This window comes from Oncorhynchus masou, chromosome 1, assembly GCF_036934945.1.
Source record: "Oncorhynchus masou masou isolate Uvic2021 chromosome 1, UVic_Omas_1.1, whole genome shotgun sequence".
Classification (NCBI taxonomy): domain Eukaryota; kingdom Metazoa; phylum Chordata; class Actinopteri; order Salmoniformes; family Salmonidae; genus Oncorhynchus; species Oncorhynchus masou.
Genome location: NC_088212.1, coordinates 55,526,359 through 55,670,537, shown reverse-complemented (window position 1 = coordinate 55,670,537; position 144,179 = coordinate 55,526,359). Strand labels below are relative to the sequence as shown.

General features: G+C 42.3%; 1 protein-coding gene across 2 annotated transcripts; it reads right to left on the bottom strand.

Annotated features, from left to right (window-relative positions):
• Positions 1–31,134: 31,134 nt before the first annotated feature.
• LOC135546476 (xylosyl- and glucuronyltransferase LARGE2s-like) lies at positions 31,135–103,263 on the bottom strand. Of its 2 annotated transcripts, XM_064974922.1 has the most exons (15): positions 102,765–103,263; positions 78,967–79,081; positions 52,831–53,032; positions 46,953–47,245; positions 46,620–46,702; positions 46,216–46,339; positions 44,805–44,976; positions 44,375–44,592; positions 43,549–43,674; positions 43,173–43,328; positions 38,003–38,166; positions 37,461–37,739; positions 35,259–35,405; positions 34,521–34,716; positions 31,135–33,891 (listed from the first exon to the last, which is right to left on the bottom strand). In XM_064974922.1, the coding sequence occupies exons 3-15, from the start codon at positions 52,928–52,930 to the stop codon at positions 33,694–33,696; spliced, it is 2,256 nt and encodes a 751-aa protein (XP_064830994.1). In that variant the 5' UTR covers positions 52,931–53,032; positions 78,967–79,081; positions 102,765–103,263; the 3' UTR covers positions 31,135–33,693. The 2 variants fall into 2 exon arrangements, with proteins under 2 accessions (XP_064830994.1, XP_064831004.1); XM_064974932.1 differs by lacking the exons at positions 78,967–79,081; positions 102,765–103,263 and adding an exon at positions 70,065–70,212.
• Positions 103,264–144,179: the final 40,916 nt, after the last annotated feature.

The window sequence follows — 144,179 nt, the reverse complement described above, 5'->3', positions numbered from 1 at the left end:
CTGGGTTAACCCACTTGGTGGGAATTGTAAAATGGCTTATAGTGTACAGAGATGATTGATACACTGCTTCCTCTGAACGGTAAGGCACGTCCTCATGGTTCGACCTACCATGGCCCCTCACAAATCTGGCCTTACGTTCCGATGGCCTCATGTTGTCATCCCACTTCTGACACCCATTTGGTGGGAATTGTAATATGGCTCATATAGCAAGATTTACTTTAGTATCGGGGCAATATTTCATTTAATTTTCACTTTAAGCTTTCATGGTAACACATGTTACAAGAGGAAAATATCCACGCCTTCTACTCTTTACACTGAATAAACCAACTGAACCCATTGAATTCATCTGTTTGACTTTAACAATGATCTGATCTGTAATTGGAGCTCCTCAGAGAGGCTCAGTGAGAGGTTCCTGTCTGAAATGAATCTACAACCTCCCTCACTGACAGGGGGTAAATTAACTTAGGAGATGAGTATTGAGGTTGAACAACTACTCTCCCATCGAGAGGTGCCATTCAGCATTCAGAACCCACGCTCAAAATGATACACTTTAACTTTGTAAACGATGGCGCTCGAAAGATAGAAAGAAAAGGGGGGACGGGTGGGTGGGTGGATGGTGAGAGGGAGTGACAGAGGGATGTGGAGATGAAGGGACATAGATGTGAAGAAAGATTAATTATGCGAGTGCTGTCTGGCGTTGCCCCAATCGCCAGCGAGAGCTTTCCTGCTTACTGTCATGGCTACAATGAAATTCTCCATTGGAGCAAATGGAATCCTGGCTGCAACTTCTCAGAAAAACAACAATGATTGCTGCATCATTATCAGAATAGTGATATTTCAAAGGCTCATACTCAATAGAGAACAGTTGGGCACAAGCCTTTATCTTTTAAGGCAAACTCAAGGCATTCCTATGAAGGAGAAAAATCCTGCTTAAGAAATGGTTAGAAAACACCTATGATACTTTAGGCCGAATTTCTCTGTCGTAACTGTTGAGCTACATTGTTAAGCTGTATTGTTATATAAATGTCATTCCTGTAGGAACAGCCTGAATAGTATTGGCTCACACTGCTCCCTTGTTGCTATGAAATGAGACAGAACCTGGTGAAATTGTAGATTGGCTACAGAATCGCTCTCCAACAACAATTGTGATTCTGTTCCAAAAGTCTGCCCACTGACAACCAGTCCCCAGCTATCATATCCCTCTTTTCATCTCTCTGTATTCCTCTCTTCATCCCTCTCTTCATCCGCAGATGAACAGGATTCCCAATGATTACATACCTTAATGATTTTTCTAATCTCCCATGCTCGACACGGGGATGGAAAATTTGCCAATTTTGCTATTTGCCAAATCCTCCCAATACATTCACGGAATGCCCTTTTTAGCTTTTGTGTTTTAATATGATTTCTGATTGGGTTGACATGGTGATCCAGAGCATCATCTAAAAGGTCAACAATTGTAATGTAAGGGATGACATATCTCATGAAGTCTCGATCATGACGAGAGTTTAAATGTCACAGCTTGTGTGTGTGTGTGTGTGTGTGTGTGTGTGTGTGTGTGTGTGTGTGTGTGTGTGTGTGTGAGATCGACTGCTGCCCACACAATCCTTAGCAGACATCTGCATGGCCTCAGCTGAGTCATGCATGGCAGGACAATCGAGTTCAGACATAATCTAAAAACTGTAAAACAGAACCAAATCCTTTCACTCTGCCTCTGGGGCATTCTGTTCAAACTATTTCTGACAAACGCCATTTGTTTGGCCCAGCTAGCCAACCCCTTACATGAAAGCAAGAAAGACATGTAACAATTCACGATGTACAGTATGTTTAAGATGTGCATTAGCGCCCCAGTGACATCTTCAGCCTACTCATTATCCTACGTCTCCACCCAGGGCAGGACCATCTGTCTCCATGGTTACCCAGAGGGCCTGGACAGAAGCTGGATAGGACCCATTTAGAGCCCCTAGCTTTGGACCACATAGCCAAGAGTAGTACAGAGAGAGAGAGGGGGAGAGATAGAGAGAAACAGAGCGAGTGAAGGAGAGAGAGGAGGGGGGGGTTAGGATTGAATGAGGTCAACACATCATATACTGCATTACCATTGTGTTTGAAAGAGAATGGGAAGAGGAAAAGAGAACAAAAGGGAGAGAATGAGTGAGCATTGTACCAGATACAGTGGAGCATCATTTATTGCACTACTTTCAGAATTCATTGAACTGAAATTCACAACCTCACACCTCTATCAACAATGACAAGGCACCGGGGTCTGTGAAGTTGGATGGAAAATTACAGAGTATAAATGAGGACAATATAGCCACTCCTATTTGCCATATCTGCAATTTAAGCCTACTAGAAAGTGTGTGCCCTCAGGCCTGCAGGGAAGCAGAAATTATTCCCCTAAGGAGTGTAAAGCCCCCTTTACTGGCTCAAATAGCCGACCAATCAGCCTGTTGCTAACCCTTTGGAAACTTTTTGAAAAATTGTGTTTGACCAGATACAGTGCTATTTTACAGTAAACGAATTGACAGACTTTCACCACACTTATAGGGAAGGACATTGAACAAGCACAGCACTTACACAAATTACTATTGATTGGCTGAGAGAAATGTATGATAAAAAGATTGTGGGGGCTGTTTTGTTAGACTTCAGTGCAGCTTTTGACATTATCGATCATAGTCTGTTGCTGGAAAAACGTATGTGTTGTGCTTTACACCCCCTGCTATGTTGTGGATAAAGAGTTACCTGTCTAACAGAACACAGAGGGTGTTCTTTAATGGAAGCTCCTCCAACAATCCAGGTAGAATAAGGAATTCCCCAGGGCTGCTGTCTAGGCACCTTTACTTTTTTCAATCTTAAAACAAACGACATTGAGTAAAGCCAGTATGTATGCGGATGACTCAACATAATACACATCAGCTACCACAGCGACTGAAATGACTGCAACACTTAACAAAGAGCAGCAGTTACTTTCAGAATGGGGATGGCAAGGAATAAATTAGTCCAACATATTTCTTAAACTAAAAGCATTGTATTTGTGACAAATCATTCACTTAATCCTAAACCTTAATAACTAAATATTGTAATGAATGTGGTAATTGAGCAAGTTGAGGAGATGAAACTGCTTGAATTGCCCTGGTTTGTAAACTGTCATGGTCAAAACATATTGATACAACAGCAGCTAGGATGGGGAGAAGTCTGTCCATAATTAAGCACTACTTTGCATTCTTAACAGCACTATCAACAAGGCAGGTCCTACAGGCCCTAGTTTTGTCGCACCTGGACTACTGGTCAGGTGCCATAAAAGAGGGACTGAGGAAAATTGGCAAATCTGATCATGACATCATTTTGCTCCTCCCTTCCTATAGGCAGAAACTCAAACAGGAAGTATCCTTGCTAAGGACAATTCAATGCTGGTCTGACCAATCGGAATCCATACTTCAAGATTGTTTTGATCACGCGGACTGGGATATGTTCCGGATTCAATGAATACACTGATATGGTTACTGAGTTTATCAGGAAGTGTATAGGAGATATTGTACCCACTGTGACTATTAAACCTACCCTAACTAGAAACCGTGGATAGATGGCAGCATTTGTGCAAAACCAACACATTTAACCATGGCAAGGTAACTGGGAATAGGCTGAATACAAACAGTAGACCTCCATAAGGCAATCAAACAGGCAAACGTCAGTATAGAGATAAAGTGGAGTTGCAATTCAACGGCTCAGACACAAGACATATGTAGCATGGTCTACAGACAAACAGGGACTACAAAGGGAAAACCAGCCACGTCGCAGACACCAACGTTTTGCTTCCGGACAAGCTAAACACCTTCTTCGCCCGCTTTGAGGGTAACACAGTGGCACTGACGTGGCCCACTACCAAGGATTGTGGGCTCTTGTTCTCCATGGCCTACGTGAGTAAGACATTTCAGCGTGTTAACCCACACAAAGCTGCCGGCCCAGGCGGCATCCCTAGCCGCATCCTTAAAGCATGCGTAGACCAGCTGACATATTCGGACATATTCAATCTCTCCCTATCCCAGTCTGCTGTCCCCACATGCTTCAAGATGTCCACCATTGTTCCTGTACACAAGAAGGCAAAGGTAACTGAACTAAATGACTATAGCCCCGTAGCACTCAATTCTGTCAACATGAAGTACTTTGAGAGACTAGTCAAGGATCATATCACCTCTACATTACCTGACACCATAGGCCCACGTCATCTTGCTTACCGCCCATATATATCCACAGATGTTGTTTGCACTGCACACTGCCCTATCCCATCTGGACAAGAAGAATACCTATGTAAGAATGCTGTTCTTTGACTATAGCTCAGCATTGAACACCATAGTACTCTCCAAGCTCATCATTAAGCTTGAGGCCCTGGGTCTGTTCCACGCCCTGTGCAACTCGGTCCTGTATCTGATGGGCAGCCCCCAGGTAGTCAAGGTTGGAAAAAACACCTCCACTTAGCTGATACTCAACACTGGGGCCCGAAAAGGAAGTGTGCTCAGCCCCCTCCTTTACTCCCTGTTTACCCATGACTGTGTGGCCACACATGCCTCCAACTCAATCATCAAGTTTTCAGATGACACAACAGTAGTAGGTCTGACTACCAACAATGAAAAGCCTACAGGGCGGAGGTGAGGGCCCTGGGAGTGTGGTGCCAGGAAAAAACACCTCTCACCCAATGTCAACAAAACACAAAGGAGCTGATCGTGAACTTCAGGAAACAACAGAGGGAGCACCCCACTTTCCACATCGGCTGGACCGTAGTGGAGGAGGTGAAAATCTTCAAGTTCCTGGGTGTACACATCACTGACAACTGAAATGGTCCACCCACACAGACAGTGTTGTGAAGAAGGTGCTACAGGAGGCTGAAGAAATTTGGCTAGGCACTTAAAACACTCTCAAACTTTTACAGATGCACATTTGAGAGCATCCTGTCGGGCTGTATCACCGCCTGGTACGGCAACTGCACTGCCCGCAACCACAGGTCTCTCCAGAGGGTGGTGCGGTCTGCCCAATGCATCACCGGGGGCAAACTACCTGCCCTTAATTAAGAATTACTTTAGATTTGTGTGTATTGTTGTGAAATTGTTAGATATTACTGTTAGATATTACTGCGTTGTTAGAGCTAGAAACACAAGCATTTCACTACACCCGCAATAACATCTGCTAAACACGTGTATGTGACAAATACAATTTGATTTGATTTGATTTTTATGCATGTCGATCTCTCCTGGCTCAAAGTGAAGGAAAGATTGACTTCATCACTACTTGTATTTGTGAAAGATATGTACATGTTGAATACACCAAGCTGTCTCTTTAAACAGCTCAGACATCCATGCCTACCCCAAAAAGACATGCCACCAGAGGTCTCTTCACAGTCCCCATGTCCAGAACAGACTATCGGAGGCGCACAGTACTACATAGAGCCATGAGTACATGGAACTCTATTCCACATCAAGAAACTCATGCTAGCAGTAAAATTATATTTTAAAAAACTGATAATAAAACTAAAAATACAGCTTATGGAACAGCAGAGACTGTGAAGCAACACAAACATACACACTATAAACACACATACACATGGATTTTGTGTCGTAGATATGTGGTACTAGAGTAGGGGCCTGAGGGCACACACTTAATATTTTGTGAAATCTTTTGTGAGTGTATTTTAATGTTTAAAAAAAATGTATAACTGCCTTAATTTTGCTGGATCCTAGGATCCATAATAAATACTAATACAAATAGTATACTCCCATTACCTGATTGTATCACTTTATTTACTTAACCAGGATAGTCCACTCAGTAACACTTCCCAGGGGAGTATACCTCATCCTCCTATCCACATTATTGAAATCCATTATGTCAAAAATGTACTGTATGTTAGTGTATTTCGGAGAACATGTCCTCATACTGTCAACAACCAGAAATAATATTGCACATCATTACTGTCCCTCTGCCCACCTCATTGCCTCTCTTCCCAGCCTAGCCCAGCCGAGACTACCCCAGCCCAATTGCATGGGAGAGCTTGGAGCCCCTGGGGAAATTGCCCTCCACTCCGCTTCTTCACAGACATCTGCTGACAACACCACCAAGATTAACTCGTAGATTCCCTGTAAAAAATATGCTCTCAGCGCGTCGGTAATAGAAAAACAAGGAAGGGCACGAATTTCATGCAAAGAATTGTGTATTCACAAATAAATCACCTGGCATTCAGACATCAAACTAAATACCCTAAAAATAATGAAAATCAAATCAAAATGTTATTTTATTTATTAATTAACTCAAATGTGTAAGAAGTCTCTGTTTAGTAGTTGAGCAACAACAATGCCTTTGTCTTACAATAAAAGTAAATGTTAGATTGAGTTCAATACCAAAATCCCCCCTCCCACCCAAATAATCCTTATAATTAAGGTGCAATAAGTATTGAAATAAGTATTGATCTGATCAGTTCAGCTGTTCCTCTGTGTAAAAATTCCAAAGGAAAGTAGTCCACAAAGGAAAATGGGTGGCGCCGTTGAGGACGCCATTGTCAACTGGGTGGGACTTCCTATCAGTTAAGGAAGGATCACATAATTCCATCTAGGTTATCAAGAAGGCTCACCCACTGAAAAATACTTGTGAGCAAACATTCCATAACTGCTTGGCTTTATACCTGTTCAAACAACACACTCCAGGTGGCAATATGCACCCTTTCAGTTTGTTTACCAACTCATAGAAGTAGGAGAAGAAGAAAAATGGCTATTTTAAAATGGAGATGGCCTCAACAGCAATGCCCAATCTCACAGAAGCTTTAATAGGACGGATACAAAGATGAATTGTCTAAGTCCATGGAATGTTCTGGCCTGTATGGCATGAGGAATCATTGGGTCCATACTGGGTCCTACCTGAGGTTTAGACCTTTGGTTTAAAATGGCTAGCTGCTAACTTTTCTCATAGACAAACCTGGCACAATTAGCTGCCTGGCTACCATGTTTCAAACATGTTGGAGGATTATATGTTTACATTCGTAGCTACATCATTAAAAAAGACAATGACCATGGAGGTCTTGTTAAATAGCTGTATTTTATTATTTGTCCTCTCTCTGACTTGAAGTTTGTGGGATGTGACAGCTGTGAGTTCAAATCCCATTTTGGCCAATGCTTTTGTTTTTAAGGAAATACTGTAACTCTCCACTGCTGGGCAAAGATTCACAAAACACTTCTCACTCAAAACTTAAGAAGCTTTATAAGAAGAAAAATAGAAAGTCATAGGATCATTTGTAAATGCAATTCCTCAAACAATATCTTAAGATTTAACGGTTTTCTTATGAACTTCTCAAATATCTTCTTACAAATCTTCATAAGATGTTTGTTGCTAGGCAACCATTTTAGCTAGCTATTTAGCTAGCAATGTCAATCATGTTAGCATATATCAAATCAAATTTGATTAGTCACATGCAGCAAATGAACAGGTGTGGACCTTCCAGTGAAATGCTTACTTCTGAGCCCCTAACCAACAATGCAGTTTCAGTAAATACAGATAAGAATAAAATATAAAAGTAACAAGGAATTAAAGAGCAGCAGTCACATAACAATAGCGAGACTATATACAGGGGGGTACTGATACAGAGCCAATTTGCATTGGCACTGGTTATTTGCGGTAGTATGCACATGAAGGTAGAGTTATTAAAGTGACTATGCATGGATGACAACAGAGAGTAGCAGTGGGAATAGCAGTGGTGTAAAGAGGGGAGGGGGGCACTGCAAATAGTCTGGGTAGCCATTTGACTAGATGTTCAGGAGTCTTATGGCTTGGGGGTAGAAGCTGTTAAGAAGCCTCTTGGATCTAGACTTGGCGCTCCGGTACCACTTGACATGTGGTAGCAGAGAGAACAGTCTATGAATAGGGTGGTTGGAGTCTTTGACAATTTTTAGGGCCTTCCTCTGACACCGCCTGGTATAGAGGTCCTAGATGACATGAAGCTTGGCCCCAGTGATGTACTGGGCCGTTTGCACTACCCTCTGAAAATATTTGGCATGGCATCTGACCTACTTCCTATAGGCTGTCTCGTCATTGTCGGCGATCAGGCTGTTGTGTCTTCGGAAAATTGAATGATGGTGTTGGAGTCGTGCCTGGCTGTGCAGTCATGAGTGAACAGGGAGTACAGAAGGGGACTGAGCACGCACCCCTGAGGGTTCCCTGTGTTGAGGATCAGCGTGGCGGATGTGTTGTTACCTACCGTTAACACCTGTGGTGGCCCGTCAGGACGTCCAGGATCCAGTTGCAGGGAGGTGTTTAGTCCCAGGGTTCTTAGCAAAGTGATGAGCTTTGAGTGCACTATGGTGTTGAACACTGAGCTGGATTCAATGAATAGCATTCTCACATGGGTGTTTCTTTAGTCCAGGTGGGAAAGGGCAGTGTGGAGTGCAATGGATATTGCATCAACTGTGGATCTGTTGGGACTGTATGCAAATTAGAGTGGGTCTTGGGTTTCTGGGATGGTGGTGTTGATGTGAGCCATGACCAGCCTTTCAAGGCACTTCATGGATATAGACGTGAGTGCTATGGGTTGGTAGTCATTTAGGCAGGTTATCTTAGTGTTCTTTGGCACAGGGACTATGGTGGTCTGCTTAAAACATGTTGGCATTAGACTCAGACAGAGAGGTTGAAAATGTCAGTGAAGACACTTGCCAGTTGGTGAGCGCATGGTCGCAGTACACGTCCTGGTAATCCGTCTGGCCCTGCGACCTTGTGAATGTTGACCTTTTTAAAGTTCTTACTCACATCGGCTACGGAGAGAGTGATCACACAGTCATCCGGAACAGCTGGTGCTCTCATGCATGTTTCAGTGTTATTTGCCTCAAAGCGAGCATAGAAGTAGTTTAGCTCGTCTGGTAGGCTCGTGTCACTGAGCAGCTCTCGGCTGCGCTTCCTCTTGTAGGTCTGTAATGGATTGCAAGCCCTGCCACATCCGACGAGCATCAGAGCTGGTGTAGTACAATTCGATCTTAGTCCTGTATTGACTCTTTTTCCTGTTTGATGGTTCGTCGTAGGGCATAGGATTTCTTATAAGCTTCCAGGTAAGAGTCCCGCTCCTTGAAAGCGGCAGCTCTAGCATTTAGCTCAGTGTGGATGCTGCATGTAATTTATGGCTTCTGGTTGGGGTATGTACGTACGGTCAAAGTGGGGACAACTTTATCAATGCACTTATTGATGAAGCTAATGACTGATGTGGTGTACTCCTCAATGCCATCAATGACAGGATTCCAGGAACATATATTCCAGTCTGTGCTAGAAAAACAGTACTGTAGCTTAGCATCTTCTTAATCTGACCACTTTTTTAATCTAGTCTGACCATCTGACCACTTTATCTAGTCACTGGTGCTTCCTGCTGTAATTTGAGCTTGTAAGCAGGAATCAGGAGGATAGAATTATGGTCAGATTTTCCAAATGGAGGGCGAGGGAGAGCTTTGTATGCGTCTCTGTGTGTGGAGTATAGGTGGTCCAGAGCTCTTTTTCCTCTGGTTGCACATTTAACATGCTGATAGAAATTTGGTAAAACGGATATAAGTTTCCCTGCATTAAAGTCCTAGGCTACTAGGAGCGCTACCTCTGGGTGAGAGTTTTCTTGATTGATTATGGAGGAATACAATTCATTCAATGTTGTCTTAGTGACAGCCTCTGACTGTGGTGGTATGCAAATAGCTACAAAGAATACAGATGAAAACTCTCTCATTAGGTAGTGTGGTCTACAGCTTATCATGAGAAACTCTACCTCAGGCGAGCAATAGCTTGAGGCTTTCTTAGATATCGTGCACCAGCTGTTGTTTACAAAAATACATAGACCACCACCCCTTGTCTTTACCAGACTCTGCTGTTCTATCCTGACGATACATCATTTAACCAGCCAGCTGTATGTTGATGTTGTCGTTGTTCAGCCATGACTCCGTGAAGGATAAGATGTTACAGTTTTAAATGTCCCATTGGTAGTTTAATCTTCTGTGTAACTCGTTGATTTTATTGTCCAAAGATTGCACGTTTGCAAGCAGAATGGAGGGAAGTGGGGGTTTATTCGATCGCCTGCGAATTCTCAGAAGGCAGCCGGAGTTTCGACCCCTCTTTCTCCGCCTCCTCTTCATGCAGATCATGGGAATTGGGGCCTGTTCCCGAGGAAGGAGCGTATCCTTCGCGTCGGGCTCTACAGAGTTGTGAAAGGAAAAAGAGAATGCTGCTAGTCCATGGTGAGTAATTGCGGTACTGATGTATAGAAGTTATTTTCGGTCATAGGAAATGTTAGCGGCAATATTATGCACAAAATAAGTTTAAAAAACAAGTTACAAACAATGCAAATAAGCAAATGAAAAAACACAATTAGCTGGGGGCACGTAAATAACATCTACCATCTCCTCCAGCGCCATCTTACTGATATTACTGTTCTAAAACATGTTCTTGGGTTTAAAATAATCAATACTGAAACTTTCCAATGAAGCTTGTGAGTGAATTAAAAATGTTCAATTGCTTTCATGAGATTTTTCTCTCACTGTCCTGAGATTAAGGAAAGGTTTAAACTGTCTTGGAATTAAGAACATTTCTAATAACTTTATTTTCAAGAATTTAATTTCTTAACTTTTTGCTTAAGGAGAAACATAATAAATGGTGCAATAACATTTTCAAGGACCTTTTTGAGAAATAGCAACATTGCTTAACTTTCTTCTTTAGTCTATAGTTAAGGGAAAAAATGGTAGTTAAGAAAACATTTCTTCTTAAGAAGGTGTTATGAATCTGGGCACTGGTCCTAATGTCAAATAACACATATGTCACAAAGCAGATCGTTACAAAATACACATAAATCATTGTAGGCCTACATTTAGGTGTACATGTCCATGTAATATACTGTAATATGAATTTGAAGCCCTAAAATTGTGTTTGTCTACAAGGCTGAAGACTTACAGTACCAGTCAAAAGTTTGGACACACCTACTCATTCAGGGTTGTTCTACAATGTAGACATTAAAACTATGAAATAACACATATGGAATCATGTAGTAACCAAGAAAGTGTTAAACAAATCAAAATATAACTTATATTTGAGATTCATCAAAGTAGAAACCCTTTGCTTTGATGACAGCTTCAAACACTCTGGGCATTCTGTCAACCAGCTTCACCTGAAATGCTTCACCTGGAGTTCCCACATATGCTGAGCACTTGTTGGCTGCTTGTCCTTCACTCTGCAATCCCAACTCATCCCCAACCATCACAATTGGGTTGAGGTCGGGTGATTTTGGAGGCCAGGTCATCTGATGCAGCACTCCATCACTCTCCTTCTTGGTCAAATAGCACTTACACAGCCTGGAGGTGTGTTGGGTCATTGACCTGTTGAAAAACAAATAATAGTCCCACTAAGGGCAAACCAGATGGGATGGTGTATCGCTGCAGAACACTGTAGTAGACATGCTGGTTAAGTGTGCCTTGAATTCTAAATAAATCACTGACAGTATCACCAACAAAGCACCCCCACATCATCACACCTCCTTTTCCATGATTCACGGTGGGATCCACACATGCGGAATTCATCTGTTCACCTACTCTGTGTCTCACAAAGACATGGCGGTTGGAACCAAAAATCTCAAATTTTGACCCATCAGATCAAAGGACACTTTTCCACTGGCCTTAATGTCCATTGCTCATGTTTCTTGGCCCAAACAAGTATCTTCTTATAGGTCTCCTTTAGTAGTGGTTTATTTACAGAAATTTGATCATGAAGGCCTGATTCACGCAGCCTCTGAACATTTGATGTTGAGATGTGTCTGATACTTGAACTCTGTGAAGCATTTATTTGGGCTGCAATTTCTGAGGCTGGTAATTCTAATGCACTTATCCTCTGAAGCAGAGGTATCTCTGAGTATTCATTTCCTGTGGTGGCCCTCATGAGAGCCAGTTTCATCATAGTGCTTGATGGTTGTTGGGACTGCACTTGAAGAAACTTTAAAAGTTCTTGAAATTTTCCACATTGACTGACCTGTCTTAAGTAATCATGGACTGTCTTTTCTCTTTGCTTATTTGAGCTGTTCTTGCCATAATATGGACTTGGTATTTTACCAAATAGGGATATCTTCTGTATACCACCCCTACCTTTTCACAACACAATTGACTGGCTCAACCACATTTAAGAAGGAAAGAAATTCCACAAATGAACTTTTAACAAGGCACACCTGTTAATTGAAATGCATTCCAGGTGACTACCTCATGAAGCTGGTTGGTTGAGAGAATGCCAAGAGTATGCAAAGCTGTCTTCAAGGCAAAGGGTGGCTGCTTTGAAGAATCTCAAATATAAATTAGAATTTGATTTGTTTACTACACGATTCCATATGTGTTATTTCCTATTTTTGATGTTTTCACTATTATTCTAAAATGTAGGAAGTAGTCAAAATAAAGAAAAACCCTGGTGGTCCAAACTTTTGACTGGTACTGTAGCTCCTTATTAAATGAATTCTTAATCTTAATTTTTATTGTATTTATTATGGGGCCAAGGCAGCAGCTACTCTTCCTGGGGTCCAAACACATTAAGGCACTTACATCACACGTCAAGGTGTTGTCTGCACCCTTCTCAGCACACTGGCTGTGTCTGAAACCTGGCTTGGCTACTACTATTTGTGCTTTTATACTCTTTATAAAGTACTGTTTAGTAAAGACAAATGCAGTAAGCAACAAATGTCAGCATGCTAGGCTCATCCTACATCATCTAATGTACAATTTCGTTGATTCCCTCCATTCATTTTGGTACAGCACGTCCCCTCGCTGATTGCCAGCTGGGTCTCAAAATGTGATTCTCTTCCTCAATTGTGTGCAGTGAATTCTACTAGATGAAAGGCAAAGTTAGTGTGATATCTTACCATTTAAAGCATATTCAATCCTCTAAATGTTTTCACATATCCAGAATGCCTGCTGTTTAAAATGCAACCATGGCTACCTGGACACATCCACAAACACAATTAACATGCTTCTACATTTCAAAGGAAAAAAAATATAGTGTGGGATTCAAACCCTATTTGGCCAGCTAGGCACACATAATGTACATGATCTAGTTTATTTGATTCGGAGAACATGCTGTCGGACTACTGTTAAAGATGCTTTCATTAAAAAAAGTGTTGGATCACTTCAAACTACGTTGACAATTTTAATTGGCTGATACAGAATTTGTTACTGGACATAATCATGCTTGTGCCTATGAGAAAAGCTAGCAGCTAGCAATTTTAGACCAAAGGTCTAAACCTCAGTTTTATGCAAGAGTTCATGAATGTTCGGAAAGTTCGGAAAGTATTCAGACCCCTTGACTTTTTCCACATTTTGCTACGTTACAACCTTATTCTAAAATGTATTAAATTACTTATTTTTCTCATCAGTCTACACAGAATACCCCATAATGAAATACATTATTTACATAAGTATTCAGACCCTTTACCATGAGACTTAAAATTGACCTCAGGTGCGTCCTGTTTCCATTGATCATCCTTGAGATGGTTCTACAACTTTATTGGAATCCACCTGTGGTGAATTCAATTGATTGGACATTATTTGGAAAGGCACACACCTGTCTATATAAGGTCCCACAGCTGACAGTGCATGTCAGAGCAAAATCCAAGCCATGAGGTTGAAGAAATTGTCCGTAGAGCGCCGAGACAGGATTGTGTCAAGGCACAGATCTGGGGAAGGGTACCAAAACATTTCTGCAGCATTGAAGGTCCCCAAGAACACAGTGACCTCCATCATTCTTAAATGGAAGAGGTTTGGAACCACCAAGACATTTCTTAGAGCTGGTCTCCCGGCCAAGTTGATCAATCGGGAGAGAAGGGCCTTGGTCTGATGAAACCAAGATTGAATTCTTTGGGCTGAATGCCAATCATCACGTCTGGAGGAAACCTGGCACAATTCTTACGGTGAAGGATGGTGGTGGCAGTATGATGCTGTGGGGATGATTTTCAGTGGCAGGGACTGTTCAGGATCGAGGGAAAGATGAATGGAGCAAAGTACAGAGAGATCCTTGATGAAAACCTGCTCCAGAGCGCTCATGACCACAGACTGGGGCAAAGGTTCACCTTCCAACAGGACAATAACCCTACAGTAAGCACACAACCAAGGAGCGGCTTTCAGTTTTTTTATAGATCGATGAGAAAAAAAAACAATTTAAACCTTTTTAGAAAAACGTAAAAAAATATGGAAAGAGTTAAGGGGTCTGAATACTTTCCGAATACACACTATATCCATAACTTTTAAATTATGAAGGGTTTTCTAGTTACTAGCCAGCGACTGGGGCGGAGCCCACAGCCTATACTTGGAACCTTGTGGGTCACAAAGTATCTCAGTGTGTGAAACAGTACATTTTATATCTTTAGTCTGTTACATCCTATCACTGAATAGAATGTGGGTAAATATGTTGGAACACCACAACGTTTTAATGAAATATCTTCATCAAATGTGAGAAAAAAAAACCTGAAAAATGGCAAGTAAATGCCTACAAAAACTTGCAGCTGAAAGGAGCCGGGTACAACACAAATCACTACAAAGAGGATGTAGATAGAGCACCCACTGTATACTTTAATCAATGTGGAAGAACTATAACCACCCACAGAGGGGTTTGGCTGGGAGACAGTTTGCCATTAGCGATTGACAGATATATCAGTCTGGTGATGTATGGAGGGATCAGGATGAATTGATGGATGGATGTTTTAAAGAGAGAGAGAGGAAGAGAGAGTGAGAAAGAGAGAAAGATGATAAGAGTTTTGACAGGAAGCCTCAGCTACTGCTGTGTTAGGTAACACACACACACACGCACATATACACACATACACACACTCCAGCTGCCGTAGGTGTTAAGTTTGACACAGCAGAAGTGTTATTGATGTGTTGGAGGGCGGATGCGAGATGCTTCGCTAAACTGTTAGCCTGTTTGCTGATTTTCACAGCGTTTGGCTTGACAGTGTGCTATTCAATTAGTCTAATGAAGGTTGGCTAACACACACACGCGCTTTTTCAATGGCACACACACACACCCATTATGCATCATCACGCGGCGTCAAATTAAAAGCCATTTGATAAGAGCATCTGAGGGTTTAATTATTGTAATGATCTCATTGCACAAAATCAGCTTTCCATCGTCCGACGTTGCCGTCAGAGACAGATTGTTATTAAAAGCCCCAGCTCTCTGATGAAAGTCTGTTTGCTCTCTCTATCGCTTTGTTTTTCTCCTCTTTGCACACTCTGTTCTCTGCTTTATAGCTCGGATTAATAAAACATAGACAAAATCAAAGCATGACATTTTGAAATGTATTTATTCAGAATTCTTTGAGTTCTAAGAAAAGCATTTTTGACATCATAAACTGTAGTGAGATGAAAAAGAAAGTCTCTAGAATTCATATCATGTGACAGAAATGCTGACAGGCTTGTCAGAAAAAAAGTCAACCTCTGTTTAAACAATCTTACCTGGCTCAGCAAAAGCCTGGTCACAGACAAGTTAGTGATATAACCGTTCAGACTTTTCAGGGGGGACTGTAAAACTTTAAAGGGATGGTGTGAGATTGGAGTTTTTCGACTTACCCAAAGTCGGATGAATTCGTGGATATTATTTGTATGTCTCTGTGTCCAGTATGTCTAGGTATTAGCTCTGGCCTCAGACATGAGTCTTCAGGTCACAAACACAAATATTTTCCCTAGAGCTCTCAGATCTCCACGCCGATTGATAGATTGATGGAAATGGTATCACCGCTATAATTGTGGAATTATATACACATTATTTATTTTCAGAGTTAATTGGTGTTAAAATATCAAGGATTCCCCCCTCATTATTGTTTTTTAAATGAAGACATAATGTCTGCAATGGAATTGACTTTATGAAAGCAAATAAACACACACACACACGCACACAGAGGGCCAGGACTGGGTCGCCAATCATTTTACCTCATGGTACGATCAGTAGCGGTGCGTGGTTTAAATCACTGAGGAAGCTAAACCAGTAAAAATGCTACGGAGGCAACATGTTATACTCCTTTGGTCCAGACAGCATCCGATACATGTGTACATATAGATGTGGAGGTGGGTAAAACTCTGATCGCCGGTCGCAGTGGGAAAAAAAAGGTCATGCTCCCTATACTTTCAATGCATTTGTCTTCAAAAAAATTGTTTCTCAAACAAAAAAAGTAAGTAAACCACACTAATGATCTCACCTTGAACTGCTGTTAATTTGATTCACACTTCATTGCTTTTACATTGGTAAACACTTCAAGTGTTGTACACGGTGAAAAACTTTGAAATGAGAGCACATAATTCTGAAATTCTGAAGTGTATGTAGACCATCATCATTTATCGCTTACTGACAGCAACATGCTCCCCCTCAGGCAGAACACTGTGTGTGTGTGTGTGTGTGTGTGTGTGTGTGTGTGTGTGTGTGTGTGTGTGTGTGTGTGTGTGTGTGTGTGTGTGTGTGTGTGTGTGTGTGTGTGTGTGTTCAACACGCTCAAAGCTCTCCTCAGCAACTAACTGCCAATTTTCTAAATAATAACACCCAGAAAAGGTCAAACACACCTTTCAAAAAATATCAATAACAGCATTTCTACATTTCCAGTCCAGACTGATTGAAGCGGAATGGAAAAACGTGCCTGTTATTTTTGTCTGTTCCCGCCCTCTTGCGTTCTCGCTTTCTCCAAACAACTACTCATCTTTAGAACTTAAACTCATAAACCCAAGTTATTCATCTAATATGTATTTTTCCTCTGGCCTTCCAACACCTTTTTGAACATCTGAACAGCACTTTAAACAAAGTGCAGGCTCTATCATCCAAAATATATTCTGTACCTGAAACTGCTATAAAATCAAGTAGACCTGAGCATTCTATTGATCTCTTCTGTATTCTCATATCCACCTTGAAAAAGTTACAGAACTTCACAATGTCAATTGAGTCCATGAGCATCAGTGAACCGAACCTCAGTACAATAAACATGCCATTGTGTCCATAATCAGCTTTAGCTGCAAAAGTCCAATTGGAGAAAAACAATTACAAGGAGCTATAGTTCTAGACACTCTCCTGACCCTTGTTGATGACTGTAAATACCACCGCCACCCCTCACGACCTGCACCCTTTGACCCCAGCTCCATATTGATCCATGTAGCCTGGAGGAGAGAAATTGCCTGGGATTACAGGTATCAAGTAACAAACGAAACCCTCCAGAAATACGCTAAACAAATAGTCCTCCAATAATCCTCCAGTAAACAAATAGTCTGCTCCATAAGAGTATCGCTATAGGACGGGACAATAAAGACCTTAAATTATGAAAGATATATTTTCATTCCTACGACCGGCAGGCACAATCACAGCAGAGAGGGATGGATTGTTAAGGGACTCTATATTGACCGGACAGAGGAGAAAATAAAGAAAGGGAGTGGTTATTGCCATTGATTCAGTGGAGGCAGAGGTAGAAGAGTAGTGTGGAAGGGGGTGATCATGAGAGTTCATTTTTATTTGGTGCCTCGGAGGTAGGACATCGATCCCACTGCTGACACCAGTAATGAGACCGCTGCCACCCATTCTGTCCACTGATGGGTCTATCTCCAGCACTCCTTGGCATCCCACCCAGTTTACTGTCTGTCAAGGACTTTCTGCCAGCACTGTGGAAGAAAATGACATCAAGAGAGAGTAATCATGCTGTATCAGGGGTTGACAACAGGTGGCCCACTGGGACAAAACCGTTCCGCAAGTGAGATGTGCTCAATGGGATTGAGATCCGGGCTCTTCGCTGGCCATGGCAGAACACTGACATTCCTGTCTTGCAGGAAATCATGCACAGAACGAGTAGTATGGCTGGTGGCATTGTCATGCTGGAGGCTCATGTCAGGATGAGCCTGCAGGAAGGGTACCACATGAGGGAGGAGGATGTCTTCCCTGTAACGCACAGCATTGAGATTGCCTGCAATGACAGCAAGCTCAGTCTGATGATGCTGTGACACACCACCCCAGACCATGACGGACCCTTCAAATTGATCCCGCTCCAGAGTACAGGGCTCGGTGTAATGCTCATTCCTTCAATGAAAAACGTGCCCATAGGCAACGTTGTTGCCGGTGATGTCTGGTGAGGACCTTCTTTACAACAGGCCTACTAGCCCTCAGTCCAGCCTCTCTCAGCTTATTGCGGACAGTTTAAGCACTGATGGAGGGATTGTGCATTCCTGGTGTAACTCGGGCAGTTGTTGTTGCCATCCTGTACCTGTCCCGCAGGTGTGATGTTCGGATGTACCAATCCTGTGCAGATGTTGTTACACGTGGTCTGCCACTGTGAGGACGATCAGCTGTTCGTCCTGTCTTCCTGTAGCTCTGTTTTAGGCATCTCACAGTACGGACATTGCAATCTATTGCCCGGGCCACATCTACAGTCTTCTTGCCTCCTTGCAGCATGCCTAAAGTACGTTCTAGCAGATGAGCAGGGACCCTGGGCATCTTTCTATTGGTGTTTTTCAGAGTCAGTAGAAAGGCCTCGTTAGTGTCCTAAGTTTTCATAACTGTGACCTTAATTGCTTACCTTCTGTAAGCTGTTAGTGTCTTAACCTCACTAGGTTATGTGGGATGCTAGCGTCCCACCTGGCCAACATCCAGTGAAATTGCAGAGCGCCAAATTCACTCATTATAAAAATTGTGTGTTATAGTGTTATACATCGGTATAGGGGGCGGCATTTTCACTTTTGGATCAATAGTGTGACCAATTTCAACTTCCTGCTACTCATGCCAGGAATATAAGATATGCATATTATTAGTAGATGTGGATGGAAAACACTCTAAAGTTTCTAAAACAGTTTGAATCATGTCTGTGAGTTTAACAGAACTTATGTAGCAGGCAAATCCCCGAGGACTAACTGTTCAGAATTGTTTTTTTTTGCTTCTGACTGTTCCCTGTGTTGTCTTTGCCAAGGGATATTTCATAGGAACCTGGTTTCAGTTCCTACTGCTTCCACTGGATGTAACAAGTATTTGGAATTTGGTTGAGGTTATTCATTTGTGCAACGTAGAAGAAGCACATCCTGGAACAACGTTACACTATTGAGAGTTACGCAATACGTAAAAATGAGCATGGTTTGTTTACTTCCTGTATTGAACACAGATAGTCCCGTCTACAATTTGATCGATTATTAACATAAAAAAAAAGTTGTAATACAAAAGTAGTTTGAAATATTTTGGCAAAGTTTATAGGCAAATTTTGAAATGTTTTGTAGTTGTCACGCCCTGGTCTATATTTATTGTTTATCTTCATTTATTGGGTCAGGCCAGGGTGTGACATGGGTTTATTTGTGGTGTTTCGTCTTGGGGTTGTGTGGGGTGTATAGCATAGTCATTGGCTGCCTGAGGCGGTTCTCAATCAGAGTCAGGTGATTATCGTTGTCTCTGATTGGGAACCATATTTAGGTAGCATTATTCTTTGTGTGTTTCGTGGGTGATTGTCCTTAGTGTCCTTGTTCCTGTCTCTGTGTTAGTTTACACAAGTATAGGCTGTTTCGGTTTTCGTTACGTTCTTGTTTTTGTAGTATTTTGTTTTTGATTCGTGTTACGTTTTTGTTCATTAAACATGGATCGCAATCTACACGCTGCATTTTGGTCCGACTCTCCTTTGCCTACAGAAAACCGTTACAGTAGTGACGTTGCGTTTTTTGGCAGCTGTTTTTTTCTGGATCAAACTCGTCAAATAAATGGACATTTGGATATACAGTGCCTTGCGAAAATATTCGGCCCCCTTGAACTTTGCGACCTTTTGCCACATTTCAGGCTTCAAACATAAAGATATAAAACTGTATTTTTTTGTGAAGAATCAACAACAAGTGGGACGCAGTCATGAAGTGGAACGACATTTATTGGATATTTCAAACTTTTTTAACAAATCAAAAACTGAAAAATTGTGCTTGCAAAATTATTCAGCCCCTTTACTTTCAGTGCAGCAAACTCTCTCCAGAAGTTCAGTGAGGATCTCTGAATGATCCAATGTTGACCTAAATGACTAATGATGATACATACAATCCACCTGTGTGTAATCAAGTCTCCGTATAAATGCACCTGCACTGTGATAGTCTCAGAGGTCCGTTAAAAGCGCAGAGAGCATCATGAAGAACAAGGAACACACCAGGCAGGTCCGAGATACTGTTGTGAAGAAGTGTAAAGCCGGATTTGGATACAAAAAGATTTCCCAAGCTTTAAACATCCCAAGGAGCACTGTGCAAGCGATAATATTGAAATGGAAGGAGTATCAGACCACTGCAAATCTACCAAGACCTGGCCGTCCCTCTAACCTTTCAGCTCATACAAGGAGAAGACTGATCAGAGATGCAGCCAAGAGGCCCATGATCACTCTGGATGAACTGCAGAGATCTACAGCTGAGTTGGGAGACTCTGTCCATAGGACAACAATCAGTCGTATATTGCACAAATCTGGCCTTTATGGAAGAGTGGCAAGAAGAAAGCCATTTCTTAAAGATATCCATAAAAAGTGTCATTTAAAGTTTGCCTCAAGCCACCTGGGAGACACACCAAACATGTGGAAGAAGGTGCTCTGGTCAGATGAAACCAAAATTGAACTTTTTGGCAACAATGCAAAACGTTATGTTTGGCGTAAAAGCAACACAGCTCATCACCCTGACAACACCATACCCACTCTCAAACATGGTGGTGGCAGCATCATGGTTTGGGCCTGCTTTTCTTCAGCAGGGACAAGGAAGATGGTTAAAATTGATGGGAAGATGGATGGAGCCAAATACAGGACCATTCCGGAAGAAAACCTGATGGAGTCTGCAAAAGACCTGAGACTGGGACGGAGATTTGTCTTCCAACAAGACAATGATCCAAAACATAAAGCAAAATCTACAATGGAATGGTTCAAAAATAAACATATCCAGGTGTTAGAATGGCCAAGTCAAAGTCCAGACCTGAATCCAATCGAGAATCTGTGGAAAGAACTGAAAACTGCGGTTCACAAATGCTCTCCATCCAACCTCACTGAGCTCGAGCTGTTTTGCAAGGAGGAATGGGAAAAAATTTCAGTCTCTCGATGTGCAAAACTGATAGAGACATACCCCAAGTGACTTACAGCTGTAATCGCAGCAAAAGGTGGCAATACTTAAATAAATGTCGTTCCACTTCATGATTGTGTCCCAGTTGTTGTTGATTCTTCGCAAAATACAGTTTTATATCTTTATGTTTGAAGCCTGAAATGTGGCAAAAGGTCGCAAAGTTCAAGGGGGCCGAATACTTTCGCAAGGCACTGTATATGGACGCAATTAATCAAACAAAAGGACCAATTGTGATGTTTATGGGACATATTGGAGTGCCAACAAAAGAAGCTGGTCAAAGGTAATGCATGTTTTATATTTTATTTCAGCGTTTTGTGTAGCGCCTGCAGGGTTGAAATATGTCTACATACACTACTCTCTTTGTTGACATTGTGCTATCATCAGATAATACCTTCTTATGCTTTCGCCAAAAAGCTTTTTAAAATCCGACATGTTGGCTGGATTCACAACGAGTGTAGCTTTAAATGAGTACCTTACATGTGTGATTTAATGAAAGTTTGATTTTAATATCTTTTTTTGAATTTGCCGCGCTGCATTTTCCCAGTTTTTTTTTTCAAGTGGGACGCAATCATCCCCTATACCATAAGAATTTAACTTCTTGTTAATCCAACCTCAGTGTCAGATTTAGAAAAGGCTTTTTGGTGAAAGCATACCATGCGATTATCTGAGAACAGCGCTCAGCAGACAAATCATTACAAACAGTAACCAGCCAAGTAGAGGAGTTACACAAGTCAGAAAAAGAGAGAAAATTAATCACTTACCTTTGATCTTCATATGGTTGCACTCACAAGCCTCCCATTTACTCAATAAATGTTTGTTTTGTTCGATAAAGTCCCTGTTTATATCCAAAAACCTCAGTTTTGTTCGCGCATTTTGTTCAGTAATCCACAGGCTCATAAGCAGTCACAACAGGCAGACGAAAAATCCAAATAGTATCCGTAAAGTTTGTAGAAACATTTCAAACAATGTTTTATATTCAATCCTCAGGTTGTTTTTAGCCTCAATAATCGATAATATTTCAACCGGACAATAACGTTGTCAATATAAAAGGTAAACAAGAAAGATGCACTCTCAGTCTCACGCATGAAAAATCTCTGGGACACTGCAGTGTCCACTCATTTAGAGTGTTCTTACTCCCTCATGTTTTAGAATACAAGCCTAAAACAATTTCTAAAGACTGTGGACATCTAGTGGAAGCCATATGAAGTGCGATTTGAGTCCTAAATCAATGGATATTGTAATGGGATTCAATAGAAAACTACAAACATAGAAAAGAGTAGCAGGCAGTTTACTTTGGGCATGCTTTTCACCCAGAAGTGAAAATAGTGCCCCCTACTCCAGGGAGGTTTTAACGACCGTAACTTGTTCATTAATTGTTTATGGTTCTTGGGAAACAGTGTTTAAACCCTTTATAATGAAGATCTGTCAAGTTATTTGGATTTTTACTAATTATCTTTGAAAGACAGGGTCCTGAAAAGGGTACATTTATTTTTTTACTGAGTTCATATATACAGCACCAGTCAAAAGTTGACACTCCAACTCATTCCAGGGTTCTTCTTTACTTTACTATTTTCTACATTGTAGAATAATAGTGAAGACATCAAAACTATGAAACAACACATATGAAATCATGTAGTAACAAAAAATCTCTACGGGATGGGTGTTCCTAAACCGGGACGGTTGTTGCTAACGTGTGCAAATGTGACTAGAATGACTTAGTATACAACAGCCAACTTTCCGGGACATTGACCTGTCTTACATGGGCATAATCCTTAAATTCTTGTTAATCTAACTGCAGTGTGCAATTAACAGTAGCTTTAACAGTAAAAAAACTGTTAAAGCAGTTTGTTTGAGGAGAGTGCAAAAAAACAAAACACTTATCACGGCAACTGGTTGGATACATTCACCTCTGAAGGTAAATCATGTACTTATATTTAGTAATCTTGCTCCGATTTCTCATCCTGAGGGTCCCAGAGATTAAAAGTAGGATAATTTTGTTTGATAAGATCTATTTTTATGTTCAAATGTAGGAACTGGTGTCTACAGTTCTCCCCCGGCCATCTAGATGTGTGAAGGTTAGTGTATAAGCTAATGATCCATCACGTATGACATTCCTGGGAGTGTGTAAATATTTATTTTTTATTACCATAGCATTTTTATTTGTTCTCTGTAGTTATCTACTTGAAATGTATCAATTGACCAATTCGGCACATTTGGACAAACTCTTTACAGACTTGACACAAAATGTGCAGTAATTCTTTACTGGATCAGTCTAAAACTTTGAACTTCTTTTGCATTTCAAAGCTGAAAAAGTTTTTTTGTTTGTATTGTCTTCTATCAGATTTAATGTGTTATTCTCTTACATTAATTTCACATTTCCACAAACTTCAAAGTGTTTCCTTTTTAAGACATGAAGGTCAGTCAATCTGGAAAATATCAAGGACTTTGAATGTTTCTTCAAGTGCAGTCGCAAAAACCATCAAGCGCTATGATTAAACTGGCTCTCATGAGGACCGCCACAGGAACAGAAGGCCCAGAGCTACCTCTGCTGCAGAGGATAAGTTCATTAGAGTTACCAGCCTCACAAATCGGCAATTAACTGCACCTCAGATTGCAGCTCAAATAAATGCTTCACAGAGTTCAAGTTACAGACATATCTCAACATCAACTGTTCAGAGGAGACTCCTCAAATCAGGCCTTCATGGTCAAACTGCTGAAAAGAAACCACTACTAAAGGACACCAATAATAAGAAGAGAATTGCTTGGGCCAAGAAACATGAGCAATTAACATTAGACCATGGGAAATCTGTTCTTTGGTCTGATGAGTCACAATTTTTGACTTTTGGTTCCAACCGCCTTGTCTTCGTGAGACGCAGAGTAGGTGAATAGATGATTTCCGTATGTGTTCCCACTGTAAAGCATGGAGGAAGAGGTGTGAGGGTGTTGGGGTGCTTTGCCGGTGACACTGTCAGTGATTTATTTAGAATTCAAGGCACACTTAACCATCATGTCTACCACAGCATTCTGCAACGATACGCCATCCCATCTGGCTTTCGCTTAGTGGGCCTATCATTTGTTTTTCAAAAGGACAATTACCTAAAACACACCTCCAGGCTGTGTAAGGTCTATTTGACCAAGAAGGAGAGTGATGGAGTGCTGTGTCAGATGACCTGGCCTCCACAATCACCCAACCTCAACCCAATTCAAATGATTTGGGATGAGTTAAAAAAATGTAATTCACCTTTATTTAATCAGGTAGCCTAGTTGAGAACAAGTTCTCATTTGCAACTACGACCTGGCCTAGAAAAAGCAAAGCAGTTCGACACATACAACAATACAGAGTTACACATGGAAAAACAAACATACAATCAATAATACAGTACAAAAAGTCTATATACAGCATATGCAAATGAGGTAGAATAAGGGAGGTAAGGCAATAAATAGGCCATGATGGCAAAGTAATTACAATATAGAATGGTAGAATGTGCAGAAGATTAATGTGCAAGTAGAGATACTGGGGTGCAAAGGAGAAAGATAAATACATAAATACAGTATGGAGATGAGGTAGTTGGATGGGCTATTTACAGATGGGCTGTGTACAGTTGCAGTGAGCTTTGGGGGTGACCAGTGAGATATACCTGCTGGAGCGCGTGCTACGGGTGGGTGCTGCTATGGTGACCAGTGAGCTGAGATACGGCGGGGCATTACCTGGCAGAGACTTGTAGATGACCTGGAGCCTGTGGCGACGAGTATGAAGCGAGGGCCAGCCAACGAGAGCATACAGGTCGCATACAGGGGCTTTGGTGACAAAATGGATGGCACTGTGATAGACTGCATCCAATTTGTTGAGTAGAGTGTTGGAGGCTATTTTGTAAATGACATCGCCGAAGTCGAGGAACGGTAGGGTGGCCGCCTCGCTTCGCGTCCCTAGGAAACTGCAGTATTTTGTTTTTTGATGTGTTATTTCTTACCCCAGGAAATCTTAGGTTTTATTACATACAGTCGGGAGGAACTATTGGATATAAGAGCAACGTCAACTCACCAACATTACGACCAGGAATACAACGTTCCTGAAACTGATCCTCTGTTTGGCCCACCACCCAGGACAATGGATCGGATACCAGCCGGTGACCCAAAACAACGGCGCCGTAGAAGGGGCAGACGGAGCCGTCTTCTGGTCAGGCTCCGTAGATGGGCACGTCGTGCACCGCTCCCGAGCATACTACTCGCCAATGTCCAGTCTCTTGACAACAAGGTAGAGAGGTCAGAGACTGTAACGGTCTTTGTTTCACGGAAACATGGCTCACTTGAGACATGCTATCAGAGTCGGTACAGTCACCTGGTTTCTTAACGCATTGCGCCGACAGAAACAAGCATCTCTCTGGTAAGAAGAAGGGCGGGGGTGTATGCCTTATGATTAACGAGACGTGGAGTGATCATAACAACATACAGGAACTCAAGTCCTTTTGTTCACCTGACCAAGAATTCCTCACAATCAAATGCCGACCGCAATATCTACCAAGAGAATTCTCTTCGATCATAATCACAGTCGTATATATTCCCCCCCAAGCAGACACATCGAAGGCCCTGAGGCTGCATTTATTTTAGCTGGGGATTTTAACAAGGCTAATCTGAAAACAAGGCAACCTAAATTCTATCAGCATATTGATTGTGCAACCCGGCCTGGCAAAACCCTGGATAATTGTCACTCAAACTTCCGCGCTGCATATAAGGCCCTCCCCCGTCCTCCATTTGGAAAAGCTGAACAAGACTCAATTTTGTTGCTCCCAGCCTATAGACAGAAATAAAAAAGGAAGCACCCGTGCTCAGATCTGTTCAATTCTGGTCCGACCAATTGGATTCCACGCATCAAGATTGCTTCGATCACGTGGACTGGGATATGTTCCGCATAGCGTCGAAAAACAACATTGATGAATACGCTGATTCGGAGCGAGTTTATTAGCAAGTGCATCGGTGATGTTGTACCCACAGCGTCTATTAAAACATTCCCCAATCAGAAACCGTGGATTGATGCCAGCATCCGCGCAAAACTGAAAGCGCCAACCACTGCTTTTAATCAGGGCAAGGTGACAGGAAACATGTGTAGCTATTTTCTCCGCAAGGCAATCAAACAAGCTAAGCATCTGTATAGAGACAAAGTAGAGTCGCAATTCAATGGCTCAGACACGAGAGATATGTGGCAGGGTCTACAGTCAATCACGGACTAAAAAAGAAGAACCAGCCCCGTCGCGGACCACGATGTCTTGCTCCCAGACAGACTTAACAACTTCTTTGCTCACGTTGAGGACAATACAGTGCCACTGACACGGCCCGCTACCAAAACCTGTGGGCTATCCTTCACTGCAGCCAACATTTAAACGTGTTAAATCCTTGCAAGGTTTCAGGCCCAGACGGCAGCCCCAGCCGCATCCTTAGAGCATGTGCAGACCAGTTGCCTGGTTTGTTTACGGACATATTCAATCAATCCTTATTCCAGTCTGCTGTTCCCACATGTTTCAAGAGGGCCACCATTGTTCCTGTTCCCAAGAAAGCTAAGGTAATTGAGCTAAATGACTATCGCCCTGTAGCACTCACTTCCGTCATCATGAAGTGCTTTGAGAGACTAGTCAAGGACCATATCACCTTCACCCTACCTGACACCCTAGACCCACTCCAATTTGCTTACCGCGAGGAGAAACAGCGTCAGGCAAGGAAACAGGCACAGCAGGATACAGTATCTCAAATAATAATAAATAGCTAGAAGCATGACTGCTTGAACGGAGATTACGATCTAGCACAGTGGAAGTGGCAGGACTGCATACTTTTAGAGGTCTTGATTATGGAACGGGTTGCAGCTGGTGGGGAACTGCTCTGTGACTCAGCAGAGAGAGAGAGAGACCTGGGGGAATGTCTGCAGGTCATGGAGACACAGGATGTCTTATTGTGGGAACAATTTAACGGCAATGCTACCAAATACTAATCATTCTCTCCACCATTATTCTGACATTTCACCTTCTTAAAATAAAGCGGTGATCCTAACTGATCTAAAGGGAATTTTTACTAGCGTTAAATGTCAGGAATTTTGAAAAACTGAGTTTAAATGTACTTGGCTAAGGTGAATGTAAAGTTCCGACTTCAACTGTATATATATATATATATATATGGAGTTTTTAGTAAAAAGAAAAAGACTAAAATCAACAGGAATACAGAAAAAAAATGAATTTATAAAATCTGTTCCCAAGTATTTCCATTAATAAAAATAGAGACATATATATGATCATGTCTCAATGTAAACAAGGTATGATTTAATTTTTTTTAAATCTATGTTTGGCTTATTTGAGATTTATTTATTTGCAGTGTAAAAATTATTATAATTAAAAATAATTGCCCTCTGCTGAATTTTGTTGCCTACCCTGTGGATTTTCCAAGTTTACAGTTAACGCAATTGTTGGGCCATTTATTTTTGGAAACAATATATAAAACAGAACATCATTGATCACATCACCCAACTCATTTGCAAAACTTTGAATAATTTTCTTCTCTTTGTACATTGATAGGCGATCTTAGAAACTGTTGTTTAACTCAGATTGTGTCTGTTTGGAGCACAAAGGTTCAAGTCTTTCTAATTATATCTAGCCTAGCACACTGCACGGTTTAAGCTTCTGCAACCCAAATGGAACAAACACAAGAGCCTAAACAAACATCGGTAAAAATAACTCTACAGCTCACCTCTGTTCTTCCACGTCGAGCATTTCATAACTAGAAACAAACCAATTTTGCCAGCCATTCATAAATCACAACTTAGAAAAGGCTTGAACAACAAAATACAGTGTCCGCATTTTCATAAACAACTCTCTGAAATTCAAAGTAAAGCAAGAGTGCATTCCTCTGCTGGATTTTTGTAGCTTCATGTTGCTGCCTCTCCTATTGAGAAGCTTTCAGTAAGCCTCTATGTGGTTGGTCTCATGTGACTTCCTGTTATGTTAAGAGTGTCAGACCCGTCTAATGTGTCAGACCTGTCTAATGTGTGCAGTTGACAAGATGATTCATAATGTCATAAAGGACCACATCCAGCAATTACTCCATTATTAGCCAGCAGATAAGAGAGGGGAGGAAGGAAAGGAGGCACAGATGGATGAAGGGAAGGAGAAAATGAGGGTGGTATAAATTTGTCCTACAAAGTGTCATGAGGGTTGACATAAAGCGTTTAATTCATTTTGAAAGAAGCATCACATCTATTCGCGATGGACTAAATCACTTCCCTCCAACCGTCTCAGAAAAACTTCAGAACAACTTCACCATGTATATGTTGAGAGGTCAAACGAGTCTTTAGATGGTTATCACTAGCTTGTTTAGCCCCGGCATACTAACTGTTAGCGTGTTAGCATCGGCCTGCTAACTGTCTGAATTGCCGTGTCCCCAGTCAGCCCAACCACTCACTGGACCCATATGTTAACTTGGCTACGCATGCCTCTCTCTAATATTAATATGCCTCGTCCATTACTGTCCTGGTTAGTGATTACTGTCTTATTTCACTGTAGAGCCTCTAGCCCTGCTCAATATGCCTTAACCAACCATGTTGTTCCACCTACTACATATGCAATGACATCACCTGGTTTAAACATCTCTAGAGACTATATCTCTCTCATCATTACTCAATGCCTAGGTTTACCTCCAAAGTACTAACATCCTACCTTACCTTTGTCTGTACACTATGCCTTGAATCTATGCTATCGTGCCCAGAAACCTACTCCTTTAACTCTCTGTTCCGAACATGCTAGACGGCCAGTTCGTATAGCATTTAGCCGTACCCTTATCCTACTTCTGCTCTGTTCCTCTGGTGATGTAGAGGTTAATCCAGCTCCTGCAGTGCATAGCTCCACTCCTACTCCCCAGGTGCTCTCATTTGTTGACTTCTGTAACCGTAAAAGCCTTGGTTTCATGCATGTTAACATTAGAAGCCTACTCCCTAAGTTTGTTTTACTCACTGCTTTAGCACACTCTGCCAACCCGGATGTCTTAGCCGTGTCTGAATCCTGGCTTAGGAAATCCACCAAAACCCCTGAAATCTCCATTGCTAACTATAACATTTTCCACACCAAGATAGAACTGCCAAAGGGGGTGGTGTTGCAATCTACTGCAAAGATGTTCTTTATTACTATCCAAGTCTGTAACCCAAAAAATTTGAGTTTCTACTTCTAAAAATGCACCTTTCCAGAAACAAGTCTCTCACTGTTGCCGCTTGCTACAGACCCCTTCTGCCCCAGCTGTGACCTCAATACCATATGTGAATTGATTGCCCCCCATCTTTCTTCTGAGCTCGTGCTACTAGGTGACCTAAACTGGGACATGCTTAACACCCCGGCCATCCTACAATCCAAGCTTGATGCCCTCAATCTCACACAAATTATCAATGAACATACCAGGTGCAACTCCAAATCTGTAAACACGGGCACCCTCATAGGTGTCATCCTAACTAACTCTCCCTCCAAATACACCTCTGATGTTTTCATTTGCACTCACTGTATATAGACTTTTTGTTATCTTTTGTTCCACTGTGTTGTTGACTATGTTTTGTTTATTCCTTGTGTAACTCTGTGTTGTTTTATGTGTCAAATTGCTATGCTTTATCTTGGCCAGGTCACAGTTGCAAATGTGAATGTCACATTCTGACCTTTATTTCCTTTGTTCTGTCTTTATTTAGTATCGTCAGGGCGTGAGTTGGGGTGGGCAGTCTGTGTGTTTTTCTATGTTGGGGTTTTGAGTTCAGTCTAGTATGGTTCTCAATCAGAGGCAGGTGTCGTTAGTTGTCTCTGATTGAGAATCATACTTAGTTAGCCTGGGTTTCACTTTTGAGTTGTGGGTGTTTGTTTCCGTGTGAGTGTTTGTTGCCACACGGTACTGTTTCGTTTTTGTGCATGTTCACATTTATTGTTTTTCATTTCATAGTGTTCAGTTTATGTCTTAAAATAAACGATATGGACACTTACCTCGCTGCGCATTGGTCCTCCAATCCTTCTCGCTACTCATCCTCAGAAGAGGAGGAAGATTGCCATTACAGAGAACTTGTTCTCAACTAGCCTACCTGGTTAAATAAAGGTGAAATAAAAAATCACTACCAGGTTGTCATTGCCAGGGTCATTCAAAGGTCAAGAGATACAGTGCCTTGCGAAAGTATTCGGCCCCCTTGAACTTTGCGACCTTTTGCCACATTTCATGTGGCAAATTCAAATTTCAGTCTCTCGATGTGCAAAACTGATAGAGACATACCCCAAGTGACTTACAGCTGTAATCGCAGCAAAAGGTGGCGCTACAAAGTATTAAATTAAGGGGGGCTAAATAATTTTGCACGCCCAATTTTTCAGTTTTTGATTTGTTAAAAAAGTTTGAAATATCCAATAAATGTCGTTCCACTTCATGACTGTGTCCCACTTGTTGTTGATTCTTCACAAAAAATACAGTTTTATATCTTTATGTTTGAAGCCTGAAATGTGGCAAAAGGTCGCAAAGTTCAAGGGGGCCGAATACTTTCGCAAGGCACTGTATCAATGAAGATAATTCATTGTTTAATTCTGCTCATCTTTGAATACCTAATGTGTCAGTCTAATGGTTTGATAGGACTTAAAAATTATTATAATTAAAAAAATAATTACACTAGGCTGAATTTTGTTGCCAACCGCCTAGATTTGATCTATCTTGTAAGGAGCATACAGATACTTTCTTGCATTATGTCCAGTCTTTTTGATACGTTTATTAAATGTTTAGTATAAATACATCATTTTTAGTTTACTTTTTTCCCACTAATCTTTGAATGATCCTTATGCAACATTTTATGTCATACTTAGATGATGGTGATTTGTAGACCAGTTGTGCCTTCTGCGAGTGAATGCCAATGATTAGATCATCTCGGTTAACCGTTCCACCTTTTGTAGTATGAAAACATCTTACTTTTTATTGCTTATGCAGTAGAGTGACACATCACTATTTTCATAGATTATTATCATCATGCCTCTGTTGTTTCTGAAGATATTGGAGATGGCAAAATGGATATGAAGAAATGCTTGACTTAACAATTTTTATTATATTTTTTTGTGAAAGAAAAAAAGTGCCTGCCTGGCGGCCGATTATTTCCTTAAGACAAGCAATACATCTGTGAGAGACAATTCCATTTTCAGGCTGGTAACAAATGTCACAGAAGATAACACACAGTTAACAAAGAATTACAATTTGATTGATTTCCCTCCGTGGTGTGTGTGTGTGTGTGTGTGTGTGTGTGTGTGTGTGTGTGTGTGTGTGTGTGTGTGTGTGTGTGTGTGTGTGTTTATTTGCTTTCATAAAGTTAATTCCATTGCAGACATTATGTCTTCATTAAAAACATTGATGAGGGGAGAATCCTTGATATTTTAACACCAATTAACTCTGAAAATGAATCATGTGTATAAAATTCCACACTTAAAGAAGTGATACCATATCCTTCAATCTGTTCCACATATGTTCCAATGGAGACAAACCTCAGACAAACTGGTAGAAAAAGGGCAGATTTATTTAAAGCACTTTGTCCCCTACATAGAAAAATATGATTGATTTGAGTCGACAATAATAAATAGAGTGCCTGACTATCCTCAGGCCCCATTGGTAACGTACAGCAGTACAATCAATATCCAGTTACACAATACAGCAAAGGCACTAGCATTTACTGCAATCAGAACAGTCGACAGGGGTTGTGCGAGGCATGGAAGGTGGCAGGGGAGGTGGTGTCTGGATCCATCTCTTGGTAGCCAATTCAATGGCAGCTCTGTAAGTACCTAACCCATAGTAGTCATGTAGGGTATGTGCCCAGCCCATAGTGACATTATATGTAACCGTTCAGTCATTAAAGTCATCACAGTAGCAAATAGGCTTGAACACTTGTGCCGTTTCTTGTGACTGTGGGCGTATACCTATTATTTGGTATTTGAAGTGGTAGGTTCATTGGGGCTGAAAGGTTGATTTGTTACTGCCCGGTTGTCCCATGGATTATGTGTGGTGTTCAAAACAGTAGTAGTAGCATATAGAGATTTAGGAAGGGGTTGGGATTAGAGAAAGAAGGGATGGTTTGTGAGAACAGGAGTGGGTTTCAGCATGGTGTACGAAAAAACAAGGAATGGGTAAATATAAAAAGGAATGAAGTTTTAAAGGAAAGGGAAATGTTCGGTAAATGACAAGGTTTGTTACAGTAGATGGCACATAACAGTGTATCACTCATCTAGACATGGCACTGGTAATACTCCAATCGCTCATGGAATTTCAGAAGTGATTTTTAACAATTCAACAGGCGGTTTATTTGCAGCCATTTAATTTCTAGCGAGGTGCTTTTTTTGTTGCTATTTAAAAAATATTTGGGTCTGGTTGCGATGGTCCAAATCAGTTGTGACTTGTATTTTTTTGGCTGAATTTGGGCTCATATTTGGCTTAAAGGGGATAAATATATGCACAAAGAAAAATATATATTAAAATTTACACATATATAGTACCAGTCAAAGGTTTGTACACACCTACTCATTCAAGGGTTTTTCTTTATTTTTACTATTTTCTACATTGTAGAATAATAGTGAAGATATCAACTATGAAATAACACATATGGAATCATGTAGTAACCAACAAAGTGTTAAACAAATCATAATATATTTTATATTTGAGATTTTTCAAATATGACAGCTTTGTACAATTTTGTCATTCTCTCAACCAGCTTCATGAGGTAGTAACCTGGAATGCATTTTAATTAACAGGTGTGCCTTATGTTCATTTGTAGAATTTATTTCCTTCTTAATGTGTTTGAGCCAATCAAGTGCAGTCTTCAGTATTATTCTACAATGTAGAAAATTTTAAAAAATAAAGAAAAACCCTTGAATGAGTAAATGTTCTAAAACATTTGACTGATAGTGTATGTATGCCATATTTGTTTGTTATTAATTGATAATCATTTACATTGAGAAAAATACTGATATCATTAAATATCTTATTAAATATAATGGAAAATTATAAGGCTTAAATGTTTCTCCAACTCGATTGGTCACTCCGAACGTGATTCCGACTCGTTCCCTTGAAGAGACCAGGGAAGATGCAACTTTCTTTTCTTTCAGTTCTGTGTTTCCCCAAATTCCTGTCCTTGAGTTCCAGGTACAGATATCCCATGTGGACGGATTGGTTTTAAATGTATTTTCCTCAGAAAAGGCCCTGATTGTCAGAACAAATCATGATAATCGTCACTTACTCCCAGACTTAAATCAGTCAACCACTCATCCCTTTCAGAGAAACGTCTTCCCAGTGAGCCCAATATCGTGTGACCACTGTCATGTCTGATCTGTTTGGTTCTTTGTTTTTATTCCAGTTTGGGTCATAACCCATTATAGCATAGTTGGGTGGGTCATCCCAGCCCAAACACCCCAGAAAGTTTAGCTAACACATCTCCAGAATGTTCTACAAGACTTTAAAGCTATTCAAGCTTAGTAGTGATATTGGCTGATAGTTGCCAGTATTCCCAAATCCCTTTAGACTTGCGAGGCAGCAGCACAGGGGGCCATTGGGGGCCTAGGTATGAAGCCCAGTGGCCCTTGGGAGTCCTGGTTTAGATGTTCCTCTGAGCAGTAAGGTACTTGAGGGCGGCTGCGCCGTACTTCCGGGACAGGTCTTGGTGGAACTCTTCTTTTAGGGTCTGCAGGCAGTATCGGTAGCCTGGGCTGGAGCGGAACTTGGAGATGTCGAAGCTGGGTGCGTGTGGCATGTGGATCATGAACGCGTTGGGCAGAACCATCAGGTCATACTCCTGGGGGGTGGGAAAGGGGGGGGGAAATGTATTATTTTATTTGCTTATTGGACATGGACCGTGTACAACATTTTAGCAGTTTAGCTACGTAGCTAATACTCATCTGCCGTCCCAGCTGTGACTGAAATAATTTAAGACTCGAGAAACAAAGTCACAAACGTTGCTCTTAGGTGCTGAACACTGAAAGGTCACAGCTTGACATTGATTTATGGGCCGTTACAATAGCTATTATTCCTGACTTAGCGAAAGCATTAAACCTAATATCAGAGGTCTACCGCGAATCACATCTATTCTAATCATTAGCATAACCTTAACTGAATTCCAAAGATGAGTAGAGGTTTTGAATTAAACTTAAATTAAAATGAGTTATCATGTGCAGATTATTTGGAAGTAGAGTCTTTGAGGATAAAATGTGAACAACAGCTTTAACAACCATTTTTCTTCTCAACAAGCCATAAACAGATAAGTGTATCCAGACTTTAACTACATCTCTTTGTCTGCCCGTCTTGTCTGCTATGGTTGTTTGGTCTACCTAGTGTGTGCAAATGTACTGTGGTGTGATAATGTGACCTGTAGGAAAAATAAATATATTATATTCTAACACCCCACCACTATCCTCCATACTGTACCTGCGCATCTAGCTCCATGATATGGGAGACCTTGTTCCAGCCAAATCCCACAAAGCGCTGGTCGTACTCAGGACAGTCCCGCTTCACCACCACATAGGGCTCAAAGTCCGCCTCCCACTCCACCTTATAGGGCGTGGTGGCTGTCCGCCACTTGGCGTAGTTGGTAGGAGCATGGCCCTTGGTCCAGACGTGATACCTGGGACGGCAAGGAGAAAGAGACGTGTACAGGTGTGTTAATAATAGTTTTGAACTAGATTGCATACAGTGCATTCGGAAAATATTCAGAACCCTTGACTTTTAAAAAAACGTTTTTTTTTAACATAACATTTTGTTACGTTACAGCCTAATTGTAAAATAGATTACATTTTTCTCACCAATCTACACACAATACCCCATAACGACAAAGCAAAAACAGATTTTGAGAATTTTTGATATTCAGGCCAAATAGTTCAATCTTGGTTAGTCTGAGAGTCCTTTAAGTGCCTTGTGAAAAACTCGAAGTGGGCTGACATGTGCCTTTTACTGAGGAGTGGCTTCTGTAGGTGTGTCCAAACTTTTGACTGGTACTGCAAATGTTATCAAATCACTTCAACATATCAATGTAATCAATGTACTAAATATAGTGTCAAAATCAGGATGGATGCTCCATGTTATGTAATCTATTTCAGAAGGGCCAATCAAACCTCCTGATAAACAAGCCAGATTGACCAATGGGGTGAGCTGTTAGTGCTGGTGTACCTGAAGGTGTAGAGGGTCCCCATGTCCAGCATGGAGAGCAGCTCAGCTTTGGATTTGGGAAAGGAGAGGCGGTAGCGCAGCGTCTCAAAGGCCGGCACAACCAGAGCTTTCTTAGTGTGGGCCATATCTAACTGGACCACTGACTTTCTGCGGGGATAAGATAAAGAAACCATTCATTTACAACCAAAACTGTACATCAGCTTGAGCCACAGCTGCCACTAGTTGGTTGGAATGCATTGCTGGCAACACCTTAGCTGTGGTTTCGACTCCCACATGGGCCATATATGAACATCATAGATACAATTGAAGTGGGAAGTTTTTCACAATTCCTGACATTTAATCCTAGTAAAAATTCCCTGTTTTAGATCAGTTGGATCACCGCTTTATTTTAAGAATGTCCGAATAATAGTAGAGAGAATGATTTATTTCAGCTTTTATTTCTTTCATCACATTCCCAGTGGGCAGACATATTCATACACTCAATTAGTATTTGGTAGCATTGCCTTTAAATTATCTTCCACAAGCTTCCCACAATAAATGGGGTGAATTTTGGCCCATTCCTCCTGACAGCTGGTGTAACTGAGTCAGGTTTGTAGGCCTCCTTGCTCGCACACGCTTTTTCAGTTCTGCCCACACATTTCTTTTGGATTGAGATCAGGGCTTTGTGATGGCCACTCCAATACCTTGACTTTGTTGTCCTTAGCCATTTTGCCACAATTTTGGAAGTATGCTTGGGGTCATTGTCCATTTGAAAGACCCATTTGCGACCAAGCTTTAACTTCCTGGCTGATGTCTTGAGATGTAGCTTCAATATATCCACATAATTTTCTCCCTCATGATGCCATCTATTTTGTGAAGTGCACCAGTACCTCCTGCAGCAAAACACCCCCACAACATGATGCTGCCACTCCCGTGCTTCACTGTTGGGATGGTGTTCTTCGGCTTGCAAGCCTCCCCCTTTTTCCTCCAAACATAACGATGGTCACTATGGCCAAACAGTTTCATCAGACAATAGGACATTTCTTCAACAAGTACGATCTTTGTCCCCATGTGCAGTTGCAAAACGTAGTCTGGCATTTTTATGGCAGTTTTGGAGCAGTGGCTTCTTCCTTGCTGAGTGGCCTTTCAGGTTATATTGATATAGGACTCGTTTTACTGTGGGTATAGATACTTTTGTACCTGTTTCCTCCAGCATCTTTACAGGGTCTTTTGCTGTTGTTCTGGGAATGATTTGCACTTTTCGCACCAAAGTACGTTCATCTCTAGGAGACAGAACACATCTCCTTCCTGAGTGGTATAACGGCTGCGTGGTCCCATGGTGTTTATACTTGCGTACTATTGTTTGTACAGATAAACGTGGTACCTTCGGTCATTTGGAAATTGCTCCCAATGATGAACCAGACTTGTGGAGGTCTACAATTTTATTTATGAAGTCTTGGCTGATTTCTTTTGATTTTCCCATGATGTCAATGGTACCGATGTGAAATGGCTAGCTAGTTAGCGGTGGTGCACGCTAATAGCGTTTCAATCGGTGATGTCACTCGCTCTGAGACCTTGAAGTAGTTGTTCCCCTTGCTCTGCAGGGGCCGCGGCTTTTGTTGAGCGATGGGTAACGATGCTTCGTGGGTGATGCTTTGTCTGTGTGCAGAGGGTCCCTGGTTTGAGCCCGGGTAGGGGAGAGGAGAGGGACGGAAGCTATACTTTTACATCAAGCAAAGAGACCCTGAGTTTGAAGGTAGGTCTTGAAATACATCCACAGGTACACCTCCAATGGACTCAAATTATGTCAATTATACTATCAGAAGCTTCTAAAGCCATGACATCATTTTCTGGAATTTTCCAAGCTGTTTAAAGGCACAGTCAACTTAGTGTAAACTTCTGACTCACTGGAATTGTGATACAGTGAATTATAAGTGAAATATTGTTGGGAAAGTTACTTATCACGCACAAAGTAGATGTCCTAACCGACTTGCCAAAACTATAGTTTGTTAACAAGAAATTTGTGGATTGGTTGAAAAACAATTTTAATGACTCCAACCTAGGTGTATGTAAACTTGCGACTTCAACTGTATGTTGTCTGTAAATTGCTTTGGATTCAAATGGCTGCTAAATGTATATATATATATATATATATATAAAAATATCAGCCTGTGTTCTGTCCATGTTTATGATGGAACATCTTCAGGAAAAACTACAACTCACCTGAGGTAATCATAGAGGCCGTACATGGGCAAGAAGTCAACGTCTGCCAGGAACACATAGGGTGTGTTGGCGTTCCTCAGGGCCACATTTCTCACCAGGTTGACGGGGTAGAACTGGCCCTCCTTGTAAACGATATGGTAGCCCACGTTCTTACGGTTCTTCAGCACCTCGGAGGCCTGGGCGTAACGCAGAAACTGTTGGGCCTCAGCGTCTGACATGTACAGGGCCAGGCTGATAGGTCCTTCCCAGTGCTTACATATGGCCTCCAGCATCTGTAACCTGAGATAAATAGAGATGTCATAAAATAGAGTATTAGAGATACAGAGATGTATATTACATAATGATAATAAAAGCAGTGGTGGAAGTAGAGAAGAAAAGGAGAAGGGGGAAAGGAAGAAATAGAGAAAAAAGCTAATTACAATCATATTTGTAGAGAGTTGCACTCCTCATTAGCCATATTGTAATAATGAATTCATGCTTACATCCCCAACAACTAGTAAACCAAAGGCCAGTAGGGCCAGAGCTATAAGGTGAGTTTTTACCTGTCCATGGAGAGCTGTGCGACCAGCGTGACATCTGTGTCATCCCCGGCGGGCGTGTACTCGTACTGCAGAAAGTAGAGGTGCACGCGGTGCACTGTGATTCGCTCCCGTCGGAAGTCATAACATTGGTCGTCTTCATCCAGCTCCTCCAGAGCTCCTTGTAACTGGAGAGGGATGGACAGAGGGAGGTCAATACCAATGTTTAGATTGTAAATATTCCCTCTAATAGGCTGACATGGTTTCATGACACCATGCAGTCAGAGGTGACGAGACCATGCGGCACTGTACACTCTGTTGTATTCTGCCTGGATGTCCATGGCTATCATAGTATAGTGAATAAAGGTATGGTGAATATTTTAACCTCCCTTGAGATGATAGGGAGTGGTTTGTTAAATGTTATACACTGTGTGGTCCTAATCTTGAATGCTGATTGGTTAAAGCCGAATTCCAGACGGTGTCTATTCCACAAGTTACCACCCGCTAAATTCTATGATGTTAACATGCCTGTATACTCTGTTCCATCTGGCTGCGCCAGCCACTGTCTCATCAGCCCAGCCAGGCAATTTATGAACTTGATCTCCACTATAAAAAGCATCTAAACATCATCTCACATTTCTTTTAGACTAACATTTAGTTTTCAACAGCGGAGATTTGTATAGACCTTGCTGTCTGTCTCTCCAACATTTGCAACATTGTTTCAATATTCAAATTCGATCTCCAGAACATGTCGGGAGTCAGTACGAGACAGACAGGCATACAGCGCTTCTCAGCCAGTCGTAATCATGAATCAGCTGGCATAAGTTTTTGGGATCTATACAAATAAATGTCAATAGAAAGCAGGTAAAACTAATGGAAGCGCAGCTAGTTCAGTCTTTCCTGCTTCAGATTGAAGGGAGTGGGTTAGCTGTGTTTTTGGCTAGCTCCTCTGAACAGCAGTGTCCTGACAAGAGAGCACAATTTCTATGCCAGGTGAAATCGCGCCTCATTATGAAGTGAATCTACAAAAAATGTTATTTGATGTCTATTAATCCTTCTGTCATGCAAAATTATTTTAGTCATGTGTTTTTAAGAGTATTTGACAATATTTGGGAATTTGGGTCACAAACAACAAGATCTCTACAAAGCCAATTTCCCTCCCTTGATACTCTGGGAGCCTGAAACAGGATCTTGAACACTGGGATTTACTTTCTCTTTCTTTGGGCTGAATAATTAACATTGTTAAAATTAATGTATTAATGTTTTTATAGTTATTGAAATGTATTTCTTATCTTTCTGACAATTGTTTAATCTCCATAGATGAACTGATATCTGCTTTTATCTGGAACAAGAAAAACCTGTTGCATTTTCCTAATAAACAAAAAACCCTATTGAGAAACATTTTCTACAAATATGAAAACAGTTCAGGTGATCGTTTGGTCTCAGTGAATTTTCAACTTCTGCGTCATTATTAAACAACCATACATTATCTCCATCATTATTAGACCGTGCATTTCATATCTGGTCTGGAAAAGGGATCTCCTCACCGAACGACAAAAATGATTTTGCATCCTTTGAAAAGTTAATACAAAATACAAAAAATAAATATTCAGAGATCCCATTTCTTTAGATATCTGCAATTGCGTAGTTTTGTCTCCTCATAGTCTAGTCACTTGCCATCACGCCCATCTACCTCCCTTCAAGATTCTCTTTTTAAAGTGAACCGTTATATCAAAGGGGGCATACACTTGATCTATAAGTTATTAAACTCGCACAATCTGTATTCCATGAACTCTCTTAAAAAACACTATACGGGATCGGTGTCCCCCCCGTGGGACGGTTGAGCTAACGTAGGCTAGTGCGATTAGAATGAAAGTAACAAAAAAAAAGTAACAAAAAAAATCCCAGGACATAGACATATCTGATATGGGCAGAAAGCTTAAATTATTGTTAATCTAACTGCACTGTCCAAATTACAGTAGCTATTACAGTGAAAGAATACCATGCTAGTGTTTGAGGAGAGTGCACAATTATAAACTTGGAAATGTATTAATAAACCAATTAGGCACATTTGGGCAGTCTTGATACACCATTTTGAACAGATATGCAATGGTTCATTGGATCAGTCTAAAACTTTGCACATACACTGCTACCATGTGTGGCCAATATTTAAATTGTGCCTGGGCTGGAATAATGCATTATGGCCTTTCACTTGCATTTCAAAGATGATGGCAAAAAACAAAAATGTTACTTTATTACACGTTTTGGACATGTCTGTAATGGACAGATTTCCGAATATCAATTTTTTTAGACATTTTCTAATATACTGGAAAGACCTACAGAACATTCTACCTTTATTGCATTATTTGAAGTGGCACCACAGGAGGCCCCTCTAAACAGTTATTTGGGCAACATTTACTACTCTTCTAGCTAGACGTCTTATACTATTTAAGTGGAAATTTCGATTTCCCCCTACTTTTAACCATTGGACAAAGGAAGTTATGCAACATCTCAAGCTACAGAAAATATGTTACTCCGTTCGGGGATCTGCAATAACATTTTATAATATAACTTTACCTATCATTTGTAGAAGACATGGAGCCAGCTAATTTTACATAGAGAATCCAGAAGTTGTATAATTATTTTTACTATTTAAAAAATAAATATTTTTTAACAAATTAATTATATTACTCATTGTATATCATGCCTGCTTTAAGTCTCATTGTTATGGATGTATCCAAATAAATGTCACTAGAAAACAAATGCAAATTAAGCAACTTTGTTGTTATTCTGGCTGCACTGGTTGACATGACTGCAAGTTAGCCATAGTTGGCTAGCTAGCAAGCAAAGGATAAGAACATTGCCAGCCAGTATAGAAATAGAACATTTAAAATTAATGACTGGGTCGCATCCATAGATACAAAACAAAAAGACTGAACGACTTGGTTGCGTCTCTGACAACTCAACCGATAGAATGAACGACGGGGGGCTTGGGCGGCTTGGGTAGCAACCCTAGATTTGTGTCGGGACTGTATCTTGTGGAAGGATGAAATAGTATGAATAAATAAATAGTATGACTCGTTTCAGGAAACTAGGAGTATGTCACGGGTCACTACTTCTCAGGAGAGCCATTTGAACGTAAACCTTTTTAATCAAAATATTATTTTTTTCGGCAGAAATGCCTTCTGGAACATTTGAACTTTCATGTGCCTTAATAACAGACTTGTATGCCGTCTGTAAATACAAATACAATTATTAAATTATGAGCCTAGTTGGTTTAGCCACAGAAAAAGTAAGCAACCTTCTCGCTAGCCATGACTGGCTGAGATAATGAGTGGGCTGGACATGCCGATAGATGAGTTGGCCTGCCATATAGCACGCTTCTGTCTATTTGAGCTGGTCAGTATTTGTAGGTAATCCTGACGAACGAAGCTTATTTATGTCCCGCGTAATAGAACTGCTTAAGTGTTGCTCTACACTTTCTAGAGGACCGAGTTTTGAAATCAGTGGAATTATAGTTTGATAGCTAAGGAGGTGGAGAAAATGACCCTCTCTGGAATACATCTTTAAAAAAAATATATATTTTTTACCTTTATTTTACTAGGCAAGTCAGATAAGAACAAAGTCTTATTTTCAATGACGGCCTAGGAACAGTGGGTTAACTGCCTGTTCAGGGGCAGAACGACAGATTTGTACCTTGTCAGCTCGGGGATTTGAACTTGCAACCTTCTGGTTACTAGTCCAACGCTCTAAACACTAGGCTACTCTGCCGCCCCAAATTAAAGGCAGATTTATACCTTCGATTTGTACCTTCGTTATTACAGATATTACACATTTCTAATTTTGACAGAAAGTAGTTTTCATTTCAAGTTAAATTGTACTGTTTGCTAGCCAGCTAACGTTAGCTGGCTGGCTCACTAGCTAAAGTTATGTGTATGATCTTATTATTTGTATCTCAGAGCCATTTGCTTTGCTAGCTAACATTTAACCTGGTTGGTTAGCTACCTGTGTAACAGTATAACTTTAGACCGTCACCTCGCCCATACCTGGGCGCGAACCAGGGACCAACTGCACACATCAACAACAGTCACCCACGAAGCATCGTCACCCATCGCTCCACAAAAGCCGCGGCCCTTGCAGAGCAAGGGTAACCACTACTTCAAGGTCTCAGAGCAAGTGACGTCACCGATTGAAACGCTATTTAGCGCGCACCACCGCTAAGTAAGCTAGCCGTTTCACATCCGTTACACCTGCAGATTCATGCAGGGTAGTAATGTCAAGAGTTGGTATTATGGTTCATTGTTTAGCTAGCTACATGTCTTAACAAAAGACTCCCCTATGCAAGTAATGATTTCAATAGAAAGTCACTGTGACAACTGTTGATAGACGTCGCTGGTAAATACCCTCTAGCTATCTACTCCGGTTTCAGAACACTCTTGTCTGAGTGTGCCAGAGTGCAGAATAACTGACGAATTTATGAACGCTCAATAACCATTGAATATGGCCGGTGTCAGTAAACATTGGCAAAAAAGTGCAAATTGTTGCCAGCAGCACAAATGCAGTCACCAACACTCTTGATAACATAACAACAGCCTAACCAGCTCTACTAGGGTGAGTAAAATGGTGAGGGAGCTGTTCTCTCATTTGTGTCTGGAAGTAGCTAGGCAACATTAGCTTGGGTACTCGAATGTTGTTGTTAGGATAGAACGCTCAGATCAACCCTTAAAGAGATGGGTGGGTCTAAAGTTTAAGAGGGTGTGAATGATACTGAATGGGTGTAGACAAAGAAGAACTCTCCTGTAGGTACCAAAACATTCAAAAGCCATTTTCTCGAAAGTGAGGTTACAAGTTTATCACCTTTCAAAGCAGAATTACTTTCCCATTGTTCCTCAGATGCAGTGTATGATAAACCATTTTGTAGCTCTGTGTCTCTGCTTTTATCCAATGTAAAAAAAAACACAATTTCAAATTTTGCTACATAAGACAGAATCAAGGCGGTCGGTCACATATGTCCATCATTATTTGCATATGTTGGTAACCCTTTGTATAGAGGTGCTAATGCCCTCAACAGCAGTTTTTGGAGGATATATTGGCACGGTTTGCTGCAACACCCATGCCAATATACCCTCCAAACACCGTCTTCAAGGGCATTATCACTTAATTATGGTTAAAGTTATGGTAATGTTCTACTCACCCGAACGCTCTCTGAGGTGGCCTGGCTGGGGCAGCCAAAAAGCTCTCGTCTCAGTAGGTTCCCATCATACTCGAGGAAAGTAAGGTAGAGGTTCCTGAAGAACTCCACATGCTTGTTCTTCACGCGAAGTTTCTTAGGAGAGTTCCAATGGATCACCTGACACGGGACATGAACATATTACAGTACCATGGTGACGGGTAGCCATATGCCTAGATGCAGTACATTCATAAGGAAAGAATTAAGGGATTTTGCTTTAGTGTGTGTGTGTGTGTGTGTGTGTGTGTGTGTGTGTGTGTGTGTGTGTGTGTGTGTGTGTGTGTGTGTGTGTGTGTGTGTGTGTGTGCGCGAGTGTGTGTATTTTACTGCATAGCCCTACCTTGAGGTCAGACACCTCTGTGTAGCACTGTTCGGAGCGTGTGTGGTCAGACAGCTGAACGTTCCAGAAGCAGGGCAGCTGATGCACTAGGACTGGGTTCTGTTTAATGAACGCATTAAAGATGTCCTGCACACAAGATGACCCACTCACATTAAAGACCTGTGTAATACACTCCTAGAAAAAAGGGTTCCAAAAGGATTCCAAGCTTGAACTCTTTTGGGTTCCATGTAGAACCCTCTGTGTAAAGGGTCCTACATGGAACTCAAAAGGGTTCTACCAAGAACCCAAAAGGGTTATTCAAAGGGTTCCCCTATGGGGACAGCCGAAGAATCCTTTTAGTTTCTAGATAGCACCTTTTTTTAAGAGTGTATTATACACACTGATTTTAACATTAAGATCATATAGAACTCTGGCACAAAATAGTAAACATTCACATTGACACATTCTCCAAATGTTCATTAGAGATGTCCTACACACTTACATGACCATCTGCCTCATACACAGTATGCTTTGAGGCATAAGATTACCCTAATAGAGAGACACGTGACCGAATACAAATGTAAGCAAGGTTTGAAATTATTATGTGTTAGTCAAAAATATCTGTTTGGGCTTCTTACTGTCAATTTGTGGTCTACAAATTATTTGTATTCATGTTCTGGCCCTCTGACCATTCGCTCAAGAAAAAAAATCGTCCCTCGGCTGAATCAAGTTGATGATTCCTGCACTATAATAACATGTTATGTAAGTAATGATCTAAATAGTATTTAATAATATTCTGAATAAAGATAATAGACGAATAGAATTTGATCAAATTGAATAAACAGACCTGGTCCGCCAGCGAGGTACTGAGCATGCTCATCAGCTCTCTCTCGGCGGTCAGCCTCCACATCTGCTCCCAGCCAATCCGTCGCAGCCTCTCCAGGTAGAGCAGGATGACCCCAGTGTTGAAGCCTCGTCCCAGAGCGGGCCAGGGTTTGTGGTTCTTCCACAGGTTCCCCAGGTACCAGTCACTCTGGTTCTCCACCAGACCTATCACCTGCTTGTCTGCAATCACAGCATCACCAATCATCATTTTCCCAGATTTTAAAATGCTGATTATCATTGGTAGTGAGGTGGAGTCTTCAACATATAGACAGGTTTTTAACTACTAGATTATCAAATGGTATTTTTGTCCTCTAGGGATTTTTATCACTCAACCAATTCATTAATTATTCAATCAATCAACCAAAAATGTTTATCAAAGTCAAAGGTCGTACCAGTGAACTTCCTGAAGATGGCCCAGAGCTCAGCGATGTCGGTGGCGAAGGTGATGTCCGTATCCAGGACGATGACCTTTGTGAGGTCAGAGGGCAGCGCTTTGGTTAGGGTCAGCTTCATCAGGCCGTAGATACCTGAGTAGTGCTTGTTAGGTATCCATGACACCTCCGACTGGAAGAGACAAGAAGATGGAGAGAGAAAGCAAGAGTGAGGTTGAAGAACTTTAGACCTCACAGAAAATGTTGAATTCAAAAGAAAAGGGAATATAAAGTTGCAAGGTATGAAAAATAATGTAATTAGAAGCAACACCACTGTGGCTCTTTGTCAGATGTATAAGGGTATTCTCCTTCCTTTAAATAGCTAACTTGCGCAGACACCCATCTGTTTCATAAGATCCATTTAGTATAAAATACCCTTTAAACCAGAGGTGAACCAATTGGAACATTCCTACTGTTTACTCTACAGCATCAATCTTGAAAAATATCAACTGTTTTTATACCCAGGATACCCAATGAATACTGAAACCTGCACAACTTTTAGCATGCATCTGGGCAACCATGTCTGATCATTAATTGATCTTGATTCCGCAGCACGGGATCTTCATAAGTGAATCATTTGCAAATATAATCAGCTCAGAAGATGCAGTGATTCCTTCTTCGTTTGAACTGAGTTAATGAAAACTGAGTAGGTTGAGAAATTTGAGAGCACAAAGAGCTTTTGTTCCCGCTAAGCTTGTGGAGGCTGAGAGAGAATGTGATGATGGTGGGGAGAGACGGAGCCAAGTCATATTATTGCAGGTCGAGGCAGGTTGGTTTGTGAGTTGAGAAACAATATGTTACATTATGAACCTCTTATCAATAGCAAAGAGCCAAAGCTAGACGCACACACACGCCTGCCTACACACCCACCTACCTACCCACCCACCCACTCACCCACCCACCCACCTCTACCCAACCACCCACAGAACAAGCACGCAACACACAGAGTACATGCATACCCCCCCCCCCCCACAAACACACACACATAATTTTTCTATTTACATGGACACATACTGACTGAGAGGAGAGGTGAGAGGAAAAGAAGGACTGAGGTGACACATCACTGTTGTAAGAGTAAGGGAAAGGGAAGAGAAGGAGGGAGTAAAGAAAAAAATGAATGAGAGCAAGGATGGTTTCTGTGTCTACTGGATTTCTCTTTCTCCTGCCAACTGATTGTTTGGAATGGGTGGAATTCCCCTTGAATGTCAATGGCTGCTCACAGAGTGCAGACAAATGATTTCCTGAACACTGATTTAAACGATGGAGCAGACACTCAGGCCCCTGAGGACCATAGGTGCCTATCACTGAGCTAGAGCTCATCAAAGGAAGATTCTGTAAAAGTGTGTGTGTAGGGGGGGGGGGGGGTATTTACCTTGAGTTCGTCTGCGTCGTAGAAGCTAACTTGTACAGACGGAACCATCCAGGACTGGAACAGAGAACTCAGGATCTGATTGGCTACTGCGTCTGTGATGAAGTGGAAATGGAGAGGGTTTCTCCTGAGAGAGAGAAAGAGAGATAGAGAGAAATACATATGCCAAGAGCTACTCAAGTGCTTAATCTCTCTGATTAAGAAGGGCCTGACCTTCCCTAAAGTCACAACTTCCCATGAGTCCAATAATTAATTAATAAATAATAATTTCTACAAGTGGCCTTTGATTTGACATCAGCCATATTAGTTTAGGATTCATCAATTAGAATAAACAACTACTGTTGCTATATCAGGTGTAGCTGTAGCTATAGCAGTAGGTGTAGTTGTATGTGAAGCTCTGTTGTTACCTGTGGAACAGAATGGACTTGACCAGGGTGACCACATCTCTGCTGGCGTTGTGACCGGCACACACACACGCTACATGGATCAGCTGCACAGAAGAGAGAGGGCAAGACAAGCTATGCCATCAACGCTGCTGGGAATATCGATTCCCTATGTTTACCTTTTGGCACTACAGCCATATTATTTAACTATATCTATGTTATTTTATCCAAAACACACAAACACCACTGACAGCAGATTTGACATACCAACTTAAAACCAATGACCAAACAGTGAAGCTAAACAAACACAGCTAAAACACAGAGCTGCGCTAAAATACATTTCTGATCCTGGCTCACCTCACACTTCAGTATGGTGGGCGAACGGGGACACTCTGTGTGATTGGCTCTCTCCTCTGCCGTGTTCTCCACATCCTCGGGCCCAGTGTCAGCTGATGCCCCCCACGCCGCATTGCCGTAGTTACCACCGTCGGCGGGCTGGCCAGCCGTGCCCTGCAATTGGTTGAGCTGCAAGCGGATCTGCCTGTTCTCCTCCTCCATCTCGCGCACCCGCGACTCTAGAACCGCCCGCTCTAGAACCCGTGCCTCGGGGGTCTCTGACAGACAGGGGGACAGGAGGAGAGAACGGCCATCTGGAGGGGGGGGGAGGGAGAATTAGGATTAGGGTTGAATTAAGTCTTTCATTTCTAGAGTTGTATAACACGAGGGAAGAAAGTGTTCACTTCATTTGCATTGTTGAAAATATCGTATTTCGGCTTCTTTCTCTCTCTCATCAACCCTTCTCTGTCTGTTATGACACCCTGTCTAAGGAGCAGCTGGCCGACAGAGCTGAAATGTTACACCCTGTTCCTGGTCGCTTAGAGGAAGGTGGGTGAGAGAGAGAAATACTGATATGTAGACAGTCAGACCCAACACTGACACAGATACTGTACAAGGACAGCCTTGTCCTCTAGTGTGGACACAGTAATTCACTGCTTCCTACGGCAATTCCGTAGAGCTGAAGTGAACAGACTGCACTATAACACCCCATCAGTCATCTTAGGTACAGTATGTGTGAGAGAGGATTTGCATGCACAGTGTGTGTGTGTGTGCGTTTATTAATTAGGGCACGCATCATTAATTGGATTTAGGAGTGTATGACAGTATGTCCCGGGTCTATTGTTTTTGTTTACAACAGGACTGACAATCATAATCAGACTGCCTAAGAACACTTAAGCACAGACATTCTCCGAAGAGCCTTGCTTGATTCTCAAAAGTCAGGAAAGTAACCGCAGCAAATCTAGGACAAAGAAATCTCAGAATCTCAAACAGCCTACAAGATTGTTTGTACAGATGATGTATCTTAATTTGAGCCAGTTTCACACAGCAGGATTAAAATACTGCAGCAAGAGGAAATGTGAATTGTTAGGGACAGATCGAAATTGGGAAGGGTTTTTTATTTATTTATTGGGCACTGGTTGAGGGTAGTGTGTTTTTTCACTGGTTTACATTCGCTCTTTTGCAGGATTTATTACATAATTTATTCTATCCTAGCCACATTTCCTCATCTGCTTGCATGCGCCTCCCTACAGTGCTTTCGGAAAGTATTCAGACCACTTGATTTTATCCCCTTTTTTTTATTACAGCCTTATGCTAAAATGTATTCAATTGTTTTTTTTCCCTCATCAATCTACACGCAATACCCCATAATGACAAAGCTCATAAATTAAAAATAAATAAAAACATTTACGTAAGTATTCAGACCCTTTACTCAGTACTTTGTTGAAACACCTTTGGCAGCGATTACAGCCTCGAGTCTTCTTGGGTATGACACTACAAGCTTGGCACACCTGCATTTTGGCTCCAAGCGGGCTGTCATGTGCCTTTTACTGAGGAGTGGTTTCGGTCCGGCCACTCTACCATAAAGGCCTAGTTGGTGGAGTGCTGCAGAGGTGGTTGTCCTTCTGGAAGGTTGTCCCATCTCCACAGAGGAACTCTGGAGCTCTGTCAGAGTGACCATTGGGTTCCTGGTCACCTCCCTGACTAAGGCCCTTCTCCCCCGATTTCTCAGTTTGGCTGGGCGGTCAGCTCTAAGAAGAGTCTTGGTGGTTCCAAATGTCTTCCTTTTAAGAGTGATGGAGGCTACTGTGTTCTTGGGGACCTTCAATGCTGCAGAAATGTTTTGGTACCGTTCCCCAGATCTGTGCCTCGACACAATCCTGTCTCGGAGCTCTACGGACAATTCCTTCAACCTCATGGCTTGGTTTTTGCTCTGACATGCACTTTCAACAGTGGGACCTTATATAGACAGGTGTGTGCCTTTCTAAATCATGTTTAAAACTTCTTAGGCATCAAATCCTGTTAACCTGTTGAAACTCTAGGGGCGCAATTTCATTTTTGGATGAAAAACGTTCCCGTTTTTTACAAGATATTTTGTCACAAAAAGATGCTCGACTATGCATATAATTGATAGCTTTCGAAAGAAAACACTCTGACGTGTCCAGAACTGCAAAGATATTTTCTGTGCGTGCCCTAGAACGTGAGCTTCAGGCAAAACCAAGATGAGACGGCATCCAGGAAATGAGTAGGATTTTTGAGGCTCTGTTTTCCACTGTCTCCTTATATGGCTGTGAATGCGAAAGGAGTAGGTCTGCCCTTTCTGTCGTTTCCCCAAGGTGTCTGCAGCATTGTGACGTATTTGTAGGCATATCATTGGAAGATTGACCATAAGAGACCACATTTACCAGGTGTCTGCCTGGTGTCCTGCGCCGAAATTGGTGCGCAAAAGTCAGCTGCAAGTATTTTTCCATGGAATTTAGAGAAGAATGCAGGCTTCCACGAACGATATATCAATGAAGAGATATGTGAAAAAACACCTTGAGGATTGATTCCAAACAACGTTTGCCATGTTTCGGTCGATATTATGGAGTTAATTCGGAAAAAGTTTGACGTTGTAGGTGACTGAATTTTCGGTTTGTTTCGGTAGCCAAATGTGATGTACAAAACGGAGCGATTTCTCCTACACACAGACGCTTTCAGGAGAAACTGCGCATTTGGTATGTAACTGAGAGTCTCCTCATTGAAAACATCCGAAGCTCTTCAAAGGTAAATGATTTTATTTATTTGGTTATCTGGTTTTTGTGAAAATGTTGCGTGCTAAATGCTACTCAAAATGCTAAGCTAGCTTAGCATACTCTTACACAAATTAGTCAATTGCTATGGTTCAAAAGCATATTTTGAAAATCTGAGATGACAGTGTTGTTAAGAAAAGGCTAAGCTTGAGAGCAGGCGCATTATTTTCATTTTATTTGAGATTCTCAGAAATCGTTAACATGCGTTATGCTAATGAGCCTGAGGCTTTAGTCACGATCCCGGATCCGGGATGGGGAGATTCAAGAGGTTAACGGGATCGATATGACAACAGCCAGTGAAATTGCAGGGCCCCAAATTCAAACAACAGAAAACTCATAATTACAAATCCTCAAACATACAAGTATTGTACAGCATTTTAAAGATACACTTCTTGTTAATCGAACCACAGTGCCCGATTTCAAAAAGGCTTTACGGCAAACACATACCATGCGATTATGTTAGGTCAGCGCCTACACACAAAAAACATACAGCCATTTTCCAGCCAAAGAGAGGAGTCACAAAAAGCAGAAATAGAGATAAAATGTATCACTAACATTGATGATCTTCATCAGATGGCACTCATAGGACTTCATGTTACACAATACATGTATGTTTTGTTTGATAAAGTTCATATTTATATCCAAAAGTCTCAGTTTACATTGGCGCGTTATGTTCAGTAATGTTTTGCCTCCACAACATTCTTTGAATTTGCAGAGAGCCACCTCAATTTACAGAAAACCTGGTCAAGAATTGCAAAAAAAGGTTTCTGTACCAAATATTAAGTTCTGCTTTTCTGATGTATCAAATACTTATGTCATACAATAAAATGTGATTTTCTGGATTTGTACCCATGATAACAATTACAGACCTCTACGTGCTTTGTAAGTAGGGAAACCTGCAAAATCGTCAGTGTATCAAATACGTGTTCTCCCCACTGTATATGAGCTTCTTCAAAAGTCTATAGTAGGCATGCACAAGTTTGTCGAATTCTGGCATCATATTAATAACCAGGTTTCCTTTCAACATTTTTATGCGAGTAAAGTACGTTGGATAAAGATTATCACGACATCATGGGAAAGCATGCAGTTTATTATGCTACAGATGTAATACGTTTTGGTGAACTTCACAGGGTGGTGAAAGTGCAAATTGCTGAATACCAAATTGGGCACATTTGCTATACCTACGCAATATTATTTGAGACAAAACCATCAGTCGGCCTAGAGTTTAAAATGCAATGGAACCCCATTTACCCTGTTTGTTTGTTTTTTGGTACACATTTAACCGCAAAAGTTATTTTTTATGCAGACTACGTTTTTACACAACAAGTCAATTTGATGGAAACACAACTTTGACGGGAATATGCACATCTTGTTTTGATGCAAATGTTTTAATACTCACATGAAAATCTGTCACCAAGTGGTTGAAAACCTTGCTATAGAGATACCCTAAAGACTCTGGCAAGTGTGCTAGTCCAATGGTTCACCAGAAGCCCCAAACATCTCAAGAATAAGCTACAGACCAAGCTGAAATAAGCTTGTTAGAATTGTACTTAAACTCCCCCCTCATACTCATCTAGAGGTTGAGCATTTTTGTTGTTGTTGTCTGTGTCTCTGTAATGTGTCTGTCTCTATTATTGTAATTGTATATGCATCTATGCAATAAAATTGGGACCACAATGGAAATAAGTCTGATTCTATTCTACAATCCCGGTCATTTTGAAAAATTGCTGTACTGTGTGTATATGTATATTTTTTTTACTGAATCAATCAAATCAATCAATCCAAACTGTGCAGCGAAGCATTTGATTAATGGAAAGAGTCATCTGTTACAAGACGCCAAAAAGGTGAATGACATTCCGGTGATTGTCAAGCCAAGTCTTTTACACTGGGTAGGCCTACGAAGGTTCTGTTTGTCGAGATTGACGAGATTGACATCTATTTATTGCGGTGTTGAAAACGCAAACCATGATATTGAAGTGCCCGAAAGTCAGTATGCTTTGTTTATTGGTTGTGGAGTGCATTGCCACAGAAACTTGTTCGTGAAAAATGTATTGCAAATATTTCATATAATTATATGAAAATCTGATTTCCCCCGAGCTGATCATTGTCTGCAGCTGGCTCTGATTGTAGTAACACTATATGCATTGCGTTGCTTTGCCATCAGTGTCACGTCAAGGTGAAGTTTTACCTGCTTTTTCACAGTTCGTTATTTTGAGAGAGGAGCAGTCTTTATTCTATTTTGCCTACTGTACCATATAATTCATTGATTATGTGTAAGTACAATAGCTTTGGTCCAGTTTTTCACAAGTACTCACTAAATTGTTGCTAGTGGTTGTACTAAATCATCCTCTAATTTCGCAAGCTGCTTTTGAACCGAGCTTGACTAAAATAAGCAGTTGTAATAGTCGAGGCCATATGCAACCAACATCTACTTTATTTGTCATTATTTGAATTCACAAGATAGAATGAACATTTGAAGTCAGCCATCGAGAATTTCACCTCTGTGATGTCTTGAGCTTGGACGTGACACATCGTGAGCACAACACAGGCAGTGAAGCAGCTTTTATTGATTTCAAAGGAAGCATTTCCTCAATGGCAGATGGCAATGCCAAACACCCAATGGCTACAGTTACAGTGTAGCAGGGCCGTAATGAAACAGGCAGAGAGAGTGAGTTTGTCTGTGGTGGTCGGCGAACCCTCAAACTTCTGGCCCGTAAGCCCTGTATGACATCGACTGTGCCACAAAGTGGCAAAGTCAATATCCAAGTTTTTAAGCAAAGGGTCGTTACAGTTATTGTTATTTGTGGTCGGTAACATTATTTTGAGTTCATTCCCATTAGGGAAAATCAAGTCAGTCATCTTAAATTGGAAATTACAAATTTTAGAAGCCATTTTAAACCTTGGATGCAATACAAGTTTGCATTTCCAAATTCCTGCAACAACAGGATGATCAAATTAAGATACGGCATCTGTATACCGTTGTTGAATCTGTTTTTAAAGTCGTTACAGTACATGCATACATGTTTCCCATTCCTTCCTACTGCAGTTCAATGAAAAAGTAGTTTCGGTCAGTCGTGTAACCATGGCGACAGGCAGGTATTACTTACTCTCCAGGTTCCCAGCCAGCAGGTATAGCCAGGTGAGCAGGATGACGGCGGTCAGAGATGCCACTAGCAGCTTCAGACGACCTCGAAAAGGCAGGTGCATGATGGGATGGCCAGGTGGGGGTGGGGGTGGGAGGTGATGGGTCAGGGGTCAGGGCTCAGGTGGGGCTCAGTCGCTCATCTGCTTCCTGCTGCATCCTCTGATCTGGAGGGAGGTGAGGAGAAAGAGAGGAGGAGTTAGAAGGTTCGTATGATGCTGTCACAAAATGCTTTCGTGGCATAACAGTGCAGTTTATACTCAAGCAAAGCAGAAGTTAGGACACGGAAATGTCATGGGCACAATTAAAACATGTAATCTCACAACACAAATACAAGCAAACACACAAATGCAGAAACCCGCACACACACACGTGGACGCAAGCACGCACATACACACACCCACACACAGTTTATTCACAGCCAGGCTCACAGCAGGGTATGGTGCACAACTGGCAATAAGTGCAGGCAGACTCTCTCATTCTCTTTCTCCATTTCCTTCCCTCTCTTTCTACCTCCCTCTATCTATAAGGGCTATACGAGTTCCAGGGCCTCTCTTTGTTTTATGATGAGCTTAATTAATCACGTTTCACCTTAATTAGATGCAGGCCTGAAGGAAACAAGATTGGATGTAGCTGCCAATTAAAAAAGTGGAGTAAAAAAATATTTGGGAGTTTATAAAAAGAAGAGTGTCTGGCCTTTGCTTTGTTGTTGTGGAAACTCTGGTGAGCGAGAGAGGAGAGGGAGGTGAAAGTGGGATGGGTGGACAGTATAGTGGTGAGCTTAAACTGAATTCGCTACTTGACCCAGGTTTTTATGCAGGTTGACACTTATTGGGATGAGTCTTGTCCTGGAGGCAGAACTGTGCAATTTCCGCTAAATGGGCCAGCTGCAAAGTCAAAATTGGCTATTTTGTAAAAGTTCATGAAAACAAAAATGTGCTTTTTGGTCTTAATTTAACCTGTTGAAACTCTGGGGGCACTATATCATTTTTGGATAAAAAGACGTGCCCGTTTTAAGCGCAATATTTTATCACAAAAAGATGCTCGACTATGCATATAATTGATAGCTTTGGAAAGAAAACACTCTGACGTTTCCAGAACTGCAAAGATATTCTCTGTGCGTGCCCTAGAACGTGAGCTACAGGAAAAACCAAGATGAAACGGCATCCAGGAAATCAGCAGGATTTTAGGGTTAGACATTATTGTTAGTGGTGTGGTTAAGGTTTAAAATCGGATTTTATGACTATCAGCTAGCGACCACTCTGCAGAGATGACTCCAGCATAAGATTCATGACGAAAAACGCTGACCTGTGGTTTTTATCTACTTGACACTAGCACACACACACACCCTCAAGACTGTCAAATGAACATCCTGCCCTTCAGTGTGCGACTTTACTTAACAAAAACACAGATGCTTAGCTTGGTTGCTCAAGGTGTGTGTGTGTGTTTGCTCAAGGGCTCTCATTCCAATAGATTCTCATCACCCCGTTCAACTATCATCTTGACACGGCGCTTATAGCTAGCAGACTCTAAAACAACAAGGACAAAGAGCACTGCTGATAATGCCAGAGAGAGAGAGAGAGAGAGAGACAAGCAACAATACCACAACATACTGGAGAGAAACTTTGACATGTGCAGTCTATTAACCAAACGTATAATTCAATAGACAATTATATTAGTAACATTAATAACACAACAACCAAAGCCATTGCTGGGTCACAGTCAGAGTAAGTGACGGCTGTTGAGAGACTTTGTACATTGGATAGGGAAAGAGAGCCAAGGCCTGCAGATACAGAACAGAAAGGAGTGAGGTGTTCAACCGATTCAGCCACCTCAACGAGCCCTAATCAGGACGAGGGTTGGCCACCCCTGGATAGTTCAGCAATCACCTCAAATCTACAGTTGATTCAACTGTAACATCAAAATACATTCACGTCTAATATCTCATACATATCCTTGCTGCGCTTTTTTAAGCACAGTTACTGCTCTTTGCCTGCCAAAGTACAGTAATAGTAACTGTGATCCACCCAATATTGAGGTTAGGCCCTGGAGCTACAACACCTGGTCAAGGTGAGATCAGGAAGGGGATTTTTCCCCAAAAACATTGGCTGCATCAAGTGATAAATACAGAAAGACATCTGTTTTCATCAAATGTTTTCTCTTTCCTGTGTGTGTGTGTGTGTGTGTGTGTGTGTGTGTGTGTGTGTGTGTGTGTGTGTGTGTGTGTGTGTGTGTGTGTGTGTGTGTGTGTGTGTGTGTGTGTGTGTGTGTGTGTGTGTGTGTGTAAGTGCTGGAAATCAACCCATTCTGAAATGATTTACACCACAGTTGTAAGCATAGCCTCAACACTGAGGTCATATTTCGTATCTCTCTCCCTCCCTCCCTCCCTCTCCCTCCCTCTTGCCTAGAACATAAAATAACGTTATGATCAAGTTCCCATGCTTTTAATACAAGGATTCCGTTCCGGAACAGCATAGATCACTCCCATTACCGGTTTTCATTCTGTTCCATGAAAAAGTGTTATTTTACAGTTTTCGGCTCTATTACCTGAACCAGGTCCAACCCCTGGTTTAAACCCTTCCCCAAACCTTAACCCTTACCTTAACCATTTTGAATGAATGCCTAAACTTAACCGTCAAAATGTCTATGCTTATACACAAAAGTCGAATACTGCAGTCAGACCATCTGATTTGGTTGGAAATAGAATGGAAACTAAACAGAACATAACAGAATACAACTCTTCCTTCAAGTGGAAATTCTTAATGTGTTAGGTACCAAACAGCCAAAGTTTTCCATTCCACATTATTGTAGAGCATAGTTAATGGTGGCAAGGGAAATGTGCCTGTTCCTGTATTTCTAAGCACAACTGTCAATCAAACATGGCTAATGAGGAACATATAATGCAATTAAGAGCTGAGGCCATTGTGTCTCTGTGTAAAGGCCTTTAGTGAAGCATGGTGGTGGCAGCATCATGCTGTGGGAATGTTTTTCATCGACAGGGACTGGGAAACTGGTCAGAATTGAAGGAATGATGGATGCCGCAAAAACAGGGAAATTATTGAGGGAAACCTGTTTCAGTCTTCCAGAGATTTGAGACTGGGACTGTTCACCTACCAGCAGGACAATGACCCTAAGCATACTGCTAAAGCAACACTCGAGTGGTTTAAGGGGAAACATTTCAATGTCTTGGAATGGCCCAGTCAAAACCCAGACCTCAATCCAATTGAGAATCTGTGGTATGACTTAAAGATTACTGTACACCAGCAGAACCCATCCAACTTGAAGGACCTGGAGCAGTTTTGCCTTGAGGAATGGGCAAAAATCCCAGTGGCTAGATGTGCCAAGCTTATAGAGACATACCCCAAGAGACTTGCAGCTGTAATTGCTGCAAAAGGTTACTATTTATGCACGTTCAAGTTTTCAGTTTTTAAAATATTTTATTCCTTGTTTGTTTCAAAATAAAAACATATTTTTCATCGTCAAAGTGGTTGGAATGTTCTGTAAATCAAATGATACAAACCCCTCCCCAAAATCTATTTTAATTCCAGGTTGTAAGGCAACAATATAGGAAAAATGCCAAGGGGGGTGAATACTTTTGCAGGCCACTGTATAAATGTATAGTTATTGTGCAATTTATATCTAGGCCTATAGGACATATAGAGGTTTGCATCTGGCATTAGTGTGTAAACTTAAGCTTTAGGGTCTAACTTTACACTTGCCAAATAGCCTACAAGGCAATCCCCTAAAGCTTTTGGGAACAGGCAGAAAAAGTTTCATGTTGTCACGAATATTACCGAAGGTGGCTCCCCTTCTTGTTCGGGTGGCGCTCGGCGGTCGTCGTCGCCGGTCTACTCGCTGCCACCGATCCTTTGTTCTGTGTTCGTTTAGTTTTGTCTAATTGGTTTCACCTGTTCATTGTTTGGTTGTTAGGGTGGGGTTATTTAAGTTCGTTTAGCGCGCTTCTGTTTGTGCGGCCTTGTTCTTCTGGTATTTGTGAGAGTGGTTCGTGTTTTGTTGGGTTTTCTCACTGTCCTAGTATTTCACATAAGGGTACTATTTTGTTTTATAGTTACACCTGTGTTGGGTATACTATTTTGTTCCTGTGATTTTTGGGACATTAAAGCGTGTTTTTTCCCACATGCTTTGCTCTCTGCGCCTAACTCCACACCCATTCACTCATTGAGCGTTACAAATGTCGATCCACTGAGGCAAAAAGGACAATGTCAGAGTTTTTAAATCAATAACAGAAAAGCTGCTAAATGGAGAATTGAAAATAAAGAGTAAGGAGGGGCCATTAAATGTATGTTTTGGAAAGATTTGGTGAAGTGGTGAAAGAGGATGATAGCAGTGTCGGCCATGTTATGTGTGATGATTGTGAGGCGCTATATAAATTTGACAGTCACAAGACGGGGACTTCAAATAGCCCTATGACACGTCAAGGGAACTGTAGCCTAATGTTCTGATGGGTTTAATGGAAACTGAAATCTGGACAATGACTGTAGGTCTATAACTTCTCACAGTCTTAACACTAACTCATGCAGAACTAAGCATTTCTTGCAGTAAATTGATACCAATTGTTTAAATGTAAAGGAATTTACTCCGAATTTTTAAGGTTAGGCATTAACTCCGAATGGTTAAGGTAAGGGTTAAGGTTTTGGGATAGGTTTAAAACAAAAATCTCAAAAACAACTTTCTATTGCTGGATTCAAACATCCTCAGACATGGATGGACGTCGAATACTGACTTGTATCAAGAGTGACCTGGCTGATTGATGCACCCAAATGTACATTTTGACTCGAGAGCAGGAGTGGAGAAATATGATTTATTTATTTCAGCATCTAGAGTGAATGCGAATGTGCTGAAATGACCATCAGTAGAGGTGTTATCTTTATAAGCATAATAAAATATTTTGCACTGAAAATATTACCCTTCTTTTTTGTTATTGCATTTTCTCCCCGGTCCCTAAATGTCTTTGATCCATGAAGGAAGCCGAGATGACAGAGAACTTTAGAGATGTCAACTACACTGTAAAAGTAGAACGTCTCAGCTGAGATCTGGAGTTTGGAGGGTGTTTGAATGTCAACCCAATGCAAGTGTTTTAATGCACAGAATGTGTTTTAAACATAAATGAAGTACTCTGAAACACCCAAAGTGGTTCTTCAACCTTAATATGGGTGTTTTTAAGAGTTTTAGTGCAAATAAAAGGCAACATCAAAACACAAAAACAGTTTATTATACAATCAATGGTGTATAGCTGAAATATTGATTGATGACAAGGGCTCAAGGAGAATATTTGTTGTTGAATTCCACCTTTCTTATTTCAATGCATTAATAAGACCGATTAGAAACAGGAGGGCAGTAAAATGATACATTTCATTGGAATTTGACCCACTCAACCACACTGTATGAAATTATTCTGGGGTTAATTGAAATGAACTCAAATAAATAACCAACATATAAACTCAGCAAAAAAAGAAACGTCCTTTCACTGTCAACTGCGTTTGTTTTCAACAAACGTAAGATGTGTAAATATTTGTATGAACATAACAAGATTCAACAACTGAGACGAACTCCACAGACATGTGACAAACAGAAATGGAATAATGTGTCCCTGAACAAAGGGGTGGTCAAATGTAATAGTCAGTATCTGGTGTGGCCACCAGCTGAATTAAGTACTGCAGTGCATCTCCTCCTCATGGACTGCACCAGATTTGCCAGTTCTTGCTGTGAGATGTTACCCCACTCTTCCACCAAGACACCTGCAAGTTCCCAGACATTTCTGGGGGGAATGGCACTAGCCCTCACCCTCTGATCCAACAGGTCCCAGACGTGCTCAATGGGATTGAGATCCGGGCTCTTCGTTGGCCATGGCAGAACACTGACATTCCTGTCTTGCAGGAACGAGCAGTGTGGCTGGTGGCATTGTATTGCTGGAGGGTCATGTCAGGATGAGCCTGCAGAAAGTGTACCACATGAGAGAGAAGGATGTCTTCCCTGTAACGCACAGCATTGAGTTTGCCTGCAATGACAACAAGCTCAGTCCGATGATGCTGTGACACACCACCCCAGATCATGACGGACTCTCCACCTCCAAATCGATCCCGCTCCAGAGTACAGGCCTCGGTGTAAACGTGAATCCGACCAAACTTTGATTTGATGAGCACTTTTTGCCAGTCCTGTCTGGTCCAGCAACGGTGGGTTTGTGCCCATAGGCAACGTTGTTGCCGGTGATGTCTGGTGAGGACCTGCCTTACAACAGGCCTACAAGCCCTCAGTCCAGCCTCTCTCAGCCGATTGCGGACAGTCTGAGCACTGATGCAATTTATTGCCCTGGCCACATCTGCAGTCCTCATGCCTCCTTGCAGCATGCCCAAGGCACGTTCACGCGATGAGCAGGGACCCTGGATCATCTTTCTTTCAGTGTTTTTCAAAGTCAGTAGAAAGGCCTCTTTAGTGTCCTAAGTTTTCATAACGGTGACCTTAATTGCCAACCGTCTGTAAGCTTTGTGTCTTAATGACCGTTCCACAGGTGCATGTTCATTAATTCTTTATGCTTCATTGAACAATCATGGGACACAGTGTTTAAAACCTTTACAATGAAGATCTGTGAAGTTATTTGCATTTTTACGAATTATCTTTGAAAGACAGGGTCCTGAAAAAGGGACGTTTCTTTTGTTTTGCTGTTTACTACATTAAAATGAATGCAAGTCGGTAGAGCCCGTGGTCTAGCAATAACGGACAAGGCTTAGAAACGCCACCCCTCTATCCACCGAAGACCGGGGTTAAATTCCCCGCTCCAACACTTCGATCCCAGGCTGTATCACATCCGGCCATGATCGGGAGTCCCATAAGGTGGCGCACAATTGGCTCGGCGTCATCATTGTAAATAAGAATTTGTTCTCAACTGACTTGCCTAGTTAAATTAAGGTTCAATTAAAAAAATACAAAAAAATAAACATTCTGGTGAGCAAGAGTTTCTTTAGTCTTCTAGGGCAACATATAACGACAGAAGCGAAGCTGCACGTATCTAAATATAGACAAGTTGACTAACAAATAGTCTACCAAAATGTCAGAAATTATAAGCAGAAACATATTTAAATTAGGCAAAAAAAACAATCCTGCACCCCCTGTCAAAAAATCATTCCACCTTCCCTGACTGTAGCCTAATGTACATATTCTATATTTGCGTGTTGGGATCAGGTGCTGGCCTCCGATTTTCACTTTTATCACATATAGTCGGTTGTGGATGGGTTATTAGCAATTTCGGGCGGGTGAACAACCACCAGCATGTGTGTGAATGTGTGTGTTAGTGTTTGGTTGGCTGACTGTGTGTGTGTCCTCATGTACTGTTGCTGCAGCCTCCCTAGATCACTTCTGTTCATTTCAAATCAGGCTTTATGTCGCTTGGGGCAATATACGGTAATGGAGTCTGTTCAGGCGTGTGTCAGGGAGATGACAGAGAGATGCACACACACACACACACACACACATGCAACACACACACACACACACATTTCTCTCTTCTGCATTTTTCTCAGAGCAGGGTAAGAAACCCAATTATCAACCCGGTCAATAATCTGTGCTCACATGATGGTTCACACACTTCACAATAACAGCAGGGAGTTTTCATATGAACCTGCAATTTAGACAGTTCGACTCTGCTACTCATATCACATCTGCTGCAGCTCTGACTGCTACCATAAGAGAAGCAAATCAAATCAAAGTTTATTGATTTGCAGATGATGTTATCGCGGGTGCAGCGAAATGCTTGAGTTACCTATTAAGGCTCGGGACAATTGGACAATTGGATGAATTGCGTGCCCATAGTAAACTGGAAAAAAAATCTGTCCAAAATTGCTAATATATGCATATAATAATAATTATTGAATAGAAAACACTCTAAAGCTTCTAAAACAGTTTTAATTATGTCTGTATGTATAGCAGAACTCACAGGGCAGCCAATCTCCCAAACTATTTTTCTCATCGGGAAAGTTGGGCCAACTTTGACGTCATCGCCCCCACCCTTCCCAACCAGCTATGGATCTGGGATCAGTTTCTAGGTCTTCTCCGAGATGTCTTCTATCAGTAGAACGTGTAATTGTGCAAATCTATAAAATAATTCTATAATTATATATCTATAATTTCTCTGGACATTTTGTAGCATTTTTTGAACATGGCGTCAATGTAAACGGAGATTTATGGATATAAATTGCATATTATTGAAAAAAACATAAATGTACTGTGTAACATGTCCTATTACTGTCATCTGATGAAGATTTTCAAAAGGTTAGTGAATTCTTCTTCTTTTAATACTGCGTTTGTGATTGCATCTTTTGTTTGAAAAATGGCTACATATCGTCTGTGTCTTTGTGGTAGTTTGATATACATATGTGCTATGTTTTTGCCGTAAAACATTTTAGAAATCTGACTCGCTGGGTAGATGAACAAGGTGTTTATCTTTCATTTGAGCTATTGGACTTGTTAATGTGTGGAGGTTAAATATTTCTACGAATATTTTTGCATTCTGTGCGCCACTTTTTGAGTTGAGGGGGTGGGGGGGGGGGTGCCCTTGGGGAACATGTAGCGTGAACACGTTAAACTCCAACAGTGCAGTAATACCTAGCAATAATAATACAATTTAAAAAATAAATGCCAAATTGAGAAAAATTAAGAAATATCAGAACAAGCAATGTCAGAGACAGGAAAATAAACATATATATGTACATATAATAGATAGAGTGCATTTGGAAAGTATTCACGCCCCTTGACTTTTTCCAAATTTTGTTACGTGACAGCCTTCTTCTAAAATGGATTAAATACAACATTTTCCCAATCAACCTACACACAATACCTAATAATGACAAAGCGAAAACAGGTTTAGTCATTTTTGCAAAGTCATTACAAAATAAAAAATATTATTTAGATAAGTATTCAGACCCTTTGCTATGAGACTTGAAATTGAGCTCAGGTGCATCATGTTTTTATTGATCATCCTTGAGATGATTCTACAACTTGAATGGAGTCCAACTGCGGTAAATTGAATTGATTGGACATGATTTGGAAAGGCACACAACTGAATATATAAGGTCTGACAGTTGACAGTGCATGTCCGAGCAAATACCAAGCGATGAGGTCGAAGGAATTGTCTGTAGAGCTTCGAGACAATATTGTGTCTAGGCACAGATCTGGGGATGGGTACCAAAACATTTCTGCAGCATTGAAGGTCCCCGAGATCAGTGGCCTCCATCATTCTTAAAACGGAAGAAGTTTGGAACCACCAAAACTCTTTCTAGAGCTGGCCACCCGGCTAAACTGAGCAATCCGGGGAGAAAGGCCTTGGTCTGATGAAACCAAGATTGAACTCTTTGGGCTGAATGCCAAGCGTCACGTCTGGAGGAAACCTGGCACCATCCCTACAGTGAAGCATAGTAGTTGGCAGCATCATGCTATGGGGATGTTTTTAAGCGGCAGGAAATAGAAGGCTAGTCAGGGTCGAGGGAAAGATGAACGGAGCAAAGTACAGAGAAACCTGTTCCAGAGTGCTCAGGACCTCAGGCAATGCAGGAGTGGCTTTGGGACAAGTCTCTGAATGTCCTTGAGTTGCCCAGCCAGAGCCCGGACTTGAATTCGATCTAACATCTCAGGAGAGACCTGAAAACACCTGTGCAGCGACGCTCCCCATCCAACCTGACAGAGCTTGAGAGGATCTGCAGAGAAGAATGGCAGAAGCTCCCCAAATACAGGTGTGCCAAGAAGAATATGCTGTAATCTCTGCCAAATGTGCTTCAACAAATTACTGAGTAAAGGGTCTGAATGCTTATGTTTATGTGGTATTTCAGTTTTTGATTTTTAATACCTGCTCTACTTTGTCATTATGGGGTATTTGTAATAAGACTGTAACATAACAATGTGTAAAAAGTCAAGGGGTCTGAATACTTTTCGAATGCAGAATGCACTGTATAAGGAAGATTCTCTATGTTTGTATGAATATATATGAAAGAGAGAGAGAGAGAGAGAGAAGTAATTGTTTTTGCAGTAGTTTTTCAGTCACAACAGTTATACACGCACGCACGCAAACACACACTCAGCGTTACATGGTCCGTTGGTCCTTTGATGATTAAACCCGAGCTAATGTGTGTCCTCACATCTGGCCACCCTCTAAAATCAGCCTTTATCAGTCTGCGTCTCAAAGTCCCTTCTTTCCCTAATCTTCCCCTCTATTCCAATCTCTTCCTCGGTCCTATATCAGAGCACTTCCACAGTGCTGGTAATGGAAAGATTAACACTTCTCCAGTGCCAATCCAGGTTGACACTTCACAGCCTCAGCAAGTCACATACAATGGGCTTGATTATCAGTGAGGAATATTAAAGAGGAACTGCAAATCGCAGCATCATACTGTATGATGCCAAATGCATCACACAGGCCATATTTCTGTATTTTGAAAGTTGCATATCTTGAAAACGTGATTGCTCACATGCAAAACATATTTTGGGACTATATCAACAATGGACTAATGAAACAAATACCAAAAGATAGTGTTTGGGTGTAGTTCTTCATCTCCTTTGCAACCATTTCACAGTCTTTACACACTTGTCCTGTGCAAGTTAAAGCGCACACACACACCACACACACCACACACACACACACACACACACACACACACACATACACACACATACATACATACATACATACATACATACATACATACATACATACATACATACATACATGCATACAGTGCCTTGCGAAAGTATTCGGCCCCCTTGAACTTTGCAACCTTTTGCCACATTTCAGGTTTCAAACATAAAGATATAAAACTATATTTTTTTGTGAAGAATCAACAACAAGTGGGACACAATCATGACTTTTTTAACAAATCAAAAACTGAAAAAATGGGCGTGCAAAATTATTCAGCCCCTTTACTTTCAGTGCAGCAAACTCTCTCCAGAAGTTCAGTGAGGATCTCTGAATGATCCAATGTTGACCTAAATGACTAATGATGATAAATACAATCCACCTGTGTGTAATCAAGTCTCCGTATAAATGCACCTGCACTGTGATAGTCTCAGAGGTCCGTTAAAAGCGCAGAGAGCATCATGAAGAACAAGGAACACACCAGGCAGGTCCGAGATACTGTTGTGAAGAAGTTTAAAGCCGGATTTGGATACAAAAAGATTTCCCAAGCTTTAAACATCCCAAGGAGCACTGCGCAAGCGATAATATTGAAATGGGAGGAGTATCAGACCACTGCAAATCTACCAAGACATGGCCGTCCCTCTAAACTTTCAGCTCATACAAGAAGAAGACTGATCAGAGATGCAGCCAAGATGCCCATGATCACTCTGGATGAACTGCAGAGATCTACAGCTGAGGTGGGAGACTTTGTCCATAGGACAACAATCAGTCGTATATTGCACAAATCTGGCCTTTATGGAAGAGTGGCAAGAAGAAAGCCATTTCTTAAAGATATCCATAAAAAGTGTTGTTTAATGTTTGCCACAAGCCACCTGGGAGACACACCAAACATGTGGAAGAAGGTGCTCTGGTCCGATGAAACCAATATTGAACTTTTTGGCAACAATGCAAAAAGTTATGTTTGGCGTAAAAGCAACACAGCTCATCACCCTGAATACACCATCCCCACTGTCAAACATGGTGGTGGCAGCATCATGGTTTGGGCCTGCTTTTCTTCAGCAGGGAGAGGGAAGATGGTTAAAATTGATGGGAAGATGGATGGAGCCAAATACAGGACCATTCTGGAAGAAAACCTGATGGAGTCTGCAAAAGACCTGAGACTGGGACGGAGATTTGTCTTCCAACAAGACAATGATCCAAAACATAAAGCAAAATCTACAATGGAATGGTTCAAAAATAAACATATCCAGGTGTTAGAATGGCCAAGTCAAAGTCCAGACCTGAATCCAATCGAGAATCTGTGGAAAGAACTGAAAACTGCTGTTCACAAATGCTCTCCATCCAACCTCACTGAGCTCGAGCTGTTTTGCAAGGAGGAATGGGAAAAAATGTCAGTCTCTCGATGTGCAAAACTGATAGAGACTTACAGCTGTAATTGCAGCAAAAGGTGGCGCTACAAAGTATTAACTTAAGGGGGCTGAATAATTTTGCATGCCCAATTTTTCAGTTTTTGATTTGTTAAAAAAGTTTGAAATATCCAATAAATGTCGTTCCACTTCATGATTGTGTCACATTGTTTTATAAATACAGTTTTATATCTTTGTTTGAAGCCTGAAATGTGGCAAAAGGTCGCAAAGTTCAAGGGGGCCGAATACTTTCGCAAGGCACTGTACATACAGTGGGGCAAAAAAGTACACTGCTCAAAAAAATTAAAGAAACACTAAAATAACACATCCCAGATCTGAATGAATGAAGTATTCTTATTAAATACTTTTTACTTTAGATAGTTGAATGTGCTGACAACAAAATCACACAAAAATGATCAATGGAAATCAAATTTATCAACCCATGGAGGTCTGGATTTGGAGTCACACTCAAAATTAATGTGGAAAACCACACAACAGGCTGATCCAACTTTGATGTAATGTCCTTAAAACAAGTCAAAATGAGGCTCAGTAGTGTGTGTGGCCTCCACGTGCCTGTATGACCTCCCAACAACGCCTGGGCATGCTCCTGATGAGGTGTCAGATGGTCTCCTGAGGGATCTCCTCCCAGACCTGGACTAAAGCATCTGCCAACTCCTGGACAGTCTGTGGTGCAACGTGGCGTTGGTGGATGGAGCGAGACATGATGTCCCAGATGTGCTCAATTGGATTCAGGTCTGGGGAACGGGCGGGCCAGTCCATAGCATCAATGCCTTCCTCTTGCAGGAACTGCTGACACACTCCAGCCACATCAGGTCTAGCATTGTCTTGCATTAGGAGGAACACAGGGCCAACCGCACCAGCATATGGTCTCACAAGGGGTCTGAGAATCTCATCTCGGTACCTAATGGCAGTCAGGCTACCTCTGGCGAGCACATGGAGGGCTGTGCGGCCCCCCAAAGAAATGCCACCCCACACCATGACTGACCCATCTCCAAACCGGTCATGCTGGAGGATGTTGCAGGCAGCAGAAAGTTCTCCACGGCGTCTCCAGACTGTCACGTCTGTCACATGTGCTCAGTGTGAACCTGCTTCCATCTGTGAAGGGCACAGGATGCCAGTGGCGAATTTTCCAATCTTGGTGTTCTCTGGCAAATGTCAAACGTCCTGCACGGTGTTGGGCTGTAAGCACAACCCTCACCTGTGGACATCGGGCCCTCATACCACCCTCATGGAGTCTGTATCTGACCATTTGAGCAGACACATGCACATTTGTGGCCTGCTGGAGGTCATTTTGCAGGGCTCTGGCAGTGCTCCTCCTGCTCCTCCTTACACAAAGGAGGTAGCGGTCCTGCTGCTGGGTTGTTGCCTTCCTACGGCCTCCTCCACAACTCCTGATGTACTGGCCTGTCTCCTGGTAGCGCCTCCATGCTCTGGACACTACGCTGACAGACACAGCAAACCTTCTTGCCACAGCTCACATTGATGTGCCATCCTGGATCAGCTGCACTACCTGATCCACTTGTGTGGGTTGTAGACTCCGTCTCAGGCTACCACGAGAGTGAAAGCACCGCCAGCATTCAAAAGTGACCAAAACATCAGCCAGGAAGCATAGGAACTGAGAAGTGGTCTGTGGTTATCACCTGCAGAACCACTCCTTTATTGGGAGTGTCTTGCTAATTGCCTATCATTTCCACCTGATGTCTATTCCATTTGCACAACAGCATGTGAAATTTATTGTCAATCAGTGTTGCTTCCTAAGTGGACAGTTTGATTTCACAGAAGTGTGATTGACTTGGAGTTACATTGTGTTGTTTAAGTGTTCCATTTATTTTTTGTGTGCAGTGTATTTAGTCAGCCACCAATTGTGCAAGTTCAACCACTTAAAAGGATGAGAGAGGCCTGTAAATTTCATCATAGGTACACTTCAACTTTGATAGACAAAATGAGGAAAAAAAATCAAGAAAATCACATTGTAGGATTTTAAATGTATTTATTTGCAAATTATGGTGGAAAATAAGTATTTGGTCACCTACAAGCAAGCAAGATTTCTGGCTCTCACAGACATGTAACTTCTTATTTAAGAGGCTCCTCTGTCCTCCACTCGTTACCTGTATTAATGGCACCTGTTTGCACTTGTTGTCAGTATAAAAGACACCTGTCCACAACCTCACAGTCACACTCCAAACTCCACTATGGCCAAGACCAAGGAGCTGTCAAAGGACACCAGAAACAAAATTGTAGACCTGCACCAGGCTGGGAAGACTCAATCTGCAATAGGTAAGCAGCTTGGTTTGAAGAAATCAACTGTGGGAGCAATTATTAGGAAATGGTTGACATACAAGACCACTGATAATCCTCCTCGATCTGGGGCTCCACGCAAGATCTCACCCCGTGGAGTCAAAATGATCACAAGAACGGTGAGCAAAAATGCCAGAACCACACGGGGGGACCTAGTGAATGACCTGCAGAGAGCTGGGACCAAAGTAACAAAGCCTACCATCAGTAACACACAACGCCGCCAGGGACTCAAATCCTGCAGTGCAAGACGTGTCCCCCTGCTTAAGCCAGTACATGTCCAGGCCCGTCTGACGTGAGCATTTGGATGATCCAGAAGAAGATTGGGAGAATGTCATATGGTCAGATGAAAGCAAAATATAACTTTTTGGTAAAAACTCAACTCGTCGTATTTGGAGGACAAAGAATGCTGAGTTGCATCCTACTGTGAAGCATGGGGGTGGAAACATCATGCTTTGGGGCTGTTTTTCTGCAAAGGGACCAGGACGACTGATCCGTGTAAAGGAAAGAATGAATGGGGCCATGTATCGTGAGATTTTGATTGAAAACCTCCTTCCATCAGCAAGGGCATTGAAGATGAAACGTGGCTGGGTCTTTCAGCATGACAATGATCCCAAACACACTGCCCGGGCAACGAAGGAGTGGCTTCGTAAGGAGCATTTCAAGATCCTGGAGTGGCCTAGCCAGTCTCCAGATCTCAACCCCATACAAAATCTTTGGAGGGAGTTGAAAGTCTGTGTTGCTCAGCAACAGCCCCAAAACATCACTGCTCTAGAGGAGATCTGCATGGAGGAATGGGCCAAAATACCAGCAACAGTGTGTGGAAACCTTGTGAAGACTTACAGAAAATGTTTGACCTCTGTCATTGCCAACAAAGGGTATATAACAAAGTATTGAGATTGACCAAATGCTTATTTTCCACCATAATTTGCAAATAAATTCATTAAAAATCCTACAATGTGATTTTCTGGATTTTTTTTCTTCTAATTTTGTCTGTCATAGTTGAAGTGTACCTATGATGAAAATTACAGGCCTCTCTCATCTTTTTAAGTGGGAGAACTTACACAATTGGTGGCTGACTAAATACTTTTTTGCCCCACTGTACATACATACATACATACATACATACATACATACATACATACATACATACATACATACATACATACATACATACATACATACATACATACATACATACATACATACATACATACAGAGGAATAGAAAGCACATATAGTACTAGAAAAACATGGCATGAGGGAATTACATGCTTGAGGGCAGGCTAGGATATCATTCCTGGGAGAAAGAGATACATCTATGGAGGACTTTGGTCTAGGAATTCTAAGTGGGAATGGGTCTCAGGTTACTAAGGGCCTAAAGGAGAGAGAGAAAGTGTGTTGTTTAAATGTAACTATAGCTCGGCAGCTGCCTGCAGAAATATGAGAGAGAGCAAGAAGCAAAATAACGGTTTCTGGACAAATATCTATGACCTATGACTTATTACCTATCTGCTAGCTATCCCTTGTCGATCATAGATCATCGGCATCCATCACAGAGGCCCGGAAAAACAGACTTTCAGAATATGGTTTGAAAACTTTCAAGAAACTCCTCTCCCAATGAAAAACTAAAGTTGATTCAGCAGCGTGTACGGTGCATTTGTCGTTTGCTGAACTGTGTGAAAATCTGTTCATCTTTCGGCACGCATGCGTGGACTCTCTCTCTCACACACACACACAGACACACAGGGAGCCATAGTAAAGAGTGAGGCAAATCCTGTTTAAGATCATTCAATTCTCGTTTGATTAATAGGTCAATGTCATAATCGTCAAACGTTTGTTGACAATACGGAGGATTGTTTTCTGAGCTAAACCCCAGCTGGCACAGAGACACAAGGGAAGGCGAAACAATAGAGCTAGAGGTTACGCTCGGTCACCAGCGAACTAATCTCACCTCAGTTTACACTCAATCATTTGCCTGGTTATGCATAAACACACGCGGTCGCGTGTCGCGCGATACTCACGCAAACGCACGGGCGTACACACAGGCACATGCATGTCCTCCTCAGCCCCCCTGTACAGAGTGACGCTGCAACAGATTAAGCTGAGTATCCTTCAATGGCCTGCAGGAATAGCAATAACAGCAGAGGTAGTTACCTTGTCCCATGTGCCCTACTTTGTTGTTCTAACATACTGTCACCTCTGACGGCTCACTCGCTAAAGCAACCACACACTGGACGACTCAATAACAACAAACAACAAAGAAAGAAAACAGAACAGAGTGCACACAGAGACACAGTCTAGAGAAGGACATCCGAGATAGTAAACACGGCACACAAAGGTCACATTCCTGGGGGAAAACCTTTAGGAGATAGTACCTTGAGGGAAACAACTGTGAGAAAAGATCTCAGAAAACATAGAGCTGCAAGACACAAACATAGAAGCAGAACATTCTGTAGGTAAACCACGACAGATGGAGATACTGTAGGAAGAGAGGGACAGAAGAAAATAATGGGACAGAAGTACTACAATGACAGCACAAATGCTCGATTCACTCCAGGGGGGATGGAAGGAGAGAGCAGGGGAGTGCTGCTCACCTCCCACTCCTGTTCACACAGGAACACACCACTCGTTCTGTTCCCCTCTCCCTCACACGCAGACACAATCTCTTCTTCTGTCTCTCTCTCACCTTTCCATCTGTAAGACGTGCTTGTAGGTCTGACAAGAACATTTGACAGCTGACAGTGAAAACAAAGCCGACCTACACACACGCAAGCGGGCAAACACAGACCCACACAGTTGTTAATAACAAGCTATGACCTTTGCACTTTCTTCCTACCTGCGTGTGTGTGGAAGCTCCAATCGTTTGCTCTCCTCTCCGTGTGTTAAGTGTCTGCCAAGCGGGTAGCGGCGAGTCCGCGTTGTTGTGCACAGCCACACTTTCAAAGAGCCCCTCCCTCCTCTTCCTCTCCCTAATCCTCCTTTTCTTCTGCGGATCTCTCTGTGTCTCTGTGTCTCTGTTTCTCTCTGTCTCTCTCTCTCTCTGTGTGTGTTTATGAAAGTAGTCCAACTCGATAACAGAAAATGTGCAGAAAAGGGGGCGAGAGGCTGAAAAGAGAGCGAGGGAAAGGGGGAGTGGTGTCACCTTGCACATGGTTAAGCCTCTGTGACAAAAGACAGGAGTTGGTTGCAGCTCTTATTGTCTTTCGCTCTTTTTTTCTTGCTCTTTTAACACAGATACTGGGTTACCTATGCATTACTGAGTAACCTGATTCCTAAGAGTGGATGATTAACTGTGTGTGTGTGTGTGTGTGTGTGTGTGTGTGTGTGTGTGTGTGTGTGTGTGTGTGTGTGTGTGTGTGTGTGTGTGTGTGTGTGTGTGTGTGTGTGTGTGTGTGTGTGTGTGTGTGTGTGTGTGCATGTGCGTGCATGCATTCCTTCAATTCAAATGTAATTCTGCTGTGATGTGCGCGCATGAATGTGTGCACATAAATGCAGACATGGTTGGCTCCAAGTGGTTCTATGTATATTTATACAACGGGTATGTCTAATTCTGAATGCTGATTGGTTCCAGCTGGTGTCTATTTCACTAGTTACCACCAGCTAAAGCTATGATGTTGAAATTTCTATTTACTCTGTTACATCTCACTGTGCAATCCACTGTCTCATCAGCCCAGCCACGCAATTTATAAACCTGATCTCCACTAGAAAAAGCATCTAGACATTATCTCCCATTTCTTTTAGACTAGCATTTGGTTTTCAACAGTGGAAAAATAATTGTTTCAATGTACAAATTCGATCTCCAGCTGTCCCATAGTAATGAACATGTCGGGACGAGACAGACAGGCAGACAGCTTTTCTCAGCCAGTTTAAATCATAAATCAGCTGACGTAATTTTTGTGAAATTATATAATGAAATGTCTATAGAAAACAGTTCAATCTAAATGAAATTAAGCTAGTTTGGAGTCTTTCCAGCTTCCGTTTGAAGTGATTGTGTAAGTTGTGTTGTTGGCTTGCTCCTCTGAACGACAGTGTCCTGACGAGAGAGCACATTTTTACATGCTATGCGAAATCGCGCATTATTAGCCCGACTTCGTCTCAGGCCTAACAACACCCGTGCCAATATATCCTCCAAACACCGGCTTCTCTGGCATTATCACTTAAGTAGGGAATGTGTGTCCGTCTATGCATGTGTACTTACATATGTGCATGTGAGTGTGTGGGCTCATGAGACGGGGGAGTACAGCTCTCTAATTAAAGTAGGACACAATGTTGTTTTCACTAAACAGAAAGCTAGTTGGAGCCTGCGTCTGGCCTGCTATCTAAATGAAGCTGTGATGATGGATCCCCCATTAGGGACTATAATAAGTCTGGAGGGAGATTGAACTGAGCTGAAAGAGCAGAGAGGAGCAGAGAGTACAGTCTCAGCACTCCTTATCTCTTACACAGGAGCACAACGATACTGTATCTACTCATGCAAGGCCAGTCACAGGCATTTCTATGTAGTGTGTGATTTCTATGTAGTGTGTGTGTGTGTGTGTGTGTGTGTGTGTGTGTGTGTGTGTGATTGTGTGTGTGTCTGTGTAAGAAAAAAAAATATATATGCTGAAATGCAATGCAATGCAATCTCAGTCCCTAGAGCACCAGTTTGCCTTTGAGCCTCCAAGCTAAACCAAGCCAGTCAGATGTGGAAACAACCACAAACAACCACACACAAACAACTGGTAGCAGCACTAGCCGTTATATACCAGTACCAAAAAGAAAAACACGCTGATGAAAGGACAGTGTTTCATACAGCACTTCTACAGGCACTGGTTTTAAGATGTTATATTGCAAATGGACCTTTAGTTCAACTGGTTTCACTGCTTTCCTCTCGTCTCCAATGCTCGTTCTCCTCTGGTTGCTTTGGGTAGAAGTTACGCATAGGCACAGTTATAGATCTAGGATCAGCTTACCTTCTGCCATTCCTCACCATTAGAGGAGACGCAGACAGAATTGACCTTAGATCAGTGTCCAGGGATATTGGCTGAGGATCCAGTGGCTGTCAAACCAGATGACTAATGTAGGTTAACACCACTTCTTATCTCCTAATTATGGGGTTAAGGGTCACCCTGGCGGGGCCTTGGCCAGTAAACCCATAGTCCCCCCACCCAAACACCAATACAGGGGGTCCGACATAAACGGGGGGGGGTTCCCAGGTTTGGGTTTCCACAGCACCATAAAAGTAGTGGGAAGGGAGAGAGAGAGAGAGAGAGAGAGAGAGAGAGAGAGAGAGAAGGGAGTTTACATGGTTTAGGTTTCCCTGGCTCCCAAAGGGTGTCCCATATAAATAGGTGGGTAGGAAGCAGTGGAGAGAGAGAGCGACAAGAGGGACAGAGAGAGGCCGAGAGAGACAGAGACAGACATAGAGACAGAGCGACAGAGAGACAGAGAGACAGTGATTGGGTTTCCATGGCACCTGCTGTATTTCCCCTCCTAGAACATTCTGGAACGAGACCTGCGGGGATATCCACCCTCTGCTTACCTCTCCATGCTTCCTAAGAGAAACCCAGTAGCCCTATCTCAGTGCAACTTGTCTGCTCTACCTTCCAAGGGAGACGTGGCAGCGAAGGCAGCTACAGTGTTAAAAACACAGGATCAACAAGCTGCCAGACAGCCAATCTCTTCTACAAACTACACACCTTATGGACAGTGTATGAATATAAAATGTGTGTACAGCAGTAGTTATATAGGATGAGCATTGATTATAATACAGTATATACTGTACATATGAAGTGGGTGAAGCAGTATGCTGACATTATTAAAGTGACCAGTCTCTGAGGTGCAGGGTTGAGTGCCGTGTGGTAGCCGACTAGTAACAGTGACTAAAGTCCAGGGCAGGATACGGGGCGAAGACAACGATCATGTAATATCAGATCAAATCGCCACGTATGAGAAAAGGAGAGGAGTCAACTATAAGGGTTTCTCAGTTGACAGAGAGCAACAGAGGAATAGAGAGGAATAGAGAGAGAGAGAGAGAGAGAAAGAGAGCTACAGAGAGGGGAAGAGAAAGAGAGATGGAAGCGTGACAGTAGGCCTTATGGGAAAAGGGGGAGGAAAGAAGGACTGTTTATGGAGGGGAGAAGAGGAGATGAGAGGAGTGGAGTGCAGTGGGGAGAGGGATGATAAAGTATGGGGTAGAGTTTATTTCCCCAGTGGAGCAGAACCACAATTTCTTACCTTCCAAAGCAGAAGATGAGAGGCATTTATCTCTCTGAAAGAGTACGAGAGGGGGAGGAGAGGAGGTGTGGATAAAATGAGACAAGAGGAGGGGAGTAAGGGCATTTTTAGAAGGGGAGAAGAGGAGAGGGAGGAGAATGGGTGGAGGTAGGTTTAGAGATGGAGAGAGGGGACGGGGGAAGTGTAACGGATGGAGAGAGGGGAAGAGGGGCAATGGGGACAGCAGAAGTGTAGAGAGGGGTGAGGAGGAGAGGAAGGGCTGAGGATGCTCACTTCAGGGAGATGAGAGACTTCCATTATGAGCTTGTATGAAGAATCACATATCCTCTCCTTTAATCTCTTCCCTAATTCTTCCTCTGTCAAAATGAAGAGTTTATTTCCAAAATGCCACGTCAACCAATTGTTCACGTGTTTCTTTCATCAGAGATGATTGCTCATGGGTATGTCCATGTGTGTGTAAAATATGACAGCTTTCTGTTTTTTTTTTATTCATAGATTTGAGATTAAAATGTGTTTTTTGAAAAACGCTACATATCCATTGTTAAACTGTAATGGTAGGTTCGTATCCTGTATGTTGGACTGTGACATGTGGTCGTCTCAACTAACTATCTTAAGATGAATGCGCTGTAAGTCGCTCTAGTTTAAAAACATCTGCTAAATGACAACCATGTCACATGTAAAGGTACTACATACAGATCTCATATTACTGTATGGGATTGTTTTTATTTTTTATAATTGTATCATTTGTACAGTTCTATATTAAAAACGTAGTTATTTGTTACATTTCACTGTAAAACCTAGTAGTACTACTTATTCCTCTGAGAGTGTGGCGGATACTGTCGATAGCATGATCATTTGTCTCTCTGAAATGAAACCATCAAAAATGATCGATTTTGAACAAATACATGTTTGCCATTGAACAACCCAATGCCATGATTATATAGTGAAAGAAACGCACCTGAACATGTACTTATATATAGTTTTGGAAATAAACTCTTCATATTCTTCCTGCCAGTCAAAACAACTGCCAGTCTAAATAAACATATCTTCATTGGATTATACCCAGTTAGCGTTTCTCCCTGTCAATAATAACTGGTGGACTCACACACGGGACTATTCCAAACTTCCAACCCACTGCCTCCCATCTCCATCGCTATAACACCCCTGTCCCCCACCATCCCTAAAACATATACACTGAGTGCAGAAAACATTAGGAACACCTGCTCTTTCCATGATATAGACTGACCAAGTGAATTGGTAGAAGGTGCCAGGCGCACAGGTTTGAGTGTGTCAAGAACTGCAGCGCTGCTGGGCTTTTCACTTGAACTTGAACACAACTGTGGGCAGCATTGAAGTCAAACGTGGGACAGCATCCCTCTGGAACGCTTTTGACTTCCTTGTAGAGTCCACGCCCCGGCAAATTAAGGCTGTTCCGAGGGCAAAAGGGCGCGCAGCTCAGTATTAGGAAGGTGCTCCTAATGTTGTGTACACTTAGTGTGCCTATACACAACCCCCACCCCCCAAAATGGGAATATCATAATTACCCCTCCCAGTCAGTAACTCATCTGCTGAGGACAACGTAGAACTGGACTCTCCAGGTTCAAAGTAGAGAAATATCTCATAGCCTATATGAGCAGCCATGGCCCCTGAGGCACTGCTTGGCACTGACCATAAGACACAGCACAGCAGGCTCAGATATATTCTGAGATACTTTAACCTCCCTGTGTGCAAAGTGTAAAGTCAGCACACCACCTGACCCTCTAAGCCCTGTGGGAGAGCCAATCAGGCAGTGCTAAAGACAATAAGCTCTGTCCACTTTCACTGGTCAGGGGTCAGATGTCAAGGGTTAGGGGCAGGGCGAGAGCGGTATTGTAGTAGAAACTCCTATCCCTGACCAGTCAGCTCTGTAATGATGTGTCTGGCTCCTGTGAAGGAGAGGTTCAGTGGGATGCTGTGTGTGTGTGTGTGTGTGTGTGTGTGTGTGTGTGTGTGTGTGTGTGTGTGTGTGTGTGTGTGTGTGTGTGTGTGTGTGTGTGTGTGTGTGTGTGTGTGTGTGTGTGTGTGTGTGTGTGTGTGTGTGTGTGTGTGCGTGTGTGCGTGTGTTGGTGGAGGTAAGGGCCTGTGTGAGCCTGTGAACCACAACAAATCCCCACCACCCACGTGCCAGTGTGTATGGTTATACTAAGAGCTCAAGTTTACAATCCAATGCCCTGACAGAGACCTTATGAGTCTCACTGGATATAGCCTGTCACACAGCACGACCAGGAGAGAATGTGTTTAACAAAGGATAACACACACCCAAACATGCATGCATGCTTACTAGGGCTGTCCCCGACTAAAAAATATCTTGGTCGACCAAGAGTTGTCTGTTCTTTCGACCAATCAATTAGTAAAAAATGTTAAACTTGTTTTTTTTCCATATACTGACACATCCTATGTGTTTTAATCAAATCAACTATATTCACTGAGCTTGTCTGACGCTTTAAGCACACTCTTTGATTAAATAATGAAGACACAAATGACTAGGGGGTGTCTGACCAGCAATTGATTTGATTGTGCCGGGCCAGGCTCAGACTTGCTGCACTGTGTTAAAAAATAAAAAGACAGCGAGTGACTGTGTGACCAGCACCCGTTGTTGTCTCTCTCTCCTCCCTGATGCAGCGACCACCACGGAACATCAACAGTGTTTATCGCGCCGTCCGTGTTGATGAAGCTGCAACATAATTACCGACATATCTGACTGAATAGTGCTGTAACCAAAATCTTTCATTTGTATACGAAAAACATCCCCTATTCATCCTCTCTTTACGTGACACATGTATTCATTGCGTGCACATGACCAAAGACCTGTTTGCACGGGACTAGTATTACTAAAGAGTGTTGATTTTGTAAATATTACTCCAGAATGTCCAGTATTCCAGAGGACGATTCGGACGGGATTAGTTTATTCCAAACTGCGGCCTGAAATTCTTATTTTTAAAATAAATTGACAGTTATGACGGAAGCCTGAGTTTTTTGTTCGAGGCATGAAGATACAATATTTCAACATGTCCAGGTGATAGGGCCGCACTGATAACTAGAACTTGGTTCCCAAGTTTCTAAACCATGCTAAACCATTTTTGGTATAGTGTCACCACAATATTTGAATTGAGGAAGTCTGATCATAATCATTAGGATATTTTAGCAATCCGCAGTACGTCCTAAATGTCCCGCAGCCTTCAGATGTGAGCTAAACAGTGTTTTAAGGCTATGGATGAGAAAGTTAAGTTATCATTTCCAAACAATTACATCAGTTTTGTGCCATCTCAGTGCTAGAGGTGTCACCACAGACCCTAGTTCGATCCCGGGCTGTATCACAACCCGGAGTCCCATCGGGAGTCCCATAAGGCGGCGCACAATTGGCCCAGCGTCGTCCGGGTTAGAAGAGGGTTTGGCGGGGTAGGCCGTCATTGTAAATAAGAATTTGATCTTAACTGACAAGCCTAGTTAATAAAGGTTCAATGAAATTACATTTTAAAAATGTAAAGCATGCTGCTTTGCGATAACAGCAAGGGTTGCATTAAATAGGCTAAATATATTTTTTACTGATGATGATGCATCTGGCAATATTCATTGGCATACATTGGTCCATTATCAGCAACCATCACTCCCGTGTTCCAATAGGAACGTTGTGTTAGCTAATCCAAGTTGATCATTTTAAAAGGCTAATTGATCATTAGAAAACTCTTTTGCAATTATGTTAGCACAGTTTAAAACTGATGTCCTGATTGAAGAAGCAATAAAACTGGCCTTCTTAAGACTAGTTGAGTATCTGGAGCATCAGCATTTGTGGGTTTGAATACAGGCTCAAAATGGCTAGAAACAAATAACTTTCCTCTGAAACTCGTCAGTTTATTCTTAAATTAAGGCTATTTCATGCAAGAAATTGCCAAGTAACTCAAGATCTCGTACAACGCTGTGTACTACTCCCTTCACAGAACAGCACAAACTGGCCCTAACCAGAATAGAAAGAGGAGTGGGAGGCCCCGTGCACAACTGACCAAGAGGATAAGTACAGTAGAGTGTCAAGTTTTAGAAATAGATGCCTCACAAGTCCTCAACTGGCAGCTTCATTAAATAGTACCCGCAAAACACCAGTCTCAACTTCAACAGTGAAGAGGCGACTCCAGGATGCTGGCCTTCTAGGCAGAGTTCCTCTGTCCAGTGTCTGTGTTCTTTTGCCCATCTAAATCTTTTATTTTTATTAGCCAGCCTGAGCTACGGATTTTTCTTTGCAACTCTGTCTAGAAGGCCAGCATCCCAGAGTCGCCTCTTCACTGTTGACGTTGTGACTGGTGTTTTGTGGGTACTATTTAATGAAGCTGCCAGTTGGGGACTTGTGAGGCGTCTGTTTCTCAAACTAAACACTCTAATGTACATGTCATCTTGCTCAGTTGTGCAGAGGACGTGAAAAATTAAATAAAAAGTAACACAAGAACATTACATAACAATAACGAGGCTATATACAGGGGGTACCTGTAACGAGTCAATGTGCGAAGGTGCAGGCGAGTCAAGGTCATGTGTACATGTAGGTAGGGCTAATGCCAGATAGCCCAAAAATAATTGAAGAAAAACCTCAATGTAGCCTATAAGTTGCACATGATTGATACATTTATTGTTTTTTCTTTATTCAACCTGCCCTTCATCCACACAATATTTCATGACCCTAAACATGCCTGCCCCGTAGATATAACCGCGGGGACTGCGGGATATGAGTCAACCCTGCGCATCACTCACACACACAAACAAACTTACCCACACATCACCACATATGGCTGTGAATATAGATTGTGTTTTAAATGTTTAATGAGGACAAATCTAAAGCCAAGCCATTTGCAGCAATGTTAAGTGTGCATGGATCAAAGCAATGGAGGCCAGGCAGACAGCAGGCTGACAGATGGGGGATAACAACACAGATATCAGCAGAAAGACCCAGTCTAGCGCTGCTGCGCCGAGGCTGATTGAACCATACTATACGAAGCTTCGCAGGGTACAGTTAGAAACAGGCATGGACACAGGCATGCAGGCACACACACTTCCCCATTCATACAAGCTGACCTATCTTCCCTGCAACTTGCAGGGTGTGTGAGTGTGTATGTGTGTGTGTGTGTGTGTGTGTGTGTATGTATCACCAAAGCAGAGATTCAGTAACAGAATTACCACTACTGAGATGTACGCTTAAAATTAGACATGCTGTTGTTGTAACTAGTTCATCTCAATGGCGCTGGGTTTTACATTCACGACTTTGGTGTACATCACTCTACATTACTTTGAGCAATGAACTAACACACACACACACACACACACACACGCACACACACACACACACACACACACACACACACGCACACACACATGCACACACGCACACACAAATACACGTTACAGACAAAGATGCATGCACTTACACACTCACACAAACAGCAAAGTTGCCAATGACATCCAGATATTTGAAAGCTAAGAATCCCCATTGGTTTTCTCACCAGGTTCGCTATCTGAAATTGCGTCAATGGGAAAAGCAGCCCCTCAGTACTCGGAGACCTCACTGGTCAGCCTGGAAAGAGGGTAATACAAGAGGGAAATCCTCCCTCTCTCAACCTGGAAAGAAACAGGGAAACAGTGAGCATGACAGCTGAAGAGAAATAACATACAATCGTGCTCAGGGATTTGGATAACAAATAGCATACATGTTGATCAAAAGTACCATAAACAAACAGGAGTTTGCTTAATCAATCAATCATAGTATATGTTATATATATATATATGTTTTATGTTTCTTTTATATGTTTTATGTTTTTTTTACAGAGCTTTCAAGTGTGTGCCAGTGTGCCAGAAAATGCCCATCTTTTCGCAAAATCGTAACTTTCCATAGCCTCTCAATGATATGTTGACCAGACATACAGTGAATAAAGACAATCAGTGACAGTGAATAAGAGTTCATTACAGACTTCGAGAGTGACTAAGTCACATGGTACGGCATTATAAGAGACAGAGGGAGGCTGAAAAGAGTGGGGTATTTTAAGATGGAAACAAGAACAAAGAGAGTAGTTAACAGAACAGGCGTACTATGTCCTTCGCCCATCCTTCTCTCCTCCTTGCTGTGTTTCCAGATGGCCATCTCCTTCTTAGAGAGAACAGAGGACGTGACCTCTGTCAAAGGCTCAAGAAATGCCTGCCGTTGGGCCCTGGGAGTAGACACATACTCACCTACACAGCAGTCTCCATATTTGACACTGACAGCAGGGGCCCGAGGCATTAAAGTTACACACTGAGCCACTCACACTCACACACGCCTGCACGCGCACACACACACACACACACACACACACACACACACACACACACACACACACACACACACACACACACACACACACACACACACACACACACACACACACACACACACACACACACACACACACACACACACACACTCTCAGATCCACATGAGGTCTCTGTCTATTCTTCTTCTCCCGTTGACTGTTAATAGCTGGAGTATTGCCATTGTTTTGTCTGTTAACAGCAGCCCAGTATGGTAACAGCCCACTGATGGTGACATGACTGGGCCAGATTGGCCTATAATGGAATGGCTGCCGTAAAGCTCTATACGACCAGGGGGAATGGGAGGAAAACCTACTATACCCCAAACAGAGCCACACTGTCTAAGGGGAGAGGAGGGGTGAAGTGAGATGAAAGAAGAGGAGGGGAGGGAGGGAGGGAGGGAGGGGAGAGATGGTCATAGGTAGGGAGGGAAGGCCAGTGTTTCTTTACGTATTACAGAGATAAAACACTCGGGGAGATAGTAGAGATAGCACTTCCCACTAATCAAGCAATGCAGTCAATCAGTCTGACACGCTGCCTCATCATCAATCAAGCAGGGTCTGGGCTGTACACATGGATACGAGCCAATCAGAGACACGAATCAGAGAAAAAAAGAGAGTAAGAAGGAGAGAGCGAGTGAGGGAGAAAAGGAGAAAGAGAACAAGGGGAAGACGGGGGCAGAGAGAGAAAGAAGAGCAAGCAGAGGGAAAGGGAAATGGAGAGGGGGTAGAAAGAGAGAATGGGAGATGTGGAGCGAGAGTGGTGGCTCCAACAAGGCACAGCTGACAGTCTTAAAATAGACATTAAAATGTTTCTTTAAAAAGATGATGACTTCTTACTGCTAGCAGCAAAAACTGAAAAAATTACATTGCTGTTTAGAATTAATTTACTTCCTCGTGCGCAAAGAGAGCTTGGATGTCGTCATGATAGGTTAACAGGGCAAAGAAAAGGATAGATTTTTTTTAACGTTTCCAATATACTGTACAAATCCAGAATACAAATGAGGGTTATAGTTTGGTCAAGTTTGAGAGCAGTGAGTGAGTTTGGTGTGTAGGCCTATTGAGTGGGTGTAGAGTGCGACCTGTGTGGAATGAGTATTTTGTATGAGAAAGACACTGTACAGTATAGCCAAATGACCCTCATTAAAAGGGCATGCGTACATGTGTGTGTGTCTGTATCCCTCAAAACATTCCATGCATGACTAGTCAAAACACACACGCACTGCCCTTAAGAACAATCCAATTATAACCTAACGGGATATTGTTCTCTCTTCAGGAACGACCGCAGAGATAATGAAGGTAATGTAGTACAGTAATCTCTCTCTGCTCCATTACACTCATGTCCCCCAAAGTAGCACAGTACTACATTAGCTTAGCATACAGAGCAACAGTAGCCATTTCCCACAGCCGCCACTTTAGCTTAGCGCACATCACATCTCCCACTGTCAATGCATTTAGCAGTTAGTGACGCAACAACACCCACAGAAGTATGCAATCTAGGGTTGCTACATTGGGCTTCCCAGAATAGGGCTCTACCGCCTGGTGAGCACTAAAGCTGTTCTGGGAGATACCTGGATGAAGTTGAAAAGGATGTTCATGATGAGCTCGGTCCAACTTGACAACCCTATAAAACTACAGCTGCATTCAACACATCGTCACCGATCCACCCCAGTCTCTGGAGATGGTGTCAAGTATGAATCAATGCTAGACTCTGAACGCACCACTAAGGGAACAGCAGCAGACAAAAGACTAGGACACACACACACGAGCGCAAGTGCACATGCGCAGACGAACACACACATATACAAACACACACACACTGGAGTTTGGTGTGTATGGCGATAAAGTGTGATTCTCACCAAACTGGCAGTCAGGGTATCAAATGGTGTTAAAAGGGGTGGGTTCACACACACACTCTCTCTTCCCACAACCTGACTGAATCCCATCACCTTGTGTTTCCAGTGTGTGTGTGTGTATGAACCCTATCCCAAAACCTGAGCCCTAACCCGCCAGAATGAATGCCTAAACTTAAGATCTTCATAAAATGTCACATTTCGAAAGGGAGGCAGAGTTCCTGTTGGTCACACACAAACACTCTACGAAGTGGACATGCATTCAAAGAACCTGGGTTTGACATTTACTGCCCCCTCCCTCCACTAATTGCATTAGGCTAAAATTCTCTCTCTCATCAAGAGAGCATCCCTGATCATCCCTATTGCCTCTGATCTGGCGGACTAACTTTTGCTTTTTGCTTTTGATACTTAATTATATTACTTTTACTTGGTGACTTTCACTTTTACTTGAGTCATTTTCTATTAAGGTATCTTTACTTTGACTCAAGTATATTTGGGTAATCAATTGGGTTCTTTTTCTACCACTGCGTGTTTCCTGTTTTTCCCCCTTTCTGTTATCATTTTAGTGTGCGTCCCAGCACAAACAAGCACGAGCAATTTACTTTTCTTTCCTTTCACCACTACCAGTGAGTGAGTGACTGAGTGTGTGTATGTCTGTTCTCTTCAGGCTCTCCCCTGTGACAAGGCAAATCGTTTTTTTCTAACTCAACCAAAACAAGACTACAGCCCGCAATTTCAAATGGGAACAAATGAGTCATAGTGGGCAGAACAAGCAAGGAGGTGGGCAGAGCCAAGCATGAGCTAGCGAGCTCTTATAGGTGCGTTCCAGTACATTTGCATATTTCCGTTAGGGAACGCTTACTCCGAATTGCGTGTGAGCAATAACTCAATTCACCTTCGCACTCCTTCAAAACTACGCAATAAAAATTGTATTTATCATCATTCGTCATTTAGGTCAACATTGGATCATTCAGAGATCCTCACTGAACTTCTGGAGAGAGTTTGCTGCACTGAAAGTAAATGGGCTGAATAATTTTGCACGCCCAATTTTTCAGTTTTTGATTTGTTAAAAAAGTTTGAAATATCCAATAAATGTCGTTCCACTTCATGATTGTGTCCCACTTGTTGTTGATTCTTCACAAAAAAATACAGTTTTATATCTTTATGTTTGAAGCCTGAAATGTGGCAAAAGGTCGCAAAGTTCAAGGGGGCCGAATACTTTCGCAAGGCACTGTAAGTAATATTTGCTGGTCTGTGGTGTGTAATGAGGAGCAACCAGATGCTGCACTTGACACATTTATGAAATTGCTTATTCCAGTTACTAATAAGCACGTATCCATTAAGAAAATGACTGTAAAAACTGTTAAATCCCCTTGGATTAATGAGGAATTGAACAGTTGTATAGTTGAGAGGGATGAGGCAAAAAAGTATGGAAAATAACACTGGTAGCCCAACTGATTGGCAAACATATTGCAAATTCAGAAATCATGTGAATAAACTAAATAAAAATAAATTATACAATGAAACAAAGACAAATTATATAAAGAATGATAGTAAAAAGCTTTGGGGCACTTAAATTACATTTTTGGGAAAAAAGCCAACTCGGCTCCATCATTTATTGAATCAGATGGCTTATTCATCACAAAGCCCACTGATATTGCCAACTACTTTAATTGCTTTTCCATTGGCAAAATAAGCAAACTTAGGGATGACATGCCAGCAACAAATGCTACACATCCAAGTATATCGGATCAAATTATGAAAGACAAGTATATTGCTTTTGAATTCCGTAAAGTCAGTATGGAAGAGGTGAAACAATTATTGTTGTCTATCAACAATGACAAGCCACCGGGGTCTAACAATCTGGATGGAAAATTACTGAGGATAATAGCAGACTATATTGCCACATCTTCAATTTAAGCCTAGTAGAAAGTGTGTGCCATCAGGTCTGGAGGGAGGATAACGTCATTCTGCTACCCAAGAATAGTAAAGCCCCCTTTACTGGCTCAAATAGCTGACCAATCAGCCTGGTATCAACCCTTAGTAAACTTCAGGAAAAAATGGTGTTTGACGAGATACAATGCTATTTCAAGGTAAACAACTTGACAACAGACTTTCAGCACGCTTATAGGGAAGGATACTAAACATGCACAGCACTTACACAAATGAGTGATGATTGGCTGAGGAAAAATTATGAAAAAATGATTGAGGGGGCTGTTTTGTTAGACTTCAGTGCAGCTTTTGACATTATCAATCATAGTCTGCTGCTGGAAAAACTTATGTGTTCTGGCTTTACATCCCCTGCTATAATGTAGATAAATATTTACTTGTCTAACAGAACACAGAGGGTGTTCTTTAATGGAAGCCTCTCTAGCATAATCCAGGGAGAATCAGGAATTCCCCAGGGTAGCTGTTTAGGCCCCTTGCTTTTTTCAATCTTTACTTGACTGTCAGTAAAGCCAGAGTGTCTATGAATGGTATGTGGATGACTCAACACTATACACGTCAGCTACTACAGCGACTGAAACGACTACAACACTTAACAAAGAGTTGCAGTTCATTTCAGAGTGGGTGGCAAGGTATAAGTTATCTCTAAATGTAGTACTGTAGATATGTGGCAGTGGTGGAGTAGGGGCCTGTTGTGAAATCTGTGAATGTTTTGTAATGTTTTTAAAATTGTGTAAACTGCCTTAATTTTGCTGGACCCCAGGAAGAGTGGGGATCCATCATAAATACAAATACAAAAAGGGCAGCAAGTGAAGAACAAACACCATGTTTATTTTTTCCACGCTTTGTACTTTAACTATTTGCACATCGTAACAACACTGTATATAGCTATAATGTGATGTTTGAAATGTCTCTATTCCTTTGGAACTTTTGTGAGTGTAATGTTAACTGTTTCTTTGTTATTGTTTAATTTACTTTTGTTTATTATTGTAAACATGTTTCCCATGCCAATAAAGCCCTTGAAATGAATAAGGGAGAGGCAAAGAGGAAAGTTCAGGTCTTTAAGCCTTCAGCCTTACCTTGCCTCTCCATTCCATCCTCTGTCTCTCCTCCCCTTTCTTCATGCACTCTGCTTCTCTCTCACTCTGCCTCTCTCTCACATCTTACCTCCCCTCCCTCTGCATCACCCTGCATCCCTTCATGTGTCCCCCTGCCTATGTTCTCCTCTGTTTTGCTCTTTGCACAGACTGTCAGTCCAAATGGGACTATAGAGACAACCAAGCATAAAACCTCAGTCATCACATCCACACACACACACACACACACACACACACACACACGCAGAAAGCAGCCGCTCCCCCTGACCTTCCTGAAATATTTAACTATTTCTCGTTCCTCAATTCAGCTTTTCACTTTGTCCTTACTCGGCATCCCCCGCCTGGCCAGCGTAGTCAAAGAAGATTTTCACTGTAGCTGCTCTCTTCAGCCACTCTGCCATCCTTCATGCTACTTCAGGAAAATGGCATTGAAATCTTATTTGGGGTTCACAGGAGAGAGAGAGGTGAGGATGGGAGGGAGGGAGATAAAGAGAGAAAGAAAGAGAAAAAGAGAGAATGTGGGGCAAAATAAGAGAATTACAGGGAGGGAGAGGGAGAGTGTGACGGTTTTCTGTATGCGAAGGAGAGTTGGACCAAAATGTGGCGTGGCTATTGTGATTCATATTTTAATAAAACAAGGAAAACACGAATCAATACGAAAACAACAAATGTAACACGAAAACCGAAACAGCCTATACTGGTGCAAACTAACACACGACAGAAACAAGGACATAAGGACAATCACCCACGAAACACTCAAAGAATATGGCTGCCTAAATATGGTTCCCAATCAGAGACAACGATAAACACCTGCCTCTGATTGAGAACCACTTCAGACAGCCATAGATTAACCTAGAACACCCCACTAAGCTACAATCCCAAATACCTGTGGAAAAACCCCAAAACAAAACACACCACATACAAAAACCCATGTCACACCCTGGCCTGACCAAATAGATAAAGAAAACACAAAATACTAAGACCAGGACGTGACAGAGAGACTAGGGGGAGAAAAGAAAACACAAGTAGTCCGGCAGTGAAAATACTTTTACAAATTCATGGGAAAGAGGGGCAGACAAATATCTTGGGGTGTGGTGGGATGGGGCAAGGTTGGGTGATGCTGCATGAGTGGCGGTCGTTGCCATTTAAGATGAGGGAGGATGATTTTTTTTTCATATGAGCATGGCCTTATTTCTATATTAGCATATTGGATGAATGTCATTCATATTCCATTAACCCAGCTCAATGCAACATTGACAAGTTTAGGCTACTACATGATAGTCAAATTTTCCCTGTACCCATTATGAATTAAAAGTTTAAATGTAGGTGCACAGGTAGAGACAATTTTGAGTAATCAATACTGCCATTCAATAACGCCTTGCACACTCTTGCCTGCATCTAGCTGAAAACAGTTTAGCAGTTACGCCGGTGGGCCCCGGTGGCAGTAAATTCATCAAACCAAAAGCTTACCTTGACTTGGAAGAGTTCTAATGTTGGATAGCAATAGCTAGCTAACATAGCATCCCTCTCTGTTTAACTAGGCTAAAATAGCAAGCTGCATTTGCTAGCTACTGTAAGTTTAAAAAAATAACTACAAAATAAAATCTCTCCCTAATTTTGGAAGAAATGTATTTGTTCAAAACTGTTCAACTATTGTCTTTCTCTCTCTTTGAGTGAACTACTCACCACATGTGACGCACTGCAGTGCTAGCCAGCTGTAGCTTATGCTTTCAGTATATTCTCTGATCCTTTCATTAAGTGGACAACCAGTCAGTTCATGCTGCAAGAGCTCTGATAGGTTGTAGGACGTTATAATTACTGTGTAAGTCTATGGAAGGGGTTGAGAACCATGAGCCTCCTAGGTTTTCTATTGAATTCAATGTACACAGAGGAGGACAGAAGATAGATGACCTCCGGCTTCGCCATGGTGCTACCCTACAGAGTGCTGCTGAGGCAACTGTAGACCTTCATTGTAAAATAATGTGTGTTTTAGTCAATTATTTGGTGACGTGAAAACATTTAGTATAGCTTTATGTAAAAAATAATAACTTTAACTATGTGGCGTGGCGAACCTATAGGCCTTCAGAGTGTGACAGGTTTGTGATTCTGAAAGGACAGCAACCGTAATACCAGCGCACTCATGTAGGAGAGCATTAAGAGAGTGCGCTTTTTGTAAAACACAAGGGCCAGTGTTCAGTGCTGCTTTTTTATGGTCTGGTTATTATTATTATTTTTTTATCCACAGTTTAATCCATTCTACATTTCATTAATTTATTCACAGGTGAATAGTAATATGCTCTAAACTGCTCTGGTGACAAACAAACTTTGCTGCCATGTTTCCAATCATCCACAAGGCTGGGAGAACCTATTCAATTAAGTAAATAAATTTAGAAAATGTAAAAAACAATGTATTATTAACTTACTAGCTACAGTGCAGGCTAATTCAAATGAGGTGCTAACTTAGCTAGCTAGCTATCTAGCCAACTTTACATACTGTATAGATAGCTAGCTAAGTGAATTAAATATCACCAGCTACCTAACTTCATATTAGCTAGCTATTGCATTTGTAGGAAGCTAGCTCACAGCCATGGAGGAGGGTGAAAGGATAGCAGCCCCAACTGTCAAAGTGAGAGAGTCGGCTATTCTGGATAGGGCAGGTACTTTAAGTAGTTCCAGTCCCTAGAAGTGAGGACAGAGATAATAGTAACTTAATATCAGTGCTGTCTAATTTGAGTATAATGAAGTCTGTTGCTTGTGATGTTTCCTGTACTCAGATATAGAAAGTATGTCTGCAGATGAAGAGGTCCCAATGAAGCGCAGTGGTTCTCAGTCCTGGTCCTGGGGACTCAAAGGAGTACACATTTTTGTTTTAGCACTTCACAGCTGATTCAAATGATTAACTCATCATCAAGCTTCAAGTGGTATTTACTGTATGTATTCATTTGTGATAGTATCCTTGATATGATCCTGCTGTTGTCACATGCTTCACATGCACGTGTGCACATACATCTAGCTATCCAACGTTATCATGATTTGTTAAAAGAGATATTGTACTTCAGTAATCCACAACGAACTGATGGAAAAGTTGAATAATGACATTATCTTCCATATTCCTACAGATCCCTTGCAACTGGAGATTCCTTCAAAACGAGGGCACTGCAAGGTTGGGTGACCAGGGCCATCTGGGACTGCCTCCTAGAGGGATTCAGGTGTGTGAAAGCTACCTGTGTCCTGCAGAACTTCATTAGGATGGACACAAGGACCAGGAGGGGATCTGCAGCTCGCCACCATGTGCCAGAGGAGAGGTCTGCTGCCCTGCAGGATGTTTCAAGTATCGAGGCCAACATCGCAGCACGGGAGGCAGTCCATGTGCAGGAGATGTTCACCTCCTACTTCTTCGAAGAGGGTGCTGTACACCATAGTCTACACTATACACAACCAACATCTCTCTTTTAAGAGCTACTCACATTGCAATAACAGTATTCTTCCATTTACTTAGCTATGTTAACTGCAGTTATTCAATTCCCAGTTGATTTATACGTACAGGCTTTTTTAAGAGTCACCCATATTGAACAAATGTAGAACAATTAGACAACCTATAACCCACACCTACACACTTGTGTATCGAAGTGATTGATGGATTGTGTTTTGCAGTAAGCAGGCTCACGTGTATTGCTGTGGCTCCTTCCATCTTCAAAAAAATAAGCAAGAGGGCCAACCATGGAGAATAGTAAGACACTTCATTATTTCTATAACTACGTGATATTGTTTGTCCTTGTGTGTCTGCATGTATTTCAGTATAAAGTACTCTGCAGCCACTTAGTGTGGACACCAGGTCAGGCCACACACACATAGATTCCTGTTGAACACGGTCTCTTTAACTGCCCGATTTTCTCAATAACAGTCTCTCCCTTCACTTTATCCCTCTCCCCTCTTCTCCCTAAATCCTCTAGGTTATATCAGCTGTGTCGGTGAACCCCTCCCGCATCTGAACTGGCTACATAGAGGGCACAGCATGATCAGAGGTGAGAGGTCACTTGGTCGGGTCAACAGGAAGTCTTATTCAAGAGATGCTTTACATTGAAATACAGATAGAAATGTAGTAGTCCCAGAGTTTTTATTTTACTAGGCAAGTCAGTTAAGAACAAATTCTTATTTTCAATGACGGCCTAGGAACAGTGGGTTAACTGCCTGTTCAGGCAGAAAAACAGATTTTGTACCTTGTCAGCTCGGGGATTTGAACTTGCAACCTTTCAGTTACTAGTCCAATGCTCTAACCACTAGGCTACACTGCCACCCCAAGGTCAGTTTTGTATTTCACCCCCTGATGATTAAGATGAATGACAGTGCTAGAATTTTTTAAAAACGGAAGGCTTAATCATGCTCTCTCTCTCCATCTGTCAATTGTCTGCAGGTATGTTTTGATGTGAGAGAGGATGCCAAACCCAGTCCCGTCATCGCACCTCATCCGCTCTTAAGATGACCTTCGGGCCACCAGGGAGCCCAAGGCTGGTTAGGAGACACAGCTAGAGATACTATTTTGTAATTGTGATGAACTGAGAGAATATTAAGTTTAGTAGCACGAATCATATGCTGTCTTCCAAGCTCCTCTGTTCTTACCTCTTTCCCTTTGTATTATACACTCTCTCACACCTCTCTTCCCACCTTCTCTTTCTTCCTCCATTTTTATAATGGACACCAGATGTGCATTGAAGTACAGATTGAACTTATATTTATAATATAATTAAACAATTATAATATGTATAATGCATGCATTATGCATTTTGCACGGTCTTTGTACGTTTTGTAATTTTGTTTCTAGTTTCACTTTGTAATTAAAGATGTGGAACTCAATTCACGCTGCGCCTTGGTCCGATCATTTTCAAGAGCGTGACAGAATATCCCACCAACAAAGGACCAAGCAGCGTGAAAATTAGGTAAGGAAGTTTTGGACTTGGGAGGATATGAGGAACATGGAAGGACAGGAACATGGAAGGACAGCGACGATGCCGGGGACCACGGCCACAGAAACCCCAAGATTTGTTTGTGGGGGGGGGCACATGGAGCTGGCAGTCGAGCAGCGGAGAGTGCCAGAGCCTGTTTGGGAGTTGGAGGAGGAATTTGATGAAAGATTCTGGAGAGAGGTGGTAGCGATGAGAATGATGCCGTACAGGCGTGCTGAAGAGCGTGACACCAGTCCGGTGCTGCACCGGTTTCACGCATCTGGCCCCCAGTGCGCCTTCCAGGTCCGGTACATCCTGTGCCAGCTTCCCGCGCTCTCCCTGAAGTGCGTGTCACCAGTCCAGTGCCACCTGTGTCCGCTCCACGCATCAGGCCTCCAGTGCGCCTTCCAGGTCCGGTACATCCTGTGCCTCCTCCCCGCACTCTCCCTGAAGTGCGTGTCACCAGTCCGGTACCACCTGTACCAGTTCTACGCACTAGGCCTAGAGTGCGTATTCACAGTCCAGAGCTTCCGGTGGGTGGGGGTCACGCCCTGACCATAGAGAGCCCTTGGTTCTGTATGGTGTTTAGGTCAGAGCGTGACTGGGGGGGTTATCTAGTTTAAAGATTTCTAGGTTGGTGGTTTGTGTGGTTCCCAATTAGAGGCAGCTGGTAATCGATGCCTCTAATTGGGCATCATATTTAGGTACGCTTTTTCCCCACCTGCATTTGTGGGATATTGTTTGTGTTAGTGTGTTTGAGAACTACGTCGTAACGGTCTTTGTAAGTTTTGTAATTTTGTTTCTAGTTTCACTTTGTAAGTAAAGATGTGGAACTCAATTCACACTGAGCCTTGGTCCGATCATTTTCAAGAACGTGACAGAAGATTAACAACGCCTACGCACTGTGCTTTCACTGGCTGGCCCTCGGCTGAAGCATCTGCATTTTGGAGCTGCCTTATTTATTTATTTTTACATGATGTGCTATACTGATATGTGACACAAATTAATGCCATAATCTTGCACGACCTCCAGAGGTTGAGATGTGATCATTTTTCAAGTTTACATAACAGTGTTGTTTCTCAAGAATTGATACTGTCACGTTATGACCTTCGTTCCTTTTTTCTGTCTATATTTTGGTTTGGTCAGGGCATGAGTTGCGGTGGGCATTCTATGTTTTTCAGTCTGTTTTGTTCTGTGTGTTGTATTTCTATGTGTTTGGCCTGGTATGGTTCCCAATCAGAGACAGCTGCCAATCGTTGTCTCTGATTGAGAACCATACATAGGTAGCCTGTTCCCACCTGGTATTTGTGGGTAGTTGTTTTCTGTGTCTGTGTTTCACCATACAGAACTGTTTCGATTTTCATCGTTTCACTTTGTTGTTTTTTTTTAGTCAGTGTTCAGTTATATTTCATTAAAATGGACACTAACCACGCTGCGTTTTGGTCCGATCTTTCATACTCCTCATCAGATGAAGCAGATCGTTACAGATACCTCTCGAAAATGTCCCTTTGCTTATCGTCAATGTGAAAATGGTCAGTCTGAGAGAACTGGAACTGTGCTCTCTCTGGGTATGGATAGGTCATGTTCTCCCTTTGGGAATGTATTGTGGTACAGACTCACCCCCGGAATGTTCTGACTAAAATTGAAACAGAGCTCCAGAGACAGTTGAGAGGATGTCTCCATTCTAAGGTTCTTAGGTTCCTTGTTAAATATAGGGGATGAATAAGTGACGTAGATCATCTCTAGAGATATAGCGAGAGAGAGAGAGCGGATTTAGATATATGAACAGGTGGACAGCTTTGAGACCATAACACTTATGGCAAGAAAGTGCATACTGTACATGCACGCACACAAGCAAGCACATACACGGGCATGCACACACACACACACACCCTCAAACAGCTACATCAAAACTGACACACACAACGAAGAGAGCATAGATCAAGGATTTTTGATAACCACTAATTCATTCATCAATTAATTTCCAGTGTTAAATAACACGAATATGTGAGAACAATATTGTTTGTGAACAAATGTTTCATTTTGTCATTATAATGAGGTTGGTAGCAACATGTGAAAATCTGTTGGAGCTCAAGCGAACTACAAAACCCATAATGCAATGCTCTCTCTATGAGCTGGCTTGCTAGCTTTGCAGAATAGTAGTGAAATCACAACTATGAAATAACACATGGAATCATGTAGTGACCAAAAAAAGTGTTAAACAAGTCAAAATATGTTTTATATTTGAGATTCTTCAAAGTAGCCACCCTTCGCCTTGATGACAGCTTTGTACACTCTTGACATTCTCTCAACCAGCTTCATGAGGTAGTCACTTGGAATGCATTTCAATTAACAGGTGTGCCTTAAAAGTTAATTTGTGGAATTTCTTTCCTTCTTAATGTGTTTGAGCCAATCAGTTGTGTTGTGGCAAGGTATGGGGGGTATACGGATGAAAGCCCTATTTGGTAAAAGACCAAGTCCATATTATGGCAAGAACAGCTCAAATAAGCAAAGAGAAATGAAAGTCCTTCATTACTTTAAGACATGAAGATCAGTCAATCCAGAAAATATCAATAACTTTGAATGTTTCTTCAATTGCAGTCACAAAACCATCAAGCGCTATAATGAAATTGGTGATCATGAGGACCACCATGGGAAAGGAAGACCCAGAGTTACCTCTGCTGCAGAGGATAAGTTCAGTAGAGTTACCAGCCTCAGAAACTGCAGCCCAAATAAATGCTTCACATACAGTGCCTTGCGAAAGTATTCGGCCCCCTTGAACTTTGTGACCTTTTGCCACATTTCAGGCTTCAAACAAAAAGATATAAAACTGTATTTTTTTGTGAAGAATCAACAACAAGTGGGACACAATCATGAAGTGGAACGACATTTATTGGATATTTCAAACTTTTTTAACAAATCAAAAACTGAAAAATTGGGCGTGCAAAAATATTCAGCCCCTTTACTTTCAGTGCAGCAAACTCTCTCCAGAAGTTCAGTGAGGACATCTCAACATCAACTGTTCAGAGGAGACTGCATGAATAAGGCCTTCGCGGACTAATTGTGGCAAATAAACCATTACTAAAGGACACCAATAATAAGAAGAGACTTGCTTGGGCCAATAAACATTAGACCGGTGGATATCTGTCATTTGGTCTGATGAGTCCAAATTTGAGATTTTTGGTTCCAACCACCATGTCTTTGTGAGACGCAGAGTTGATGAGCAGATGATCTCTGCATGTGTGGTTCCCACTGTGAAGCATGGAGAAGGAGGTGTGATGGTGGGGGGGTGCTTTGCTGTTGACACTGTTATTTATTTAGAATTCGAGGCACACTTAACCAGTATGGCTACCACAGCATTCTGCAGTGATACGCCATCCCATCTGGTTTGCACTTAGTGGGACTATCATTTGTTTTTCAACAGGACCCAAAACACACCTCCAGACTGTGTAAGGTCTATTTGACCAAGAAGGAGAGTGATGGAGTGCTGCATTAGATGACCTGGCCTCCACAATCATCCCGAACTCAACCCAATTGAGATGGTCTGGGATGAGTTGGACCGCAGTGTGAAGGAAAAGGTAGCCAACAAGTGCTCAGAATATGTGGGAACTCCTTCAAGACTGTTGGAAAAGCATTCCAGGTGAAGCTGGTTGAGAGAATGCTAAGAGTGTGCAAAGCTGTGATCAAGGCAAAGGGTGACTACTTCGAAGAATCTAAAATCTAATATATATCCTAATCTATTTAATACTTTCTTGGTTACTACATGATTCCATATGTGTTATTTCATAGTTTTGAGGTTTTCACTGTTGTTCTACAATGTTGAAAATAGTAAAAATAATAATGAAAAACTCTTTAATGAGTAGGTTTGTCCAAACATTTGATTCCTATTACCCTCCAATACAGAGAGTGGCTTTATCGCGATGCTACGTCATACCCGGCCAGATTTCTGCCTGCTTGAACAGCAATAGCTCAGAATCTTATGAAAACATGACACTGGGAATCGATACAGCATCCCTCAGAGATGCACAAAGACAATATAACATTCAAAATGGGTGAACCTTTAAACACACAGGTACAGGGAGGTAGGGAACAGAGTCAGCTGACAAAGCATCTCCCTCTGGATATACAGATCTACAAACATGGGTCACAGATAAACAGAGGGGCAATACAAAGTCATGTAATTAGGAACTCCAACCCAGTCTATATTGTACTACACTGATCACACCACTTCAAAACAATACATAGCAGTTTGGGGCATAGAGTTATCAGTGTTATTTTTCTACTATGTAACTGTAATGACGTAAGAATGCACTGTACAACAACAACAAAAAAGTGATCTGTTGTGTCACATTATACTGTAATTACCGAAAACAAAAAATATGTACTGGGCCATATTGAGAAGAAGTTACTGTCTTCCGAGTGGCGCAGCGGTCTAAGGCACTGCATCTCAGTGCTAGAGGCGTAAACACTCTGGTTTGCAAACACTCTGGTTCGAATCCAGGCTGTATCACAACCGGCCGTGATTGGGAGTCCCATAGGGTGCCGCACAATTTGCCCAGCGTCGTCCGGGTTTGGCCGGTGTGTGATGGGTGAACCTTTAAATTGTGAATAAGAATTTGTACTTAACTGACATGCCTAGTTAAATTAAAGGTTACACTATTGGGGCAGCTGCTATAGACACAATCGCTCAAACAACAGTACAGGGGTATTTACTGTATATGTAAAGCACCTATCAGCCTATTCAGGCATGTAGAGCTATTAGTGGCTAATTAGCAAATAAATAGTTATGCATATGTTATAGAGCCCAGGGGGAAGAGAGGATAAATAAGGTGCCAATCACCTATTCAGAACAGAATTATCCCCTACTCTAAGAGACTAGCTAACATTAGTGTCGTGGATTAAATGAACTGAATAGCATAAGGTAGTTGTCTTCAGTCTCATGCATGTCTCTGCAGCTTTATGACCCTGACTCACCCTCACCTATTGTGTTCAGCATAACAGGTACTGTGACTAAGTGCTGCCCATCCCTTCGGAGCACGATAGAGGGACAACACCTCTACAGGTCTCACACACATGCGTGCACGCACGCACGCACACACACACACACACACACACACACACACACACACACACACACACACACACACCCTGACTCCTGTCTGCCTGATGGAACCTATCCCTTCACCATCTCAATATGAAAAGGATGAGTGGGCACATGTTGGACAGGGGCCATTATACCAACCATCCTCCCCAGTCTCTCTCTTTCTACTCTGCTCCCACTCTCATCCCTCCTTTCTCTCTCTTGTATCCCATTTCTCTCTGTTTATCCATGTGGAAGAGAGGGATGTTTACAAGACTATCTCATCAGACTCTGCCTTGGATCTCTACAGGGAAATGACCCCTGTTCACACTCTCTCTCCCTCTCACTCTCTCTCTCTCTCTCCTACCCCAACCCCCCACCCCCAGACACAGAAATAGAAAGTATTGAGAGCATATATCCTGGCTGATAGTGATTACACACGACCATAAGAATCTGAACCAGAATCTGAATGCTGGATGAACAGGGATCAGCATGCCTCCTGCGCGCTTTCATGTACCGAGAGGTAACAGAGAAGTTGTACTTCAATACTTTATATGAAACTTTTACCAACCCCATTCCCTCTCTCCTTTCCTCCCTGCCTCCTTCCCTCGTTCAGTCTCTATAACTTGGAGAGGGTCTCAAACTCCATGCGCAGTGCAGCATACGTATAATAATGAAGGTGGGGGAGTGGAGTGAAAGGGGAGTGGACGAGGAGTGGAACCCATACAGTATGTGGATAAAGGACATCGCCTTGCTATTGAAGGGAAGATAATAGAGCAGGGATGCTTTGTGAGTCAGAACTCGTACAATAGCCAATAAGAGAGATGCAAGGCACAATGCAGTGCTGTGGGAAAAACCAAGGCCTAAAACTTGTTGAGTTGTGAGAGATGGGAGCAGGGAGGGAGAGAGCTAACTAATATGTTTCTGCTTGGGCGAACACGTTATTTATTTCTCATTGCGTGTGGCCATAGGGCCGTAAATAGATGTATACTTACCCGCATAACCATCGGGTGGGGTTGATGGAGAAAGCATTACCATTAGAGGAACAGGGGAGCGTCTAGAAGAGGGGAGAAAGGGATGGGGAGGGAGAGGAGAGTGGGGTGGGGCGGGGTCGTTCATAATCAGCCATGGGTGTTTTGAAGAGATTTTCCCTTAATACAGAAATGTCTGCCATCTCTGCCAATTTACTGCTGAGCGAAAGAGAGAAGGAACGAAAGAAAGCAGGATAAAAATGAAGGGAGAGGTGGAACGTACGGTGAGGAAATTGCACGGGGCAAGAAAGAATGAACCACAGCGAGGAAGTGTACGAGGTAGAGGGCAAGAATGATAACGAGCGAACCTAAACATCTCCATTAGTCAATAACTAATGAACGTTTTCTCATCCAGTCCAGAGAGCACGCCACCAGTTCATCAATCAGCGGCCCTGGGGGAGGGTACTAACACGCTTGACCTTACAGGGTTTACTGTGGGGTTCCATGGGACAATGAGGGGCCAATCTGAACTCATACATCATGCATGGGTCATGTTGGGCAGAGGGGAAAGGTTAGTCGTTAAGCAGATGGTCTTATCCAGAGTGACGTACATGAGCAATTAGGGTTAAGTTCTTTGCTCAAGTGCACATCGACACATTTTTCACTTAGTTGGCTCAGGGAAACAGCAACCTTTCGGTTACTGACCCACCACTCTTAACCGTTGGGCAACCTACTGCAGAGAGGTACTGATACATGTGAGGGGTGAGACCTTTCTTCTTCCATCTTCCCTCTCCCTTTGTCTTTTTTTACGGGGTCTATCTATCCACCTTTCCACACATCCCCCCTCTCTCGATCTTCCCTCTTTCCAGCATATCTATCTCCCCCTCTCACTGTATGATTAATGACCATCTGCCGCTATGGTAACAGGTCACAGTGTCAAAGAGCACATCTGACCACCACTGGCTGAGCAGCGTGTGTGTGCACGTACTTGCATGTCTGTGCTAATAACACATAATTACACTTAAATTGCATTAAATGAATGTATTTATAGCACAGAGTTGAATCTCTCTACAGTGTTTCAATCTCTGTTCCACGTTCATACGAGAAGAGAAGGATGCCGTTTTAACTCCTCTTAAAAACTGAAGTAATATCTGGTGGCTAAAGACACTGACACTTTGGTCTTCATGTCTGTAATCGGAATCACAAACGTGCACGCACGCATACCGTACATACGTCTCAGCTGCTGAGGGCTGGGTCTCTGAGAGGGATGGGCTAAAGAATGCACACAGAGGGACACGGATGCACACACACATCACCAATAGGCTGCAACAGTTAACACGGGCTGATAAGCTCCTTCATGGTGGCAGCTATGCTACGCATCAGTGGCCCTTGATTGAGCGTCACATTAACATATTGCGTTAGGCACCGGAGGACATATGGGAAACGGACTGGGAAAACCCATGGATGTACAGAGTTGCGTAGCTAAAGCAAAAGACTGACGCTGGAATTCAATCAGGGCAGACTGGGAGCAGGGGGATAGAAATGCGTTATGTAGAACAAACACGCCTCTCTTGACATGTAGAATTAGGAATCGTGGCAAAATCAGAATCAACTTTATTCAACAAGTATATATATATATACAAATAGGTAGAGTGAACATAATATACAGTGGATACAGTTCTCTTCATGACATGTCTACCTGCAACGTTCACAACGTCTGCCTCCTGATCATGTACCAGTGGTTAACAATAACCATCCATCCAGGACACATCTAGTTGTTGGGCAAACCAAACACACCTCTGAAGTGCAACGATTGGATTTATGTCTCATTTTTGGCACAGGGTTTAGACTACAGCCACTGCCTGCTACAGAGTGAATGGGCATGACCAGCTAAAGCAGTGGTATGGAGTTAGGCTCGCAAGGAGCTCATGCTGAACACACACAGTGGAAACGTGTCAGAAAACTTTTATCAGCCTTACAAGCGTCAGCACACACACACACACAGAGAGAGTGAGATAAAAAAAAATACTTCAATCAGTTATCGAACCCATTGCCCTCTATGGTTGTGAGGTATGGGGTCCACTCATCAACCAATAATTTAAAAGATGGGATAAACACCCAACTGAGACTCTGTATGCAGAATTCTGCAAAAAATATACTTGGTGTAAAATGTAAAACACCAAACAATGCATGCAGAGGAGAATTAGGACTATACCCGCTAACTATCAAAATCCAAAAAAGACCTGTTCAATTCTACAACAACCTAAAAGGAAGCGATGCCCACACATTCCATCACAAAGCCTTCACCTACAGAGAGATGAACCAAGAGAAGAGTCTCCTCAACCAGCTGGCTCTGGGGCTCTGTTCACAAACAGACCCCACAGAGCCCCAGGACAGAAACACATTTAGACCCAACCAAATTATGAGAAAGCAAAAAGATAAATATTTGACACACTGGAAAGAATCAACCCAAAAACGGAGCAAATTTGAGTGCTATCTGGCCCTAAACAGAGAATACACCGTAGCAGAATTCCCGATCAACGTGACTGACCCCAAAATAAGAACATCCTTGACTATGTACAAACTCAGTGAGCATAGCCTTGCTATTCAGAGGTCACCATAGAGCCAGGTCTGCCCACAAAATGAGGTGGAAACTGAGATATACTTCCTAACCTCCTGCCAAATGTATGACCACATTAGAGACATATATTGCCCACAGATCACACAGATCCACAAAGAATTTGAAACAAATCAAACATTGATAAACTCCCATATCTGTTAGGAGAAATACCACAGGGTGCAAGTAAGGCAGCAAGATCTGTGGTCCATTTGCCATGAGAAAAAGGGTAACCTATGGAGCCCAGAATTGTAAATACAAGTTATATTTATCTGTTTATTCATTTATTTTCCCTTTCAGCTTTTTCTACCTTTTGTTACAGCGTTATTCTAAAATGTCTGAAATATTTTTTCCCCTCGTCAATCTACACACAATACCTCATAATGACAAAGCAAAAACATGCTTTTAGAATTTGCTGCAAATGTATTACAAATAAAAAACTGAAAAATAAATTTACATAAGTATTCATATCCTTTACTGGTACTTTGTTGAAGCAACTTTGGCAGCGATTACAGCGTCGAGTCTTCTTGGGTACGAAGCTACAAGCTTCACACACCTGTATTTGGGGTGTTTCTGCCATTCTTCCCTGCAGATTCTCTCAACCTCTGTCAAGTTGGATGGGGAGCGTTGCTGCACAGCTATTTTCAGGTCTCTCCAGAGATATTTGACCATTTTTGTTGTTGTTTTTTTTCACCTTTATTTAACCAGGTAGGCTAGTTGAGAACAAGTTCTCATTTGCAACTGCGACCTGGCCAAGATAAAGCATAGCAGTGTGAACAGACAACACAGAGTTACACATGGAGTAAACAATAAACAAGTCAATAACACAGTAGAAAAAAAAGAGTCTATATACATTGTGTGCAAAAGGCATGAGGAGGTAGGCGAATAATTACAATTTTGCAGATTAACACTGGAGTGATAAATGATCAGATGGTCATGTACAGGTAGAGATATTTGTGTGCAAAAGAGCAGAAAAGTAAATAAATAAAAGCAGTATGGGGATGAGGTAGGTAAAATTGGGTGGGCTATTTACCGATAAAACTATGTACAGCTGCAGCGATCGGTTAGCTGCTCAGATAGCAGATGTTTGAAGTTGGTGAGGGAGATAAAAGTCTCCAACTTCAGCGATTTTTGCAATTCGTTCCAGTCACAGGCAGCAGAGAACAGGAACGAAAGGCGGCCAAATGAGGTGTTGGCTTTAGGGATGATCAGTGAGATACACCTGCTGGAGCGTGTGCTGCGGGTGGGTGTTGCCATTGTGACCAGTGAACTGAGATAAGGCGGAGCTTTACCTAGCATGGACTTGTAGATGACCTGGAACCAGTGGGTCAGGCGACGAATATGTAGCGAGGGCCAGCCGAGAAGAGCATACAAGTCGCAGTGGTGGGTGGTATAAGGTGCTTTAGTAACAAAGCGGATGGCACTGTGATAAACTGCATCCAGTTTGCTGAGTAGAGTGTTGGAAGCTATTTTGTAGATGACATTGCCCGGTTCAAGTCTGAGCTCTGGCTGGGCCACTCAAGGACATTCAAATCAAATCAAATTTTATTTGTCACATGCCCCAAATACAACAGGTGTAGTAGATGTTTGATATGAGTCTGAAATGCTTTTACAAGCCCTTAACCAACAATACAGTTTTAAGAAAATAATTGGGGTCGGAACCATCCAGGGTGGTGATCCTAGACTTGGCGCTCCGGTGCAGCAGCGAATGGTAGCAGAGAGAAGATTGGTTTAACTAGTTGTTTAAGAGCAGTTGGACACCATCTGGATAGAAGTCCTGGATGGCATTGAAGCTTGTTTGGAGGTTGATGCACATTGTCCAAGGACGGGACGGAAGTATCTGAATAATGCCTTGCAGTAGAGGTGGATCAAGGAATTGCCTACCAGACACATCATCATACCAGAGGGATGGTGCCAGGCCTCCAGACATGACCCTTGGCATTCAGGCCAAAGAGTTCAATCTTGATTTCCTCAGACCAGAGAATCTTGTTTCTCATGGTCTGAGAGTCTTCAGCTGCATTTTGGTGAACTCCAAGTGGGCTGTCATGTGCCTTTTACTGAGGAGTGGCTTCCATCTGCCCACTCCACCATAAAGGCCTGAATTGTGGAGTTCTGCAGAGATGGTTGTACTTCTGAAAGGTCCTCCCATCTCCACAGAGGAACTCTGGATCTATGTCAGAGTGATTATTGGGTTCTTGGTCACCTCCCTGACCAAGGCCTTTCTCCCCCGATTGCTCAGTTTGGCCGGGCAGCAGCTCGGTGGTTCCAAACTTATTCCTATTTAAGAACGGCCACTGTGTTCTTGCTGCAAAACATGTTTGGTACCCTTCCTCAGATCTTTGCCCTTTCCTCAGATCTTTGCCTCTCTCTCTCTCGCTCTGTCTCTCTCTCTATCTCTCTCACCTGAGAGAGAGAGAGAGAGAGAGAAAGAGAGAGAGAGACAGACAGAGAAAGAGAGACACAGAGAGAGAGAGACAGAGAGAGGGACAGAGAGATAGAGACAGAGAGACAGAGAGAGGGACAGAGAGAGAGAGACAAAGAGAGGGACAGCGAGAGAGAGAGAGAGAGAGAGAGAGAGAGGGAGAGAGAGAGAGGGACAGTGAGAGAGAGAGAGAGAGGGACAGCGAGAGAGAGAGAGAGAGAGAGGAACAGAGAGAAAGAGAGGGACAGAGAGAGAGAGAAAGAGAGAGACAGAGAGAGAGAGGGACAGAGAGAGAGAGGGACAGAGAGAGAGAGGGACAGAGAGAGTGAGAAAGAGAGAGAAAGACAGAGAGAGACAGAGACAGAGACAGAGAGAGAGAGAGAGAGAGAGAGAGAGAGAGAGAGAGAGAGAGAGAGAGGGAGAAAGAAGGTAAAGGACCCAGGGAGAGAAGTAATATAGCATTCCTCCAGCGGATACAAGGTCTAAGGCATATAACGTCTCCTGACACACACACGCACACACACACACAAACTGGTTACTGTTTTACAGGAGCTCGTTGCAGAGGTAGCCAATAGAGTGGTTGAGGGTATATGGCAGCAGGGGAGATGAGGAATGAAAGAAGGGAGGAGAGGAGCAAGGGAGAGAAGACGTGGAGAAGGAGACTTGTGAGGGAGGGAAGAAAGGAAGGGTAGAGGAGAAGTGGAGGGAGGGAGGAAAGAGGAGCAGAGGGCAGAAAAGCAGCCAAGTGTTTAATTTGTTAAAAATAATAATTATATATAAATAATATATATATATGTTTTTATTTTAATTATAATTATAATTATTATATTATTATTATCCACCCCTCCTCTTCGGAGGACACATCTTTTTGTTTTTTTATACAGCTTTTCTGCTACGTATACATACATTTTTACATACATGATACTTCTACATAAAGCAATTACATAACAGTAATACAATAACAATAATCCATAAGCTCTTTACTCCCACCTCTCAGCCACTCTCAGCCCATCCCACCTATCACCATAGACCACCCTCGTTTGGTTTCCATGTGCCATATATTTTTCAATTGTGCTGTGATGTTTTACATACATTTGAACCTGTCTAATCATATAGTCTCTACAGATTGTGAGCTAAAGATGAAAACCTTTCCTACCAGTATTATTATATTATTTATGGACTGACTATTGCTTTCCAAATCACCCAACACTGCTATTTGTAAGGTTCATTTGAAGTGAATGGTGTGATTTTTTTTAACAATTCCTGAACCTGTGACCAGCAGTGTTTAAAGTATAGAGGAAGTAACAACTGTTGGAGAGAGACCCCAGGGGTAGAAAGTGATTTTGTGTGTGTGTGTGTGTGTGTGTGTGTGTGTGTGTGTGTGTGTGTGTGTGTGTGTGTGTGTGTGTGTGTGTGTGTGTGTGTAGGGGAGGATGGGGAAGCAATAAAGGTTGTGTGTGTGGAGGGGGGGGTTACAGGAGCGTGATGGGGGTGTGGAAATGGGGCCTTAATGGGGGGGGTGATGCAAGCAGGGGGCCTGAGGGGAGGGTGCGGATGTGATAGCTAGGTGAGGGGGCAGGACGGGTACAGACTGGGGTATAAGGGGATAGTAAAGGGGATGTCTCCATATTCTGTGGCTCAGCAGAGAAGAATGTGGTTAATTTATCTCTAACCTTTCCTTTGCTATAGCCCACAGACCAGGCACATGGAACTGACTACACACACACACACAAACTATCAAAAAGCACACTGACCTACACAAACACAAACGCACCAAAACATGGAATCTGCCCACAAACCACACAGACAAACATCCAAGCAGAAAATACTAGTCAACATGTTCAGTTCAGTTTAGGGTTTACTGCAGAAAGATGCACACGAGCTCTGCTCCCTCCGAACAGGACAGTGTATGCAACTCGCCATGGATTCCCCAACACACGGTACTAACAGATTTGCAAGCTGACACACGTAAGCACCCACCTCAGTCCATGTGGATAACCAGTGAAAGCTGTGGTACGTCTCTCTCACCTGCTCAGTGAAGTTGTAATGTGTAGTCCTCTCTGTATCCACAATTCAGAGAAGGCTAAACCTCTATACACATATCCCAAATCCTTGGGAATAGTAGGTGCGTGTTTCCGTTAGAGCCGAAGGGTATATGAGAGACTCGAGTGTGGCTCGCAGAGCGAGAGGGCGAACAACACACTCACGAACGAAACGCCCTCCACCGTACCAGCTTGTACCAGAGTGCATACAGACTGCCTAATCCTGCCGAGTAAAACACACTCTCGCACTCTCCAAATAAAGAAAGTCAGCCAGTCGGTGGAGAGCAAACACAGAAGGTGAGAGAGGGAGCTCCAGAGTTCCCAAAGGAGGGAGGCTGAGCCGATCTAGTGTTACACCATCGGCAAGCACCCTGCCGGTGTAGAGAGAGACAGAGGAGTCCTGGGTGTCTGGAGGAGACCAATACACCAGGTTAGAACCGCTCTCTCTTTCTATGGTCTGTTCTCTCCCTTTTGTGTGTGCACTCACACACTCCGCTCTTGACTGAGCACCCTGCAAGAGAAAGATTGAACTCACGGCCCCTCCCCACAAGCATTGGCCCAGCCCCGAAACACACCCCCTCGGGTATCAGCCAATAGGAGAGAGGTGTATGTCCCTCTCTGACCAGCCAAACGCACTGAAATACACACAGTCCCAGCCCCTCCCTCTCCCTCAGACAGTGTGGCGACAGAGACATTGGCACAGGTTAACACTTAGGAGTAATCACACTAAACACTCACTTACTCAAACAGACGCACACGCATGCTTCAACACTCACACTTGCACATGCATGCGCACACAGACGCGCGCACACACAGACCAGCTGGCAGGTGTCTTCATTGACATTCTCTCCTTGTCCCGGTCTGTAATCCTCACGTTTCAAGGTAACTACCATTTTTCCCTGTTCCCAAAAACTCTAAGGCAACCAGACACAATGACTACCGCCCTGTAGCACTCACATCTGTAATAATGAAGTGCTTTGAAAGGCGGGTTATGGCTCACATCAACTCCATCATCCCAGATACTCTGGACACAATCCAATTTGCATACCTCCACAAGAGATCCACAGACGACACAATGTCAATTGCACTCCACACTGCCCTCCTCCACTTGAAAAGGGGATTACCCATATGAGGACGCTGTTCATCGTCTACAACTCAGCGTTCAACACCATAGTGCCCTTCAAGCCCGTCACCAAGCTCGGGACCCGAGGATGTGGGCCCTTAGCCCCTTCCTGTACTCCCTGTTCACCCACACCACTCACTCACTACCTCACACGTGCAAACACATTCTCACATACACACACACACCCTCACGCAGTCATTGCCGACGCCACACACTAGCAGATCCCCCCCCCCCCCCCCCACACACACACACACACCGAAGCTGCTGCTAAAAATATTATTGATTAGATGTATTACTGCCACTATGCTGCTGTTTATTGATTGCCATTAACATTATTATCATTCTATTCATCCTGCTACTGGTCACGATCACTCCTGTTTACAGGTATATTTTACAAATAGTATATTACCATAAGTATTTATATATTCCTGATACCAGTCACTTTTCAGACCTGTTTAAATGTACTGTATAATCGCCTATAACACCTACACTGACACTCTTGCGCACGCATGCACACAAGCACACACACATACACACACACGCACGCACACACACACACGCACGCACGCACGCCCGCACGCACCCACACACACACACACGCACGCACACACGCACGCACACACACACACACACGCGCGCGCACACAGACACACACACACATACACACACACACATACACACACACACACACACACGCGCACGCACACAGACACACACACACACACACACACACACACACACACACACACACACACACACACACACACACACACACACACACACACACACACACACGCGCGCACACACAGACACACACACCCTGCTGCCATACTATTAATAATAATAATAACCAGTCACTTTCTCCTAATACATGTACAAATATACTGCAAATACTCCAGTATCTTTGCACATTGCATATTTGGTACGGGTACAGATAGCTTACATTCTTCTACGTATTCCTTGTGTTTGAAACAAAAAAATGTTTTTAGTTATACTATTATTATATTAAATACTGCACTGTTTGGTAGGGCTTGCAGGTTAAGCATTTGACTACACTTGAGCATGTGACAAATACTTCAAACTTGAAACATTGATATAACTTACTAATGCTTCACGACAGAAAACCACATTAAAAAGTAGCAGACAACAGTTCTCTCTCTCCCTCTGTGTTTGTGTCGTGCATCTGCATGTGTGTCTGCATCCGAGTATGTCTCAGACAAACACTGCAGCAACAGAACGCAGACAGAATGTGACGTAACAAGTCTTTCCGTATATAAAAAACACTGCTCAGCCTTTTGGCTGCATTTGTAGAGAGCAAAACACAGTCACATGATCACAAATAATTCAGAGAGAAGAGGTCCACTCAAGAACAGCACAGATACAAAGACACTTTGTGCTCTGACACTTAAACTTCTGCTCTTCTAAACTCCAAAATCTGTCCCCTCACCTTTTCAGAAACACACGTATACACACAAACACTAAAACACACGCATGGACGTGCAAACACACTCGCGGGGAGGCGGGATAAGAATATATGAGTGCAAATGCTAATAGACCATATGGCACTGTCATGGCTGTACAGTCACTCTGGACAGCAGGGCAGGTGTGTGTGTGTGTGTGTGTGTGTGTGTGTGTGTGTGTGTGTGTGTGTGTGTGTGTGTGTGTGTGTGTGTGTGTGTGTGTGTGTGTGTGTGTGTGTGTGTGTGTGTGTGTGTGTGTGTGTGTGTGTGTAGGCAGCTGTGTGTGTGTGCATTTTGTGTGCATTTTGTGTGCATTTTGTGTGCATGTGTGTGTGTGTGTCACAGGAGGTTGGTGGCACCTTATTTGTGGAGGACGGGCACGTGGTAATGGCTGGAGCAGAATAAGTGGAAAGGTATCAACAACATGAAACACATCGTTTCCATGTGTTTGATGCCATTCCATTCGCGCCGCTGCAGACATTATTATGAGCCGTCCTCCCCTCAGCAGCCTCCACTGCTGTGTGTGTGTATACGTGTACAGTAGGCATCTGTGTGCGTGCATACATTTTACGTGTGTGTGAGTATAGTAAAGGACAGCGGGGAGTACGTTGATTCAGTCTCGAACACGGGTTCCCAAAATTACAGCAGTTATGTACAACTAACAACATGACATTACACAACAGATTTCATTACAAATTATGTGTGAGCCCTCAGGCCACTACACTACCGCCACATACCTACAACACAAACTCTGTGTGTACGTGTGTGTATAGTGCGTGTGTTATCATGTGCGTGTGTATGCGTGTGTCTGTAGAGTCCATGACCTGGCAAATTGAGGCTGTTCTAAGGGCCAAAAGGGGGAAAGGAGGGGGGTGCAACTTAATATTAGGAAGGTGCTCCTAATGTTAGGTATACTCAGTGTATATATTCCATGACCAAATAAACCAAATTAAGGTTTGTTTTGTTTATCTATCCTATTCCTTACTATAAACATGGTAAGAGATATGATTATGCTGTGAGTCTGTTCCAGAGGGCTACTGATCGCCCACACGGGTCAAGAGGGAGGCACCGGAGAGTGATGGGATGCCTCCGGGACAGCTGGAGGACTGGAGAAATGCCCATCCCTGTATCACTTTCTCTTTCCCTCTCTCTTTCTACCTCTCTCTATTTCTCTATTTCTTTCTCTGTCTTCCTCTCTCTGAGACGAGGTTCCCAGAAGCCCATGAGCAGTGTTCCATGGTCCGACTCCCTGCTGCTCTGCTGCCCTTATCATGGTGCCCTCCGCTACACTCGACTGGTGTGTGTGTGTGTATGAATGTGTGTGTGTGTGTGTGTGTGTGCATATGAGTGAGAAGTGTGTGTTCCGTTCGAGCCGCAGTTCCAGACAGATGGTCAATACTTGATGAGTCTCCAGGTGGCAGAGTGGCTCTTCTAATGGCCATCTTTAACACTGGTGTGTGTGTGTGTGTGTGTGTGTGTGTTCTCGACACTTCAAGACAAGCTCTCCAGATCAAAGAGCTCTTTCTCACACATGCCAGACACACAAGTCACACGCCAGACACACACATCTATAATGTATCACATACTGGCACCCAGGAGTGTGAAGGAAACGCGATGCTGTTAATAGAGAGAAAAATGAGACAAAGGGAAGTGGAGGAGGAGAGCAGTGAGAACCAGTACGTGTCAACTAAGCCAACCCCACCATGACATGGGGGGGGGGGGCTAATCATCCCATCGCAACACAATCAGCAAAAGTGGCACTGGGTGAAGTGGAGGGAATGGAAAAGGGGGAGGGGTTGGGGTCAGCTGATTTTGGGGTAAAAATCTAGTACTGTAGATAGTATGCGACATTTCGAAAGTCTAGTATATTTTAAATGCCCGGATGTCGTACTCATTTTGGCTATGACAACAGATGATCAATTAGATATGGGGATGCGCTACCGAGATAAACGAATAAAGGAAAACAACTCAACTGCACATCAAGCATTCTCAGCATGCGAAAATAGAAGGTTTTAAAGTATGTGGGTGTAAATGCCAGGATGTTATACTCATATCGGCTCTTCAACTAGTAGAATTTGATGCACACTTTTCCACAATGCATTGGAAGATGTGGGCTGCGAGTGATGGGCCCTAGTTCTCTTCAAGTAGCCAAACAACAAAACTAAGTGACTTAATTGTAAAAGTTGCCGAATAGCGAAGCTTATGTGGTGGTGTTCCAATATAGGCTACGTAGTTTTTGTTTTCCTGAAAACACAAGTCTTTCAAAAAACATTTTTTTTTAACCTAAAGTGGATTTCAGTTTTTTGTTTCCTTGGCCTTCCTCAGACCCTTTCAACTAAATACTAAACCATCATTTGATTTCTGAATGTGTCGGGCACCGGGGACTCAGGATGTGGCTGCTTTATCGATGTCATGTTAATATTGACGTCATGTGTTCGTCATGACGTCGTGTTCAAATCAGTTTGATTTGAACACAGGGATTTGAACACAGGGATTGTTTTAGTTTTGTACGCTAGGCTACCTATTTAATTATTTAATTAACTTCTTGAAACTCCCCATCCCGGATCCGGGTTTGTGACTAAAGCCTCAGGCTCATTAGCATAACGCAACGTTAACGATTTCTGAAAATCGCAAATAAAATGAAAATAATGCGTCTGCTCTCAAGCTTAGCCTTTTCTTAACAACACTGTCATCTCAGATTTTCAAAATATGCTTTTGAACCATAGAAATTGACTAATTTGTGTAAGAGTATGCAAAGCTAGCATAGCATTTTGAGTAGCATTTAGCACGCAACATTTTCACAAAAACCAGATAACCAAATAAATAAAATCATTTACCTTTGAAGAGCTTCTGATGTTTTCAATGAGGAGACTCTCAGTTACATACCAAATGCGCAGTTTTTCCTGAAAGCGTCTGTGTGTAGGAGAAATCGTTCCGTTTTCTACATTGCGTCTGGCTACCGAAACGAACCGAAAATTCAGTCACCTACAACGTAAAACTTTTTCCGGATTAACTACATAATATCGACCGAAACATGGCAAATGTTGTTTGGAATCAATCCTCAAGGTGTTTTTTCACATATCTCTTCATTGATATGCAGTTCGTGGAAGCTTGCTTTCCTCTCTGTATCCCATGGGAAAATACTGGCAGGTGACTTTTGCGCACCAATTTCAGCGCAGGACACCGGGCGGACACCTGGTAAATGTGGTCTCTTATGGTCAATCTTCCAATGATCTGCCTACAAATACGTCACAATGCTGCAGACACCTTGGGGAAATGACAGAAAGGGCAGGCTCATTCCTCTCGCATTCACAGCCATATAAGGAGACAATGGAAAACAGAGCCTCAAAAATCCTGTTCATTTCCTGGATGCCATCTCATCTTGGTTTTGCCTGAAGCTCACGTTCTAGGGCACGCACAGAGAATATCTTGGTAGTTTTGGACACGTCAGAGTGTTTTCTTTCGAAAGCTATCAATTATATGCATAGTTGAGCATCTTTTTGTGACAAAATATCTTGTATAAAACGGGAACGTTTTTCATCCAAAAATGAAATAGCGCCCCCATAGATGTAAGAGGTTAATGGATCAAGTCTTAACAGTCATTCTGATCTCATTCCCAATGATCAGTGCTTTAGTTAATTGTCCACGTTTTTCTGTGCAATAGCCATTTGATTTGAAAAATTGAAAAGTTTTGGTGAATTTCATTGATATATGTTACAGCACTTGGGTTTCACTAATAAATATGTTGAAATGGAACCAAATGATATGTTTCTGTCTCCAGTCCCTTTTTAAAAGGATATATGGTCTTTGTGGGCTACGGTGTAGGTCAAATGTAATAGTCTGCCTCCAACCAGCCTAAGTAGGCTTATACATCCATTCCTATACAATTCAGAGTTTAGAAAAATGATTGAAATTGGAAATGAGCTATCATCAGACTAGTTAAATGAAATGCATGTCTGTTGAATTTGGAAAAATACACACACACACACAGACACACGGCCCCGCCCCACCTACTCAGCCAGCCAGGAACCGTTACTGCGTTGCGGCTGTAGCATACTGCATACTGCATATTGAACACTACAGGCTAAATAGTATGTAACGGTGAGTGCATACAGTATATGCAGTTTAAGCACAGTTGAAGTCGTAAGTTTACATACTCTTAGGTTGGAGTCACAACTCCACAAATGACTTGTTCACAAACTATAGTTTGGCAAGTTGGTTAGGACATCTACTTTGTGCATGACACAAGTGATTTTTCCAGCAATTGTTTACAGACAGATTATTTCACTTATAATTCACTGTTTCACAATTCCAGTGGGTCAGAAGTTTACACTAAGTTGACTGTGCCTTCAAACAGATTGGAAAATTCCTCAAAATGATGTCATGGCTTTAGAAACTTCTGATAGGCTAATTGACATCATTTGAGTCAATTGGAGGTGTACCTGTGGATGTATTTCAAGGCCTACCTTCATACTCAGTGCCTTTTTGCTTTTCATGGGAAAATCAAACGAAATCAGCCAAGACCTCAAAAAATAATTGTAGACCTCAACAAGTCTGGGTCATCCTTGGGAGCAATTTCCAAATGCCTGAAGGTACCACGTTCATCTGTACAAACAAAAGTATGCAAGTATAAACACCATGGGACCACGCAGCCATCATACCGCTCAGGAAGGAGATGCGTTCTGTCTTCTAGAGATGAAAGTACATTGGTGTGAAAAGCGCAAATCAATCACAGAACAACCGCAAGGACCTTGTGAAGATGCTGGAGGAAACAGGTACAAAGTATCTATATCCACAGTAAAACAAGTCCTATATCAACATAACCCGAAAGGCCGCTCAGCAAGGAAGAAGCCACTGCTCCAAAACTGCCATAAAAACGCCAGACTATGGTTTGCCATTGCACATGGGGACAAAGATTGTACTTTTTGGAGAAATGTCCTCTGGTCTGATGAAACAAAAATAGAACTGTTTGGCCGTTATGACCATCATTATGTTTGGAGGAAAAAGGGGGAGGCTTGCAAGCCGAAGAACACCATCACAACCGTGAAGCACGGGGGTGGCAGCATTATGTTGTGGAGGTGCTTTACTGCAAAAGGGACTGGTGCACTTCACAAAATATATGGCTTCATGAGGATGGAAAATTATGTGGATATATAGAAACAACATCTCAAGACATCAGTCAGGATGTTAAATGGGTCTTCCAAATGGACAACGACCCCAAGCATACTTCCAAAGTTGCTGAAAACAATTTAAAGACAATGCCACTAAATACTAACTGAGTGTATGTAAACTTCTGACCCACTGGGAATGTAATGAAATAAAGAAAAGCTGGAATAAATCATTCTCTCTACTATTATTCTGACATTTCACTTCCTTAAAATAAAGTGGTGATCTTAACTAACCGAAAACAGGGAATAATTACTTGGATTAAATGTCAGGATTTGTGGAAAAACTTGTTTAAATTTATTTGGCTAAGGTGTATGTAAACTTCTGACTTCAACTGCATGTAGTACGCTTGAATGGGTATTCAGACACTATCTGTTTGACATTAATAACTTTCTTCTCACTTTTATCCCCCTCTCATTCTCTTATTCTGTCTCTCAACTCTCTCTCGCACTCCCTATATACTACCTCTCCAGTTCCTCTCTCACTCCATGTGTAGACAAAGAGATATAGGCAGCTGACTCGATTAGAATGACTCCACAAGGAGCCCCCTATGCACACCTGCTCCGTGAGTATTCGTGTGCGCAAAAAGCACGGGCAGATGGAGATTCATACTCATGCAGTAAATGAGGCATCTCATTACAGCTCCACCCGTTTAATCTACCTCCAATAAAACTCCACACAGACGCTAGAAGGCCACACTGGACATACAGGGACAAACAGTAGGGAGAGAGGGACAGAGACGGAGAGAGAGGGAGAGGGAAGGAGACCGATGAAGAAGGAGTGGGTAGAGGGAAGGAGGGGGGCAGAAAGGGAAAGTGACAGGGGATAGAAAAGGGCAGAGGGACTGAGAGGGGAAGTGGGATGCATCTTTATACCCCAAGTAAGTCCCATCTCACGCACAGGATAAATTGGATAATGGTAGTGGGAAATGGAGAAAAGATATGGAGGTGATCGATTGGAGATAGGGAGCGGAGTTTAAAGGGGGATGTCGAGTGTAGAGGAACGGGTGGGAGCAGATAAGAATACTGATAGAGAGAGAGAGAGAGAGAGAGAGAGAGAGAGAGAGAGAGAGCTGCTCCCCAACTCAAGGAGGTGAATTGCTATTGGAGTTGTAGCAGGTCCATCCTCTGTTATTGTTGCAGACTTTTTATTACAGAACAAGATAATGCCACTCACACTCTAATAACGGTTCACCTTAGCGGCCCTGTCATCCCAGTAAATGCCACAATAAAGCAATCCACCAGCTACTCTACACAGACATGTGTAGACATGTAAACACACACGCAGGGAACACACACACACACACACACACACACACACACACACACACACACACACACACACACACACACACACACACACACACACACACACACACACACACACACACACACACACACACACACACACAAAAAAAAACAATGCAGGGTTTGTGAAAAGATTGGAGCAGAGCAATGATCAAGAGACAGCTAGCCAATACATGAGCAGGGGAAAAAATGCTTCCACAGATTCAATAAAAATGACATATTGGCTAACTGTCATCATTGGGTGGAGGAATGTTCTTGACAAAACTCTCTCCTTTGTACTATTACCCTTCAAACAAAACTGCAGAGCAAGTTGATTACAACGCACTGACTTCGCAACATAGATTCTTTAACACTTTAGACATTTAGCAGATGCTTTTATCCCAGAGCGACTTACAATTAGTGCGTTCATCCACTCCTAAACATTCTACGAATTCGCTTCTGCGCGTCAAAACCGCCAGATATGCCCTGAGAACGATCTCCATTTCCACGAATGTGATACAGCAAAGATGCAGCTCCAGCAGCCTTTGTGCACTTTCCAAAGAGCCTACATTTTGTATTGAATTACTTGTAAACGTAATACTTTGTATTAGTTACAATAGGCATCCAGTGCTGTTGGATGGTTGAATGGACAGTCGCTGAGGCTGTATTTGTCTTTATTTCCGATGCAGCAGGTTTAGCTACAGTACTTCGCTCGCTAGCTTTGCTAACGTTAGCCACAAAGATATAGGCTGAGAGACTAGGATTCCGCAATAATTTGCCTGTAAACGTCATAATAAATGCTGTGTTCTTCTCACAGGTCTACATTTTGTTTGGACTGTTGTGAAATGCACTCAAAATGTATGACATAATAAGCACTATATTTAAACTAAGCTTAATCTCGGCTTGATAGCCAGCTAAGTAAGCTAACTGCAGGCTAACTATGCGGGGCATTGCATCATGGGAGATGAAATGCACCCCTGAAATCGTAGTATGCAATAGAAGAAGGCAATACAGAAGCTTCAAAATGACAAAAACTAAAAACTGTGCAGTATGACTAATAAGAAATTATAAAATATAAAATCTTACAGTAGTGCATATTTTCTAGCAGCATAATGACTGGCTATAAAGTAACCAAACTGTCCTTTAAGATGCACTACATGATCAAAAGTATGTGGACACCTGCTCATCGAACATCTCATTCCAAAATCATGGGCATTAATATGGAGTTGGTCCCCCCTTTTGCTGATATAGCAGCCTACACTCTTCTGGGAATTATTTTGACTAGATGTTGGAACATTGCTGTGGGACTTGCTTCCTTTCAGCAACAACAGCATTAGTGAGGTCGGGCAATGATGTTGGGCACTTAGGCCTGGCTCTCAGTCGTTGTTCCAATTCATCCCAAAGGTGTTAGATGGGGTTGAGGCCAGGACTTTGTGCAGGCCGGTCATGTTCTTCCACACCGATCGCGACAAACCATTTCTGTATGGACCTCGCTTTTTGCACGGAGGAATTGTCATGTTGAAACAGGAAAGAGCCTTCCCCAAACTGTTGCCACAAAGTTCGAAGCACAGTATCGTCTAGAATGACATTGTATGCCGTAGCGTGAAAATTTCCCTTCACTGGAACTAAGGGGCCTAGCCCGAACCATGGAAAACAGCCCCAGACCATTATTCCTCCTGCACCAACATGTGCAGTTGTCACTATTCATTGGGGCAGGGTAGCATTGTCCTGGCATCCACCAAACCCAGATTTGTCCGTTGGACTGCCATATGAAGCATGATTCATCACTCCAGAGAATGCGTTTCCACTACTCCAGAGTACAAAGGCGATGAGCTTTACACCACTCCAGCCAATGCTTGGCATTGCGCATGGTGATCTTAGGCTTGTGTGCAGCTGCTCGGCCATGAAAACCCATTTCATTAAGCTCCCGACGAACAGTTATTGCACGGACAGAGGCAGTTTGGAACTCGGTAGTGAGTGTTGCAACTGAGGACAGACAATTTCTACGGGCTATGTGCTTCAGCACTCGGTGGTCCCGTTCTGTAAGCTTGTGTGGCCTACCACTTTGAGGCTGAGATGATGCTCCTAGACATTTCCACTTTCCAGTAACAGCACAGTTGACCGGGTCAGCTCTAGTTGACCGGTGTCCACATACTTTTGTATATATAGTGAAGCTAAGTCAGATGAGAGCCCAATAGAGAATGAAACATCCTCGTAAACAACATCTGTTGTCTTGCCTCCACAGTGTCTGCTGAACTCCTCAACACTCTCCCTCAACACTCTCCCATCACCCGATTTGTTTATAGGCATTCATAGAGTCTTTAGTGGGTGTTGTTTTTGATGGCAGTGTCTATTAAGGGAGCGGTATGTGTGTGTGTGTGTGAGGTTTACAGCTTATCACAGAGAGAATTACAGAATAAACAGCATAGGATAAATTACCATCAGTTCAATCACACACAAACACACACGAGCACACACACACACACACACACACCCCAAAGCTGATACATGACGAACGTAATGTGTTACATGATGGGTATCAGAGAGGAAGGATCTCCTGAGAGGTCTGAAAGGCAATCTGACATGCTGACATGTATTTTCACCAACAGCACACATGCATAAACATTATATTGTAAGGGAAAGCTGGTTTGATGTTGATTATATGTTTTTCTGTGTGCCAAATACGATATTGCTGTTGTGGGGGGAGGCCAGGGGGAGGTGCTCATTTTGGAAGGGGGCTGCTCATTTGACGGCAACATGGAACAGGCCTTTGTCGAGAAGCTGCTTAAATACCAGCCCCTCGTGGTATCCTTGGACTGCCTCGGGTGTAGGTCCAAGCTGGTGGCGCTGATATTTGGCAGTCTCGGCCACATACGCAGGCTTGCATTACGTGGCCTCCAGATTGCGGGCCCGATAAAACTAGGGCAAAGCAATTGGCTAGTTACTATTCTGTTTCAGCTGTTGTGGGCAGCCTAGCTGTTTGGACAAGGAGGTGCATTCTCGATGCTCGATCTCCCTCTACAATACACACCAGGGGTGAAACATGGCTAATATAATGTGTTCCGTGATGGGTATAAGAGAGGAAGGATCTCCCAAGAGGGCTCAAAGACAATCTGACATGCTGCTATCAGTTTTACTGACCTTTCTTTCACTCTCTCTGCTTCTGTTCTGTTTCCTCCTCAATCTCATCTGTCTTTCCTCATCCCTTCTGTAAAATATCCTTAATTCATTCATTCATTCATTCTCTGTCTCTGTGTCTTTTTCTCTCTCTCCATCCCCTCTCTAATCCCTCTGGAGGGGGTTCCGGTTACCTTCCCTTTCCGTTTCCACGGTAACTCCCCGACCAGAAAACTTCCTCTCAGGTTAGAGAGAGCTGCACGGCTTTCGTTTTTTTCTTTCTTTCTTTCCTTTTATTTGTCCCGGGGAACTGGAGAGAGGGATTAGTTTCTACATAGCCTCATCGTCCCGAGAGAGACAGAGAGGCTGAACTAACTCAGCACAGCTTTTACTGTCTCATACTACTGTTGTGTTTCTCCTGCTCTATCTCATCCCGGGGGGAGTGTTACCCCTACAATTATTTTTGTGAGGCAGACCACATTGTCAATGGCCTCGGTTGGTTTCCTATACAGATTGTTGGTTTTTGAGCTTCCTAATGAAAAGACAACTTGCAAATTCTTAAACGCTCAACTGATCCTAGCAGAAAGCCACTGAGAGCCACTGACATCAGGCAGGTAAAATGCCTCATTAGCCCCTCGCAAGAAGAATAAGGAGAAAAAGCTAACAGTCAATATTTCTACACAGCAAAGCAGGGTGAAATGAAGTGGGCACAAAGCTTACTGTGGCCGAGATGGTGAGACGGAGAGAGTCTACTGTAGCAGAAGTGACTAAAGATGGCAGGGCTATCTGTCATATGGGTCATAGGAAATGCTTTTGTTCCCCAAGTACCACTGGTACACAGTCCACTGACACAGTCTTAATAGGACAGTTCTAGTGCCTATTACTCAACGTAGTTGTGTGACGTGGTGAGGATGGACGCAGGTGCAGAGAAGAGACCAGACGAGGATTCAGCGGTTAAGGACAAACGAAAACAGTAGCCGCAGGATCACAGTACACAGTTTTTTAAACAACAGAACAATATGTCTCGGAAACTCACTCAGGAAACGACCGCACACGGTGAACAATTCAAGCTTCTGCAAAGAGATACAAAAAACACACCTCTTTTAAAGGGGAAATCACAATGAGTAATAGAACACACTTGAGTGTCATAATTGTCTCTAGGATGGTTCCCCCCTCTGGTGACAGGTGGAACCATGACAAGTTGATGTTAATGTGTTTATTTGCCTGTCTGATGTTTGCTTATGTAATTAATGGGTTGCTGAGTTTCTGCAATTCCTACTTTAGGATCCCTCCTTACGCAGCTCTAATGGGGTAGTCCCATTAGTTCCCTTGTATAGTGGTTACAGACACATCACATAGGCATAGTTCAAAGGGTTGGTTCCGGCATGTGTCTGGCACCGTCTCCTATCTTAACTTAAAGAACATTATTCTGGTCGTTCTGACAGATGGTCCTAACGATGAGGTCATGACGGTCCCCTCTTATATCTTTACAAGGCACAGGCAGGAACCAAGGATTGTTTATGACACTAAAGACAAGATTAATATTTTCAAGACCGTTTCTTGATAAAAAAAAATGACATTTCCTTCACAACACACAAAAGTACACACATTCATGATCGCGCACACACACGCGCACACACACACACACACACACACACACACACACACACACACACACACACACACACACACACACACACACACACACACACACACACACACACACACACACACACACACACACACACACACACACACACACAAACACTCCAAGCCCATGTCACATGAGTAGCGAGATACCACAGCTGAATAGCGCTTCATCTGGTTTAAATAATCTCTGCTGTGATGATACTCAAGCCCAGAGAATGGAAATGATGACCTTCTGTTGTCCCTTTTACCGTATATGATTAGTATGTGTGAATGAAATGAGCTAACGAACCACACCATCACCAATGCTACACATGTAGGATCTTCATTTGACCACCCTGTTGCAGGAGAACATTCCTTTAAAATTTGTTGTTTAAAAAGGCTTCTGAAGTTTGAATTTTCCACTTAAAAACTCCCTTACAAAAAATGTATCAACCCCTACAAAAATGTCCATTAATTACAAACCTACAGTGCCTTGCGAAAGTATTCGGCCCCCTTGAACTTTGCGACCTTTTGCCACATTTCAGGCTTCAAACATAAAGATATAAAACTGTATTTTTTGTGAAGAATCAACAACAAGTGGGACACAATCATGAAGTGGAACGACATTTATTGGATATTTCCAGCTTTTTTAATTAACAAATCAAAAACTGAAAAATTGGGAGTGCAAAATTATTCAGCCCCCTTAAGTTAATACTTTGTAGCGCCACCTTTTGCTACGATTACAGCTGTAAGTTGCTTGGGGTATGTCTCTATCAGTTTTGCACATCGAGAGACTAACATTTTTTCCCATTCCTCCTTGCAAAACAGCTCGAGCTCAGTGAGGTTGGATGGAGAGCATTTGTGAACAGCAGTTTTCAGTTCTTTCCACAGATTCTCGATTGGATTCAGGTCTGGACTTTGACTTGGCCATTCTAACACCTGGATATGTTTATTTTTGAACCATTCCATTGTAGATTTTGCTTTATGTTCTGGATCATTGTCTTGTTGGAAGACAAATCTCCGTCCCAGTCTCAGGTCTTTTGCAGACTCCATCAGGTTTTCTTCCAGAATGGTCCTGTATTTGGCTCCATCCATCTTCCAATCAATTTTAACCATCTTCCCTGTCCCTGCTGAAGAAAAGCAGGCCCAAACCATGATGCTGCCACCACCATGTTTGACAGTGGGGATGGTGTGTTCAGGGTGATGAGCTGTGTTGCTTTTACGCCAAACATAACGTTTTGCATTGTTGCCAAAAGGTTCAATTTTGGTTTCATCTGACCAGAGCACCTTCTTCCACATGTTTGGTGTGTCTCCCAGGTGGCTTGTGGCAAATTTTAAACAACACTTTTTATGGATATCTTTAAGGAATGGCTTTCTTCTTGCCACTCTTCCATAAAGGCCAGATTTGTGCAATATACGACTGATTGTTGTCCTATGGACAGAGTCTCCCACCTCAGCTGTAGATCGCTGCAGTTCATCCAGAGTGATCATGGGCCTCTTGGCTGCATCTCTGATCAGTCTTCTCCTTGTATGAGCTGAAAGTTTAGAGGGACGGCCAGGTCTTGGTAGATTTGCAGTGGTCTGATACTCCTTCCATTTCAATATTATCGCTTGCACAGTGCTCCTTGGGATGTTTAAAGGTTGGGAAATCTTTTTGTATCCAAATCCGGCTTTAAACTTCTTCACAACAGTATCTCGGACCTGCCTGGTGTGTTCCTTGTTCTTCATGATGCTCTCTGCACTTTTAACGGATCTCTGAGACTATCACAGTGCAGGTGCATTTATACGGAGACTTGATTACACATAGGGGGATTGTATTTATCATCATTAGTCATTTAGGTCAACATTGGATCATTTAGAGATCCTCACTGAACTTCTGGAGAGAGTTTGCTGCACTGAAAGTAAAGGGGCTGAATAATTTTGCACGCCCAATTTTTCAGTTTTTGATTTGTTAAAAAAGTTTGAAATATCCAATAAATGTCGTTCCACTTCATAATTGTGTCCCACTTGTTGTTGATTCTTCACAAACAAATACAGTTTTATATCTTTATGTTTGAAGCCTGAAATGTGGCAAAAGGTCGCAAAGTTCAAGGGGGCCGAATACTTTCGCAAGGCACTGTATATAATAATTCACATTTCCTGTTGCTGCAGGATTATATTCATGCTGTAGCAAACTGGCTCAAATGAAGATCCTACATCTGTACGGTATGTAGATGTAAAACAGATAACGGGCACACTAGAGGATAGACACCAGAGGGCATGTTCACACACACACACACACACACACACAGGCACACGGGCTCACTCACACATGCATGTACACATACTGTATACAAATACACACCTATAGGCATAATAATATGCACACAGCCACGCACGCACAAACACTAACATGGACACAATTACCATCAAATGCTTTGACAGGTTGGCAGATGCTAAGTGGGTCATTAAATCTATTGGTGCGTATATTACAAACATACAGTATAGCTAATCAGAATGTGAATAACGTGTTGGTGCACTTATTATAAGCCTAGCGGTAACAAGGATGTGAATATCTAGCTGAGTGAAAGAGACTCTAAAAGGTGTCAAAGGCCTCAGAGAAAAAAAATACATTTGTCAAAACTTCCTTCAACTCTTTCCACCACCATTGGGAGCACTAACCTAATGTTCTAATAGTGAACTGCACCTTATTTAGATCACAACAGAAAGGTACAGTAGCTTCAACTCACATCTGATGAAATGGCTGAATTAGGGATGAGCCAAACAAGGTGGATGCCTCCTAGCATCTGAACTGCACTCGTAATAGTTTGAATTGAATGTAGCCAGTGTGCTCGTCCAAGCATGGAGCTAGATGCATCATAGCAACAGACTGAGCTTCTGTTTGTATGATAACAGAGAGGTACTGTAGCATTAACCTCGTTTCCAGGTTATTGCGCACAGCACATATAAGCCTGAGACATCAACCATTCTAAATTGGCCTTGGTGGGAGGGACCATAGAATTTTATTGGAGTTTTATTGGAGAATTTTTATTTAATTTGAGCAAATCCGTAACTTGGGCAACTTCTTCCCGTCAATCTCTGCGTGTTACCAAGCAATAACAAAAATACTTACGATTTGTCAGATTGAATGTTTCCTTCACTATGCAAATAAGCGTTTAAAACACGTTTTACATCCATGGTCTCCCATTTTCCACCTGTAGAAGATGACGCGGTAGCTTACTCAGAAAACGGGAGATTTGTGCATAAAAACGTGTTTTTTCATGTTTATTAGATAGCGAAACACAAATTCAAGCACAATTATTGTTCCTAGAGATATTGGACATGCCTCTGTTGACTGGAAATGTTATTTTGGTGATACCGAATAGTTTAGATTTGGTTGATCAAGGACACCAGGCTACGGAAGTTTCAACAATGAGCCATATGTCTGTAAACAATGGCTCGTTGTGGAACGAAGCAATGACTGACCCAGCCACTTGATATAAAACGAAAGAGAAGCTAAGCAGCAAGTGCAACACTGAATGACATGTTCCTCAATGACCTAGCTAGCTAGTTAGCTAGCTACAGTAGTAACATCATTATCACAATTAACACGTTTTAATGAAGCAGCAACTGCCTGTTCTGCGCCAAGTCATTTAAGTATCGAGACAGCTCAGCTGCTGCTGCTGAACGTAAGAGGTGCCCTAGACACGTGGGGGGTAGGTGTTGTGGGAGGTGATTGGTTGATTAAGCCATTGAGTAACGCGCCTTGTATCCTTGCCTTAGCGGGTCGTCAACAACCTTGACATTCCAGTTTTCAGGGGAAATGGAAGAGAGCGCCTCGGTCGTGACTTCCGCTTTCGGGAGTCAACAAGGCGACACTCCGTCTTAACTCCTCTTCCACATTTAGTGGATTGGTTGAACAGTGGAGAGGAGAACCGCCCCCAGGGTTCTCGTCAAGACCAGAATGTGGGGGATCTAGTTTCAGGTGTTTCTTTTATGCCTGCTACGTAAGGTTGTATCCTAACGAATGTATCCTAACGAATGCAAAGTTTGATGCTGTGCTCCAATAGACCTTCTGCACATTTGGGAGAAGTGTCTGGGAATGAGATTACTGTAGCGTTCACTGATGTGTACACACAAACACATACACACACGCACGCACGCACGCACACACACACACACACTGTCACACCCTGACCATAGTTTACTTTGTATGTTTCTATGTTTTGGTTGGTCAGGGTGTGATCTGAGTGGGCATTCTATGTTGGATGTCTTGTTTGTCTATTTCTATGTCTGGCCTGATATGGTTCTCAATCAGAGGCAGTGGTTAGTCATTGTCTCTGATTGGGAACCATATTTAGGTAGCCTGGGTTTCACTGTGTGTTTGTGGGTGATTGTTCCTGTCTCTGTGTTTTGCACCAGATAGGGCTGTTTTCGGTTTTCGCACGTTTGTTATTTTGTTAGTTTATCGTGTATAGTTTCTTTATTAAAATAAAATGAATAACAACCACGCTGCATTTTGGTCCGCTCCTCCTTCCCCCAACGAAAGCTGGTCTTCCTTTCCTGTGGTGGTCCTCACACACACACACACACACACACACACACACACACACACACACACACACACACACACACACACACACACACACACACACACACAACTAAGCTTTTTATTAGAGTGTGCTAGCAAGGAGAACAAAATATACGGAGCTCAATAATGAGATTGATCATACAGTAAGTGTGGAATGAAACGGCAAGCATTAAAATAAACCATCAATCAGCTTCACCGAACATGTTTAGGGTAATGATTTTTAGAATGAATGATTTCAGACTAGTTCAATGGAACGGTCAATAAAGTTCAAATAGATTGTAACTAAAATAGTAATTTCATACTTGACTGAACACACAGGAGCAAACACACATGGAAGGCACACACGGCACACACACACACACACACACACACCTGAGGGAATCAAAAACGGAGGCAGCCGGTCACTCAAAAAAACTAAACGGTAGCACATAGTGGTTTTCAGGAGTGTCTCTCCCCTCCTCCTTCTCCCTATCTCTCTGTACCAAATATGACCATGTGCCCAATCACACACTCACTACTTATTTGTAGTAAGCTGGGTATGTTCTTTAGACCTGTTGAAAAGCAGAGTGATGTATTAGCATCCCAGGCTTACCTTTATGCTTCTGCCTCTGTGCTACTCAGTAGACCCCTTACACACCCACGTACAGGACACGTACAGTACCAGTCAAAAGTTTGGAAACACCAACTCATTCCAGGGTTTTTCTTTATGTTACTATTTTCTACATTGTAGAATAATAGTGAAGACATCAAAACTATGAAATAACATATATAGAATGTAGTAACCAAAAAAACTAAACAAAATATCTAAATATATTTTAGATTTTTGAAAGTAATCACTCTTTGCCTTGATGACAGCTTTGCACACTCTTGACATCCTCTCAATCAGCTTCACCTGGAATGCTTTTGATAGTCCAACTAAGCGCAAACCAGATAGGATGGCGTATCACTGCAGAATGCTGTGGTAGCCATGCTGGTTAAGTGTGCCTTGAATTCTAAATCACTGACAGTGTCACCAACAAAGCACCCCCACACCATCACACCTCCTCCTCCATGCTTCACGGTGGGAACCACATATGCGGAGATGATCAGTTCATCTACTCTGCGTCTTACAAAGACACGGCGGTTGGAACCAAAAATATCACACTTGGACTCATCAGACCAAAGGACAGATTTCCACCAGTCTTATGTCCATTGCTCGTGTTTCTTGCCCCAAGCAAGTCTCTTCTTATTATTGGTGTCCCTTTAATAGTGGTTTCTTTGCAGCAATTCGACCATGAAGGCCTGATTAATGCAGTGTTTACATTTACATTTACATTTAAGTCATTTGGCAGACGCTCTTATCTTTGAACAGTTGATGTTGAGATGGGTCTGTTACTTGAACTCTGAAGCATTTATTTGGGCTGCAATTCCTGAGGCTGGTAACTATAATGAACGTATCCTCTGCAGCAGAGGTAACTCTTGGTCTTCCTTTCCTGTGGTGGTCCTCATGAGCGCCAGTTTCATTATAGTGCTTGATGGTTTTTGACTGCAATTGAAAAAACTTTCTAAGTTATTGACATTTTCTGGATTGACTGACCTTCGTGTCTTAAAGTAATGATGGACTTTCATTTCTCTTTGCTTATTTGAGCTGTTCTTGGTCCCCCCCCCATACCTTGCCACAACACAACTGATTGGCTCAAACACATTAAGAAGGAAAGAAATTCCACAAATTATCTTTCAACATGGACACACCTGTTAGTTGAAGTGCATTCCAGGTAACTACCTCATGAAGCTGGTTGATATAATGCCAAGAGTGTGCAAAGCTGTCATCAAGGCAAAGGGTGGCTACTTTGAAGAATCTCAAATATAACATATATTTTGATTTGTTAAACACTTTTTTGGTTACTACATAATTCCATATGTGTTGTTTCATAATTGTGATGTCTTCACTGTTATTCTACAATGTAGAAAATAGTAACATAAATAAAAACCCTGGAATGAGTTGGTGTGTCCAAACATTTGACTGGTATTGTACGTGTCCAAACAAGCTCCCTGAGGAAAAGATCAAAAATAATCCCAACACCAATCCCAGTTTGTGAAGAAACAGCTGATTCACATAACCCTGAACATAAATGTACAACAACAACATCAAAACCCTAACCCACCAATGACCCAGAGCACTGACTTTGTGTGTATGTCTTGAAACCCACTGTGCGGTACTTCAGTGTTCTCAGAGACATACTGTACTGTTCTCCCCCGTAGAATACTTCATCCGTCTCTTTGACAGGAAACCTTAGAACGGGAAACCTTTTGTTCCACCTCTGCAACCCCCAATTACCTTAATCTTCTTACTCCAGTAATCCCAGCAGGGGAACCTTTTTGATGTGACACGCTTGAACAAACATCAAAGTTGGCGTCTTGATGATGTGGGCACTGTGGGCTGGGCTGTATGTGCCTGTGTATGCCCATCAGAGCAGGACTAGTGGATTATTCTGGGATAGGAGGAGAGAGGGCCTAATAAAGGCATTGGATGTAATGGATGGATGTGATGTGCAGACGAATCTGTGAGCAAATATGAGCAGATTCAATGGAGGTGAAGTGTGGGAGAGAGTGTGTGTGTGTTTACTATATGTATATATGTATATATGTGTGCATACAACTTTAACAGCCTGCATGGGCTTCCAGCATCAGAGAGGGAGGGTTGGATGAGGACGTTCATTCTCCTCTTTGTGCTAAGGCTTGCACTGACATGAAACTCAGTCATAACTACGCTACATAACGACAGCAGCTTCACCAGAACACAACAAAGCACTCAAGGACAAGGCTCCTACTTTGATTCCAACAACACACACACACACACGACCATCGGAGCTTTCCACTCATTTTCCCCTTCACTCCTGCAATTCAAGGCCTTTCTCAAAGGTCAGTGTCTCAGTGTGTGTGTGTGTGTGTGTGTGTGTGTGTGTGTGTGTGTGTGTGTGTGTGTGTGTGTGTGTGTGTGTGTGTGTGTGTGTGTGTGTGTGGGTGTGTGTGTGTGTATATTCGTCTGTGTGTAAAAACATGTCATTCATCTTATTTTTGTATATGTTGGCAAATGTTTTATAAGAAAAATAAGGCCCTTGCACCTGAGAATTCACGTTTGATATGATAACTCCTTCCTAAGGGCTGTTTCCAAGCCCTTGGCTTCGCCTCGGGCCTAAGAACAGCCTTCGTCGGGAGTTATCACACGATAATCCCTGGGTACTCATGCCTTATTGCTTAATTGTGTTGATATTACATAATCACTTTTTGTATTACCAGATGCCTGTCAGAACAAATTGCCTAATTTCATTCTTCAAAGGACTTCTTTGATCTTTAGTATCTGAATGACCAATCGCTTTCCAAGCATAAAGTAATTTTTAATGCTGCCTGATTTAACTCTTTGCCAGAGGAATGTGCAGCATCAGGTGACTTTTTGGTGTGAAAGGAGTTCGATGACTCTTGGAAATACTGAAATGAAATAGATAGTGCTAACCTGTCCTATTTATGTGGGATTTAAGCCTGCAGATTTATTCTAATGCTTCTAACACTGAACATAAATATAAAAACAATATGTAAAGTGTTTGTTCCATGTTTCATGAGCTGAAATACATAATTCCCCAAAATGCGCACAAAAAGCTTATTTCGCTCATATTTTGTGCACAAATGTATATATCTCCCTGTCAGTGTGCATTTCTCATTTGCCAAGATAATACATCCACCTGACAGGTGTGGCATATCAAGAAGCTGATTAAACAGCATAATCATTACACAGCTGCACCTTGTGCTACGGACAATAAAAGGCCAATTTAAAATGTGCAGTTTTGTCGCACAACACAATGCCACAGATGTCTCATGTTTTGAGAGAGCAGTGCAATTGGCATGCTGACTGCAGGAATGTCCACCAGAGCTGTTGCTAAAGAATTTAATATTAATTTCTCTACCATAAGCTGCCTCCAACATTGTTTTAGAGAATTTGGCAGTAAGTCCAACAGGCCTCACAACCGCAGACCACGTTTAACCACGCCAGCACAGGACCTCCACATCCGGCTTCTTCACCTGTGGGATCATCTGAGGAGAGGTGGTGGGGGGATGGGAGGTGTATTTCTCTCTGTAATAAAGCCTTTTTGTGGGGAAAAACTAATTCTGATTGGCTGGGCCTGGCTCCCCAGTGGGTGGGCCTGGATGCCAAGTGGCTGGGCCTATGGGCCAAAACATTGCTGCACCCCTGCACAGTCATGTGAAATCCATAGATTACGGCATAATGAATATATTTCAATTGACTGATTTCGTTATATTAACTGTAATCTTTGAAATTGTTGCATGTTGTGTTTATATTTTTGTTCAGTATAGCATGCAGTATTTATTCAACAGATGGTGTGGAATATGGACTCATATTGACCTAAGTGAAAGTTTAAGATGTGAACTGTCCCTTTAAAGTGATCAAATGCAATGGGTACTTACAGAATACTGACATATATGACTGACTTGGGTTTCAACCACAAGACTGTGTTAGCCCACTGTGTTAGCCCACAACCTTGTGTCCTCTGCTGAGTGTATGTGAGGGTGATTTCCCTCTCGGCCTATTTGAGATTCATAACTTTGGAATTGCAGTATAAAGATCAGAGCAACCTCTTTTAGAGGCAGGCACAGAATCAGACGCCCGTCTGGCCTCCACCCGCTGGAGATCTACTTAAAAGTTTGGGTCCTCACAGTTTTGAGGTCTTAGATCAGAGACAACAAGAGACAGGGCTTCATTAGAGAAGCCCTCTCATATAAAAGCTGTTATACAGTATGAAAGAAAGTATTGGAATATTCCAAGGGGCATGAGGGTAGAATAGAAAATAAATAAGTAGATGATGGGGCTTCTGCCTTGTTATATGACTTTCTCATCACTGTCAAGTTAATTTTCATGTATTTTACCTTTATTTAACTTGGCAAGTCAGTTAAAAACAAATTCTTATTTTCAATGATGGCCTAGGAACTGTGGGTTAGCTGCCTTGGTCAGGGGTAGAGGGATAGATTTTTAACTTGTCGGCTTGGGGATTTGATCTGGCAACCTTCTGGTTACTAGTCCAACGCTCTAACCACTAGTCTACCTGCCACCCCTGTATATAAAAGTCCTGAGAATTAAACCAATTAGAAAGAGATATAATGTTGTACGGAATAACACAAATACTTTCCCTTTGGAGAATCTTCAAATAATGTTTTTGATTTAAAAAAAATAAAAAATAAAAATAAATAAATAAAAAAAATCAGAAATGTTTTAAATTAAATATCCTTTGAATGTTCTTCAAACATTCATTAAAATGTTGTACACACAATCTGTAACAACCACCACAGAACATTCCACAAACGTTCTCATTAGGTTTCCAGGAACCGAACGAATGTGTTCTGGGAACGTGCTTGCAACATCAGGTGAATGTTGCAACAGATGTCTCAAGTTCTGAGGGAGCGTGCAATTGCCATGTTGACTCCAGGAATGTTGCCGGAGAATTTAACATCCAACCGGCCTCAAAACCGAATACCACATACATGGTGTTGTGGGGGCGAGTGGTTTGCTGATGTCAATGTGGTGAACAGAGTGCCCCATGGTGGCGGTAGGGTTATGGTATGGGCGGGCATAAGCTACATACAAAGAACACCAGATATGGACTGTTTATCTGACCCACGCCCATACCTTTGTATTAAGATATACAATATGTGACTAACAGATGCATATCTGTACTCCCAGTAATGTGAAATCCATAGATTAGGGCCTAATGAATTTATTTAAATTGAATTCGTAATATGAAATGTAAGTCACCAAAATGTTTGAAATTGTTGTGTTTATATTTTTGTTCAGTATAGATACAGGTCTATAGTTTCCCTTGCCTGTTTTGCTGCCCTTCTTGTGACAGCTCTGTATAGTGAGGTAAGTAGTTGGTTGTTTTGTCTCGTTTCTACTGAAGTAATTCATTTGGAAATGACCCAAGCTGCTTGCTATAGCTAGCTACGGTAGCAAACTAGATAGTTAACTGTCAGGTTTGTCTGTCAGCCTACAGTCTTTACGGTTGTAGTCTAAGCCTGCTGTTCATCAATGAACATATATATGAATGTATTTTTGTGTGCTCTTTCCTGTCTGATTATCCATCCGTCTGACAAACATATACACACACAATAAACTGAGAAACCAATCTGGCCATTTTGATGGATGGAATGAAAGTGCTGTGTAACGTTATGATGATACTCCAGTATATGTGTATGTGTGTTTGTGTGTAATGAGATTTGATTGATTGAAAGTGCTGTATAGCATCATGATTTTGTTGAGTTTATTAGGATTCCCATCAGCTATGGCACATGCAGCAGCTACTCTTCCTGGGGTATCAAATGATTATACTGTGAGTGTGTAAGTAATGGGAGGCGTATTGTAACTGTAACACACAATTTATTATGGAAACCCCTAAGAGGTGAGAGAGAGAGTGTGTGTATGGCTGACAAACGGAGAGAGAGAAAGGTAGAGAGAGAACGTGTGTGTGTTTGAGTGAAAGAGAGAGAGAGAGAGCGAGACAATGATCCTGACCACAATCGTATCCTCTGTTCCTCTCTCACTCTCTACCCCCGTTGTTGCTCTGTTCCTCTCTCACTCTCTACCCCCCGTTGTTGCTCTGTTTCTCTCTCACTCTCTACCCCCTGTTGTTGCTCTGTTTCTCTAGGTCAGAGAAAGCGGGGGAAGTGATGTGGAGAGTCAGGGCTCAGCAAAAGTGCAATTTGTTGGTCTCATTTGTTGAATTTGGATCCGAAAAGTGAATGTACCTACATACAGTAGCTGCTCAAAATGGTTGCGTGGCATATTGCTACCTATGTACACTACATGACCAAAAGTATGTGGACACCTGCTCATCGAACATATTCTAAAATCATGGGCATTAATATGGAGATGGTCCCCCTTTTGCTGCTATAACAGCCTCCACTTCTGGGAAGGCTTTCCACTAGGTGTTGGAACATCGCTGCTGGGACTTGCTTCCATTCAGCCACAAGAACATTAGTGAGGTCGGGCACTGATATTGGGTGATTAAACCTGGCTTTCAGTCGGTGTTCCAATTCATTGGAACACCAACTGGTTGAGGACATGGCTCTGGGCAGGCCAGTCACGTTCCTCCACACCAATCTCGACAAACCATTTCTGATTGATCTCGCTTTGTGCACTGTGGCTTTGTCATGCTGAAACAGGAGAGGGCTTTCCCCAAACTGTTGCCAGCACAGAATCGTCTAGAAGATTTCCCTTTACTGAAACTAAGGGGCCTAGACCGAACAATGTAAAACAGCCCCAGACCATTATTCCTCATCCACCAAACATTACAGTTGGCACTATGCATTGGGGCAGGTAGGGTTCTCCAGGCATTAGTTAAACCCAGATTCGTCCGTTGGACTGCCAGATGGTAAAGCGTGATTCATCACTCCAGAGAATGTGTTTCCACTACTCCAGAGAATGTGTTTCCACTGCTCCAGAGTCCAATGGCGGCGAGCTTTACACCACTCCAGCCGACGCTTGGCATTGCGCATGGTGTGCGGCTGCTTGGCCATGGAAACCCATTTCATTTTGCTCCTGATGATCAGTTCTTGTGCTGACGTTGCTTCCAGAGGCAGTTTGGAACTCGGGAGTGAGTGTTGCAACTGAGGACAGATTATTTCTATAGACTATAGCACTCGACGATCCCATTCTGGGAGCTTGTGTGGCATATAATTTTGCATCTGAGCCGTTGTTGCTTCTAGACGTTTCCACTTCACAATAACAGCACTTACAGTTGACCGGGGCAGATCTAGCTGGCAAGAAATTTGACGAACTGACTTGTTGGAAAGGTGGCATCCTATAACGGTGCCATGTTGAAAGTAACTGAGCTCTTCAGTAAGGTCATTCTACTGCCAATGTTTGTCTATGGAGATTGCATGGCTGTGTGCTCTATTTTATACATATGTCAGCAATGGGTGTGGCTGAAGGGGTGTCAACATACTTTTGTATATATAGTGTAAATTCAGTACCCTGAGGGTGTTGTCAGTAGACCAGCGTCGGGGACCCTGCAAATTCCCAGAAACCGCAGGTGCTGGTCGCTGAAGGCATTAAAAATTCAGCATGTGCATTCACTTTGTAATGGCTACAGTGGAAGGAAATGGGGAGCCAATCGTGTGGCACCAGGGGGGTGTGGACCGAGCTGTTACTCATAATTTGAAAGCAGGCCACTCCCTGGTGAAGTTTGAAGGGCGCAAGAGAGGATGTGTGGCGTGCATCCAGGGTGGAAGCAGGGCAAAGACTGGGAAATGTTGAAACCTCCTTTGGATGCTCTGTGTGTTCTGTGCAACTTTGCAGGATGGGGCTGTGCTTCCAGAAGTACCATGACAGTGCGAAATATACATTTGTCCCACAAGTCTTATTGGGTAATTGTGTACTTTTTAAAATTGTGTTTTGTATTTTCTCTTTTCACCGAATTACTGTCAAAGTAGGCAACTCAAACCTGGTCTGTACTAAATCTTGCTGAGACAGGTTATCTACATTTTGAAAGTCTATGAATAGTTGCTTGCATTTTTACATAAGTAAGAATCGTTGTCATTCAAATAGCCTTCTTTGTGTGGGTTTTGAAATACTTCCTGAATATTGTCCTCTGGTCACAATTGGGAAAATATACTATACATTTTCAGTGAATTATTTAGTAAAATTTACAGTGCCTTCAGAAAGTATTCATACACCTTGATTTATTCCACATTTCGTTGTGTTACTGCCTGAATACATAATGAAATAAATCATTTTTTTCTCTCACCCATCTACAGTCGTGGCCAAAAGTTGAGAATGACAAATATTCATTTCCACAAAGTTTGCTGCTTCAGTGCAAGGGGTGCGCACTGGCGGCAGAGAAGTCAGACGCAGTTTCCAACAGTGCAGTTTAATAATAAAAACCCACCAGAAAACAGAACAATCAATAAATGGGTACATAACCCGACGCACACCAGACATAACGTGCACAAGCACTTACAATAAACAATACAAGGACATGGGGGGGACAGAGGGTTAAATACACAATATGGAATTGATGGAATTGAAACCAGGTGTGTGGGAAGACAAAATAAATGGAAAATGAAAGGTGGATCGGCGATGGCTAGAAGACCGGTGACGTCGACCGCCGAATGTTGCCCGAACAAGGAGAAGGACCGACTTCGGAGGAAGTCGTGACATTCAGTGTCTGTAGATATTTTTGTCAGATGTTACTATGGAATACTGAAGTATCATTACAAGCATTTCATAAGTGTCAAAGGCTTTAATTGACAATTACATGAAGTTGATAAAAAGAGTCAATATTTGCAGTGTTGACGCTTCTTTTTCAAGACCTCTGCAATCCACCCTGGCATGCTGTCAATTAAATTCTGGGCCACATCCTGACTGATGGCAGCCCATTCTTGCAGAATCAATGCTTGGAGTTTGTCAGAAATTGTGGGTTTTTGTTTGTCCACCCGCCTCTTGAGGATTAACCACAAGTTCTCAATGAGATTAAGGTCTGGGGAGTTTCCTGGCCATGGCTTCAAGGCGCCCTGAAGCCTTCTTCACAACAATTGAACTGCTCTCTTTGAAGTTCTTGATGATCCGATAAATGGTTGATTTAGGTGCAATCTTACTGGCAGCAATATCCTTGCATGTGAAGCCATTTTTGTGCAAAGCAATGATGACGGCATGTGTTTCCTTGCAGGTAACCATGATTGATAGAGGAAGAACAATGATTCCAAGCACCACCCTCCTTTTGAAGCTTCCAGTCTGTTATTCGAACTCAATCAGCATGACAGAGTGATCTCCAGCCTTGTCCTCGTCAACACTCACACCTGTGTTAACGAGAGAATCACTGACATGATGTCAGCTGGTCCTTTTGTGGCAGGGCTGAAATGCAGTGGAAATATTTTGGGGGGATTCAGCTCATTTGCATGGCAAAGAGGAACTTTGCAATTAATTGCAATTCTTCTGATCACTCTTCATACCATTCTGGAGTATATGCAAATTGCCATCATACAAACTGAGACTATGAAAATTAATATTTGTGTCATTCTCAAAACTTTGGCCACGACTGTACACAAAATACCCCATCATGACAAAGTGAAAACATGTTTTAGAAATGTTTGCAAATTTATTCAAAATTAAATACAGAAATATCTCATTTAGATAAGTATTCACACCCCTGAGTATTGTATTGTATTTATTATGGATCCCCATCAGCTACTTCCAAGGCAACAGCTACTCTTCCTGGGTCCAGCAAAATTAAGGCAGTTATACAATTTTAAAAACATAACATATTTCAAAACACATTATGTGTGTGCCTTCAGGCCACTACACTACTAACACATATCTACAACACAAAATCCATGTGCACGTGTGCGTATAGTGCGTATGTTATCGTGTCTGTGTATGCATGTGTCTGTGTCTGTGTTTGTGTCTCTTCACAGTTCCCGCTGTTCCACAAGTTGTGTTTTTATCTGTTTTTTTAAATCTGATTCTACTGCTTGCATCAGTTATTTGATGTGGAATAGAGGTCCATGTAGTCATGGCTCTATGTAGTACTGTCCATAATCTGTTCTGGACTTGGGGAATATGAAGTGCCCTCTGGTGGCATGTCTTGTGGGCTATACATTGGTGTCCAAGCTTTGTGCCAGTAGGTTAAAACAGAAAGCTCGGTGCATTCAACAAGTCAATACCTCTCACAAATACAAGTAGTGATTAAGTCAATCTCTCCTCCACTTTGAGCCAGGAGAAATTGACATGCATAATAATGTTAGCTCTCTGTGTACATCCATGGGCCAGCCATGCTGCCTTGTTCTGTGCCAATTGCAACTTTCCAAAGTCCCTCTTTGTGGCACCTGACCACACGACTGAAGAGTAGTCCAGGTGCGACAAAACTAGGACCTGTAGGACCTGCCTTGTTGATGGTGTTGTGCTTTATTATGGACAGACTTCTCCCCATCTTAGCTACTGTTGTATCTATATGTTTTGACCATGACAGTTTACAATCCAGGGTTACTCCAAGCAGTTTAGTCATCTCAACATGCTGAATTTCCACATTATTCATCACAATATTTAGTTGAGGTTTAGGGTTTAGTGAATGTTTTGTCCCGAATACACTGCTTTTAGTTTTAGAAATATTTAGGACTAACTTATTCCTTGCCACCCATTCTAAAACTAACTGCAGCTCTTTGTTAAGTGTTGCAGTCATTTCAGTCTCTGTAGTAGCTGACGTGTATGGTGTTAAGTCATTCGCATACATAGATACTCTGGCTTTACTCAAAGCCAGTGATATGTCGTTAGTAAAGGGGCCTAGACAGCTGTCCTGGGGAATTCCTGATTCTACCTGGATTATGTTGGAGAGGCTTCCATTAAAGAACACCCTCTGTGTTCTGCTAGACAGGTAACTCTTTATCCACAATATAGCGGGGAGTGTAAAGCCATAACACATACGTTTTTCCAGCAGCAGACTATGATTGATAATGTCAAAAGCTGCACTAATGTCTAACAAAACAGCCCCCACAATCTTTAAATCATCCATTTCTCTCAGCCAATCATTAGTCATTTGTGCTTGTTGAATGTCCTTCCCTATATGCGTGTTGAAGTTCTGTTATCAATTTGTTTACTGTAAAATAGCATTGTATCTGGTGAAACAAACTTTTTTCCAAAAGTTTTCTAAGGGTTGGCAACAGGCTTCTACCACCAAGCCATAAGACTCCTGAACAGCTAATCAAATGGCTACTCAGACTATTTACATTGCCCCCACCCCCCACCCCCACTGCTGCCACTCTCTGCTATTATCTATGCATAATCTAGAGGCAAAAGAAACGCACACCTGTTTAGTCGAGGTGCTGGGTAGCGGGGTGGAACACTTAAAAATAAAGGATGCAAAAATATTTATGTCCAACGTTTCGACAGACAAGCAGCTGTCTTCATCAGGGTATAATGACAAACACTGAAGGAGGACTCATTTATGTAGTGTCAAAAGACACACAGGTGTCTGTATTCATGGCCGGGTGTGGCCTGATATCCTTGGTGCATTCTCATATATTAAAATAGCATACAAAAAACATAAATGGATAGAGTACAATCATATTTTTGCATCTGAGCTCCTAGAGTGTGTGGTGCTCCTTTATGTTGTAATTATCTATGCATAGCCACTTTAATAACTCGACCTACATGTACATAAATACCTCAATTACCTCGACACCGGTGCCCCCTGCACATTGACATTTGACTCTGTACCGGTAACCCCTGTATATAGCCCTGCTATTGTTATTTACTGCTGCTCTTTAATGATTTGTTATTCTTATCTCTTACATTTTGGGGGATTTTCTTAAAACTGTGTTGATAGTTAAGGTCTTGTAAGTAAGCATTTCACTCTAAGGTTGCATTCGGCGCATGTGACAAATACAATTTGATTTGATTTGAGGCTGACTCCTCTGATATTTGAGCCACGAAAGGGGGCTTTACTATTCTTAGGTAGCGGAATGACTTTTGCTTCCCTCCAGGTCTGAGGGCACACACTTTCTAGTAGGGTTCAACTGAAAATATGGCAAATAGGAGTGGCAATATTGTCCACTATTATTTTCAGTAATTTTCCATCGAAGTTGTCAGACTCGGGTGGCATGTCACTGTTGAAAGACAAAGATAATTTTTTTCACCTCTTCCACACTTACTTTATGAAATTCAAAATGACAAAGCTTATCTTTCATAATTTGGTCAGATATACTTGGCTGTGTAGTGTTAGCATTTGCTAAAGTTTGCTAATGAAAAAAAAACATGAAAGTAGTTGGCAATATTAGTGGGTTTTGTGATTAATGAGCCATCTGATTCAATGAATGATGGAGCTTAGTTTGCCTTTTTGCCCAAAATTTAATGTAAGGTGCTCCAAAACATTTGACTATCATTCTTTGTCCATCACCTTTGTTTCATAGTTTAGTTTATTTCACTTTTTATTCCGTTTAGTCATTTGATTTCTCAATTTGCAATACTTTTGCCAATCAGTTGTGTTTGCCATACCTTTTGCCTCATCCCTCTTAACCGTACCATTTTTCGAAATCCTCATCAATCCAAGGTGATTTAACAGTTTTGCCTGTACTTTTCTTAATGGGTGCATGCTAATTAGTAACAGGAACAAGAACGTTCATAAAAGCGTCAAGTGCAGCGTCTGGCTGCGCCTCATTACACACCACAGACCAGCTAATACGTTTTACATCATCAACATAAGAATCACTACAAAACATATTGTATGACCTCTTATACACTATATTAGGCCCAGCTTTTGGAACTTTGGTTTTCCAAGATATGTCTACTACATTGTGATCACCACACCCGATGGATTTGGATACTGCTTTAAAGCAAATGTCTTCAGCATTAGTAAAGATGTGATCAATACATGTTCATGAATTCATTCCTATGCTGTTTGTAACTACCCTGCTAGGTTGACTGATAACCTGAACCAGGTTGCAGCCTCTGGATACAGTATGAAGCTTTTCTTGGATGGGAAGCTTGATGAAAGCCAGTCAATATTGAAATCACCCAGAGAATATACATCTCTGTTTATATCACATACATAATCAAGCATTTCACACATATTATCTAGATACTGACTGTTAGTACTTGGTCTATAGTAGCTTCCCACAAAAATGGGCTTTAGGTGAGGCAGATGAACCTGTAGCCATATTACTTCAACAGTATTTATCATGAGACCGTCTCTAAGCTTTACAGGAATGTGGTTCTGAATATAGACCGCCATTGGCATTCTTGTATTTTCTGTAAATGTTATAACCATGCATTCATACCACTGTATCATCAAAGGTATCATCGAAGTGAGTTTCAGAGATTGTCAGAATATGAATGTCATCTGTAAACAGCAAGTTATTGACTTAATGAACCTTGTTTCTTAGGCTACATATGTCAACATGGGCTATTTTTAGCACTTTTCTGGGATGCTTGATTTTTTTTCGTTGCTTTACTGGGAAGCATAGCAGAAGTAGACATGCTCATGCGATTTATGTTAGTGCAGGGTGAGCTGGACTTCCGGCGCCGACAGAGATGGCCGCCTCGCTTCGCGTTCCTAGGAAACTATGCAGTTTTTTGTTTTTTTACGTGTTATTTTTTACATTAGTACCCCAGGTCATCTTAGGTTTCATTACATACAGTCGAGAAGAACTACTGTATATAAGATCAGCGTCAACTCACCATCAGTACAACCAAGAATATGTTTTTCGCGACGCGGATCCTGTGTTCTGCCTTACAAACAGGACAACGGAATGGATCGCATGCAGCGACCCAAAAAAACGACTCCGAAAAAGAGGGAAACGAGGTGGTCTTCTGGTCAGACTACGGAGACGGGCACATCGTGCCCCACTTCCTAGCATTCTTCTTGCCAATGTCCAGTCTCTTGACAACAAGGTTGATGAAATCCGAGCAAGGGTAGCATTCCAGAGGGACATCAGAGACTGTAACGTTCTGTGCTTCACGGAAACATGGCTCACTGGAGAGACCCTATCCGAAGCGGTGCAGCCAACGGGTTTCTCCACGCATCGCGCCGACAGAAACAAACACCTTTCTGGTAAGAAGAGGGGTGGGGGTGTATGCCTTATGGCTAACGAGGCATGGTGCGATGAAAGAAACATACAGGAACTCAAATCCTTCTGTTCACCTGATTTAGAATTCCTCACAATCAAATGTAGGCCGCATTATCTACCAAGAGAATTCTCTTCGATTATAATCACAGCTGTATATATCCCCCCCCCCCCCCCAAGCAGACATATCGATGGCTCTGAACGAACTTTATTTAACTCTTTGCAAACTGGAAACCATTTATCCGGAGGCTGCATTCATTGTTGCTGGGATTTTAACAAGGCTAATCTGAAAACAAGACTCCCTAAATTTTATCAGCATATCGATTGCGCAACCAGGGGCGGAAAAACCTTGGATCCCTGTTACTCTAACTTCCGCGACGCATATAAGGCCCTGCCCCGCCCCCCTTTCGGAAAAGCTGACCACGACTCCATTTTGCTGATGCCTGCCTACAGACAAAAACTAAAAAAAGAAGCTCCCACGCTGAGGTCTGTCCAACGCTGGTCCGACCAAGCTGACTCCACACTCCAAGACTGCTTCCATCACGTGGACTGGGACATGTTTCGTATTGAGTCAGATAACAACATTGACGAATACGCTGATTCGGTGTGCGAGTTCATTAGAACGTGCGTTGAAGATGTCGTTCCCATAGCAACGATTAAAACATTCCCTAACCAGAAACCGTGGATTGATGGCAGCATTCGCGTGAAACTGAAAGCGCGAACCACTGCTTTCAATCAGGGCAAGGTGTCTGGTAACATGACTGAATACAAACAGTGCAGCTATTCCCTCCCTAAGGCTATCAAACAAGCTAAGCGTCAGTACAGAGACAAAGTAGAATCTCAATTCAACGGCTCAGACACAAGAGGCATGTGGCAGGGTCTACAGTCAATCACGGACTACAGGAAGAAATCCAGCCCAGTCACGGACCAGGATGTCTTGCTCCCAGGCAGACTAAATAACTTTTTTGCCCACTTTGAGGACAATACAGTGCCACTGACACGGCCTGCAACGGAAACATGCAGTCTCTCCTTCACTGCAGCCGAGGTGAGTAAAACATTTAAACGTGTTAACCCTCGCAAGGCTGCAGGCCCAGACGGCATCCCCAGCCGCGCCCTCAGAGCATGCGCAGACCAGCTGGCTGGTGTGTTTACGGACATATTCAATCAATCCCTATACCAGTCTGCTGTTCCCACATGCTTCAAGAGGGCCACCATTGTTCCTGTTAACAAGAAAGCTAAGGTAACTGAGCTAAATGACTACTTCCGTCATCATGAAGTGCTTTGAGAGACTAGTCAAGGACCATATCACCTCCACCCTACCTGACACCCTAGACCCACTCCAATTTGCTTACCGCCCAAATAGGTCCACAGACGATGCAATCTCAACCACACTGCACACTGCCCTAACCCATCTGGACAAGAGGAATACCTATGTGAGAATGCTGTTCATCGACTACAGCTCGGCATTCAACACCATAGTACCCTCCAAGCTCATCATCAAGCTCGAGACCCTGGGTCTTGACCCCGCCCTGTGCCACTGGGTACTGGACTTCCTGACGGGCCGCCCCCAGGTGGTGAAGGTAGGTAACAACATCTCCTCCCCGCTGATCCTCAACACTGGGGCCCCACAAGGGTGCGTTCTGAGCCCTCTCCTGTACTCCCTGTTCACCCACGACTGCGTGGCCACGCACGCCTCCAACTCAATCATCAAGTTTGCGGACGACACAACAGTGGTAGGCTTGATTACCAACAACGACGAGACGGTCTACAGGGAGGAGGTGAGGGCCCTCGGAGTGTGGTGTCAGGAAAATAACCTCACACTCAACGTCAACAAAACTAAGGAGATGATTGTGGACTTCAGGAAACAGCAGAGGGAACACCCCCCTATCCACATCGATGGAACAGTAGTGGAGAGAGTAGCAAGTTTTAAGTTCCTCGGCATACACATCACAGACAAACTGAATTGGTCCACTCACACAGACAGCATCGTGAAGAAGGCGCAGCAGCGCCTCTTCAACCTCAGGAGGCTGAAGAAATTCGGCTTGTCACCAAAAGCACTCACAAACTTCTACAGATGCACAATCGAGAGCATCCTGTCGGGCTGTATCACCGCCTGGTAGGGCAACTGCTCCGCCCGCAACCGTAAGGCTCTCCAGAGGGTAGTGAGGTCTGCACAACGCATCACCGGGGGCAAACTACCTGCCCTCCAGGACACCTACACCACCCGATGTTACAGGAAGGCCATAAAGATCATCAAGGACATCAACCACCCGAGCCACTGCCTGTTCACCCCGCTATCATCCAGAAGGCGAGGTCAGTACAGGTGCATCAAAGCTGGGACCGAGAGACTGAAAAACAGCTTCTATCTCAAGGCCATCAGACTGTTAAACAGCCACCACTAACATTGAGTGGCTGCTGCCAACACACTGACACTGACTCAACTCCAGCCACTTTAATAATGGGAATTGATGGGAAATGTAAATATATCACTAGCCACTTTAAACAATGCTACCTTATATAATGTTACTTACCCTACATTATTCATCTCATATGCATACGTATATACTGTACTCTATATCATCGACTGCATCCTTATGTAATACATGTATCACTAGCCACTTTAACTATGCCACTTTGTTTACATACTCATCTCATATGTATATACTGTACTCGATACCATCTACTGTATCTTGCCTATGCTGCTCTGTACCATCACTCATTCATATATCCTTATGTACATATTCTTTATCCCCTTACACTGTGTATAAGACAGTAGTTTAGGAATTGTTAGTTAGATTACTTGTTGGTTATTACTGCATTGTCGGAACTAGAAGCACAAGCATTTCGCTACACTCGCATTAACATCTGCTAACCATGTGTATGTGACAAATAAAATTTGATTTGATTTTGATTTGATTTGATTTGACTATGGCACACTGCCTCAGTGCTAACAGATCATAGGCACTTGATTACTGCATAAAATAGCTGTGGGATCAGCAGAGGCGTTCAGAGCAGTTAGAAGGACATACATTAGGTTACTTACATTGTGTTTTCCAATGCCCCTGGGATAACGTACATTTGCTGAAGCATTATGACAACTCAGCAACACAATGATAGGGATTAACTGAGCTGGGCTTGGGTCATTGATAAGTCATTGTCTCAACGCAGCCTTATAATGCTGTGAAAGGGTCCAGGAACCCAAATGATTTGGGTGGATCCCATCCTTCTTATAAAACAAGCTTTGTTTCCAGAAGGTATCAAAATTGTCAATAAATGTTACTCCAACATAATGTCATTGAATCCCACATGAACTATGAAAGACTACATTTTCTGATGCTGGTTTGAAATGTTTGGGAGCAGCTTATCGATGTATCATTTGAATAATTTGTATGTTTGAATAATTTGTATGTTTTAAGATAATGGATAAAGTGTTCCACTCTGAAATTGTATAACAGTGTGAAATGTTTGAGAATCATAAGAAGATAAATCTGAGGATGTGTGTAGATCTGTTAGAGTCATAATACTAGGGTATTATGTTCTTTAGTAGGGATGTAAGCAGAGTGAAGTTGTAAAACAGATGACAGAAAAACATTTGAGGTTTTCAAACCAAGAGGGCCCCAACGGGGGAGGGGAAGAGAAAGCCTTGAAGAATGTGACAAGATTGATGGTTCTTTCTCTATAATGTGGTCAGTGGAAAAAATATTGGCTGTTTGAGTTGTTTGTGTAGCCTAAAGATAGGAATGTGTGTGTATTATAAAAGGACTGGGTCCTAATTTTTTACTTTAGAGCTCTCGTGAATAAACTGTACGAACCTTTTGCAAAATCTGAGAGACTTTGCCCAATTATTATTGAACCCAGGGTCTTACAAACCTCTGGAAATTGGTCAATGATTAAAGGATTGTTGAATTATCATTACTGGGATTGAAAATTCTCGTGACAAAGGTGCAGGTAGATCAGGCACCAGTGTGGTGAAGCTATTCCTTATGTCAATCTGCTCCGAACCTTTCTCAGTCACTTCCGTCCGCTTAGCAGCATGCCGCTGCCTTCAGCTTCCACGACTTGTGACATGGAACCAGTGCTGATTGGAACAGTCTTTTTGCTGTTCTCCGTCTACTTCATTACAAGATGAAGGAGGAGAAGCAGATGGAGGCAATAGTTTGTAGAAGCATCTTTGGCAATGAGTCTTTCTGGGTAAGTCGCTTTCCACACCTGGATTGTGCAACATTTGCTAATTATTCTTTTCTAAATTCTTCAAGCTCTGTCAAATTGCTTTTCCCATCATTGCTAGACAACCATTTTCAGGTCTTGCCATAGATTTTCAAGTAAATGTAAGTCAAAACTGCAACCTAGCCACTCAGGAACTTTCATTGTCTTCTTGTTAACCTCTTACACTTATGGTGGCGCTATTTCATTTTTGGAAGAAAAACGTTCCTGTTTTAAACAAGATATTTTGTCACAAAAAGATGCTTGACTATGCATATAATTGCTACTGTTCGAAAGAAAACACTCTGACGTGTCCAGAAATACAAATACGTTCTCTGTGCGTGCCCTTTAACGTGAGCTTCAGGCAAAACCAAGATGACTTGGCATCCAGGAAATGACAAGGATTTTTGAGGCTCTGTCTTTCATGATCTCCTTATATGGCTGTGAACGCAAGAGGAATGAGTCTGCCCTTTCTGTCGTTTCCCCAAGGTGTCTGCAGCATTGTGACGTATTTGTAGGCAGATCGTTGGAAGATTGACCATAAGAGACCACATTTACCACGTGTCCGCCCGGTGTCCTGCGCCGAAATTGGTGCGCAAAAAGTCACCTGCCAGTATTTTTCCATGGGGCACAGAGAGAGAAGCAAGCTTCCACGAACTGCATGTCAATGAAGAGATATGTGAAAAAACACCTTGAGGATTGATTCCAAACAACGTTTGCCATGTTTCGGTCGATATTATTAGTTAATCCGGAAAAAGTTTCACGTTGTAGGTGACTGCATTTTCGGTTCGTTTCGGTAGCCAGGCGCAATGTAGAAAACGGAACGATTTCTCCTACACACAGACGCTTTCAGGAAACACTGCGCATTTGGTATGTGGCTGGGAGTCTCCTCATTGAAAACATCAGAAGCTCTTCAAAGGTAAATGATTTTATTTATTTGGTTATCTGGCTTTTGTGAAAATGTTCTATGGTTCAAAAGCATATTTTGAAAATCTGAGATGACAGTGTTGTTAAGAAAAGGCTAAGCTTGAGAGCAAACGCATTATTTTAATTTTATTTGCGATTTTCAGAAATCGTTAACGTTGCGTTATGCTAATGAGCCTGAGGCTTAGTCACAATCCCGGATCCGGGATGGGGAGTTTCAAGAGGTTTTAAGTAATTCCAGTGTAAAATTGGCCGTGTGTTTTAGGTTGCCCTTCTGAAAGGTGAATTCATCCAAGTGTCTGGTGGAAAGCAGGCTGATACAGGTTTTCCTCACGGATTTTGCCTGTGCTTAGCTTCATTCCAATTATTTTTCTAACCTGAAAAACTCTCCAGTCCTTACTGATTACAAGCATACTCATAACATGATACTACGCTTGAAAATATGGAAAGTGGAACTCAATAATGTGTTGTAATGGATTTGCCCCAAACATAACACTTTGTATTTAGGACAAAAAGTGAATTGTTTTGCCACATTTTTTTGCAGTATTACTTTAGTGCCTTGTAGCAAACAGGATGCATGTTTTGGAATAGTTTTATTCTGTACAAGCTTCCTTCTTTTCACTCAGTCAATTAAGGTTAAACTCTAACAGTTTTAAAGTCACCACGGCCTCATGGTGAAATCCCTGAGCGGTTTCCTTCAACTGAGTTAGGAAGGATGCCTATATCTTTGTAGTGACTGGGTGTATTGATACACCATTAAAAGTGTAATTAATAACTTTACCATGCTCAAAGGGATATTCAATGTCTTTTTTTTACCCATCTACCAGTAAGTGTCCTTCTTTGTAAAGCATTGGAACACCTCCGTGTAATTTGTGGTTAAATCTGTGTTTGAAATGTACTGCTCAACTGAGGGACCATACATTTGAATGTGTAGGATACAGAGAGGATGTCGTCATTCAAAAATCATGTTGAACACTATTATTGCACACAGAGTGAGCACATGATATTCATTATGTGACTTGTGAAGCACATTTTTACTCCTGAACTTATTTAGGCTTGCAATAACAAAGGAGTGGAAAACGTATTTACTCAAGACATTGCAAATGTACATTTTTTATTAATTTGGAAACATTTGGAAAAACATCATTCCACTTAGAAAGTAAGGGGTATTGTGTGTACGCCAGTGACATAAAGTCTCAATCTGTAACGACGTTCTTCGTTTGTTGAATGAGAGTCGGACCGAAATGCAGCGTGGTTGTTACTCATGTTTTTAATGAAGAAAAAAGGAACGATACATGAAATAATGAACTAATAAATACAAAAAAAACAACAAACGGAACGTGAAACCTATTACAGCCTATCTGGTGAACACTACACAGAGACAGGAACAATCACCCACGAAATACAAAGTGAAACCCAGGCTACCTAAATACGGTTCCCAATCAGAGACAACGAGAATCACCTGACTCTGATTGAGAACCGCCTCAGGCAGTCAAACCTATGCAACACCCCTACTCAGCCGCAATCCCAATAACTAAAAATCCCCACTACGAAATACAACAACAAAACCCATGTCACACCCTGGCCTGACCAACTAATAAACGAAAACACAAAATACTAAGACCAAGGCGTGACACAATCTAATCCATTTTAAATTCAAGCTGTAACACAACAACATTTTTTTAAGTCAAGGGGTGTGAATACTTTCTGAAGGCACTATAAAATACTCATGTGTTTTGTTGTCGTGTTGAGTGTCTTTACACAATGGAATAAAAATGTGTGTAATTCCTATTGAGATGAATTTGGTGTCATATCAAAGACGAGGTTGTGCTCTTTAAAACTAAGCTAACTTGTAATTGTAATTTATTCTTTGTTTTTAGCTATGTCTATTTGTTTGAAATGTGTGATGAAATTGGCTTGATTTTAAAAAGAAGATCTCAGTAATCTACAGCAGCATTAAGGAATTCTACTGGGGTCTAAAGGGTTAAATAGCCTTTTCTGAACCTTTATTGTGCAGTAAATCATTGAATGGTAACTCAACCCATAGACAATGAGTCCTAGGGCTGTGGCAGTCATGACATTTTGACACCGGGTGATTGTCAAGCAAATAACTTCCGGCCTCGCGTTAATTGACCGTTAAATAATATAAAACACACTTAGCATCTCCTGTCTTCCATGTATAGCCTGCAAGCCACTAATGCAGACCTTTGGAACGTCTATATTTTAAAAAGTCAAATCCATGTAATATAGCCTACACCATCACAATAAATCCATTATTTATATTGACAGGTCTGAAGAAACATGATATGAAGAAAATCTAGTCTATTTCAGAAGAATAGAATAGCATTCTATGCGTTGTCCTTATTTTAGGCCCTGATTTAGCTACAGTTGAAGTCAGACGTTTACAAACACTTAGGTTGGAGTCTTAAAACACATTTTTCAACCACTCTAACAAACTATAGTTTTGGGAAGTCAGTTAGGACATCTACTTTGTGCATGACACAAGTGATTTTTTCAACAATTGTTAACAGACAGGTTATTTCACTTATAATACACTGTATCACAGTTCCAGTGGGTCAGAAATGTATATACACTAAGTTGACTGTGCCTTTAAACAGCTTGGAAAATTCCAGAAAATTATGTCATGGCTTTAGAAGTTTCTAATTGACATCATTTGAGTCAATTAGAATTGTACCTGTGGATGCATTTCAAGGCCGACCTTCAGACTCAGTGCCTCTTTGCTTGACATCATGGGAAAATCAAAAGAAATCAGCCAATACCTCATCCTTGGGAGCATTTTCCAAACATCTGAAGGTAACACATTCATCTGTACAAACAATAGTATGCAAGTATAAACACCATGGGATCAACCAGTTGTCATACCTCTCAGGAAGGAGACGCGTTCTGTCTCCTAGAGATTTATTTTTATTTTTTTTACCTTTATTTTACTAGGCAAGTCAGTTAAGAACAAACTCTTATTTTCAATGATGGCCTAGGAACAGTGGGTTAACTGCCTGTTCAGGGGCAGAACGACAGATTTGTACCTTGTCAGCTTGGGGATTTGAACTTGCAACCTTTCGATTACTAGTCCAACACTCTAACCACTAGGCTACCCTGCCGCCCCAAGAAGAACTTACTTTTGTGTGAAAAGTGTAAATCAATCCCAGACCATAAGCAACTGAACTTGTGAAGATGCTGGAGGAAACAGGTATCTATATCCACAGTAAAACAAGTCCTATATCGACATAACCTGAAAGGATGTTCAGCAAGGAAAAGGCCACTGCTCCAAAACTGCTCCAAAACCGCCATAAATGTTACACCC

What these genes read in the sequence shown, in the direction of transcription:
- LOC135546476 (XM_064974922.1), bottom strand. Translation starts at nt 52,930, where the DNA reads ATGCACCTGCCTTTTCGAGGTCGTCTGAAGCTGCTAGTGGCATCTCTG. An exon ending in AAGTCCATTCTGTTCCACAG is followed by an intron (nt 46,340 to 46,619) that starts GTAACAACAGAG and finishes TCTCTCTCTCAG; the next exon opens with GAGAAACCCTCTCCATTTCC. An exon ending in ACGACGCAGACGAACTCAAG is followed by an intron (nt 44,977 to 46,215) that starts GTAAATACCCCC and finishes TGTCTCTTCCAG; the next exon opens with TCGGAGGTGTCATGGATACC.